Genomic DNA, 132,740 nt, shown 5'->3' with positions numbered 1-132,740 from the left:
ACAGTTACCAAAACTATGGAAGCCGAGGGTATGGAAACTCTGGTTATACCAACAGATCGTCAACTCCGTATAATCCACGATTTGCGGGGACTCACTCCAACAATTTCCGAAATGGAAATGGTGGACACAGAGGCGATGATGGTTATTTCAAAGAGTTTTCTTATGTTGACGAATCGGGACGACCCAAGACCATCATGGCTTGGGTCCCACACTCTAACTAAATTTTCTTGTTGGGGAGTGTAGGAGCAGCTGAAGAGGGCTATCTATATTTGGTATATCGATAGTGGCTGTTCCAGACACATGACAGGAAATAAAGAGTTATTGAACAATTTTAAACAATTTCGTGGTGGTTATGTAAATTTTGCCGGTGAAAAGGGTGGTTACATCACCGGTGAAGGCTCTGTGTCAAATGGAAAAATCACGCTGCATAAAGTGAACTACGTTGAAGAACTGAAGCATAACTTGATGTCGGTTTCTCAAATCTGTGATAAAAAGTACACGATGTTGTTCACTGATAAAGCTTGCTTCGTTTTGCGTCCGGGATTTGCTGTTCCTGAAGATTGGATCGTTATGAGAGCTCCAAGGGTGAATAACACACATGTCATGGACATGCGCCCGTTGGTTAACTCGTCTGCTCCAGCGACCTGTCTACTTTCAAAGGCGACTGAAGATCAATCGTATCTCTGGCATAGGAGAATGGGTCACGTGCATCTGCGAAAAATGAACCACTTAGTGAAAAACAACTTGGTGTTGGGGGTTTCTTTACGTAGTTTCAATATGCACAACAAATGTGAATCATGTGAAAAAGGAAAAATCAAACAAAAGCCTCATAAACCGAAAACAGTTAACTCAATCCAAAAACCACTTGAATTGCTTCACATGGACCTTTTCGGCCCGATCCATGTTGCTAGCATTGGTGGGATGTCTTATTGCTTAGTTGTAACTGACGACTTCTCACATTACTCATGGGTGTTTTTCTTAAAAACTAAGGATCAAACTGCTGGTATTTTAAGAGATTTATTCAAACAACTTGAGAAAAATTATTCACTTCCTATTAAGAAAATCTGAAGTGACAACGGCACTGAGTTTAAAAATCAGTATATGGATGAGTTATGTCGGGAAATGGGAATAATTCATCAGTTCAGCGCTCCATATGTTCCTCAACAGAACGGAATTGCAGAACGGAAGAATCGTACCCTAATTGAGGCGGCCCGCACTATGCTTTCTAAATCAAAATTGCCAATTTTCTTCTGGGCCGAGGCGGTAAACACTGCATGTTATGTGTTAAATCATGTACTTACTGTCAAAAGATAAGATAAAACGTGTTATGAATTGCTTGAAAACAGGAAACCGAACTTATCTGGTTTTCAACCTTTTGGGATTAAGTGTGTTTCAAACGCACCAAAGATACTCCGAAAATGGGGGAAGTTGGTGAAATTGGGTTCTTTTTGGGTTATGCCAATGGAACTCCAAACAAACGCGTTTATAACATCAAGAAGCGAATAGTGGAGATCGTGTTTGATATAACTCCTATGAGTTTTGATCCTCCACCGTCCGAATTTGGTCCCAAAAGTGGTTATGATTATGATAAATTGTTTGATTCGTTTGATCTTCCTGATGTTTCAGAAGAAGATTCGGAGGTTGTATACACACATCTTGTGAACAAAGATGAAGTGGATGCGAGCTGGAGAGCAAGTATTCCTACTAATGTGTCTTCGAATGTTCCAGTCGCTGATTCTTCGACCGTAACTAATGCTGTTGCTAAGCAGATCCCCAATGCAGCTACTCAAACTACAAGTGGAGATCTATACGTTGACTTTTCAGCATATCCAAATGTTAATACGTCTTCTGGTAATGGTCAAGCTTCCAGTAGTAATGCAAATGCTGAGGGGGAGATTCAATCAAATTTGGGAAACAATCTTCAAGCTCCGGAAATCCCAGTTCCAAGAACAAATCTTCATCATCCTGTTGATAATATTATTGGGAATCCAAATGCTGGAGTGCAAACACGAAGGAGTATTTCAGAGATGCAATGTCTGTTCTCTGCTATCAAGAAAGAAGAAATCTACAATCTTAGCCTGCATGAATGTTTTATCTCTCAGATAGAGCCGAAGAACTATCAAATGGCTCTGAAGGATAATTCTTGGTGTGAGGCGATGCAAGAAGAGTTAGCTCAGTTCGACAAGTTAAAGGTGTGGAATTTGGTCGATCTTCCAAAGGGCCAACATGCAATCAACACGAAATGGGTTTTCAAGTGCAAGAAAGACGATAAGGGTGTCGTTGTCAGAAACAAAGCACGGTTGGTTGTTCAAGGCTTCAATCAGGAGGAAGGGATAGATTATACCGAAGTTTATGCACCGGTGGCAAGACTGGAAGCTATTCGTTTGTTTCTAGCCTTTGCTGCACATATGCGTATCAAGGTCTATCAGTTGGATGTGAAAAGCGCCTTCCTTTACGGGAAATTGCATGAAACTGTGTATGTGTCCCAACCACCGGGTTTCGAAGCTCCAGGGTTAGACAACAAGGTCTATTTGTTGGACAAGGCTCTCTATGGTCTTCATCAGGCACCTCGAGCATGGTACGAGACGTTGTCAAAGCATCTATTGGAGCATGGGTTCTCGCGTGGTGCAATTGACTCCACACTGTTCATTTTGAAGAAAGGGGGAGATTTTCTGATCGTGTAAATTTACGTTGATGACATAATTTTTGGTTCTTCAAATGAAGAATTGTGTCGTGAGTTCGAAGCGGTGATGAAGTCAAAATTTGAAATGAGCGCGATGGGCGAGTTATCATTCTTTTTAGGTCTTCAAGTGAGTCAAGAAAAAACCGGGACGTACGTGCATCAGACAAAGTATGTCCACGAGATTCTCAAAAGATTTGGATTGGAAGATAGCTTACCCTATGACACGCCTCTACCGACAAATCTCAAGCTTTCACCCGATGATGAGAACGATCCTGAAGTGGATCCGACTCTATATCGAGCAATGATAGGTTCATTGATGTATCTTACTGCTTCACGACCATATATTATGTTCTCTGTTTGTTTGTGTGCTAGGTACCAATCAACTCCGAAGGAGTCGCACCTGAAAGCTGTCAAGCGTATTTTCAGATATCTGAAAGGGACACCTAAGCTTGGATTGTGGTATCCAGCTGAAGGTGGTCTGGATTTGATGGCGTATGCTGATGCAGATTTCAGAGGGTGCCGGATGAACAGAAAGTCAACCTCTGGCGGCGCACAACTTCTTGGAAATCGTCTTGTCTCTTGGCAATGCAAAAAGCAGGTTGCCGTTTCTCTATCCACGTGCGAGGCCGAGTACATTGCTGCTTCAAGCTGTTGTGCTCAGGTTTTGTGGATTCAGCAGCAAATGAGAGACTACGGTTTGAATTTTACTCGAACTCCTATCCTTGTCGATAACAACTCTGCTGTCACACCCCGAATTTCCACGTGTCACCGGTGGGCCCGGTGGGGAGTATGGTGACGTAGTTGATATCATCATAGTCAAACAACACAATATTTAAATGCACAGCGGAAGCAAAGGATAAATATATTACAAACCGATATAAAGTAATATCAAGTATTACAACGGAAAGTAGAGGATCCACAGGCGGATCTTAAAACTTAAATATTGTTCAACAGACTTTAGGCGCCTAGAACTTGCAAGATTCCTTATTAACGCTCTGAGCAGCTTCCAGCCTATTACGTACTTGTACCTGTCACTTAGACTTTGGAAAATACGTCAGTTTTCACTGGTAAATACACTCAACTGACTCATTTGAAAAGCGTTTATGAAAATTGGTTTAGGCGCACAAGGCACAAAACTATTTTGACACTTGATTAAGATGCACAAGGCAAGATTAATCTTTTATACTTGGGACAAACTATATCTCATGTTATCAGTTTTACATAACTTGCTCTACATACGGGGCCCGGTTCTATGCCGGTTCAAGATTAACCGACACACCACTATTCCCTTATTGGGAATCCCTTATTGGGTATAATCAATTAATGAGCATATAGCATCTGTCAGGTGTATGCCTACACCCCGTGCTTAGGTCGTGGCCATTGCATTTAATGAGTCAAGGATATCCAGGACACGGTCGCATTAACCCCCAATGTTTCAGTCAAGCAATGCGAATTAAAAACAGGTTATTTGGATTTCCCGACTCATTGGTCTTCAAATCCCATACCTGACCATGCGGTATTTATATTACCGTATCCCAAGCCCGTAATAGGGAAAATAAGTTAAGAGTATTTACCTGAGCTAGCTCCTGTCTTAAATAGCAAGAATTATAATAACTCAGCCGTATTCACTTAAGTAAGCGTAGGTACAATTTACCGGAAGGCTCTAGTCTGGAATGATGGTATAAATAACCAATTAGAATACTAACGGGTCTTCATTTAAGCCTAAGCTTAGGCCGGTTAGTTTTAAGGATGATACGGTTCAAGCGCACGATTAAGCGAAGACCGGATAGAATGTGATTTAGACCCGACAAGTTTGAATACTTGTATAATATGGGTATACTAAATACATTCTGGATTTTGAGACAAAAATGATAACGTTTGACCCGTTTCGGTCAATTTATGCAAACTAGTTACATAAACCGAACCGAACGCTAAAAGAGCGTTACGGGTATCCAAAAGAGTCATATGCAAGTTCCCTGAGATAATATGCTTTAAATATGATATAATGTCAGCAAGTTATGTTCTATTACGCCCCGGATGAATTTAAACTCAATTTTTGCCTTATAAGGGCATTTTGGTCATTTAAGAGATTATAAAAGAGTTAAATTGGAAATCTGAGTTACAGGTCTGATTTATATAGTATATATACTTAATTTGACATATTATAACAGTAGGGTATGACCCGTTTATGAAACTTATCATTTAAAATCAAACTATGCACCGTAGGGGTATTTTGGTAATTTCACAAGGGCTAAAAATGTCAAAACTGGAAACCTGAGCTCAAAAATTTATACTTACTGTTATTATATAAAAATATGCTAAATACTTCAATAGGTATAGATCTTATATGCTTAATATGGTTATAGTACATACCATGCGTTAAAAACGCTTAGAAAGGCGATTTAGAGCCGTTTCCGGGTTTTTAAAAGAAAGCTGAGATTTTTATATTTCCAGAGTGCTCAAAATAATTTATTTAACAAACAAAATCAGTAGAAAAAGGTTTGGGGTCAAAAGGATTTATAAAACTCATTTTACGGCTTAAAAGGTCAAAACCGGTATTAACCGAATCAAGCTTAGAGACCTATGATACGATCAGCCAAAAATTAAATAAAAATCTTCAAAAATCCCAAAATATTATATAACATCAGTGGGTAAAAAGTTTTATATCAAAAAGTGGCCTTAAATAGGTTATACGCTAAATGCGCCGTTTACTTAACATAAAGTTATAGTTTTACGATATCGGACATAACTCGAAATCTGGACCTCCAACTGATATCAAATTTTCGGTGCAAGTTTATAAATCAGTAATAAAGGTTTCTACTCTTTCACTTTTCCAAAAATCACGTTTTATAGCAAAAAGGGCAAAATAGTCAACTTTAAGCATAAATTGGAAACATGCATATGAATCGGTTAAGCATGGACTCAAGATGTAAAATTCCAGAGAGTTAAACTTAAATATAAAAATTGGTCCAAAATAAGCTCTAATGCAGATCTCAAACATGCATGCACGGATCCGAATCGAGAGTCAAAGAAAAAGTCATTTTAGGAGACTTTCGGTTCTGATCCGGGTTCAAACTGAAAATTTGTCGAGTTGATCATGATGAAACATGTTCTTACATTATTTACAAAGTTATTTTGATGATCAAACAGGTTGCATGCGATCTACACTGTTAATTATGCTAAATTTTGCAAAAACCCATTCTGTTGACTTTTTAAGAAAAGCTTTGACTCGTCAATCATCATGCTTAGAGTGGGAATCTGAAAATACCCTTTTGAGGGTTTGTTACCCATATGAATACCAACTATTAACAAGATTCAATTGGACTTAGAACCGATCAATTCGTGACCAATTCTGGAAGTCAACAAAAGTCAATTATTAGTGTTCTAGGCTAAAATAGATTAAGACAAGGATCAATACATAAAGGAGCACTTACAATTACTGAGTGAACGATCAAAGAACACCAGAAAGATCCAAGATGGTTGTGCAAATCGGATTGGAACATGTTTGGGTGTTTGAAGTTGCAAAAATGTTGCAACTAATGGAAAGGACATGCATCTATAGGATCCTTGGAACGAATTAGATGTTGCCAGGTGTTAAACCACTTATAAAATTCTGTGGGCTGCCCCTAGTATCGATTTTGTGGGATTAGAAAGCAGTTTGTACATGAAAACAGCAAGAACCAGGCTGTTAACAGCTGGTTCTGCATCAGATCAGCCTACGCGGCCCGCGTATGGGGGTCAGCAGACTTCACGCGGCCCGCCTGCAGGTCTACACCAGCAAAACAACTTTCTGAAGTTACAGAATCAGTCCCTGTGAGCCTTTAAAGTCATTTTAGGCACGTTTAAGGCCCGTTAACCTCATATAATGGCCCCACTATGATGTTTAAACTTAGGATACATGAAACATGTTCAAAAACATGTCGGATGTCGGTTCGTTTGGCCGTACGGTTACGATATGCGTCGAACTACGACGAAACACGGACGGATGCTAAAAACGAACCAAACGACGCGACGAAAGGAATTTTATCAAGGCGATCACTAAAATAAAATATTTTAGTGCTTACATAAATTTTTGGGGGTCCGGAGATGTTCAGATTGTGAAATATGCGCGAAAATGCAAACTTGTGCACTTTTTGACACTTTTAGTCCCTGCATGACCTTAAAGTTTATTTTTGCGCACCAAACACCTCTAAGCCTGAATATAAGCTATAGAACGATAATTAGGGCATGTTTAACTCATGGACACTTTCCGGAAGGTCCGCTACCATACGAATCGACATACTTTTACAGTTTGACGCAAATAGTCCTTAAATTGCGCAAGGTAGCGCGAAATGCCGTTTAATGTTATTCAAGCCTTCCATGACCCATATTTATCCTTACCAAGAATATACTTAAATATTAATGCGCTCTCGCTCGCTTAGATGGTCACCGAATGGCATAGATTCAAAAGTTGACGCTTTAGGCCCCTCTATTGCGCAAACTTGCGCATTACAACATTTAATAGCATTGAAGCCTCATCTAATCCATATTAGGCATTCTTGAAAGTATTATTAAACATCACGATGCTTCGGGTTCGCTAAAAGGTCATTCAGAGGTATAATTAAACATATTGACACTTTTAGCCCCTCTAACTTGCAAAGTTGCGCGTAACTTTACTTATAGGCATAAAAACCTTAGATGGCCATCATTTGGCATTCCTGAGAGTATAATTAAATATTATTAAGCTCCCGGTTTGTTAGAAGGTCACTCAGATGTAAGAATTAACATGTTGACGCTTTTAATCCTTTTATTGCGCAAACTTTCAATTAATTACGCAAACGACTACACTTATTCATCAAGTGGCACGTTTGTGAATATAAACATCGTGAGAGGTTATTTGGAAACTTATTTTAGGCATGCTAACACTTCCAGCCCTTTTGTTATCAAAGTTTTTCGATTTTTCGAAAAATTAGTCCCTTAAATTCAACATTGGACTTTATTAGGGTTTATTACACGTGTCAATATATCATTGGACGTGGTTTTTACGAGGTGTTACATCCTCACCCCCTTAAAAGAAATCTCGACCTCGAGATTTGCTAAAGTGCTGGAAGTACCTTTTGTCACATAACGGACTTAACTTCTATAGCATATCTGGAGTCTCTCTAAGCTCCCAATCTGACCTCTATATAATAGGTTCATGTATCCTTTTTGAGGTTTCTCATCCTGGCGATCCGCATCCGATACAGGTTTATCATTATATCACAAGTCTGCCAACCGTTATGTGATAGTGCTTCTTGACTTATTGGCGAAACATATCCTTTAATCCTTAGGGTGTAATACATTGCGAGCTCCACCAAGTTCCTTAAATAGGTTTTAGCTTATAAACTGTTTGATCTTGATACATTCGATTCCTTCGAATGATTTCATATATTCAGAGCTTAACTAGTCTGATAATTTAACAAACTGGTACACCTTTCAGGGAGATATCTTTTGTTGAACTTTATTCCTTAACAAGAACTTAGGAGGGTTGTTACTTTCATTAATTCTTGATTTTCTGCCGAATACTGGCAACTTACAGAAAATTAGGGATTCGCATGATCTTATTCGTTGCTTCCAATGCAACTTTCAGATCCTGATAAGTGGACTTCCCAAAGTCTCGTTCATCCAACGGATGTTTTAATATTTCATTTATACAAGGTTTCCAAAGGAGCCACCTTGATACCTATATAGCAACTATTATGGAAAAGCTTATCTTAAGGTGATATGGTTATTCCAACCACTGCTTGACTAATCTCAAAGAATAGTTGTTCCTTACAGCTAGTCGAATAAATCGACGATCCTGGCAGAAGTTGGGGATTCCTAGTTATTGTCTAAATAGGGTTGCGGTAATCAATGCATAAGCAAGATGAACCGTCTTTCTTATTTACTAAAAATCGGAGTTCTTAGAACTTTGAATTGTGGCTTTACGAAACCTTATCTAAAACTTATTGATTTGGCTCTTAGTCTTTCCTATTTCGCTGGTAATAACAGATATAAGATTCTTACAATATCTGCAGCCCTAAGCGGGATGTTTGTCCTAACATCCTCTTGCCTCTCAGAAGGTAAACATGGTAATTCTTATAAAGAAGCTAATTATGACACATAGAGATGTCAGAGATTTCCGCATTCTCAGGCTTTGGCTCATCTATCGCTGTCGGTGTCAGATAAATGACACATTCCCTTTACCATTGCAAAGATGCCCTAAGTAGAGATACTTATAAGGACATTTTTATATTGGATATCTTCTTTGAATACTACTAGTCGACTTTAGTACAATATGACCATTGGGATATCTTCGGGGATCCCATGCATTAAACCTCCATACTGATCAGGCATGGAAGCAATCTATGGGACACACTAGGATGCGCAAATCCTCATATGGTACTCTTATCAAACATAGTTTGGCATTCGCAGACGATAGAAAACAATGAGAAAAATAATAAAATAAAATAAATAATATATATTGTCGCACTCTTTTTGGGGAAGAGTACTCCAGATTCTTATGAAAGGATTATCTCCGAGGATGGGAGAGAGGTCATTAAAGATTTCATTGGTAAATTATACCTCATATTTAATATATGGAGTCCTTATGAATGTAATCCAGAGTTTGCTAAGCTTATGGTTTGCTAAAGGTTTTATTATCCCTTGCATCAATGTAAAAATACTTGGCAGTCACTATCAATGCTAAATGGTAAAGGACGTACCTAATGCTATTATCGATGTGCACTGTCTCAGGTATTCAACCGGTAGTCCAGGCGGTTCCTTTCTTATCCTTCCCAGACCTAGCTGCTCCTTTCTTGGCAGCCTTAGGGCAATTAGTACTGATGTGCCCCTTTTCACCACAGCTGAAACAGTTTGCATCCTTCATGTCCCTACATTCGTGGGACTGGTGGCCAACTCTTTTACAGATGCCACATTGCTTTATCTTTTGGTTTAATCGACACTGCCCCCAATGTCTTCTTTTGCAGGTTTTGCATGTAGGCTTTTTGTTGGAATCCTGTTGGTTATTGTTGAGCTTGGTTTTGCTCTTTTTAGGATTCTGAGAGTTATCCTCCTCCCTTTGTCTTTTGTCATTAGTTTCATTCATGAACGACTTTTGTCTCACTATATCTAGAGTGAGAGACAAGGATAGATCTACAGCTGATCTGTAGTTGATTGGCCTTGAAGCCTTAACATCCCCTTTTATTTCTGGTGCCAAACCACCGATGAAACGCGCAATGCGTTTTGGTTCCGGGGTAATTAAATAGGGTACCAGTCTAGATAGGGAGTTGAAGTCGGTAACATATTGCTGACAATTTAGGTTTTTCATGGTGAGAGTCAGAAAATCTGTCTCCACCTTTTCCACTTCGCGTTGTGGACAGTAGTTCTCTTTGATAAGGTCCACAAACTTGGACCATCCCATAAGGTATAGGGGAATTTTCCCCGTGGACTGCATCATGGCCCTCCACCATACAAGAGCCTCTCCCTTAAAAGATTGTGAAACAAATTTTACTACGTCCTTATCAGCACAATCGCTGATGTCCACAACCGTTTCCATTTCCTCAAGCCATTCCATAGCATCAATTGCCCCTTTTTCGCCATTGAAATCTCTGGGTTTGCATGAGACGAAATATTTGTAGGTGCACCCGCCCTCAGTTGAACGGGGCTTATCATAGAGTACTAACTCCTGAGGTTCGCTCTTTTCATCTGAAGAGTGAACGGAGCTCTCCATACGAGCTGATGTATGCGTTTCCGTGTGGATCCTTGAGTGAGTGACACTCGGTTCCTTTTTGTTCTCAAGGACCTTATCCACAACTTCACTAATTGCTGCGCTAATCAAGGCCTGAAGAGTAGTGCCATTAACATTTATATTTATATTTGCATCCTTGTTTTTAGCCGCCGTATTGCTGTGTGCTTCGTCGGAAACCTCCATTCTGGAGCTTTGGTACTAACACCAAAAATAACATATGCTTAGATGCAAGTTATTATGGAATCATCGTAATGGATGATTTATAAAGTCATGGTATTACTAAACCATAATGGCTGTTAGGTTTATAACTTCCTTATAGTATGCTACTAGAAAGTATGTCAATTATATTTAGCCTAGGTCAAAAAGGACCATCAATTGTGTTTATGGTTTGGACCGAGTCCATTACCTTTTGACTGGGGATCACAACGTCACAACTGTTCTTGTCATAACGACAATATTTAGATAGTTGGAAGGCTTGCCATGAAGGACATTAATAATCATAGGCCCGAAGGCCTTGTCACAAAGGACATACAAAATACGGCACTTAAGGAATTAATATATAAGCTGCAATCTTATTGGATCAGAGATCTTAAGGTTCGAACATAGTTCTTCACCTTTGGACAGAGAGTCAAAGACTACAACCGTCATCTTTTGGAAGATAATTTATTTTGCCACAAAGGCTAGTCAATGTACATCATTCTGACTAACTAGATGATTGTGAGCCTAGAGGAGTCAGCCGTGGTGAAGCTTTGAAGGTTAACTAACCATGTAAAAATAATTGTTTAATTATACAGCGAATTGTCGAACGTGGCGATTAAATAGTCATGGTGTAACTCAACCATATGGACCAATAGATAGTATTAAATTGATTTGATTATGCTTGGCCTAGGTTCTTAGATAAACCATCTTTGGAGTTTGAACGGAATATAATCCTTCATATTTATTAGACAGGGGACATACGTCACGATTGTCAATGTCGTACCGACACTTTATATAGCATAAAGGCTTGTTCCAAAGGACTTTTTTTTTTGATGGCACAGACGCCTTGTCACTAGGGAAGTTTTAAAACATAATCAATGATTCCTTTGAATTGGAAAATTTCATAACTCATTGTTTTGACAAGAAGTTATGAAATAAAACTATCTTTTTCATGTATGCGTCTTCGCCCGTAGGTATACATCCCAGGTGGGTGTTTAGATGTGTACATTATGTTCGACGTTTATTAGCCATGATTCCGCGATTATATAGGCTAATTAAAGGGTTTGGAAGTTCCTAACATAGAGATGACAAGCGCGATTTTATCGCATCACTGTTGTCGGGAGTGTTAACACATTTTCAAGTGTTAATCAGGATCTGAATCTCTTCTAAACAGGTTTTACCATCTTAGCAAGGTCTTCAATGACATTCAAGCTAGGTCAAACCTTTTAAGATTCTCTTTTAATACATACACTTAACAGAAAAGGAATGATATTTATTTTATTCAGGATTTTTATCATGGATCCTAATTTATAAGTTAGTAATAGCACAAATGGCCTAGTCGAGTAGACAAGTTTAATTTATAAGTCATGATTTCTGAGAATCGAGGCATTACAATTTTTCCTAGTTATAAAACATTACGGATATTAAGGTGGCACAAAGGCCTAGTCACAAGGACATTTATAAATTATAAGCTAGGATTTCAGAGAATCAAAGCCTTGAGGTTTGAACCTAGTTCATTACCTTTTTCTGACAGGGAGTCATAGCTACCACTGTATTTTGGCTCATGTAGAAATGAGCAGGGCCCGCAGGCACTATATTACCACGTATGGTTAAAATATGATCATCTTAATTGATGATGTAACCCAGGATTCAGAGATCATTAAACTGGGTTAGGAATCTTTTGAAGAATCCTTAATAACGTGTGTGATTTCCAACGAATCACATCTGCCGAGAGGGTTAACATGTTTTCAGATGTTAACTGGGATACGAATCTTTTAAACAGGTCTTACCATTTGGCCAGGTCTTTATAATGACACTCAGGCTAGGTTTCACTCTTAAGATCCCTTTAATATTTATCGCAGAACAATTTCTAAATTGAACTGTTTATAGGGATCTGAATCTAAATTGAGGAACTGCCATCTTGGCCGGTCTTAATATGACACGAGGCTAGGTCTTGTCCTTTTTAGATTTTTCCATTTTATTATAATGGTAGATCTTATAACAGAATTGTTATTTTAATTTACTTCATATATTATATTCATATATAATGATATAAATGAAATTTAGATAAAACATCCCAATGGTTTTAAAAGAGGTATAGAATTGCCCTAAAAGAGACTTAAAAGAAATGATGTTGTCCTCAAAGGGACCAAAAGATAAATATCGTTATAAAGACTTTTAAGGAAACGATCTTCAGTAAAAGGAGTCTCTTCTTCATTTTTGTTCTGAATGTCCTCTCCTTGGTCGTACGTTAATCCTGGTCGCGGTACGAAGCCCGGCATTTCAAGGCTCCAGACGTGGAGAATTTCTATTACGGCTTCTTTGCTTGGCGACATATCCAACAAAAATTTGGAAGCAAAAATTCTAGATTAGGATTGAGAATATTCCTAAGTTAAGTCTAGACTCAGAAGGTCAAGGAATGTGCCACTGTGTCATTGAGATTAAACACTAAGGGCTAGTGTTTAATTCACTCAATGTTGGCTCTGATACCAACCTGTCACACCCCGAATTTCCACGTGTCACCGGTGGGCCCGGTGGGGAGTATGGTGACGTAGTTGATATCATCATAGTCAAACAACACAATATTTAAATGCACAGCGGAAGCAAAGGATAAATATATTACAAACCGATATAAAGTAATATCAAGTATTACAACGGAAAGTAGAGGATCCACAGGCGGATCTTAAAACTTAAATATTGTTCAACAGACTTTAGGCGCCTAGAACTTGCAAGATTCCTTATTAACGCTCTAAGCAGCTTCCAGCCTATTACGTACTTGTACCTGTCACTTAGACTTTGGAAAATACGTCAGTTTTCACTGGTAAATACACTCAACTGACTCATTTGAAAAGAGTTTATGAAAATTGGTTTAGGCGCACAAGGCACAAAACTATTTTGACACTTGATTAAGATGCACAAGGCAAGATTAATCTTTTATACTTGGGACAAACTATATCTCATGTTATCAGTTTTACATAACTTGCTCTACATACGGGGCCCGGTTCTATGCTGGTTCAAGATTAACCGACACACCACTATTCCCTTATTGGGAATCCCTTATTGGGTATAATCAATTAATGAGCATATAGCATCTGTCAGGTGTATGCCTACACCCCGTGCTTAGGTCGTGGCCATTGCATTTAATGAGTCAAGGATATCCAGGACACGGTCGCATTAACCCCCAATGTTTCAGTCAAGCAATACGAATTAAAAACAGGTTATTTGGATTTCCCGACTCATTGGTCTTCAAATCCCATACCTGACCATGCGGTATTTATATTACCGTATCCCAAGCCCGTAATAGGGAAAATAAGTTAAGAGTATTTACCTGAGCTAGCTCCTGTCTTAAATAGCAAGAATTATAATAACTCAGCCGTATTCACTTAAGTAAGCGTAGGTACAATTTACCGGAAGGCTCTAGTCTGGAATGATGGTATAAATAACCAATTAGAATACTAACGGGTCTTCATTTAAGCCTAAGCTTAGGCCGGTTAGTTTTAAGGATGATACGGTTCAAGCGCACGATTAAGCGAAGACCGGATAGAATGTGATTTAGACCCGACAAGTTTGAATACTTGTATAATATGGGTATACTAAATACATTCTGGATTTTGAGACAAAAATGATAACGTTTGACCCGTTTCGGTCAATTTATGCAAACTAGTTACATAAACCGAACCGAACGCTAAAAGAGCGTTACGGGTATCCAAAAGAGTCATATGCAAGTTCCCTGAGATAATATGCTTTAAATATGATATAATGTCAGCAAGTTATGTTCTATTACGCCCCGGATGAATTTAAACTCAATTTTTGCCTTATAAGGGCATTTTGGTCATTTAAGAGATTATAAAAGAGTTAAATTGGAAATCTGAGTTACAGGTCTGATTTATATAGTATATATACTTAATTTGACATATTATAACAGTAGGGTATGACCCGTTTATGAAACTTATCATTTAAAATCAAACTATGCACCGTAGGGGTATTTTGGTAATTTCACAAGGGCTAAAAATGTCAAAACTGGAAACCTGAGCTCAAAAACTTATACTTACTGTTATTATATAAAAATATGCTAAATACTTCAATAGGTATAGATCTTATATGCTTAATATGGTTATAGTACATACCATGCGTTAAAAACGCTTAGAAAGGCGATTTAGAGCCGTTTCCGGGTTTTTAAAAGAAAGCTGAGATTTTTATATTTCCAGAGTGCTCAAAATAATTTATTTAACAAACAAAATCAGTAGAAAAAGGTTTGGGGTCAAAAGGATTTATAAAACTCATTTTACGGCTTAAAAGGTCAAAACCGGTATTAACCGAATCAAGCTTAGAGACCTATGATACGATCAGCCAAAAATTAAATAAAAATCTTCAAAAATCCCAAAATATTATATAACATCAGTGGGTAAAAAGTTTTATATCAAAAAGTGGCCTTAAATAGGTTATACGCTAAATGCGCCGTTTACTTAACATAAAGTTATAGTTTTACGATATCGGACATAACTCGAAATCTGGACCTCCAACTGATATCAAATTTTCGGTGCAAGTTTATAAATCAGTAATAAAGGTTTCTACTCTTTAACTTTTCCAAAAATCACGTTTTATAGCAAAAAGGGCAAAATAGTCAACTTTAAGCATAAATTGGAAACATGCATATGAATCGGTTAAGCATGGACTCAAGATGTAAAATTCCAGAGAGTTAAACATAAATATAAAAATTGGTCCAAAATAAGCTCTAATGCAGATCTCAAACATGCATGCACGGATCCGAATCGAGAGTCAAAGAAAAAGTCATTTTAGGAGACTTTCGGTTCTGATCCGGGTTCAAACTGAAAATTTGTCGAGTTGATCATGATAAAACATGTTCTTACATTATTTACAAAGTTATTTTGATGATCAAACAGGTTGCATGCGATCTACACTGTTAATTATGCTAAATTTTGCAAAAACCCATTCTGTTGACTTTTTAAGAAAAGCTTTGACTCGTCAATCATCATGCTTAGAATGGGAATCTGAAAATACCCTTTTGAGGGTTTGTTACCCATATGAATACCAACTATTAACAAGATTCAATTGGACTTAGAACCGATCAATTCGTGACCAATTCTGGAAGTCAACAAAAGTCAATTATTAGTGTTCTAGGCTAAAATAGATTAAGACAAGGATCAATACATAAAGGAGCACTTACAATTACTGAGTGAACGATCAAAGAACACCAGAAAGATCCAAGATGGTTGTGCAAATCGGATTGGAACATGTTTGGGTGTTTGAAGTTGCAAAAATGTTGCAACTAATGGAAAGGACATGCATCTATAGGATCCTTGGAACGAATTAGATGTTGCCAGGTGTTAAACCACTTATAAAATTCTGTGGGCTGCCCCTAGTATCGATTTTGTGGGATTAGAAAGCAGTTTGTACATGAAAACAGCAAGAACCAGGCTGTTAACAGCTGGTTCTGCATCAGATCAGCCTACGCGGCCCGCGTATGGGGGTCAGCAGACTTCACGCGGCCCGCCTGCAGATCTACACCAGCAAAACAACTTTCTGAAGTTACAGAATCAGTCCCTGTGAGCCTTTAAAGTCATTTTAGGCACGTTTAAGGCCCGTTAACCTCATATAACAGCCCCACTATGATGTTTAAACTTAGGAGACATGAAACATGTTCAAAAACACGTCGGATGTCGGTTCGTTTGGCCGTACGGTTACGATATGCGTCGAACTACGACGAAACACGGACGGATGCTAAAAACGAACCAAACGACGCGACGAAAGGAATTTTATCAAGGCGATCACTAAAATAAAATATTTTAGTGCTTACATAAATTTTTGGGGGTCCGGAGATGTTCAGATTGTGAGATATGCGCGAAAATGCAAACTTGTGCACTTTTTGACACTTTTAGTCCCTGCATGACCTTAAAGTTTATTTTTGCGCACCAAACACCTCTAAGCCTGAATATAAGCTATAGAAATGATAATTAGGGCATGTTTAACTCATGGACACTTTCCGGAAGGTCCGCTACCATACGAATCGACATACTTTTACAGTTTGACGCAAATAGTCCTTAAATTGCGCAAGGTAGCGCGAAATGCCGTTTAATGTTATTCAAGCCTTCCATGACCCATATTTATCCTTACCAAGCATATACTTAAATATTAATGCGCTCTCGCTCGCTTAGATGGTCACCGAACGGCATAGATTCGAAAGTTGACGCTTTAGGCCCCTCTATTGCGCAAACTTGCGCATTACAACATTTAATAGCATTGAAGCCTCATCTAATCCATATTAGGCATTCTTGAAAGTATTATTAAACATCACGATGCTTCAGGTTCGCTAAAAGGTCATTCAGAGGTATAATTAAACATATTGACACTTTTAGCCCCTCTAACTTGCAAAGTTGCGCGTAACTTTACTTATAGGCATAAAAACCTTAGATGGCCATCATTTGGCATTCCCGAGAGTATAATTAAATATTATTAAGCTCCCGGTTTGTTAGAAGGTCACTCAGATGTAAGAATTAACATGTTGACGCTTTTAATCCTTTTATTGCGCAAACTTTCAATTAATTACGCAAACGACTACACTTATTCATCAAGTGGCACGTTTGTGAATATAAACATCGTGAGAGGTTATTTGGAAACTTATTTTAGGTATGCTAACACTTCCAGCCCTTTTGTTATCAAAGTTTTTCGATTTTTCGAAAAATTAGTCCCTTAAATTCAACATTGGACTTTATTAGGGTTTATTACACGTGTCAATATATCATTGGACGTGGTTTTTACGAGGTGTTACATCTGCCATTTCCATAACAAACAATCCAGTTAATCACTCACGCACTAAGCACATAGATGTTAGGCATCACTTTATTCGCGACTGTGCTGAGAAGGGTTTAATAGAAGTGGTTAGGGTAGACACCTTGGATAATCTTGCCGACCTGTTTACGAAAACATTCGATCGGGCTAGATTTGAAAATCTGGTCCGAATGATTGGCATGATCAACCCAGAGTAAAATGCTTTCAAAACTCGCATAGAAACTTTATTTTATCTTTCTGTACAGTTCTTACCGCTTTCGAAAAATTGAAAAAAACTCCAAAAATATTTTACTTAGTTGTAGGAAAATTTTCAGAAAAATACAAAAACATATGAAAAATCTAAAATGAGGTCGTGTTGAGATATAAGGGAAATGATAGTACATCGGTTAGTCGTATCTGGTGCAGGACTATGGCTATATATATATAAAATTAACCGTTAAATGTGACAGCTTCATTATACGTTGCTTCGGTAGGTTTTACGCGTAAATAAGAACCTGTCTTTGGTATATAAACATAATGAACTGCGTAACTCGTGTGGCGCATCTCTCGGATATATGGTCTTGGTACCGTAATTTCGTTTGATAGATTGCCGAGATTCTGAGATACGTGGTCTTTATGCTGTTTATCATCTGGGTATCATGGTTGTTTCTTTTACCGGAAAACAACGGGGACGCAAGTCTAGATCTTCCATGATACCATACATACGTGTAAATATCCTTAATTCTTGATGCATTCGACCCAAATAAGTGATAAACAATCACATGTCCCACAAAATTATGCGGGAGTCAAGTTCCTCCTCAATAAGTGATTCTATCACAAATGACTTGCTCCTGTGCCCTTTGCATCTGAAATTCAAATAAGTGAGTATCTCACATTAGCTTATACGTCAAAAAACAGATGATAAATGGTATACTCACCAGTAAGATGATCTCTTGTGCATACCTTGATACGGGAGTATATTCTGAGGTGGGTAAACATAGTTACTGTCAGCTTAATACACTTAATTCCATATCTCGATAACAGTGTTCGAAAGCGTGCTAAAACTTAAGTGGACCACAATACCGTTGAACGTCTTGAACTGTCAACATCATACTAAAAGATTAAATTTAAATGCTATAGTTTTTGTGTTAGATACTGACATTAAAACCGATATGATTCCTTTGCTCCGATTTCACAAAAAGATAATTAGTGTAAATACGTTCTAGGTTTAATTTTCATTTCAGTCAAAAAAATTGAAAAACAACAAAAAGATTTTGCTTTCTTGTTTCTATGTGTGAGTTATCCTATTAAGTATACTCAAGGGTTGTGAAAATTCTTTAATAAGATATAAATTATCAAGTTTCGGTAAGTTAAAATAAGTTTTCTCATTAAAAATTCGGTCGTGAGATTCATCTAAGTGTGTGTGAGAAACCTCATCAGGTAAGGAAGTCGGTAAAATTTTGTTTCAAGCAGTAAAGTTTTTCCATCTCGATGTGTTCGTGTTTCTGAAGTAAAAATGGTTCTTGTTGAAAGTTCAAAATTTTTAAGTCAAAGTTGTTGAGTTGAGGTAAGTTGAAGGGTATAAGTAAAAAAATTAAATTTTAACTTGGTCCATCAAAAGAGAATAGGGAATGATAGGTCCGACTTTTTCATCTAATAACCTTACACATTCTGAGTTTCGAAAAAAAAAAACAATAATAAAGGGTACGAGTTCTATCTCCTTGTTCCGATTTTTAAATACAAAAAACCTTGACCAGGTTTTGTAACTCAAACCGTGAGGGTCCGAATTTTTTAACCCATATAACTTTTTGTCCGATTTTTTTTTTATACCCTCTAACGGTCGTTCTCTCTCACAACATACAACAAACTCAGAGGATTACAAACTCTTCATAGCTCCTCTTCCTCTCACCTTCACTCTTCTTCTTGGTTCTTGCATATTCTTGGTTCTTGCTCATAAAATCCTAAGTATCCTTCAAGGTATGTATTTCTTAAACTTCTACATCTCCATGGGTTTCTTTTTGGTAAGATTCTTGAATTCTAGGGCTTGATTTGAACTTAGTGTTCATAGTTCTTGATAAATTCATGCTTGAAACTTTGTGTTTTCTTACAAATTGTTGATTTCATATGATGATTTTGAGGTTCTTGAAGTTAGGGTTTTGTAGGAAATTTGGGGGTTTTGTGTTTGGCTTCAAGAACTTGGTGTTCCTGATGTTGGGGTTCTTGAATCTTGTAGAAAATTGATTGTTTGAGTTGATTTTGAGCTTTGTTTGGTTGAAAGTTTGTATGAATGTGTGTTTTAAGTTGTTTGGTTTGGCAAAAATTGTTACTTGCTTGAACATGTTCTTGGCGCGAAAATTGGTTGTGTTTAGGAAGAAGATGAAGAAAAATTTGAATTTTTTACTTTTTGATTCACCATGAAAGGAGGGTTCTTGGTTTATTGTGTTAAAACTTTGAGATTCAACTTTTATCTCTTCCGTAAGTTCGGAGAGATCAAAGTTTGTGTCCGTGATAAGTTTTTGCATAAAAATTCCGAGGTTCAAACAGTTCCGGTCTGAGTTTTATATTGCAGTTCCGAGTTTTGAGTTCATGTTCCGAGTTCTTACATGTGTCTCCGAGTTTCTAAATCAAATGTGTTTATTCCGAGTTTTTGTTACACAAGTTTCTCGGAGTCTGAAACAAGTTGTCTGAGTTTTTGCTTTTCAAAGCACATGTTCCGAGTTTCACCGTTGTCCGAGTTTTAGGTGCTCCGATTTTTGATAATCTACTAAAAGTACCGAGTTTTGTTTTTAAAACGTCAACAGTGTGAGTCTTGTGCTTGGTCAGAGTTTTAACGGTTCCGACTTTCTACAAGAGTCTTGTCTCCGAGTCTTATACATCTCCGAGTTTTAACGTTGTCTGTCCGAGTTTTTAGTGTAGCAAACATGAAAGTCAATGCTTCGAGTTTTGACCTTGTCTGTATTCAGAGTTTTACACAAAGTCTAAAATTCCGAGTTTTAACGACGGTCAAGATAGTGCTTGTTTCTCCGACTTTTGCTTTCTTGTCCGAGAGTTCTTAATTGCAAAACATGTATCTGAGTTTTGGGTACTCCGAGTTTCAAGGTTAAAATCTCCGATTTTTCTTTGTGTGAAGAGTTTCCGAGTCTTTACAAGCCCTCACCGAGTTAATTTGAAAGTAAATAAGTTCTGTTAGTCATGAGCAGGTTTATTTTCAATTGTCTAAGTGTCAACTCGTAACTAAGGTCCCTTTTATCCATTTTAACTGTGTGTGTAACTATTCGAGGATTGATTTTTTTTATGTTAACTGTGTGTTTTTGTCTATGTGACAGTAATTTTTGCCCAACATTATATATTGAAGTTCACTATGTGTAAACGGCATGTTTTATTTCTAAACTGATGCATGTGTTTCGTTTGTGTTTTGTTTTCAACAGAAATGACAGAACAACCTCGTCCGATTCGTGAGTTCCATCGGAATCATAATCAAATTGCCTTGCTAAACGTGAACGTTCGTGGTGGAGCCGAATATGCTGATATTATTCGTTTTCTTCGAAATTCAAGAATTGGTTTCGCGATTTCCGAGAATATTCAGCAAGTGCAAGCGTATATTGATGATTTTTGGCGTACGGCTCAGATTGTTGATGATGATTCTATCGAAGCTACTATTTCTGGAAGCTCCATTGTTATTACGGAGGTAGTTATCCGTACGGCTCTACGGTTTGGTGATTTAGATCATGGAAACACGTGCTATGTGCGGCAAATACGTGAACGTGGGGTTAGATCTTTTGGCTATGTTGGTTCTTTTACCATGAAGGAGATAATGAAGGGATTGATTATTGGGCAGTGGAGATTCTTCTTTCATGTGTTGATGCAGTGTCTGTCTGCACGAAAATTGGGAACTGATACGATGGGTCATGATCTTCTTTCTGCGATGATTGGATTAACTTACAACCAGCCGTACAATTTCTCTCTCATGATACTCCAAGCTCTCAAACACCAGATTGGTCTGAAGGCAAATGATAAGCGTTTGATGATTCTGTATCCTCGTTTCCTTTGTCTTATTTTTCGACATTTGTTGCCGAATCTTTCATTCGAAGGAACTTTGCCTGCCTACGCTCAAGCACCAATGCCTACTCGTATTTTCACTGATTGTGCCAAAGTTAACAAGTCCACAAGGACTAATGCTCGTCCTGTGACGACTCCCTTGTGTGGTGCTATTCTTCAGGGAAACTACAATCCAAATCATGATCCGAAGTGGTTAGACATTCGAAGTGGTGTTGATCAAATATTTGCTGGAGGTAAGCTAGCACTTGTTGAAAATGCTCAAGAGCCCGTGGTTGTTCAACCTGAGGTTGATCTTCAACAACCACCGGCTAATCTTCCGGAACCTGAACCCGTTCAAGAACCAGTGATTTCTGAACCAGTTGTTATTGCTTCTATTCAGGAAGCTGTGTCTATTCAAGCTCCAGTTTCTACGTCTTCGGCAACAGGGGTTGCTGTAGAAACTGATAATGTGATTTTAGAGCTTGATGCTGATTTAGAAGCGTGTCCGTCCACCCGTACAGTTGACAAAGGGAAACGGCCTATGGAGGAAGTTATTGTGGATGAATTGATTGATGATATGCCATCCGAAAAACAATACCTTCGTTTAGTAATGAAAGAACTTCAAAATCGTCTTCCACCCTCCGAAAGAGAAAAGCTTGAGTTATTTCGAGCGAAGGTTGCTTCTCTCGGTCCCTCTTCCGATTGGAGTATTCGCCTAGCTAGATGGAATGACAAAACAAATGATTTAGATTCCATTGTGTATAGCTCGTCCTCTTCTGATGATGATGATGAAGACCGTCGACGCCCTGTTTCTGATACTGTTCGTGTGCCAGTTCCCTTCAGGACGTATAAGCGACAACGTGTCGCTGTTACGGATCCTCAGTCTTCAAGTCCGATGGTTGCTTCAGTCACGGTTACTTCCAGTTCTGCTCCATCAGACTCAAGAGGTCTTCTTAATATGGAGTTATCTATAGCTCTCCCGTCACTGTCTTCCTCGCTTCCATTTCCTTCCTTTGTGGAAGCTACCAGTGTGGTTACTTCTTCTCAACCGGTAACGCCGATTATGTCGTCTCCAATTCCTGTAGTACCGCTATTTGAGTCGTTAGCATCTCAAACGGGTACGGGCAATTTGTTTACCTTATCAGGAAGTTCCTCTCTGCCAGTGCAACCTAGTACTCTTATTGATTTGCCAGCTCCAGAGACACGGAGGACATGTCCAAAGATCGCTTTTGGTTCAAGTCCGCCAGCAGTTCGACGGAAGAAAGGTTCTTCACGTCCTCCAGTGATACCATCTTCAGGTCCTAGGCCATCTAGGGCACAGCCGTCTGGCTCGAGATCTCCTGCTCCTAGATCTTCTACAGTTTCTGCTTCGAGACCATCCAGTTCAGGTACAGAGCAGAACTTTTAAGAGTTTGTTCGTGACAAGTTTCAGGATGCAGCCAAGGTCATGGTTCAACACAAGACTCAGTTTTCTAGGCTGCAGAAAGAAATTGATCTCTTGAAGAAAAGGGATGCAGAACGAGACCAGCAGATGGCTCAGCTTTTCCGTCAAACCAAGGATCAGAGTCTTCAGTTGGGTAAGTTCATAGCTCAAGAGGCATCGACGTCTACTCGAAAACAGACCTTGGTTAGTACTACGGATCGGCTTCTCGGGATTGTGACAGATCTCGTATCACTCCTTGCTGCTCAGGGGGAGAGTTCGGCTTCGGATTTTCAGGTTCAGGCTAAGTGCAAAATGGATGAACTTAAGAAAATCAGAGACGATCTTGACAAGGACAAGGATCCCAACGCATCGAAGCAGGGGGAGCAGTCAAGGAGCGCACGTGCTCCTGAAGCTGCGACTCCGGCTCTTGTTGAGGGGGAGTCCTCAAGTGCAGCTGCAGGGGGAGATAAGGGCCCTGTAGAGGCTGTTGCTGAATTAGTTTTGGAACCTGGAGAAGTGGTTGAGGAAACGTTTGAGGATTGGCGTACAGACGACGACTTGGCTGGCAAGTTCAGTTTTATTCAAACTGCGAAAGGGAAGACAATTGAGTATGAGTCCTTATCGGTCAACAGTGATACTATCAGAAGCTTTGTGTTTGGCTGTGAAATGCCCGAAGAAATCTTTAATCCTATACGAATTCCCGAAGAAGTCAGTGTGGCAGCCCGAAAATGGTTTAGAAATCTTCCAGATGATACTCAAAGGAAGAGGTACTTATCCACGAAAGGTGAGTACTCGGGACAAATTCGAAGTTGGGATTTCGATGAGCAGCACGGCCTGGTAATGATCAAAAGGACCGATGGGGTTCAGTACTTCAGGCCTAGGGCTAAGGATCTTCAGACTCTTCCAGTACGTGATCTTCATCACATTGCTCAACTCGATCTCAACAACCATACAAATGTTGCCAGTATCAGAGGATTGATTCCTCATCTTGTTGCTGAGAGTCGTGAGAGCAAGTGGAAGTTGTTCAAGCCAGCAGTCGGTCAAGGAGTTAAGTATCTAAACAAGTTCACTGGTAAAGAAGAATGGAAAGTGGTTTACCCTCCAGCGAGTTGCCTTCGTAAAATTCCTATGCGAAAGTTCGATCTCGATAAATTCAACAAAATAGGTTATTGGTATCTCAATGGGAAGACTGGGGAAGCCGTGATTACTGAAAAGAAATTGACGGAGGAGATTGCTAAGATTCTGGATCCAATTTGGCTTGCCAACCTTAGAGAAGCTCAGTTGAAGAAGCTTCAGCGCCTACCTCTAAAGTACAATGAAGAAGATCGTGTTCTTGCGGACCAGTTCATCAAGGTGGTTCAGTTCTGTGTGAAGAACAAGGTCTGGGCAGGAAGCAGCTTTTCGAAGAGGGTTTGAAGATCTCAAGTTCAATGAAGACCATGCACTGATCAAGGGGGAGTTTGTTAATGCACTTTTGGTGATAAGTGCATGTCTCTCAATTTATTAGGGTCTTTATTGTACACATGTAGAAACTTAGTCCCATGTTTATCCTAGGGACATTTTGTCCAAGTTTTTAGGATGGAAACTTTTGTCTGAGTTTTTTTGTTAGGACTTTTGTCTGAGTTTTGTATAGGGACAAAAGTCAGAGTTTCTTTGTGTAGTTGTTTTGTCCGAGCTTTCTAGTTAGTCTTGAAAGTCCGGGCTTTGCCTTGTATATATACTTTAATGTGGAATAGACAAGGCGGCGATTCTGTGTGAAATTCTGTGCACCTAACCCTAATCATTGTGTTTTGTCTGGCGGCTGCTTTGTGTGAGTGACGTCATTCATCTTCATCAAGAATACTCAGTGTATTCTTGATTTCTCTCTCAAATCCTTGCATTCTAGTGTTTCATCTGCAGTGGTTGATCATCAGGTGGATTCCGCACACCTGTTGGTTGCTTTAGCTGAGTGAGATCTTGGATTTGGAGGCCTTACAGTGCCCACGGTCATTGCAGCAAAGTAGTAAGCCATTATAAGAATGCACGATTCTGACATCCGGAAGATCAAAGTAGGAATCAAGAGTACTAAAAGGAGGAGTGGTTGGGTTATCAACATCAAACGGGAGTTATTTATCGTAAGCAAAAAGACCAGGGGATTTAGAAAGGTTATCATACCTTTGGGTGAGATGGCTGTGACTCAAAAGCAAATGCAGTGTTTGGAAACAGATTTGAAGCGAAGGATGGATGTAACAGGGAGGCGGAGGAGAATTTCGGTTAAAATGTCATCATTGGAACCAATCAAAGCTCCAGGCTGAGTCGATTGATGATCCGAATCCTCCATTGAAGCTAGCGAGAAGCAGGCTTTATGGGGTTTCTTGATTTTGTCTCTGGCGCTTAACGTTAGGGTTTCAATACTGTCGAATTACATGTATTGGATTCGTGGAATGGAAAAGGAGTGGGCCGGGCCGAAGATTTTTCAAGTCTCAACGAATCTAATGCTACTCATCTAATATAATTATATAAACTAGGGTATTTACCCTCGTGTTACGACGATACGTTACCGTGGGCATTTTATCAGTATCGATTCAATTAGTCATAGACTCATAGTACTGGTACATGACATACATTTGGTATAGATACTAACACGTATTATAAATCAACTAAAAATGATAAAAACGAACACGATACCTGCACTGATGTTGTTTAAATAGTATTAATGGATCAATTGTTTTTGGGTAGGAATGGATCGGTTTCTAGGTCGGAGAGCCGGAACCGGTCTTTTTACACCTAAAATATTAGTTGTATCTCAAGTCTCTACTCAAACAATAAATCCCATTTTAATTATCTAATCTATACATAATAATTCAGTGGGGTAGCTAAGGTATAGTTGTATGGTTGGATTCTTTTAGTTATGGTTTTGCTATGTTTTGGTTTATTCTGTTGGGTTTTATATTGGGCTTTTGCTAGTCTCTCATTAGTTTTTTTTTTTAACAACATTAGTCTTTATATGATATCTCATTATTGTTGTTAGAAAAAAAAAACTGCCTAATAAATAAGTAATTAGTTGTGCTAAGTGCACAACTCCGTGAACCAAAGGATCTTTTCTCATTTTTCTTATTTTATTCCTTCATACCCTATTTCTCAATTTAAAAAAGTTAGTTAAAAAACAAAAATAATAAAACATAATATATTAAACTATTCAGTTATATATTATCTTGAAATACCGTATTATTATTCCTATATATTCATTACTAGGTTATCACCCGCGAATACTCGCGGATCGGAAAATTTAATTTGCATTAATCGAATTATCATTAAATAAAATAAAACACATGCTTTCAAAGGTTTTTGATGAACACGTTTGAAAGAGGGAGAGAGAGAGTATGAACGAATTCGTGAGTTCTTGATGTTATTGTAATTGTGTGATCTTTATCTCTCTAATTATCTCTCCTTATATACATCCAAATGGAAACCCTTGATTAGATATTAAGGATAATTACGTCCATCAAATAATTATTAACTAATCTAATACGGAATAAATATATTTTGATCAAATGTACAATAAAAAAAAATTCAAAAAATCTAAAAACATAAAAAAAATTCTAAAGATCTAAAAAATCTAAAAGAATTCTAAAAATAAAAAAAAACTAAAAACTAAAAAAGATCTAAAAGAATAACTGCACAATTCCATCAGATCTCTTAAAACTATAAAGGCGCATAACGGAATAACTGGAGTCAGTGTATTTGTTTATGGTTAGTAAAAAACTCCCTTTTTTTCTTCATTCCAACACTCCACTGATTAAAAACATATCTTGTGAAACGGTCATTGGCTAATTTGGAAGATTGTTAGGAAAATAATGATTCACATACGAAGATGGCAACAACTGCATAATAACTCATTTTATAGTAAGAAAGATATAAGAACAAATAAAACAAAATGAAAGCAAACAAATAAGATGATGACCATTTGTTTGGACTCACTTCTGTTGTCAAGTAATGAGGGGAAACATTCACATCCCCTACAAAGTACACAAACACCATAAGGCTATTTGGGCTTCACCATTCAAATAATAAGTCCTAATAATGATCGTTTTAGGGAGCAAAAATTACCAGCAAATACAAGACCCCGTTGATCACGCTCACAAGCTACCACCCTAACTTAAAATCAAAAACCCATAAATGTAAGCAATTCAAAACCAACAAAAGCGACAAAATGCCATATAATACCAAAAATTTTACAACATTATTTACCATTTATATTGCAGAACACCAATATACTTGAACAAACAGATGTAAATGCATGTATTTTGATACTTATTGTAACGATTAGAAAATCGCAATAATAAACAGTTGCATCCAAACACTCCAAATTATAGAGCAAATTCAAGTCGCAATAATCACTTTAAATGCAATTAATTTATCATATTTCATCTTTTTCTTCGCACCAGAATCAGAACATCCTAAAAGGTTAATACTTTACCTTATCGTTGAACATAAAAAAAAATTAAAACCACTGTCGGATATGGTGATTAATCAGAAATTTCACAAACACAATCGCAGCTAATACATTCGTTACTACACATAACTTCGAAACACAAACTCTAATTTTAAGTCTATAAGCAACAAACAATACTAACCAATTCACCTTCTTTATGCATTGCATATACCTAAATCCAAAAAACCAAACAATAATCACAACCTCCCCAAATGAAGATTAGGACCTGCATAAAAAAATAAGGCTTTAATCAGTGAAAGTAACATTTTTGAGAAGAAAAAACGTGTGGTCTTCCAATTAGGGCTGTTCATTTTCATCCAAAATCTGAAACCCGGCCCGAATTCAAAGCCACCCGAGCCCGAATTAGCGAATGACCCGAATCCCAGAAACCCGAACCCGACCAACCTGAACTTTAAATGGTTCGGTTATCGAGCCACTTTTTCCTGGCCAACAAACCCGAATAACCCGACCCGAAAAACCCGAAACATGAAACCCAAAAAAAACCGAACATTTATTGTTTCCTCTTATAGAAGTGTTTAGATTTAGAGTCTTTAATAGATGGAACACTACTTAAATATTATAATAGCATACTGTCAACTAATCTTTGAACTTTGACGATACTTTTAAAGTAGCAATATGAATTCTGATGCTATTTTGTAAAAAAAAATAAAAGACATTTATTTTCATTTACATCTAAACCCTAAAACCGAATAAACCGACCCGAACTAACCCGAACTTTAAAATGGGTTGGTTATCGGGTCAATTTCTCCAAGACAAAAACCCGAACAACCCGACCCGAAAAACCCGAAACCTGCATAAAAAACCCGATGAACACCCCTACTTCCAATACCATTCCAACATTCAAAACTCAAGATATGATTGATGGTTAAGCAACTTGAGGTGCTTTGTAGTATGCTCCACCCTTGCTGGGAAGGACATTTGTCGAACTCCTTCCGACTTGATAATTGGAAAGATGATCCCAGATGCACCCTGCAAACAAATTAATTCAAATGTAAAAAAATATGGCCAGAAATAACAATTTGTTTTACATATTAAAAAGCTAACCAAGATGAGAAGTTATCTATAACGAACAATAAGATATATAATAAAGGGTGCTAAAATAAACTCTATACAATTTGTTGAAAAGAAACTGAAAGAGATAAAAGTAACTCAAAACCCTTGTATAATCACAAACAAAAGAATCAAATGACAGCCTCATACCAGTCAATAATTTGGAATATACCCTGCTGACTGCTGCACCAAGAGGATCAAGGCTTCTTTTTGAAATATCATAATATAGTAGGACTTCCGAAGTAACCCCGATGATGTTGGTATGCTCTAAGCTTTGGATGACTGGAGAGAACAATGGATTTTAGATTTTAATCAATTCGTGAATCACGTACTTTTGCCTTATATAAATCCCAAATCAACCGCCTTAAAATGAAGAATTCCGAGATAAATGGTGCAAAGTGCAGCGAATAGCGCTACAACCTGCAATCACTCCGTTTGTGCGGATCTTTTAATCGGATGGTGCCGGCCTATTTAGCAAGAACTTATTCTGTTGATCAGCATAAGGGTTCAAAAGTATAAATTTTGCAAGGTTCAAAAAAAATCACAACTTCAAACATATGGGTTCCAAGACTTCATTATACCTTATAACATATGGCTGGCGAGGTTGTTTAACATCAATGCAGGGTTTTATTTTTTAATTCTGGAACCCGAATGGCCAACTTGGAATGTCCTCAACCTCAACAACAGTTGATCAGCCATTTGGTTAAAAGTGCGCAACTATGTTTGCAGACGTTGGACCACTGACCACTCTGAGCTGAAAAGACTCCTGAAATGAATTTTGTATATCTTATGTAAGCCACAAAACCTTAAAACAAACTTTTATATCAAGGCTGGCCTTATGCCAACCGCAAACTCACTCTCGCCTCCTCCAAACCACCCAACAGGACCAGCATACATTCCTCGGTCAAAGTTTTCTGAAAAATAAAGGTGCATTTATTTTGGGACAACCCGAAAAAAAAAAGTTGTTACATATATAACAATCAGGGAATATAAAGGGTAAAAATAGAAGCACGGTTTGTTTTAATAGAGAAGAAGATGAAGGAATATCCATGTACCAGTTTCTGCTATCAGTACTCATGCTTCTTCACTTGGGAATCCACACACAACTGGTGTTGGATGAAGTGAAGACAAAATATCAAACTGCATGGAGTTAAGACTTATTTTAGGTATTTGAAGAATGAACTTTATATTTGAATTAAACTGCAACCATGCAAATAAGAATGAACACAACAAACACTTTTGCTTTATTTACTGATATCCTGTGATAAGATCTTTTTATCACTTTTTTACCTTCTGTATAAAGGTTAAACAGCAATTTGTTGTCTTCACCAAAACCAGAGGTAGCAATTTTGTCCCATTTACTTATAAATAGGTCAACTTTGTATATGTTTTATATCTAATGAGTCAATCAAATATTTCACAAAAATGAAATGGTTAAACGGGTGGAAAGTGCCTTAAATTGTTTTCTAACGCATACTGCCCACTGGATTGCTTTATTAAATATAAAATATTTAATGTGTTAAGTAATTATAAACAAAATTTCAAGGGGACAAAAAGTGTGTGGGTCAACCCAACAGATAACCACTTTAAGTTGTTACCCAACCCACCCATTTTGCAACTCCAGTCAAAAACCTTCATAGCCATGTTGTAGAGGAGTATTTGTCATTTTACATAATTACGAAACTGCATCTTCTTAGACTATTCTATGAATTACGATATAAAGCATTCCTCATCATCTTCACTTCTTAGTCTACGTCTTATTCGAGCATAAAGGTGTTATACTCTTGAGAGCTTTCGAATTGTTTTCTATGGTTCAACCAATATTGTTGTACAGACAGCCTACAAAGTCAAACAGATGCATTTACAAATATACAAGTTCACAAACCGTATCAGGAGTCTTAATCAAAACAGTATACACCACCCACACGCGTACTTGCACACACACACACAAACTCCCAACTGAGTAATGTTTCATGTTTACCTCTAACACTCCCGTACAATAGAGAACTCCTTGTCATCCTTAGAGCTACAAAAGGTAAGGGAAAAGAAAACATTATAATTACACTATTATAGTGATTTAGGGGATGTTTGGATAGTAAATAGTAATTTTAAATAATAAGATCTTATAAATCAGCTATAATGAATCGAGGTGGAGATAGTTTTATGGCTGTTCTTGCACGAGATAATCAGCTATAGTGAATTTGCATAATCTAACTATCAATTATTTGGAATGACCAAAAAGGACATTCTTGTGAAAACATGAGATATGTCTTGTGAGATTGAGAGTAAAAAGTCAGGTTGGGTATTCATGTATTACACATTAGCGAAAACCGATTTCTTCTTGAGTAAAAGTCGTTTACTCAACAAAAATTCAAGTATTACTTATCTTCTAAGAACAAACCAATAGATGATATGCTATTCTCTAGTAAAAGATTAAACCCGAAATTCAAGTTTGGCCACATAATTTTTGGTGTCTATTAGCCCATTCAATAAACTTGCATATAATAAAATGTATGTAATAAAGCAATATTGGTGGTTTTTATGCTTTTAAATTAATATCAAATGGCTTTTAGTTACTTAGAAATAAAACAAAGAAACCAACCAAAAAATTGAAAACAAACCGGTGATGAAGTGAACAGTGGACATAAAACTTAAACAATACCAAACTTTCATTTATCACCTGCACGCACATGGTTCCCATCATAAAGACAAAGTGGCCTCATTTAGCTTCCCTTTTTAGTCCTACGTATTGAATAATATATCTTTGTAATTTAATATATCCACATATAAAATTATAATTATAGGCACTGGAAGACGAAATATATGAAAAAAAAATATTATGCATAAAAACACAAGATCATATGGGATCAACAATAAACTTAGAAGGCATGAAGATTCAACTTTAAACATAATCTCAATCATGGTTTTTTGTATTTAAAGTGCATCGCAAATCAAGAAAATGCTCATAAGTTAGAATAACCCAAAGATGAAAAGATGGATTCAACGTGAGGTTTTTTTTTTTTTTTTTTTAATAATAGTTGATAGGATAAGTACAAAAGTATCAACTTTAAAAAAAACAAATGGAGAAACATGATCTTGTAAACAACCAAACAAAAAGAAAAACTAACAGAAATTTGAAAAGAGGGGAATGAAGAATATTCATTTCTTAGGATCTTAATTTTAACCATGATTTATAGCCACTTTAATGGCATCCAACATCCTCACTTAAATATATGTATTTAATTTAAATCAGCTTAAGATTCAAGAAAGTTAATCATTGTGAATACAATCAATAATTAGTTATAGAAAATTTACCGGTGTCAAATTTGTTTGGGGATGCAAACTAATGCCTCTTCCAATAAGATCTCCAGCTCTTTAAAGCTCTAATTTCATCATCAAAACCCCTGCAATGATAATTTCACTAAACTTGCAGTCTTGGAAACAAACAATAATAAAACTACACACTACAAATAGGATTTCTAGATGTAAACATTCAATAACCACATGAAACCTAAGAAGATTAAACCAATTCAATAATCACATTTGCAACCTAAATTTTTGAGGAAAAAAAACAATACCCACCACTCGATGTTAGACCATCGTCGTTCTTACACCATACGAACCCTAGCCACAACCAAGAACCTTTTTAGTCATCATGAACGACTAAAACAATTATCTGGAAAAAAAATATCTAAACATATATACAAAAAGCAATTTGGACTCGAAATTACCATCATATTGTTTATTATACACTATGGATTTCATATATACAAAAAAAAAAATCATTAACATGATATAGATAAAAACTAATTTACAACCTAAAATTTCTTAAGTTGGTAGCAATTTCAAGCTCAACAAATCTCATGAACAATATATACTATATAAATCAAAATCGCACCTCGAAGCAGTTAGTACCGGACTAAAAAACATCATGAATCTGAAGTACCTGAAAGTTGGAGGGGTTCAATTTTTATCTGATTGCTCGACTAAAAAATTGCATTCAACTGTTTGAATCTGATTGCAAAACACCATAAAATTAACTAATATTGAAGAACAAAGAATAACAAACACTTTTTAATAGACTAAATAAACGAAAACCAAAAATCAACATATACTATTTAAAAAAAGGAAAAAAAAAAAGCATACATGTGAACTCCAGATCAACTGGTCGGAACCCTAGCTGTAATTGCTGGAGACGGTGGCTAGGGCATTCCGTTTTAGTTTCCCTGTCAACCGAAGCAACCAAAGCCTGTCGTATATTAATTGGGTAAAAATAGGTTCACTCGCTAGACAAAACATACCATCAGCAATTTGTATTCATGTAATGTAGAAGCATAATCCACATGATATCTTTAAGCAAACCTGGTATATTTTCAAAGGGTTTGTAATTGCAAGTTTGCAACATCACCTTTAAAGAGCTGGTGAATGTCTGCAGTAAGTAGGTGCCTTGTAACGCTATATTTGAGCATATTATTGTTGAGTGTCCACCTTGCCATGTCTTCGTAATATCAACCATATTTAAAAAAGCTATGCATATTGAAAATAAATATTAGAACGGAAGTCATTTTTATCTCTACATATTTGACGGAATAAAAAAAACATATTATGATTTGTACCAAGAAGCCAGTAGAATAGGTTATCACCTGTTCTGGGGTGAGCTCAAAAGTTTTACCGCCAATAGTAAAGGCGATATTAGGCATGTTGGAAAGACTGTGGCAATCCACTGTAGATTCTCCCATAGTACCGAGTATTCGGTCACACAACTGCATTTAGATAAATGAAAACCTCAGACCCAATACTCCATATATATGCGTGTGTGTCCTGGTTTCTTTCTTTGATCACATATATTACTTCACCTCATTGACATAATTAATTATGCTATCTTCAGTCTGGTTTCGTTTAAGTTGGCTTTGCATCCAAACAACAGCCATATCACAGAATGTACAAATCCCGTCATTTAATCCAGCAGAAGACTTCCCACTATTCTTGTCAACCACACTCTCGATTATTGAACTGTTAAAAATAACTGTTAGTAACAAACGGCGATGATAAAAGTTTACGCAACTTGCAATGTGAGATTGGCCTAACATCTCGCGAACCGTCAAAAGTGCATAAATTCATTTAAGAACAGATTTTATCAGGTTGCGCCTACAGAATATCACAACATATTCAGGTTGGATGTCAGAAGTTTTACGAAATAAACTATCAAGCATGCTTGTGTGTATAAACGACATTATGCTGGTACCTCAGATAAGAGCATTTCGATTATGGTCTTTCCGTACTGATCGGTGCCTTGTGAGTTTCCAAAATTGTAATGACTTCCCCTGCATCTACTTACAAATTAATTTTTTTTCTATTTATCCTCTTCCATTTGTTGTAATACAAATTTACTTACACCGGCATGTTTCAACCAAACCCACTTTAATCCACTACGCAACAAAACAAACCTGGGTTGTTTCGGCTCTTCCAAATACGAAAGGGCAAAGCTACTTCGAGCAAGTACCTACAAATAGATGAAGCTTATATAATTGTCATGAAACTGCATACACATATTTACTTATCTAGATTAACAAAATTCAATAAATGTGTTCTTTGCAAGTACTTGTAATTAATACCTTTATACGTTTATAACACCAAAACTCAAATTAATAGGAAGTGCCCTAGAAGCATCAGCCAAGCCTAATTACAAAAAAAACATGAGTAGATAAATTGTCAAGTACTCTTAGAGAAACTCAAACCAAATCCCACATTAAACTTTAAATTTACTTATGAAATAAGAAACTTGGTACCGTGTGAAGTTGGGTCAGGTTGACTCACAAGGCTGCATATCCACAATACCCACCGTGGCTCGGCCAGGCTCTCTTTCTCTATCTCTCGTATTCTCTCTTTCAAAGTGATTCTACTTATTTTTTCTGCAAAGCTTCTAAGGGAAGCCATAGACCACAAAGCATTACACAACAATGCAAAGATCCATAAAAGTCCAATTAATATCTATAAGATATATCTGCCCAAGAAATTTACTTGATGTATGAATAACCTTCATTCTTGGATAACAGAAATACAAAGGTACCTCGTATGGCTGACTTGAAGGAGGAATTGACACTACACTTCAACCTCTGCAATTATACATTGTGAACATTCAGTCACTTCCAAAATTACCTAACCCTAAATACGATGTAGTTATCAACGTGGTGACTGAAATCAATAAATCCCAATGGGGATTTGATCTAAAAGGCGAAGCAAGCAGAGTAGCAGATGAAAAACCCAAAGAAGCAAACGAAAAGCCTAACACAAACCAAATAATAAACTGTAGCCAGCTTATCATTGAAGTATTACTTCTTCTGTTGAGACGCTAATTGCTATTAATAATAATTATTTATAACTTTTAGACAAAAAGAACTTTCGGTAGGCCCAAGCTGTTACGATATGAGCCTCTGACTCTCCTGTAAGTTATGAGAAATTGCTAAATAACAAAGAACTTTTCATTCGCATATTCAACAGGGAAATCATCTTTGTTATACTATCGTAATATTTCCTTGGGCGTCAATATTTCCAGCCAAACATACAATAACTCACTCATAGATCGACGAAAACCTAAATCTAAAAACACGAATCTCATATTTCATATCATTCATTATGTAACATGATTCATGAAATCAACAACAAAATATATTTGTATATTTGATTTCTAAACAAAATACATATAATGAAACAAAAAAAAACATACGTGTGAAGCCGATTGAGGAATCGTTGTCAACTAAATTGGTGGATGAACAGATTTAGAATGTAGGGTTTTTGAAAAAAGAAACAAAATTCAAATACTTGTCACATAAATAAACCAAAAACATCAAAGATCAAGAAGAAACAACATACATGTGTTTACAATTGAAGAATCGCCTAAAAAGACGAACAATAGGTAGAGATACAATATGTCGGGGTTTGTGAAGTCCAAAACAACAAATCAAAGATTTATAACAATAATATATCAAAAACATCAAAATCAAAAAAGAACATCAGACCTGTGTTACCAATTGAAGAATAGCCATAGAAAAGAACCGTTTATAGACATTGAGTATGTAGTGTTTATGAGAGCAAAAACAAAAAAAAAACCAATAATACGATTAACACTATTCGAATCAGAGAACAAAAACATCAAAGATCAAGAACGAAAAACATACTTGTAATTAATATTGATGAATCGCGAAGGAAGAACCAGATGCAGCAAGAGTTTGGTTTGGGGTTTGGAGAAAAAGGGCCAGTGTGAAAGATATCAATAATAGAGAAAAGAACATAAGGGATCCAATTCCATCTTTGTGGTTTACGCGAATCTGCAAAGAACAATGAAAGCTTTGGTATTTAGGGTTTGATATATGAGATGATGTCGAGCAGTGGCGTCAATTGTTGGAGGAGAAAATTAGGGTTAGGATTGGCAAAGGAGAAGAGAATATATATGCGGGTGACTCAAATCCAGATTCCGACCCGAAAAAGAAACGGATCCCCCGTCCAATATTTGTTTGTGTATTAGAGATGGATTTCCCTCCTAAACTAAATTGCCACATCAGCCAAGATGGCCAAATACAAATGCCACCTAGCCCAAATCCATCTCATTTATATATATATATATATATATATATATATATATATATATATATAGATTAGTTAATTAATATTATCTTTATTCAACTCTGTGAGGTTTCAAACCTGGTGTAAAATATATAAGATTAAGAGAAGCATATAGGTGGTTGCTTTAAGGAAACACGAAACTTAATCACTTATACAACTACACAAGTGTGAATTCACTTATTTATCTTTAATTTGAATCACTTTAGAAACGAACATCCAAACACCCCTCAATTCAGACGGTCAAAAATTACAATCAAACTTTTAAATGAGTAGATCAAGGCTTCACCAAATCTTCACTTGCAATATATCATTATATTTTTGCAAAGAATATGTATCTGTATACTCTATTTTCACTCATACCCGCAGTACATATACGTCTATATACACTTAGCCGGTGCAATCAATCCTTAATAAAACAGTTGTGAAATCATTCTATGAAAGAAGAGCACTCAGGGTTGATTGGTTACTTTACCTTTGATGGGGTTCTATTCGTTTTGCATATCATTTCAAGCCTGCAAATTTCAACAGTTAATCTGTTGTTACTGCTATGATACGGATCGGAAGCGTACTCAAATGGCTCAAGAACAATCGATTAAACAAAGACTGATAAACGAACCAAAGGTTCAAAGAACATAGTTCTTTCTATTCAATAATCAATTAAAAAACCGTTTAAACAATAACCCTAAACACCCTATTTATAAGATATGAATCATAATTCGAAAAGGAAACAAAATAAGATAAAATATTAAATTCAAATAAAGAGATAACTAAAGAGATCGGGCCTATCCGCATCATTCTCCCCGTCTTAAAAAAAAAAACTCGTCCTCGAGTTTTGTCTTCAAACCAAAGCCACCTGGGTCGAAAGGAACATCATTCCGATTCCATTTTTTTATTATCATGACCCGCATAAAAAATTCAACCTCACGAATCATCCCGCCTGACTTTAAATTTGTACCACCTGAATCAAAGGGAGCCTTGAGCCATTTTTCGTTCTCCACTTCTTGAACATTAACTACTTGTTGAAATACCTTATCCCAGATTTTTACTCCAGATGCATATGTTAAATCACTAGCATGGTCTTCTAAACACAAATATTGTTTACACTGAATCGAATTCGTACCTTGCGCCCTAGTTTTGGAAATAGCAGACTCATGATGAGATCTTTGAGGGACAAACCCAAATTGAATTAGGTCGCCCCAGGTTGTATGCAATGGAATTACAGATACCTTCAAGTCATGATCCAATTTCGAAGTTAGTTGTGTAACAATAGTCGACAAAATGCAAGCCATGTCACTTGTATTAGCCGTATGCATTGAGAAATTGGGCCAAGACCCACGATTATTTGTGTCACCTTTTAGACTCGTTTGAGTCATGTAAGGCCTTCTCCTAAGTGCCACACCCCCACGTACTTTTGGTTCACATTGATTATTCTCTATGGGCCCACAATTTTGAACCAACCTAATTGTTCCATTTAACTCTACATCAATATTTTGAACCACATCCACCGACCCAAACTCAACTTTTAGCTCACCATTTTTATCTTTATGTAGAAGCCCACGTGTAATATTTTCATGCATAGGATCAATGCACTCTTCCTTATCTTCTAAGAAACCTTTATCGTTATACATGATATTGTCTTTTGTTTGAATATCTATTCCTTTTTTAAAATTCATAATGATATGTGGGAATATGGTGGTTAGAATTACCCGCAAGTTTAGCAATCTTGATCTCCTTTTCACCTTGAATTTTCGAACTCCACCTTTCTTTTGAGACCCCGTTTCTTCCAGCATGAAAAGACATACCACAGACTGTGATTGAGATCCATCACTAGCCGCTAGACCATTTATCACCGCCATAGAACCACCGGAAGCTATCGCATCACCTCCGTTTTCAACCGTAACACCCGGTAAGTTCGATCACCACCGGTAACCCAAGAATACCATTCCTCGTCCCTGTATTCATCATACACAGGAGGGGAATCATAGATAAGGTCAGGATCCTCGTTGCCTCGGGCGGCGAATCTACGGGGATGATAACCATCACATGATTCACGAAAGTTTTCATCGTCCACAATCTCGTTGCCTCGGGCGGCGAATCTACGAGAATGATCACGATATCCTCGCGGATTAAAAGGAACTCCGTCGTTGCCTCCGGCGGCGAATCTACGAACGAAAGTTTCTTCTTTTCCACGTAGAGCCATTTGAAAACCAAAAGCTCTGATACCAAATGATACGGATCGGAAGCGTACTCAAATGGCTCAAGAACAATCGATTAAACAAAGACTGATAAACGAACCAAAGGTTCAAAGAACATAGTTCTTTCTATTCAATAATCAATTAAAAAACCGTTTAAACAATAACCCTAAACACCCTATTTATAAGATATGAATCATAATTCGAAAAGGAAACAAAATAAGATAAAATATTAAATTCAAATAAAGAGATAACTAAAGAGATCGGGCCTATCCGCATCATGCTACTAAAAAGGTATCCTCCTTTACCTGTTCGGCGATCTCTTTATACATTATGACCTTGGTTGCATATGACATCGAGTGTTATGGGCTACTAATAGTTTCCTCCACGGTTTAAGCTGATTTGGTGTTGTTCGAGTAAATGGTCCTTTATAGGGAGTAGCACCTCATGTGGATATAGCTTGTGCCACACATTTGGTCACGCTAGTCACTAGCCTGACTAGCCTCCTAGATGTCTCATAAACAAAAATTCATCAAGATGCGACTTTTTTTTAGGCATATTGGATTTAAATATCTCAATTTTTATCAATTGGCCGATATCACTCCCAACTTTCGATTTGTACCACTTCACTCCCAACTTTCAACTTATTTTCCTCTGGTACCCCCAAACTAACTTAACCTTAACCAAGTTAGCTAACGCCAGATGTCAAGTCACTAAACAAGTGCCACATCAGATGCCATGTCAGATACGACATCAACTGCCACGTCACTAAACAAAATGCCAAATCAGCAAAAAACTAACTGGATTATGGTTCAATTAGTTTAGGAGTGTCTAAGGAAAACGGGTTATAGCTCCATCTACTTTTCTAGTTGCCATACAAGCTGGAGCTTCAATGGTGTATGTGTAGTTCAAAACAAACAAGTGCTGTATGCAGGTGGGAATTGGGAACTATGATTGATTCAATGATGCGGGCATCCTTTTCTCACCTGAGCAGGTTTGTTAATATATTCATACAACAGACTTTCTGAATAAAAAATTCTTTGTAAAAAACTTAAACATCTGAAATCTGAATATTAGAACTTCAACAACAGAAGCAGGCCCAAACACTAGTTTCTACAACAAGTTTTATGCAATTTATTCTAGTCTTGTTTTCGTTCTATAGATACTAAACTTAATGATGGGGACACGACGAATTCTTCAGTTGGTGACAGTATGCGTGACCGTTAAGCCTCCCTGATCAAGTAATAAGCACTACACACTTAAATAGACTAAAATTATATTAACAACTAAGTATCCCATAACCATAGAAACTAACTGTTCAACATCTACTTTAAAGTCGAAGTTTTTGCGATACATGGGAACCCAATGAACAGCTACATTCTAGTAAACTACCACGGCTACAGGCGTGTCTACTCACAGAGAAAGCTTTGATAGAAATTTTCCATTATACAACCCCCATGAGCTTCTAAAGAACAAACACAAACAACTTTGTAGTGAACACAAACTGTTTGATAGAAATCCTCCAGACAGTTTTGAACAAGCCTATCTATAAATTCAATAAACATATAACCAGTTCTAATATTCAGTACATGCATAAACACAAACTAAGATGATCCAATTAAGCCACACTTCAATGAAGAAAAAAAATTACAAACATATAGAAATATCTTTTAGAAAGAAGCTAAAGTTTCGGTATAACGATGATGAGCGTTTGTGAACTTTTTGTAGATGTAGTTGGTGGCATTGAAGTTGAATAGCTGCTTAAAACTCTTGTCATGAACATTATACCTTACTATTATCATCTTCGAGTGAATTAGAAGCAATAGCATGAATGTATCTTCTTCTTTTTCACCTCTAATCACATCAACCACGACAAAATCAAAACGCGCATTGATCATCTCCGGAAAAGCACTCTTAAGTTCAAGGAGATCTACTTGATACTTGACAAACCACCCCGAATGATCGCTCAACATCTCATGCACGTTCAGAGTTTTAGCATCAAAATCAAGACCCATTGTTAGATGTAAATGACCTCTAGATTCCCCAAAGTACGTTGTCCTTGTTTCGGAAGACGTCATTCCTACCGGCAAGGGCAACGTTTGCAACCGTTCATCCTCAATTTTAAAGAACAAGTGATTGTGATAAGAGGGAGCCCAGTGAATAGCTCCATTCCAGTAAACTCCCTCTAAGGGGTGCCACCAATTCATATAAAAGGATTCTATAGAAACCTTCCATTTCCTTGTATTAGACGAGTAAATTCGAATCTGAAACAAATCTCCATAAGGCTCTAATCTACGAATACAGACAACTTTATAGTGAACACAATCTCTTTGGTGAAATACCAGACCCATAAAACATATAGTTTTACGAACATTGTGACCTCCGGGGACCCCTGGGACGGTTGCCATTTGCTTGGTGGTGGGATTAAATACATAGTATTTACTAGCACCATTGTACCCTATATTACTACAGAGGAGCAGTAACCCATTACAAGATTGCAAGATTCGGATACCACGAATATCAAACAAGAGATCAAGACTACGGAAGGGAGGAGTGCTTGGGTTTTCAACATCAAAGGGAAAATAAGTATTACCAACAAAAATACCAGGGGATTTTGAAAGGTTGTCATAGAGTAGGGTGAAACTTCTGTGACTCAAAAGTGATTGCCAGTGTTTGGAAACAGATTTGAAACGAAGGATGGAGGTAACAGGGAGCCGGAGAAGGATTTCGGTTAATAGGTCATCGTTGGACCCGATCAAACCTCCAGAGTGAGTCGGTTGATGATCCATGGATGCCTGTGATTGGATTCTCTTGGTTTTGGCTCTGGTGTTCATAGTTTTTTTTTGAGGGATGAGCAATATGGCGCCATTAGGGTTTCCATGTGATGATATAAGATTTTAAAAGGAAGTGGGCCGGGCCAGGCTCAAGTTGAAAGACTTTGATAGTGCTTTTAAATTTGAATACTTAAAAGAGAGGAAATTACGAAAATAGCCATTGACCATTATGACTTTCAAAAATAGTTACTTCATACGTCTTTGGAGAGAGGCATTATGCATGGGATGTGTCTTGGGAGAAGAAGACGCATAGGGAAGATGTGCAGATGCATGGGCCCCACCAACATATCTAATCTTCATTAAACCACCACACACCTTCATCGGAGATGATGAAAACGACCATCTGCGTTTTCGAGAAGCCACCACCACACACCTTCATTATTGCCGGCTGAAACCCCCACCCCCACACACCTTCATCGTCACTTCCGCCACATGTAATCGCCACCACCATAGACCACCCCCACATCGGCAAACCAAATTCACATTCCTCTCAATCATTAACCGTACAATCAAAAGCAGGCCTGATTGCTCCGTGGAGCCGCCGGAGACGGCGGTTGCTCGGCGGCGGCCCTTCTATACTTTCGTTCCATGTGAATTCTGTTACACTGCGTCAACCTTAGCAATAACTCCTTTTATCGCCATTCTCATGGCTCTGTTCTTCTCGTTGGCACTACTCCAATCAGTTATGCATTTATAATCTTAAATCCAGTTTGTTTTTACTTTAATAAATCTTGTTTAATTGTGGATTGAACGTGTACAATTTTAAACAACATAAAGCTGCAAGTTTTTGGAAATACGTGGGACTTGTATTGGTCTGATTATACGAGAGAGAGAGAGAGAGAGTAGAGTGAGATGTGGGTTTTGACTTTTCAGGATGGCCATTGATTAAAAAAAGGATAATAATAATAATAATAATAATAATAATAATAATAATAATAATAATAATAATAATAATAATAATAATAATAATAATAATAATAGGGTGTAGACTGTAGTGCATACGCATGGGAGAAGATGTGAAGACGCATCCCGTGCACGTGTCCAATTCCAATTCAAAGACGCATCCCTTGCATGATGCCTCGCTCAAATGACGCATGAAGTGACTATTTTTAAAAATCATAGTAGTCAATGGCTACTTTCGTAATTTCCACATACGTACTTAGACCTAGGGGTCTTAGACCTAAGGGGTTATCTCAAGTTTTCAAAAAACTTGTGGTTCTCAAGATACTCACCAAATATATTTTTTTGGTTTTCTTTTCTTTTTACAATAATAAGCTTTTAGTAAAAAAGTCAAAAAAAATAACTTGGTGTTGTCTCAAGTTTTGAAAAATAACTTGTGGTTTTCTCAAAATGATCAGCACACACGCACATAAGTTCAAATGAAAACTCTGGGAGTTGTGAGAACTCGAGAATTCCATTGGAAATCCTACCCCATGATATTTTTAACCATTTTTCCCCAAACATATAGATAACTAAAAAATATGTAAAAAAAAAAAAATTGTTGGTCGTGCAATTACATTAGCATTTGTAAACTGACGTAAAAGCATATATATTACTAAGGGTGGCAAAATAGGTTGGGCAGGTTTGGGTAATTTTTTTTTTTTTAACGACAAATTTGGATCACTGACGGACCACTGGAGTATCATCGTGTCACCAGCGGAACCACCCGATCATATCCATCTCCACTAGGCATAATGCATATACACCAATTCAGGAGGAAACCCAATAAATATGGGAAAACCCCCCTTTTGGGAATCGAACCCAAGACCTATTAGTCCAAAGTCTTATCCCATCCCCAAGATACCACTAGGCTATAAAGCCATGGGTTTGGGTTAGGATGAGTTTATTAAGAAATGGGTTAGGATGGGTTTATGTCAAGATGAGTTTTTGTCAAGATGGATTTGGGTATGATAGCTAAAAATATAAATTAAAAAAATCAAAAAAAAATCAAAAAAATAAAAAATCAAATAAAAAATAAAAAATTAAAAAAATAATAAAAAAAGGTTCAGTGCTTTTTGAGGATTGTACATCACGATAAACTTAATTTGGTACCGGGTATCGGTATCGAATTGGTACCGTACCGGTACCATCAAATCAGCCGGTCCTGCATAACTGTAACTCTTAGTTGTGCAAAAGGACATAAGGCCATGGGGTATGAGGCTTGGGTTGGGGCGTGGGTTGGGGGAAAACGCCCAAGCCACCATCCCAGGTGGGCTTGGGTTGGGGCGTGGCCCTTGGGGCTTGGCTTTCAAGCCGGGCGTGGGGCGGTCTTGACAAACCTAGTTGGCTGCCTCCCATTCGCTCACCCCGCCATGTCATAACGGCCATTTCAAAAGTTTGAATTTTAAAATTCAAACGGTTTGGGGGAAAACCAAACCGCCACCCGAGTCTCCCAACAACCCCCCTATATACTGTAACCCCCAACCCACTGGTCCCCCCATCCCACGAACCCAACCCCACCGGGTAACCCACTTCTCTCGAACCCGCTAACCCCACTGGTCCCCCCCCATCCCACGAACCCAACCCTACCAGCTAACCCACTAACCCACTGGTCCCCCCCATCCCACGAACCCGCTATAGCATCCTGGACCCATGAAGAAGAAATGGCTCTCGTCACTAGCGTCGTTGACGCTATGAAGGGGCGGCCACCGGGCCAAACAAAATATTGGCTGGAAGCATTCGCAGCCTACCGATATAACGTCGGTAACGACCGCCACAACCTCAATGCGTGCCAACATAAATGGCGCGAGCTACGGCCCAAGCTCGAGCGTTTCAAGGCTTACTACGAAGCCGTTCTGAGTGGCGAGTTAAACCACGAGGACCAAGTGGTGGTGGCGAACATAGAGTTTCAAGGCAAGGAGCAAAAGGCTTTCGACAAGATCGACATTTTTGAAATTTATTTAACGCTCTAGGTTTGTTATTTTGTAATTTTTAGAAATTATGTAATTTTTAGGATTATGTAATTTTTAAAATTTTAATGAAGTTGTAGGTTTTTTTTTATAAATGTTGTGTGATTTTTTATAAATTTTTTGTAATTTTTTTTTAATATTCTGCCACGCGGTGCACCCAACCCAAGCCCAACCCACGCCCCGCCATACCCTGCGGACACGTAACCAGGCGGTGGGGAGGCTCCCATTCCACGTGTTAACAAATGCCCCAACCCAAGCCCAACCCAAACCCCACCATACCCCACAGCCTAATAGCCTTAGTTGGGTGAGTCAAGCTGGAGTGATTGGGCTTTATGCAGCTATAAATGCCAAGTCATTATACATAAACAATCACTAGAACAATACGAAAACCAGCAAATCTAAACTATTCTCAATCAAAATACTCAGATCTGAAAACTCAGATTTGAATTCTCAGATGAAATAAACTGATATGTGAAAGAATCCAATTGATGCAAGCGTATGTGTCACACCCCCAAAAACCACATGCGGAACACCACCGCTTGGAGGCGTGACCGACCAGGATCCAGCCACCAATTATACTGAGCATTGATTAATAGTAGAAATATTTGCTACCCAAAGTAGTTAGCAACATCGTAGTTTAAGTTCGATAATTAGTTTTACAAAACAGCGGAAGCATAAACCAAATAGTTTTAAAGATAGTTCTTAGTTCAAGATAATTAAACCCAACACACGGGTTTTGACAAACACTACACGTCCCCAAGCAGCAGCTCCTCAGTCACTGGTTACCTGCAAGCATGCAGTGAGGGGTCAACAATAATGCTGAGTGAGTTCACTAGTTGTCCAGTTTTAGTTTACCAAAAACTTAAGTTGTTTAGATAAAGCATTTATAATCACGTCGTGGGGAGCTACCCCATCTGTAAGCTCACTAAACTGTAGATACCGAAACTGTTGACGGAAAGTTGTTGTGCCCCGAGTCAATGTCTATCGTCATTGACCATGATGCAAGGTCTACTAGTTCACGCCCGATCTCCCCCGGTCACGGTGTGAGGTTGTCAAACCTAATAGCGCTATCAACTAATAACCCGTTCGCCCCCGGCGATTAATCGGTACTGTAAGCAGGGACTTAAGCTGATAGAGTTTTGTTTAGCATGGCTAGTTGTGATTTATAAATAATATCCAAACGTATCTCCCCCGGAGATAGTAATTACCCATTCTGGTTTCCCCCGGAAGTAATGGTTCAAAAGTGTTTTTCCCAAAGTTGGTAGTTTGTCCGTGTCCCTCCGCGGGACGCATGCTTTTAGTGTGTGAACTCACCTTGGGTTGCTCGGCAGATTAGGTTACTTTGTCAAACACGCTGGTCACCACGTCCTAGCATGGTCACCAGTAGGTCAGGTTTGGTATACAAGCATTCACGTATAATCTACACATAACTAACACGTAGCATGCATACAAACAGACATGGGGTTATTGGGCCGGCCCTATTATTTACACAATCAAACAGCAACACATAGTCCAGTCAACAGGTAGCCCATATTAAACACATTATGGCCCAATAACCAAAGTGGACAGCCCAGTCGCAACAAGGTGGTCTCGAGTCGCAACCAGGAGGTCTCGGCTTGTGCTGGCTGGTTTCGAGTGGTGCAGGCTTGACTCGCAACCTCAGAGGTTCCGAGTCTGGTCTCGAGTCGCAACCGTTGCGGTCTCGAGTTGTCACGCTGTGGTTTCGAGTCGCAACCGTTGTGGTCTCGAGTCGCAACCGTTGCGGTCTCGAGTTGTCACGCTGTGGTTTCGAGTCGCAACCGTTGTGGTCTCGAGTCGCAACCGTTGTGGTCTCGAGTCGCAATGCTGTCCTTGTCTTGTTCACGTGCAGATTCAGATATAGTCAGCCTAATGGTACTAAGCATCAGGCCCAAATCAGGAAACAACCAATAGGATTTAACTAACAACTTACCCAAACTATCTATTAATCAATTATGGATCAAATCATAAGGGTTTTCACATATTCAACTATCATTCAATCATGTTCATAACAAGTTCATCATTTTAGGGTTTTCACTTTAACATGATCATACATTTTTATGAACCCAAATCACATATTTTAACAAGATCATCATGCAAGAACAAAGAAACGTACATTTTGTAACTTTAAACATGACTTGATTGGTTTAAACATTCCTAAAATATCATTCTTTTATTTATTTTGATCATTTTGCAAGACATCAACATGGAAAGGTTCATACACCCACAACCATTCACAATTCATACAAATCATGCAAAAGATTTCTAACTATTATTCTTTTAGTTCATCAAACACATATGATCTACACATTCTACATTACTAACCGGTTGTGAAGAAGGTGCCGAAACAAAGGAAAGGAACCGAGAAAAATGAAGTGTCCGAGTGATGATGATCTTGACCGTGTTTCTTGTGAGATCCGAGCTTGAACCGAGAGTTGGAAGAGAATGGGGTGTTGTTTGGGGTTTCTAGTGAGAGAGAAAGGTGTGTGTGTGTTGGTAACTAATGAAGGAAGAATGAGGGGAAGTTGGGATTTATATACAAGGGATCTCGAGTTGGGCTTGGGGGTTTCGGCCCAAACGGTTTCGGCTCAAGAGGCCCACTCGAGACCGAGTGGTCTCGAGTCGTGGTCTCGACTCACTAGTATATTCGCATAAAAAAAATATATAATACATACATACAACACATATTATGCACAAAGGTCACGTTTCCATTTAATAATATATATATATATATATATATATATATATATATATATATATATACAATGATAATACAAGATGTTTGTTCGGAAAAACCTAGAGTGTCACAGTATGAAGATCAGTGATGTGCATAATCTACAGATATCATTTCATCTCGTTTTCATTTTATATATTTTTCGATTTTGAAAGATTTAACATGTAATAGTCAATCAGTAGTGATGTATACTGATGTTATGAAGAATATATTCAAAGTTAACCTGATTTCATTCGTTACAATTATTTGAATTTTTATGAAAACATGTCCGAAATGTATAAAGTTTGATTTGAAACAGATCTTGAACTTCAAATATGAATTCGATGTGTAGTAAACATTAGGGCTGTCTAAATTGCTCGACGATCGAGGATCGTTCGACGATCGCTCGAAAAATGCTCGTTCGATTCCCGCTCAGTTTGTAAATGAGCCGCTCGGATCGGTTCGATTCAAATTCAATCCAAGCATGAGCAAATGTCCGCTCGCTCGTCGATCGCTCGGTTTCGCTCGAATTATTTTTATTAGTAATTAATATATATATATATATATATATATATTATAGATTTTAAAGATTAAAAGACCAAAATATATACTAGCCCAAAAATATTAAAATCCCAAAATATATACTAGCCCAACTTAATAGTTAATATCAAAATCTAGCCCTAAATCCCTAATTCCTAAAACAATACTCATAAACTGATTGTTCGAACTTCGAAGATCTGCATATCGTCGCTGCCAGTTGCCTTGCCACACACCAAAATCTAACACCAGTAGTTTATGGCTTTTGAACTAAATGACAATTTGTATTTCACACTTTATTTTGTGCTTCTTGATATTGTTAAGAACATTTTTAGAATTATAATTTTAGTTATGTATTACTTTTGTTAGTAAAGTGTTAGACATATTTTAATTAAGTAAGGATTTGTTTTTGTTGAACGCAGCCTTATTATTCAATCGAGCGAAACCGAGCGAAAACGATCCGCTCGATTTTAGTTAGGATTTGATAAAAACCGAGCGAAAACGATCCGATCGATTCAAATTCAATCCGAGCATGAGCATCACTTTTGTGCTCGGTTTTGCAAATTCGATCCGATCGGAGCGGATCGGTTGTAATTCAATCCGAGCATGAGCAGACCCTCGATCGGATCGGATCGGCTCATGAACACCCCTAGTAAACATAACTGAAACTCTTCGTAATCAATGTAAATTGTTCGAAATTATCAAAACTTTAACCGAACATCACCGATTCAGTCCAATATACACAGACGATATATCGAAACTTGTCGAAAATCAACCAAAATGGTCCGAAATTTGACCGAAACAATCCGAAACATGATCGAAATAGTTCGAAACTCGTCTGATTCGTAAACGATTACACACAGAGCTATCCGAGCTCTGATACCACTTGTGAGTTCAGGATGGTGGTGATTTGGGCTGGCAGCGATGGTCGGAGCAGAAGCGGTGGATGGGAGGTTGTAGGATGGTGGTGATTTGGGTTATTTGGGCGTGGGAGATGAGAAAAAGAAGAATACACAGATTTAGACATTTAGGGTTTAGTTTACCTAGAAAACTCATCCTGATCCACATGTTATTTTGTTATTTTTTAAAGTTACCCATCTTGACCCATTTAACAATTCTTGTTAACCCTACTTAACCCATCTACTATAAAAATAATACCTATCCTAACCCAAAGTTGAATGTATGGGTTGATTTTGCCACCCCTATATATTACTTACTAGTCAATCTATATGTGTGTTTGTGTGCGACTTGGTTACTTTTTATATGAAAATGTTTAATGTTTTGTTCTAAATTTGGTGAGTTTAATATGTGGCAACGCGCTTGCGTGGTTCGATGTGTTTACATTCATTTTTTTTAATGGTCACGTCGCAACACACAAACCTCAAGTTGTTTTTTTTTTGGAAAATTACAAGAATGTCACTTGACCAACCACCATTACCAAAATGTCACCCTCATGCGCCATTGGACGGACTCCTGCAACATCGGATGCGTCCGTTTCTCACCTGAAGAGTTCATGAAAGAGGAGCTTACACGTGTCCGACAAAGTTGATGCGTCGACGGCCGACTCCTCCCATATTTTGGGAGGACTCCTCATATTTTGGCAGACTCCTCCCATTGGCTCGGCTGACACTTCCAAACGGCTTGGCTGACTCCTCCCATTGCTCGGCTGACTCCTCACATTTCTTTTTAATTCTATCAAATATTTACATCTATTTAATATAACATTATAACATAAAACATTACAACATAACTTAAATATTGCAACCTAAAAACATGATATAGCATGTTATTAAAAAAAGAAGACACTTAAATATAATTTTTCAATATTTCAAACACCGAAAGGTGTTCAAAGTCATCCCCGTAAAGCATAGCGTAGTCGAGCAGGGCCTCTTGAACACCTTTCGGTGTTTGAAATTTTGAAAAATAAGTGTCTTCTTTTTTTAATAACAGACTATGTCACGTTTTTAGGTTGTAATATTTAAGTTATGTTGTATTGTTTTATGTTATATTTCTAATTTTTAAGTTATGTTGTAATGTTTTCTGCTATAATGTTATATTAAATAGATATAAATATTTGATAGAATTAAAAAGAAATGTGAGGAGTCAGCGGAGCAATGGGAAGAATCAACCAAAATATGAGGAGTCAACCAAGCCGTTGGGAGGAGTCTGCCAAAATATGAAGAGTCCGCCAAGCCATTGGGAAGAGTCGGTCGAGCCAATGGGAGGAGTCTGTCAAGTATATGGGAGGAGTCTGCCAAGTATATGGGAGGAGTCTGCCAAGTATATGGGAGGAGTCGGTCGTCGACGCATCAACTTTGTCGGACACGTGTAAGCTCCTCATTCATGGACTCTTCAAGGTAAGAAACGGACGCATCCGATGTTGCAGGAGTCCGTCCAACGGCGCATGAGGGTGACATTTCGGTAATGGTAATTGGTCAAGTGATATTCTTATAATTTTCCCTTTTTTTCTCTTTTAAGTCAATTATTTCTAATATTTTAGTAATAAAATTTTTTAAGTCTTCAAAGAAAGAGAGAGACGGTGATCACCGCCGAAAACACCAGCGTGCGGCTGTCCTCTACATTTCTGACGAAGATGTCGAGAGGTGGTTAGGGGTAGTCGGCCGCTTCAGAGAGAGAAAGAGAGAATGTGATAGTGGTGGGAAAGTGCGAGGGGACGTTAGCCAAAAAGCATTGTGTAACACAGAAGAGTAAGCAGGCTGGGCTAAAGTTCCTGATTTAGTTATTTTTAGCATTAAGTTACTTTAAGGCCAGAAAGGCCTTAAAGTTCCTTTCTAGCTATATACATTCAAGATAAAACAAGGTCCAATTTAGTTATTTTTAGCATTAAGATTCATGTTTTCTGATTTAGTTTGATATGAGAATGCGGGAGGATTCTAATGATTCATGATCAAAGAATTCTATTTGATTCATCTCTGCTTAAAAGTTTTTTAAGTTTTTATTTCTTTATCATATTTAGTTATATATTTTTTTGAGTGAATTACAAGTTTTGTCCTTTATATATATAGCAAATTTCAGCGGTGTTATTTGTCTTTAAAATTGACGAGTTTTGCACTTAATGTTTTAAAATGCTACACGTTATGCTTTTTAAGCCCAATTCAGTTTATTTTTTGTGACCATGTGCATGGCAAATGTGTCATTTTATCAACCCTTCACATTTTCCTCCAATTTTATACTCACCCAAACCTAGTTCAATAGTTTATCCCCTGAAAATGGCTATGCCCAACACCTCCACTCACCACTATTCAACCACCCACTCGCTACCTCTTATATATCTCTAATTCATCTATTTTCAATCCAGATCATAGTTCCAAATTCAACAAATTTAACCTCATAAACAACGGCCGCAATCTTAAACAAACTTTCAAAATCATACACCACCAGAACAAAACACAGTTTGAGGTGCATGAGCAACGTACCAAAAAACACCATCTACAGTGGCCGAAAGCCTCAAAACCCTGACCAACGAGTGACAATAACTACTTCCACCACCACCACAACCTCCTCCCACCACCACCACCATCCGTTCCCACCATCACTACCCAGTACCCACCCACCATTGTTACAACCCCAGTATCACCACCCACCACCGCCGCAACCCCACCATAACCACTGTCACCACCCACTCACCACCAATGCAACCCTAACACATCAATTTTACAACATTTCAGATCTAAGTTTCAACCATATAAATCCAAAGCATCACTCATGAATCTTTCCTCTAAGTTTAACACTCAAAATCCTTCCCATCTTCGCCAAAACTACCTGATTCGAACCACGAAATCCGCTTGACTCAAAACCCTCTCACCTTTGGCGCCACTCAAACAATCGTCCGTTTGGTTCCCTCATCGGCTCATCCATTCCATTACCTCGTCCATTGCATTCACTCGTCCATTTCATTACCCCCATACCAAACAAACCTTTAATTAGTGAAAAAACTATTTATTTATACCATTTCTTATGTCAAGTCAATAAAAAAAAACTATTTTATCATACCATTTCTTATGTTAAAGACTAATCCCGTGTTAGAAAAGAAACTTACCATATATAACCACGTTCAATTCAAAGTTGACATATAACAAAAAATTTCTATTATTTGCTGAACTGATTTCTATCTATGGTCAAAGTTGACGTATAAAAAAAAATTCTATCACATCACGTATGACTTAAAATAAACTATCAATAAATACCAAAGTTGACGTATGACAAAAAAATTCTATCATTTGCTTAACTGATTTCTATCTATGGTCGAAGTTGACGTATAACAAAAAGAATTCTACATCGTGTATCACTTAAAATAAACTACCAATTAATACACATCGTTTTAAACTATTTAAATATTATGTTAGATATACTTCTTATTATCGAAACTACCAATGAAAATTTGTCACCCACACGGGCACACCACACCCCAACGCCCACACACCCAAGGTCAATATATTTACCACTCTCCGATTGTGTGTCCATAAAATTTATTAGTTTTAGATCATTATTAATTCTGTGTGTCGATTTATGGGTTCGGATCGTGTGTGAATAATAATAATAATAATAATAATAATAATAATAATAATAATAATAATAATAATAATAATAATAATAATAATAATAATAATAATAATAATATTTAAATCAAAATATAAAATCAGTAATTACAATTTACGAAGGAACTTGAATTGGTATTAATTTTTTTTTAAAGGTAAATTTTATTAACAAAGGCACACCTAAAAACAAGGCCGCCAACCGCACAACGAACTTGAATTGGTATTAAATAATTTATTGAAAGGAACTATTAGAATTCAAAATTGAATGATAATGGTTAATTTAATAATATTTAGTATAATATAATCATTATAATTAATAAATCAAATTTATGCATTTCTAAAACTTATCAAATCTCATTGCAGGGCTACCTCCAACTCTATCCGTTGTTAAATCTATATATCTTTTGATTTTCAATGTTAAATCTTAATGTGAACGGAAGAGAGTAATGAGGTGATGATAGTGTATGATGTTGGTATTTCGTAGAATAACTAAATTCATTATAGCAATTAAACTTTATGTTTATTATTCTATAAACATAGAACTTATACGCTTACGCCAATGATCTCTAGATCAAATGGTGGAGGACTTGCATTTCTCTTGAGAGATGCAAGTTCGACTCCCACTTGGTGCAGAGTGAGGCACTGGTGGGCAATGATAGGAGATCCAGGGAAACCTGGGTTAGATCCTTGAACCAATGGGTTACCGGTAATTTCACTGTCGTACCTACGGGCGGGTGGGTTACTGGGTTTTCCCCGGAATTGGTGGTGGACTCGGGTTACTCTCGGAGTACTCCGTTTGTCCAGTGGTGCCCTGAAAGTGCTCGGGATTGAGTTTGTTGGCCGTTAAAAAAAAACAACTTATACACTTACAAACATTGAGGTAGTATGAGGTAACCACAGAAAAGTGACAGACTGAGAAACAATATAAAAGATCACATAAAAATTCATTTTTACCTAATCCTTTTTTTTAAGCTTTTACACATCAACACATTTAGAAGTCGTTTCAATAAAAAAAAAAGGAAAAAAAAAAAAGCTCTATTCTTTTTTGAACGGCCAACGAATCCTCCAAATGGGCTACTGGCGAAATTCACCACATCGGGATACACTCGTCTTCCGAACCGGGGAAAACCCTCACCTAGGGCCGAAGCCCGTGAACACTCGCCCGAAGGCACGACAGTGCGGTGAGGTAAAACCCGCTCAGTTCAAGGATCGAACTAGCGATCGCCGCCTACTCGCCTAGTCTCCCATCATCACCAGGTGCCGCAGAAACTAAATGCTAGGGGCAGGAATTGAACTTGGGTCACTTGGAACACAAGGTCTCTCCCTTACCACTCCACCACTAGCTCATTGGCAAAAAAAAAAAAAAAAAAAAGCTCTATTCAATAGAACAAACCACTGTTTCAGTGGTCCTAACATTTGTTTGTCCACAACTAGCACAATTGCCTAAAAGTAACCTCTGTACTCTTAACATCCGTTTTCCTCAAATTACAACCCACTGTTTGCAAACATATCCTATAACAAAGGTTTCTTAAGTGCAACAGCTGTTAGCAAACAGATCCTTCAAATTACAAAAATATATTTGCCTCAAAGGCTATTCAACCTTATCTACAAAAGATTTTGTAAGAAATATCTTTCTAATGAAACATTCAAACGCATGATGGATAAAAGTCAAGAAAATGTCGAACAAAATGTTGTAGAAAATCAAGTACAAGGGGGCACTACAACTATAGAGACAACAGTCTCACAGTTGGACAATGGTTACATAGCTAAGACCTCCTTGAAGGCAACAACTGTTGAGTCTACAATAGTAGACTCTTTAATAGTTGGAAGTCCCTAGAACCAAGAACAAGGGGCACTTGGTTCTAAGCCAAGTACAATCACTTTTGGGGGAATTCAGATGATCCTATTAACTTAGGTGATGGGTTAAAATGCCAGGATTTGACGTAGAGAATAACCAAGATAGAGTCATCAGTTGATGAAATCAAAGATATGCTGAAAACATTGGTGCAAAACTTAAGCACTCCACCAACAAATGCAGAAATTTCAACAGATGTGTGGATGCATGCACAAATGTACCTCTAACTTCAAAATTGATCTGCTGATGCAACTCATAACTTGCACATAGAGCTTATCAGAAACATGGTTGATGCAAGATACCTAAGCAGAGATTAAGGCCATTAAAGACCATCTTCTCCAAACCATAGGCACTGCTCCAACTATCCCCAAGTACATAAAAGCTGACGCCAAAAAAGGGAGAATGACAGCATGAGAAAGCTTCTTCCCTATGTCAAAAGAGCTCAAAAGAGGCCTAACACTTCTGCAGCCAAGAAATCCTAGAAAGAAAAAGGATTGAACAAAACTTAGGCTTCTCAACAGATGCCCCCACAAGAAGGCAGTCTACAAGATAAGGCAAACCTCAAACATCTGTTGCAACAACCACTGTTCCATCCACAACAACATCTACCACAACAACCACTGTTCCCCAAACACTGCTCCCATCAAAATTCACCATCCAATAAGATGATGAAGAAACTTCTAAAGCCTCACCCATCAAAACCACCACTACCACAAAACCACCCACTACCATCACATCACTTTCATTAAAACTACCATCAACCACGACAAGCATAACTACATTGCACATCCTTTAGAGTTAGCAACTGTTTCAAAATAAATTCAGTCTTTCTACTCCACAACAGACCCAAGCAAACTCACCTTTCCATTTCTCCAAGACTATCCAAAGCCTGCCAATGTTACAGTATACTTGGAGCTAAAGCTAAAACAGATTGAAGATGTTGCCACATAAAGGAATGAAGGAAAGAGTGATAAAGAGGCTTAGCATATCTTGTCTAAGGAATTCAGGAAAGTGAATACATTGGAAGACTATGCAAAGTTGATCAAGTAAAGCTAATTTTTGGCATCATGTATTCTAGGGTGAGATTGTTGGACGTACAAAAGAACAGATGATTTCGGAAAGCTAAAACGTGCTAATCAGATCAAGAAATAAACAGCAAATGATATTCTTTCCTCCCAAAGACAGCGAATCTTGAACATCTAATCAGAACATCTGTTTGAAGAATTGCAAAGATCTGTTCAAGGCATGGAACATCAGTTGAAGAAGAAGAAACCTCTGTTTGATGGTTAAAGCCCCATTGAAGACAAGCACTGGTCAAGAAGACCAAACATCTATTCTGGCCAAATAGATGTTTGATACAAGTCAACAACGATTTAAAGAACAGTGGTTAGATCAATGTAACAATGTATGCTTAGAATAGATGTTAAACGTAATAGATAAATTGTTTGATTCCCACAGATGTTTGCAAACATCTGTGGAATCTTTTCTGTTAGGCCGGAGGGTGTGGAGGGCGCCACCCCTTCTACCTCACCTCCGATAACGCCTGGGGGGTGCCACCACCCACACCGGCGAATTTAAGGAGGGGCGCCATTGAAATGGCTTCAGCATGGTAACGAGCCAAATTTGGCAGGATCGAGGAGAGTTATTGAAAATGTTACCGTTGAACAGTAACTTCAATTTAAAAAAAAAATAATTTCCAATTTTATAAATTTAACCTATAAATACCCCACATTCTCTACACTTTTTTATACACTTCTACCTCAATCTTTATACACATTCTCTACACTTTTTTATACACTTCTACCAATGTCACACCCCGATATTTCCACATATTACCAATGGGCCCGGCGAGGAGTATCGTGACGTAGTTGATATCATCATTGTCAATATACACAATATAATAGCACAGCGGAAGGTTTGGTGAATAAACTATTACAAACCATAATGTCTGAGTGTCCGAATGAAAGAATATACAGACTTGGTTGTAATAAGATCCACAGGCGGATCATAAATAAAATACAAGAGACAGAAATAACAGACTTCAGGTATCTAGGGATTTGCAAGATCCTCTTATATGACACCTAGTAGCTCCAACCTATTTACGAGAGGTACCTGTCAATTAGTATTTGGAAAATACGTCAGTTTACACTGGTAAATACAATTAACTGACTCTTTGGAAAACATTTATGAAAATTGATTTAAGTGCACAAGGCACAAATCATTTATAACTCGGGACAAATATTTAAAGATAATCTTGTAAACAGATTTATATGTTTGTCATACAATTGGGGCCGGTTTGGAAGCCGGTCATGATTAACCGTCTCACCACTTATAGAACCCACAAAGGAGTTATCCCCAACATGTGGGTTTATATTTTAGCATTTGCATCTGTCAGGTGTATGCCTACACCCCGTGCATAGGTCGTGGCCATTTTCAAATGAAATGAGCCGAGGATATCCAGGACACGGTCGTATTAACCCCCAATGTTCATGTTATCAAACAAGACAGATAAAAACGGGTTATGTAAATTTATTAATCACAATCCGATTAAATGATTTCATACCCGACCAAGTGGTATTATTATAATACCATATCCCAACCCGTATAAGGGAAAATAAGTTAAAAGTATTTACCTGAGCTAAATGTGAGAAGTAACTCAGCCGTATATTCCTAAAGCTTTATGATAACACCTTCTACTGGATGCTACTTAATCTGTATAGAAGGTTTAATAACCTATTAGGATGCTAACGGGTCTTTAGTTAAGTCAAAGACTTAGACCGGCTAGCTAGAAAGAAACTTTACGGTTCTAAACGCTAGATTAAGCAGAGACCGGAATAGAATGTGGTTTAGAACCGACAAGTTTGGATACTTGTATAATATGGGTAAACTAAACACATTCTGGAATTTGAGGATTTAATGATAAGGTTAAACCCGTTTCGGCTATTATATGTAAACTAGTCACATAAACCGATCCAAAGGCATAAATGAGTAACGGTAACCAAATGAACTATATACAGGTCTCAAATGTTATTATGCTTAAAATATGTTAATACATCAGTAGAATGTTAACATGTATGCCCAAAAAGTATTTAAAACCAATTTAAGTCCCGTAAGGGCATTTTGGTCATTTTAATAATTATAAAAGAGATTTTATAACAAACTGAGGTTCTGGTCTTTAGTAATTAGTAAAAATATTTATTTCATTACATTACATCAGTAAGATATCATACATATGTGAGGTTTATCATTTATAGCCAAACTATGCCCCGAAAGGGCATTTTGGTCATTTCACATATGCTTTTAAGGACATTTTTGGAAGTCTGAGTTCATGACTTGTACCTACTGTAATAACATTGAAATTTGTTTAAAAATTCAGTATGTAACAAGTCTTAGGTGTTAAATATGGTTTTAAACCATACTATGCACCTAAATAGTGTAAAACTCGCTAATTGACGATAATCAAGATGTTTATGTAAGTCTGAGATTTTGATCAGTCTTAAATGCTCAAAATAATTTATTTAATGTATGAAATCAGTAGGAAAAGGTTTGGCATTCAAATCATTTGTTAATCTCATTTTATGCATGAAAAGGGTAATATCGTCATTTACCGAATTACACAAGAACTCTATGATTTAATCAGATTATAATCTGACCAAAAATCTTAAAAATCCTTAAAAATAATATCTTAACAGTAGCAAAGGTTTTTGTCCTTTCACATTTCTAAAAATCTCATTTATATGTCAAAAGTGCATTTACGGCATTTATAAGCATATTAACAAACAAGAGCATATAATTCAAACTACTAAGGACCAAGCAATATAACTCCAGAGGTTTATACTACTGTATAATGTGGTCCTAATGGAAGCTTAAAACATGGGAGAATTAAGCTTAATCGGGTCAGAACTGAAAGTCAAAGCAAAAATCAAGCTTTTGCGACTTTCGATTATAAACTGACCTTAGACTGATAATTGTCGGGTTAGACCTGATTAAACATGTTCTAATACTAATTACCAAGTTATTAGCATGTTAAAATATAATTTATAACCTCTGTTTATTAGTTTAAATCATTTTTAAAATTTCTGTCCAGTTTGACTTTTTGACTTTATAGTTTGACCCAACAATTAACTAGTCAAACGAAATAATTAGGAGATGCCCTTTTAAGAGTTAATCACCTACCTTAATATGGTTCCATAACCACTTTCATTTCGGTCAGTGGCTGGACCATTTATGATTAAACCGAAAGTCAAAGTCTAATTATGATGTCTTTGACTTTTCGGTTTTTAAGCTAATAAAATGAACTAAGCAGGGACTAAGACACTTACACAAGGTCCTAGCTATCTTTTCTACACTTCTAGATCTTCTTCAAATGTTGGCTATCTCCATAAATGAGTTTGAGAGTTGTTGCAACCAAATGAGCATATGAACAAATGAACTAAGGTGCCTTATATAACAATTTGCCATGCATTTGGATCTTTGCAACTGTCTTGGAGGCATCTAGGATCACCCCAGGTGTCCTAGTGGTTTAATTAATAAGACCGACAAACAGCTCCTAGTATCGTTCTGAATGAGTTTAAGTCGGTTTAGAGCTGAAAACCTGCACCTGGCAGGTGTTTTCTGCGCTAGGCACTTTTACGCGGGCCGCGTAAGACTCAGCAGGAGTCTACATGGGCCGCGATGACCTTCTGATCAGGTTAAAACATTTTAAATCTTGGCAGTTTCAGTCCCTGGCCCTTATAAACTTAATATAACCTCATTTTTGGCATATAAGGCCCTTGTAGTTAGTTTGTAGAGGTTCAAGGGAGTATAACCAAACACCATTAGGTCCGGTTTCGTTAATATCACCATAAACACAAGTTTCATTATGTTGACACTTTTCACCCAAAGTCTTGAAAACTTGTATAACGATCTCGAAACCACGTGAAATTTATATCATTTATTCTTCAGAGTATATTTCGTTAAAAGGTCACTCAGAGGTAAGAATTTAACCCCTGTAGTTTATAATCTTCCGATTATTTTCATGAACTGCTTCTTATATCCAATTAATCACTCGTTTAGGAATATATTCTCCATGTATGGTCATTCAGAGGCACAAGTTTGGCATGTTGACACTTTTAGTCCCTTCGCATACATATTTTCGCCGTTTGTCAACTTTAGTCCTTCAAACTCAATCTTTCACATATTTAGAGCTTAGGACACGTGTCTTTACATATTTAGACACGTTTTTACGTGGTGTTACAACCAACCGCAATGTTTTCCAAAAACCAAAACTCGTGGGATCCAACCAATCCGTTTTAGCAAAGTGCGCCAAACAACGAGCAAAAAGACCGTTATCGAAGAGACCCGCGTACGGGTGAGCTTGGATATTATCCGATGTCGCCTAGCACCCTAACTTTTCCTCATCTGACCACTCCACCGATTCCCGGTTTTTACGGGTATTATTCCCACCTCCATTTTTTCCCCAAAACATACCCCAAACCCAAAGCACAACCCAAACCGGTCCGTACCCGAACCCCAAGCCAAACCCACTTCCTCAAAAAGGAGAAGTCATCGAAAGAAGGATGAGACCGAAAAACGTGCTAGTAAGAAGATCGAATTTTGGTCGCCTAAGGAAGAATTTGAGTTGCCAAAAGCATGGCTCAACGTATCGGAGGATGAGATTGTTGGTAAATTTTGTTTCCATATACTTTTTTACATACTTTTATAAACATATACTTTTGTAAATATATTTTTTAAATTAAACATATACTTTTGTAAATATATTTTTTATAGGAAACGACTAAGATATAAAGGTATTTTGGGGTCGTATACGTGAGAAATTTTTCACCGCAATGGGTCGTGGTGAATATCGAACGCCCGAATCTTTTTCGGGAAAGTAGAGCGCTATGAGGACGAAGGTTAGCAATTTCAACAATATACATGCTAATATCGTCAACAATAATCGAAGAAAAAGTGGTTCGAGCGACGTGGACGTTATGACCCAAGCCCAAACTGACTATAGATTGTATCATGGGCATCACTTTACGATGGTAAGTACGTAGGAGCTTCTTCGCAAATCTCCCAAGTGGCATCTTTTACCACCGTTCGACCCAAACTGCCCTAGATCAAAACATTCTAAATCAACATCCACTACCGAACCATTCAAGTCCGATGCTCGTACAACAATTAATCTAAACGACGATGTTGACGAATTTGAAGAACCACAAGAGCTGTCACGACCAAAGGGTAAGGATAAAATTAAGGCAGCGACACGAGGAAAGTCTTTTTCAACGCCATCGGATGGCCCGTAAAAGTTGAACGAGTTCGAGGCAAGTCTCAACCAAATAATTGCTATTAAGGAAAAAGAGCAAGTAATGAAAATGGAGAAACAAATCCAAAAAGACATGGAATTTCTCGCGAAAGACTTTTCAAATCTAACGGAGGAAGGCCGAGTCATTTTGGAGGCTCGTAAGGCACACATTTAGGCGAAATATATGTAGTTTTTATTTTCAAGTATCTTGTGTTTTTTTAATGACTTTGTAATGTTTTTATTTTTTTTAATGAAATTATGTTTTTTTTTAATTTTCTAGTTATTAAAATTGGCATTTAATTTAAAAAATAAAATATATAAATAAAAAATAATTAGGTAATGATGACGGGGGCTTTATCTCACACCCTGCAAGTTATTGGAGGCCGTGATAAAGCCCCCTGGCTGACGTGGATCTAATGTGACGCTGACGTGTCCTGATAAAGCCCCTAGGGGCTTTATCCCACACCCTGCAGCCTTAGAATAGTTTGATGTTACTATCAGGGTGACATCAGCTTGATTGCAAACAAACTTTTGTACTTACTATAAAGAGTAAATTTCAAAGTTCATCCTTTATGTATGTCTAATATATCAAAGTATGTCCTTTATCTTTAATAACCTCAGAAAACATCCTTAATGTTTGAAAAACCAATCAGGTTATGTCCTTTACCCTAAACCTTGTTTGTTTTCCCAGTTAAATGAGGTCATGTGAGAAGCACATGAGGGTATATTGGTCTTTACCTTAATAAAAACCCTAAACTCCACCATCATCTTCTCCATCTTTCAATCACCTGCACATCAACATACCCTCTTCTTCTCTCTATCTAACAATCCTACCACCACCACAACCTGGCATATTCAAGAGAGAGTGTGAGAGAGAGAGATCGAGCAGAAGAGGAGGCAGGAAAAAGAGAGAGAACCGGCGGAGCCGGTGCCGTCGTCTACGGCGGCGGTGGTTCCAGCGACCCTCTCGAGTCACAGCAGTCGTGGGTTCCAGCGACCCTCTCGGGCATCATTCTGAGTTTGGGTGTCACGGCACGGGTCAGACTCGGTTCAGATTCGGTGTCGGGTCAACATCAGTCAAACAGTCAAGACGGGTGGGTCGTGGTGGTGGTGGTGATGGCGGCGACAGGTGGATCGTGGTGGCGGTGATGGCGGCGACAGGTGGGTCGTGGTGGCGGTGGTGGCGGCAGGTAGGTTGTGGTGGTGGTAGGATTGTTAGATCTCAATAAACCACTTTGTTGCCCTAATTTTGGTGAGTTGTAAGAAATTGGGGGTTTTTTGTTCATGGGTTATTGATGATAATGTTGATGATAATCTGGGTTTTGAAGTTTTGAATATCTGGGTTTTGAAGTTTTGAATATCTGGGTTTGAAGTTTTGAATATTTTTTTCTTTGTGTTTTGAAGATCTGGGTTTTCTTTGAAGTTTTGAAGATATAATGTGCAGATTATGAAGCTTATAGTTAAGAGAAAGAAGATTTGAATTTTTTATAATTTTATTTTTCTAGTATTAAGGTAAAGACCAATATACCCTCATGTGCTTCTCACATGACCTCATTTAACTGGGAAAACAAACAAGGTTTAGGGTAAAGGACATAACCTGATTGGTTTTTCAAACATCAAGGATGTTTTCTGAGGTTATTAAAGATAAAGGACATACTTTGATATATTAGACATACATAAAGGACGAACTTTGAAATTTACTCTACTATAAATAGATCTCACCTGTTAGAGATCTATTCATCATTCACAACATTCCTTTTGTACGAACAATGTATGTGAGTGATCAGGCTGAGGAGGAGAGAGTATAATCATTTTTGTTGATTGTAATCTGTTGATTATTAATAAAAAACAGTGTGTGATATCTTTTCCAGCTTATGTGCTAATATATTTCTGATACAATTCATCTTTTAACTATATATTTGTTTCATCTCATCAATTCAACACATAAGTATAAAAAATTAGATCCTAACAACATGTCTTATTTCTGTTGTTCTAGATTTCACGTGGTGGTCTTCAGAAGGTGATGCATGTCTTTCGGGTTTGAGACACGGAGCATGTTTGGGAGACATTGGGTGTATGTAGTTCTTTCTTCAGCAATTCTTCCAATTTTTGCCCGGTTTTTGCCTCCTTTGTTCGAGTTGAGTTCGTTTTGCCCTGAAAATAATGAATAAACTAAAATAAGTTTATTTCAAATATATTTTTAACAGAACCAATAAAAAGTGGGTTTAATTTGATTTTAAAAATCTGTACACTTTTGCTTAGATCATTATTTCGCCCCGGGTTAATTTCGTAGTCTTAGGCTCAAGTTGGGACTTCTTGTGTTGATCAGGTTTTGTTAGTGTAGAAGTCTTTGCCGTTAGAGGATGAGGCCCTCCCTAATTCTTATTCATGCTAATTCTAGTTAACTAAAGGTATAAGCATATACCAAGTTCAACTCTTCCACCCTCGAATCGATAGGATGTTGTGGTCGATAGACTTCAAAAACTAGAGGTGGTGGGTTTAAAGGCGGTGGGTTTAATGTTAAGGGTTTCCACGACGACGTGTTGATCGTTGACGGTTTGAATGAGATGGGTTTGAACTTTTGAAGGATGTGGGTTTGAAGGTGCAAGGTTTCCAAGGTGATATGTTGATCGTCGTTCGTGTGAATGTTGAGTCAGAAACGAATAACAACCCCCATGTTGATCAAATGTAGTGGAAACAATTGGATATAAGACCATTCGTACTGGGCGTGTTTGCCCAGTTTTTTTTGCCCAATCCCGCCCAAACACGTCGGGGAACCACTCCCCTGGGCGTGTTTGGCTGATTTTTTTTTTTTGTTTTGGCGTTTTTCAAATCACGCTTGGAGCAATTTTGAATGGCCAATCACATTTAATCTTCCTTTTTTTTGGCTAATAGCTTTTTTGTTGGTTTTTTTTATTTTTATTTAATTCTCTACACCCTTTTAACTTAATGCTCACATCTCCACTACACTCATTTTAGAAAAAAACGCCTAATAATGCCCCTTACTGATGTGGGGGCATTATTCACCCTTACAACTACGCATCGTCTAATAGGGAAAGTTAAATTGTTAAAAAATTTATTTATTTAATTGTTTTTTAATTTAAACGTCAATTGAACTTTGTAAAGGGTATCCAGAGTGGTGATCGGCAAAAGTCGGCAAACGAGTTTACCGACGCGATAAACCACCGCCATCAAGATGTTTGCCGATTTTGACTTGATTGTGCGGTGATGGTATACCGATTCAGGGAGGGAGGATATGAGAGAGAGGGGTGTGTGGGGTGGGGTCCATTCCAATCTCAACCAATCACACATTTTTCCTTTTTAAAATAGTTTACCACTTCACCAAGTGTCTAACCATTACCAATACTTTTGAGCATAGTTTACCACTTTGACATAACACATTCTCATTGGTTGATTTTTTAGTCTGTCACTCTCAAATGTCTAACAATTCTTTATCCCTAATAAATAAAGATCTTTGATACGTATAAACACAATCAAGTTTTTTTAGGGAACATAATTACTAATTAGTACGTAAGCATACTTACGTCACCATGATACACGCATAGTTATGTAACGCGTATGCAAACCATGCTCCAGTAATTAATGTAAAGTATATATGGTCTCCTTTGCATTCATTTTCCATACAAACTTGCCCATCAAACTTCCTCTTCTTCTTCTTCATCTCTCTCTCTCTCTTTGTAAGATTTGGTTGTTTAGATGGCTGAGGTGTTGGATAGTAGGATTCATGTTGTGAATGATGATGATGAAATCATAAGCAAGCGCATGCATGAGATTAATTATTATTCGCGTTCAGAGCAATCTGATTCCAAAGAAGACAACAAGAATGAGATTTACCATGTTGGATCAGTTCTGTTTAAATGTAATGGAAAATATGAATAATACCTGTTACAGCAGACAGGCCAGCAGAGAATCCAGTCAGAGATGCAGCCATTGAGTTCGACATGATTGTCAGGATGATCTGGTTCCTCCTTAGGGTGTAAGTTATGATGGTGATGAAACCGAAAGTAGGGTGATTTCGGTTAGGGGAGAGAGTCACGATTCTTGATGTTAATGAGGGTTGTGATTGTGTAATGTGTGTAACCCTTTAACTCTCTAATAAGCCCCTTATTTATACACCCAAGAGGAAACCCAATTAGTTAATAAGGGTAATATGGTCCATCAACAATTACCAACTAATTATTAATAGGTTAATAAATATATTTTGATCTAATATAATATAAATGATTATATAGGCTACAAGATTAAATATTACATTTTATATATTTAATCTCACATTCTCCCACTTAGCCAAGTAATCATTTATCATGAGTATTAGGTAAGCCTGGCCAGGAGTTAACACTCATTTTAGCTTTAAACCAAGAACTATAGCAGAGAAATACAGCCGTTGAATCATCATTCGACTCAGGACCCCCATTAGTCATACTATAGCCTCAATTTAAAACCTAATAGTTACGATCAAAATATGTATAAGCCCTTTAGCGTCTGATTTGTATTTATATTTGTCTATATGTCATTACACCGGCAGAACATATGTTAGAGACATACAAAATCAAACTGAGGAAATTTTATTAATTAAAACATAAGCTAGTACAATATGCCATTAAACAAGGTCTTTAGTAAGTCCCATATTCGATACATGTTCTTCGAAAACTTTAGGTGGGAGACCTTTAGTCATCGGATCCGCTAGCATATCTTTAGTACTAATATACTCTATACAAAGATTATTTTCCTCAACACGTTCACGTACGAACAAGTACTTTGTATCGAGATATAAACCAGCTCCAGTCGAACTGTTACTGTTCGAGAAACTAACGGCAGCTGAGTTATCACAGTAAAGCTTCAATGGTCTAGAAATGGAATTAACAATTTTGAGTCCAGTGATCAGATTTCTAAGCAACATTCCATGACAGGTTGCGTTGTAAACAGCAATGTATTCTGCCATCATTGTGGAAGTTGTAGTTAACTGTTGTTTATGACTCTTCCATGAGATAGGTCCGCCTGCTAACATAAAGATGTAGCCCGAAGTGGATTTCTTGTCATCTTTGCATTTGGCAAAGTCAGAATCAGAATAACCTACCACTTCTAAGTGATCACTTCTTCTATAAGTCAGTTTATAGTCTTTCGTCCCTTGCAGATATCTGAGGACCTTCTTAGCTGCTTTCCAGTGATCTAGGCCAGGATTAGTCTGATAACGGCCTAGCATTCCAGCAATATAAGCGATATCTGGGCGAGTACAGACTTGAGCATACATCAGGCTCCCGACTACTGACGCGTAAGGTATCTGGCTCATTTGCTCCTTTTCAACCTCTGTTGTCGGACACTGGAATGAACCGAAAACATCTCCCTTAACTACTGGAGCGACGGAGGGTTTGCACTGTTGCATGTTGTAACGTGTAAGGACACGATCTATGTAAGTCTTTTGAGACAATCCTAAGATCCCTTTGTGTCTATCTCGGTGAATTTCGATGCCAATGACGTAAGAAGCATCTCCGAGATCCTTCATGTCGAAGTTATGCGAGAGTAACCGCTTCGACTCATGCAACATGTCTAAACTATTACTTGCCAATAGAATGTCATCTACGTAAAGGACAAGTATAGTAAAGTTACTCCCACTCATCTTGAGGTAGGTGCATTGATCCACTTGATTCTTCATAAAACCTTGCCTCTTCATGACTTCATCAAACTTGAGATACCATTGACGTGATGCTTGTTTTAACCCATAAATGGATTTCTTCAACTTACAGACTAGATGCTCCTGACCTTCAGGTTTAAAGCCTTCAGGTTGTTTCATGTAAACATCTTCGTCTAAGTCTCCGTTAAGGAAAGCAGTTTTGACGTCCATCTGATGTAGCTCTAAATCAAAATGAGCTACTAAGGCCATAACGATCCTTAATGAATCTTTACGAGAGACAGGTGAAAACGTCTCTTGATAATCAATTCCCTCTTTCTGAGTGTAGCCCTTTGCAACCAATCTCGCTTTATAGCGTTCAACGTTCCCATTCGGATCTAGTTTTGTTTTGAACACCCATTTACAACCTACAGGTTTTACACCGTTGGGTAATTCTACCAAATCCCAAACGTCATTTTTCTTCATGGATTCAAGCTCATCAATCATTGCTTTGTTCCATTCAGAAGACTGATCACTGCTAATGGCTTCATTATAAGAGATAGGATCATTGAGCTTTCCAGCATCCATTTCAGTCAGGTAGGTAATATAATCATCCCAATTAGTAGGCCGTTTTTGCCTAGATGACCTCCTGAGCTGATTTTCGGGTTGAGCGTTGTCTTGGTTTTGAGCGTTTGATGTGCCTTCGTTATGAGGTATAATGGGTTCTGGTTGTGGAGTTGGAGTTTGTGCAGTGGCTTCAGGTGCAGTTGCATGTGGTACAAGAGGAGTAAACGGAGTAATGGTAAGCGACGAGTCTCTCCCCCCCGCGTCTTGTACTTCTTGCAATTCTTCGTAAGGGTTAGTACTGCTCCCACTGACCTTGAAATCCTCCAGGAACGCAGCACGCTTGGTTTCAACAATACGGGTGACATGGGAAGGACAATAGAAACGATAACCCTTTGAATGATCAGGATACCCGATAAAGAAGCAGGTAACTGTTTTAGGGTCAAGTTTCCTTAGGAAAGGGTTATATAATTTTGCTTCAGCAATGCAGCCCCATACTTTCATATATTTAAGACTCGGTTTCCTTCCTGTCCAAAGTTCATAAGGAGTTTTAGGGACAGACTTAGAAGGAACTCTATTGAGTATATGAACAGCTGCTTTTAATGCTTCAGTCCAGAGGAATAATGGTAAATTAGTGTTGGCTAACATACTGCGCACCATGTTCATAAGGGTACGATTTCTTCGTTCAGCGACACCATTCTGCTGAGGTGTACCAGGCATGGTGTATTGGTTCACAATCCCCTGGCCCTTACAAAACTCATAAAATGGACCAGGAGCTTGACCCACATCAGTATGTCTTCCATAATATTCACCGCCTCTGTCTGATCTCACAACTTTAATCTGACGATCTAATTGCTTTTCAACTTCAGCTTTATAATCTTTAAAAGTTGTAAGAGATTCAGACTTTTCCTTTATAAGATACAAGTACATGTAACGAGAATAATCATCAATGAAAGTGATAAATGAAGTATGTCCTGTGATGCCAGCGATTTGATAGGGACCACTAATGTCAGTGTGAATGAGTTCTAATAAATTAGAGCTCCTAGTGGCACCTTTCTTATTCGCTGATGTCATTTTGCCTTTAAGACATTTGACACATGTTCCAAAATCGGTGAAATCGAGAGGAGGTAAGACTTCATCCTTTACGAGACGATTTAATCGTTCTCTTGAGATGTGGCCTAAACGTTGATGCCACAACATAGATGAAGTCTCTAAGTCTCGAATTTGTTTCTTTTCCATCTTTGTGAGTGATTCATTAATATTATATGACAACAAAGATTTGGAAAAATTATCATCTAGTTCTAATCTATAGAGACCACCATCCAGAATGCCAGTACCATAAACAACGGAATCATAGAGAATAGAGAGTTTGCGATGACCATGAGAAACGACAAAACCGTCCATGTCTAACTTTGGTCCTGATACAAGGTTCCGAGTTACCTCAGGAACATATAAGGTATCATAAAGTTTAATACATAAACCAGTTTTCAAAAATAATTGTAATGTTCCTATGGCCTTCACTTCTAATTCCCGATCATCCCCAACTTTAAGTGTTCTTTGGTTTCTTCCCAGCTTCCGGATTGTAAGGAATCCCTGAAGTGAATTGGTTACATGAACCATAGAACCAGAATCAAACCACCAAGAATTAGCAGGAACATTTAAATTAAAGGACTCAAGTATCATGAAAAAATCGTTACCTTTCTTAGCCAGCCACTCCTTAAAGTCAGGGCATTCCTTTTGCTTATGTCCTGTTTTCTTACAGAACTTGCAATAGGGTTTGCCTAAGGAGTTCTTAGAGCTGGAAGGTGTACTTGTATTAGGATTTGGATTTGGCTTTTGAACCTTAGAAGCATCCTTTCTATGATAAGAGTTCTTCCTTTTCTTTGAGCTGGAAGTGGTGAAGTTAGCAACATCAGTAGTGCGATCCATCTTCATACGCTCTTCCTCCTGCACGCACATAGCGATCAGCTCACTCATCGTCCATTTGTCCTTCTGAGTGTTGTAATTGATCTTGAAAGCTTCATAGGATGAAGGAAGCGAAGTGATGATGAAGTGAACGAGAAAACCATCACTGATTTCCATCTCTAGGCCCTTCAGCTTATTGGCCATATCATGCATCATCATGATGTGTTCGCGAATGCCGCTCCTCCCATCATACTTAGATGTCACCAGCTTGAGGATAAGAGTGCTAGCGTGTGCTTTTGATGTTCCCTTGAATTGATCCTCCACAGAAGCCAGATAGGTTTTAGCATTTTCAGAATCAGGAATGGCTCCTCTGATTGAGTTATGAATAGACTGCTTCATGAACATGAGAGACATGCGGTTACACCTAGTCCATTTATCATGGACTATCTGCTCAGCAGCAGTACTGGTGGCGGTAAGGTCCGCTGGCTTATTCTCTCTTAGGGCATAATCAAAGTCCAGCAATCCTAGAGTAAGCATGAGGGCATCCTTCCATTCAGCAAAATTATCACCAGTCAAAGGTGGAATCCCGCAATTGGGTGCTGGTAGTGGAAATAAGATGAGCAAGTTATGATACAAAAGAAGAAAACCTAATGTGATCTAATGGGCTTGTTACACTAAGGCAGGCATAAATAATGACCATTTTAATTATGAAGCTGTGATAATGTCTATTACTAACATCAAAATAATAGACTTAGTAAAAATTCTACTTAAACGAAGACAAATCAGCTTTGGCCAGAAGTGTAATCATTTAAGTATGTGTGCAAAGCAATCGTGACAAATCAGCTTTGGCCAGAAATGAGACAATCACTTTAGTTATGCACTTGTCAAGCATGCTAAACATAAATGAATTAAATCAGCTTTGGCCAGAATTAAGACATTTCAGGTTTGTAATGCATACTTAACATAGCCTTTTATAATACTTGAACAATAAATAGATGTATTAAATCAGCTTTGGCCAGAATTAATACATCAGAAGCTCATCCAAGTTAAGCTATTTTGGTTTTGTAAAAAGTTATCTGATTCTGATTAAAAATTTTTAGTTCACTTTTAAACAGCTTAAGTTTTGAGATTTCGAGTCATGGTCTCGAGTCGCAACCTTAGTCTCGAGTCGCAACCTTAGTCTCGAGTTGTGCTGTTATGGTTTCGAGTCGCAACCTTAGTCTCGACTAATCACGTTATGGTTGCGAGTCGCAACCTTAGTTTCGACTAATCACGTTATGGTTGCGAGTCGCAACCTCATGGTTGCGAGTAGCAACCTCATGGTTGCGATAAATCACGTTATGGTTGCGAGTCGCAACCTCATGGTTGCGAGTAGCAACCTCATGGTTGCGAGTAGCAACCTCATGGTTGCGAGTAGCAACCTCATGGTTGCGAGTAGCAACCTCATGGTTGCGAGTAGCAACCTCCTTAACAGCTGTTTTGTGATAATAACTGAAAACTCGAAATTTAAGGGATTGTGGGATAATGTTTCCTGTTTTAATGCTGATCTAAACTTATCAAAATATTTCGAAAATAATAACTGATTATCTTTTAACAGTTTTCGAAATTTTAATAGATAAAATAAAGATCAAAACAGGAAAAACACCCACTAATCTAAATTATATTCCAAATCTTAGGGAATTTTCAAGTTTTCTTAGAACATTATGATGAACCCTAACAAAAATAAGAACACAATCTGGAAATCCGAAACCTGATTTTAATGGTTTTGTAAAGGATTTCGTGATAATAAGTTTAATCTTTATAATTTCGAGTCGGTTTATCAATTAACAGTTTCCGAAAACAGGGATTTCGGTCACAAACAACCCGAAAACAGTTTTTGATTTTTAAGGCTTAAAAAACTTCCGTTTTCCAGATTTTGATCCAAGAATAATGGATACGAAAACAGAACTGGTTTATCAACATATGCTCTGATACCACATGTTGGATCAGTTCTGTTTAAATGTAATGGAAAATATGAATAATACCTGTTACAGCAGACAGGCCAGCAGAGAATCCAGTCAGAGATGCAGCCATTGAGTTCGACATGATTGTCAGGATGATCTGGTTCCTCCTTAGGGTGTAAGTTATGATGGTGATGAAACCGAAAGTAGGGTGATTTCGGTTAGGGGAGAGAGTCACGATTCTTGATGTTAATGAGGGTTGTGATTGTGTAATGTGTGTAACCCTTTAACTCTCTAATAAGCCCCTTATTTATACACCCAAGAGGAAACCCAATTAGTTAATAAGGGTAATATGGTCCATCAACAATTACCAACTAATTATTAATAGGTTAATAAATATATTTTGATCTAATATAATATAAATGATTATATAGGCTACAAGATTAAATATTACATTTTATATATTTAATCTCACATACCAACCACCAGACGAATGGCTTCCGATCACCAAATCAAGAAGAGGGAATTCATGGACTGCTACATTCCATTTGCTTTCCTCTGGAATTGGAATCCAAACACTCTCTCTCCCAATCGCCTTCCTATACCTTGGCTGGTAAATTTACCCTACCCTACTTAGATTTATTTATTTATTTATGTTTAAACACCAATAACAGCAATCATGCCTTTTTGTTGCTATTTACACCCAACTTCCTTTTTTTTTTGTTTTGAAAGATGACTTTCTTTTTGGAATAATCTCTCGTTAAATGCACCTATTGTTAACTAAGCTTAATTACTGAAACTCTTTTATTTAATCTTTTATACCTATAACCTAATAATTAGTTTTTATACATATTCTTATTTTCTGGAATGTAAAATTAGTTTTTTTTTTAATTTATTAAACTTATCGGTTTTACATTTTTTTTATATATAGCACAAAGATCAAATAGGAACTCCTTATTATGAGTTAAGAGAACCGTGAGAATTCCTATTTTCCGAACGTATTATCAAAAAAATTTTTTTTGCCAAACCTTATGTTTTTTTTATTAAGTAAGAGATGTAAAAAGTAAAAAAAAATGTATGATTTTTTACACAAGTGTTTTTCATGTAAATCATTGGGAAGCAAGGTTGATGATATATCTAGTTACCACCTCTTGCCTTGCATGTCATACGTATTTAAAGCATTTTCTCTAAAAAGATAAAAAATGGACCTAAAATATTAAAAAAAAAAATTGCCATTCAATTTGTTGAGCTGATGCTTAGAACGTTGTAGTTCTAAGGCCACTAAGCTTTTCTATTAATAGTTGTTTGAGATATCAGTAAGAGTTAATTACATAGTTAGTTTATGTGGTTTGTATAAAATAACATACTTAGGTACTAATGGTTTAAAATCACATTCTAAAGTATTAACTTTTCATTTTGTAACGTTTGGAGGTATTAACTTCTAGGGTACGTATTAACATAGTTAGTCTCTGTGGTTTACACAAAATAACATACTTAGGTACTAATAGTTTAACAAACAATTAACGTTAATACCTCTAAACCTTACAAAATATGTTACTTTGTGCAAATCAAATTGACTAACTATGTAATTAACTATATCAGTAATTTATTTTTGTTTTAATTTTGTAATCACTTTCAAGGTACAATAAGTGACATTCATTATTTTTATTAGAAAATACCTAGTTAGTCTTAAATGCAATTTAATTTAAAGTTAAAACTTAATTTTGGTCAAACCTTATTAAATACAATATTCTAATTTTTTTTAATGCAATTTAATTTAAATAAGTTAAAACTTAATTTTGGTCAAACCTTATAAAATATCATATTCTAATTGGTTGCTATAGTTACTTTTTAGTAAAATCTAATTAATGTTATAGAGTAGGGTCTAAATACTAATTAGAGTATGGTGTATTTAGATTTTTTTTAAAGGTAATTAGTGTTTTTATAACCACCTCTTCATACAAAATAATAACCATATTAATGAAAAGTAAAAAAAAAAAAAAAACTATAAAAAGAATTTTACCTTCTAACTCCAAAAGATTTTCCAGAGATATAAAGAATACAAAATTTGAATTGATAAATGCTAATTCATTAATAGTATATATAACCGCATATTTAAACTCACAAGAAAGAATACAAAATTTGAATTGATATGCTAATTCATTAATAGTATATAACCGCATATTTAAACTCACAAGAGGAATACAAAAAAAATGGAGAACATTTATATGGTTCTGATTTTTTATTAAAGAAACCGAAACTTTATGAGTTTATATACGATATGCATGTGTCAATGATGGCCAATCCAGCTGGTCGAAGGTGGGAGGGTTTACACCTTAGGTTGGTTCCCGCCCGGGCTAGGTTTCCGGTTTGATCCATGCACTCCACGAAAAAATTCCCCGTGACGGTTTGAAAGGAGGACACCGGTGTGTGGGTAGGGATTCGAACTCGGGACCTGGGAGTTGTCTAGGATTGTCTTCACGGCTGAAACACACCTTTCAAAAAAAATATACTATATACATGTTTATGTATGTGTAGTGAAGTTATCTTTTTCAATTACGAAACTTGAGTTTATATACGATATGTTTATGTATGTGTAGTGAAGTTATCTTTTCAATTAGTTTGTTTCTTAAAATATAAATGAATTATTATTATGAGTTACGTGCTTCCACTTTTATATATATTTTATTCTTAAAAATATTAAATCTCTTTCCGTTACTCTTGGAGTTGCAAATCCAGAATTCATCTTTATCTGTTTCTAATTTTTATCTAACATTTTGTTCTTTTTTAAATAGTTTTTTAGTATTAAAAGAAATCTATATACATAATTTTGTTTTAACTTTTTTATTATACCTCATTTATCAAAACTGACTTTTTCTTAATAAGAAGTATATTTGAGATTACCAAATAATAAATTATTTGTTTAAGTTACATTTACTTTAAAAAATTTATATTGAAATATGGAATAAAATAATGTGTTTGAAATATTAAAATTAAATATTAAAAAAATTAAAAAATGACAGAAATTAAATTCATGGTTTGCAAGTAAGAACTTAAGGGTGTAAGGGGTGCTCATCTCTTAGGTGAGTCCCCCCTCTTACACATAACCAACCATAAAATGCCACGTCAACTCCCCTCTAACACTCCCCTAATACCCCTTTTTGATGGCGGCACTCCCCTCTTAGGTGAATTGGTTTTTTTTTTTTTTTTTAAAAAAAAAGAAGAAGAAAAGCATTGATTGGTCAAGCTCTCCCTCTCTCCTCCCCTCTCTTCGGCAACTCCCCACCTATTTCACCCTCTCTCTCTACTCTCTCTCTAACTTACCTAATTGTTGGCACCACACACCTAATAGGTGAGTTGAGTCCCCTAAGGGGTCACCGAAGGGTGCCCCGGATACCCTAAGTTAAACCCAATTTCAAGACAATTGATTTCAGAGTTGGTAACTAGTTATACACTTTTAATTAATTACTAGAATATTCAGAGTTGGTAACTAGTTATACACTTTTAATTAATTACTAGAATAAAATAGTAACAATACTCTTTTAGTTCACACAATTATACACGCTGTTTGGTACATGTATCTTTTTTGTGTTGCAGGTTTTGGGGGATTGTGTGTTTGTCTGTGGCATTTGTATGGCAGCTCTACACCATTGGATTGCTAGTGAGTCTTCACGAGTCGGTCCCTGGTACTCGCTTCAGTAGATACCTTCAACTTTCTATTGCTGCTTTTGGTATGAACATAAGCTCCGTTTTATAGTAATTAACATACAATAGGATCTTTACATAACATATTAACATGTTTCCACTTTTGCAGGAGTAAAATTGGGGAAAGTTCTAGCCATTTTCCCGATAATGTATCTTTCAGGAGGCACATGTGTCATGTTCATAATCACAGGAGGTGGAGCCATGAAGCTTTTCTATCAACTCTTGTGTGGGGACTGTTCCTCCAAACACCCTTTGACAACAATAGAATGGTTCTTGGTTTTCATTACTATGGCAATTCTTCTCTCTTTGTTTTGTACAAATTTGCATTCGGTATCTTTGGTGTCGTTCCTTGGCGCAATCATGGCTGTTGGATATTGTACGATATTATGGATCGTGTTTGTTGCAAAAGGGAAGGTAGATGGTGCTGCTATGTATGATTCATCAGAATCAGGTCATGTTCGAAGTATCTTCAATGCACTTGGGATCATTGCAGTTGCATTTAGAGGCCATAATATTGTGTTAGAGATACAGGTACATTTTATCTGTAACCTATCGTGTTATGATCATATCAATCCCACATCTAGCAAGGCTACAAGACACTTACAAAAAAAAAAAAAAAACATATCGTTTCGGACAACAATATTCATCAGAAATGCGTAGAAAACTACCGCTGACAAGACTTTTAAGACAAAAATAAATTTGTCAGAAAATCTGTTGTGGGCAGGGGCGGACCCAAGAAATGCGTAGAAAACTACCTTAAAATTTATTTTTTTTGTATTTTATAGACAAAAATCCCGATTGCATCCCCAGAAAATAATTTATAGGTCCGCCACTAGTTGTGGGTAACTTTTTCAGACGAATATTTTTTTACACATTTCCATCAAAAAATTCCGTAGACATTTCCGACACATACATTTCCTACACATTTCCGAAACAAGTTTTTCCTACGTAATCCAGAGACATTTTTTCTACACTATTTCAAGATAAATCAACTGATTATGCATCCTTGATATGTTATAGGGTACTATGCCATCAACCCCAAATCGCTCATCATCAACGTTCATGTTGAAAGGAATGGTAGCATCATATCTCATTATTGCATTGTGTTTCTTCCCCTTAGCAACTGTTGGATATTGGGCGTTTGGAAACAAGGTTTGCAAAACCGAAACTTTTATTTAACAACCGTCATAGTTAAATTGATTTTATCTATGAACTAAATATACTTATATAAGTGATTGCAGATTCCAATCAATGGAGGAGTGCTAACGGCAATCTCAACCACCCTTAACTATCACATGTCTACACCATTGCTAGGTATCATATACATGCAGATCATCATAAGTTGTGTCACTGCTTTCCAAATCTACAGCATGGTTTTCTACGACAACTTGGAGCGCTTATACACAAGCCGCGCAAAACACGAATGCCCAAAGTTAATCCGTATGGGTATCCGGATTTTCTTTGGAGGCTTGACCTTCTTAGTATCCGTGGCCTTCCCATTTCTGCCAAGCTTAGCACTAATTATCGGAGGGATTTCTTTGCACTTGACGTTTGGTTACCCATGTCTCATGTGGATTGCGATCAAGAGGCCTCCAATGAAATCCGCAAAGTGGTGGCTTAACTTTGCTCTTGGTAGTTTAGGCACCGCACTAAGTTTGTTGGTAGTTGTTGGTGCGGTATGGAACTTGGTTTGTAGGGGTTTAGATGCGAACTTCTTCCATCCACGATGAAATAGGTCTAGCTCAACTCAATTCATCATATTGCATTACAGAACTTGGAATATTAAGGTCTAGATCAACTCAATGCCTTTAATTGAACAAGTCAACTAACCGTAAACAAATCGACCCACCAACCTGTTTAACCCATTTATTACAACCCACCAACTTGATTAATTAGCATAATTATCACCCGTCAACCTGTTTGCCACATATCGATAAAATGAGTTAAACAGGTCATGTTCGGATTACACGATTTTAATACGTGTGCGCTTCATGGTTGCTGTTTTTGACACAAATGAATATATAGATCATTTTTGGTTGAACAATTCAACACTCCAACCCAAAAACCCGTTAAACCAAAACAACCTAACACGAATGGCACCCCTGAATTTTACATCACAAGTCATGTCAATAGAATTTCACAGCATGTAGCCATGAATTACATGATAACTAACAATAAGTCCACGTTCCAACTTTTACTCGCACATTTTTTAAGGTGGTTATGACCGTTGAACAAGGGCTTCATCACAACAACCACAACCCTGACCACCATCACGCTCAACATCCTCACTACCGTGATCACACCACTTGCTGCGGTGTGATCACGATGACCACGCCATCACGGGGGTGCCCCAAGCGCCCTAAGAGTAAAATACAAACTTTAATTATTACCTTTTGCACAGTTTCTATCCAGAACATACAATTGCACTGAAAAATACTATTTAACATATGAGACTGCTTGCTTGTTCATTTTTAATGCTCTATAACCTAGAATATACAACCAGACAACTTGCCTATTAAAATATTTTTTTTTCTGTTCCAATCTTTTTTTGTATTAACAAGTAAATTCAGACTATCTATATAGAACTATTTATTCTACTTCTAAATAATCATATAACAGTTTAGGTAAGTAACTTTAAAAAGTGCATATTGTTGCATAAATCAATAACTAGATAACCAGTTTGGATAATCAAAATACAAACACAAAGTAACAGTCGCCAGATACACAGATACACGACCCAATTAAGCCAAAACATAAATTTGCAAGTAAATGAAGGCGTTTGGTCCATGGAATGTTTTGGAATTGGAATTTGTATAGGAATTAGAATTTGAGGGAATTGGATTTGGAATTTAAACATTCCAATTGGAATTGGAAATTGTTGGAATTGGAATCTCAATTCCATTTTTGTTGTGTTTGGTTGTCAAATGAATTGGAATCCATCACCACGTCACCCACAACTCCCGGTTCGGATCGAAACGGTACGGGTCAAAACGGTTCGCGTCGAATCGGTTCGTGTCAAAATTGAGTCGCGCCAATTTTCCTTTTTTTCTTGAGAGAACGGGCTAGATTATCAATATGATTGTGAGCATGATTTTCATTTCTTAAATCATAGTGCTGAACGTTTATTATGTGTTGACTTGATTGTCAAAAGTCAAAACAGCTCAATAACCTTTTGACTATTCGATTCTCGTCGTGACTAAACGTTCGGGGCGAAACGGCTCAGGGTCGAATGGTTCGATTCGAAACGGCACGGGTCAAACGATTCGTGTAGAAACAGTTCGCGTCGAAACGGTACGGTCGAAGCGGTTCACGTCAAAATGGTCTAATTCGAAACGGTTTGATTCGAAACGGTAGGGGTCGGAACGGTTCGCGTAGAAACGGTTCGTATCAGAATGATTCACGTCGAAACGGTTCATGTTCGTGTCGAAACGGTACGGGTCGAAACGGTTCGGATTGAAACTGGTACGGGTCGAAATGGTTCGGATTGAAACCGGTACGGGTCGAAACGGTTCAGATTGAAACCGGTACGGGTCGAAACGGTCGAAGATTCCAATTAAAATACTTTAATTCCTTCACATATAGGAAGGATTTTGAATTCCTCCACTTAAAGGAATTTAAAGGAATTCATGCTAATTCTAATTCAAATTCCATTGTCAACCAAACACATAAAGATTGGAATTGAGATTCCAATTCCATCAAATTCTGTGAACCAAACATATTAAGAGATGGAATTCAGATTCCAGTTCACTTAAATTCTATTGAATTCCTACAAACCAAACGCCCCCAAAGTTTTCAACAAACACAAAACTTCACTTAAAACTTCTGGTGTGAAACGGTATTAAAACCATCGAATCTTTTTTAAACGAACATGTGTTTTAATTAAATACATTCACACCGATTCGGTAAATGACACAATGTTTCATGTGCTTCATTATAACAAGTTCACAACAATTCGGGAAATGACATAATGCTTCGGCTGAGGGTACCAACATCCTATATAACAGCCATCATTTGCATCTGAAAAAATTAATCCAAAGTTGCAAACATCATCAACGCGTATACGGGTTCACTCGGTCATCCAAGAATCAGCCATAATCAGATCTAATAGGTTTTTGTCTGAAGGAAACCAGCGGCGATGGGTAGGGGTGTTCAAAAAAATCCGGATCCGAAATCGAATCCGAAATATCCGAAAATCCGTATCCGAAATATCCGAAATTTTGGATATCTGAAAACCGGATAATCCGAATTTTCGGATTTGGATTCGGATATGAATTTCAAAAATTTCGGATAATCCGATTATCCAATATCCGAAAACTAATTATTTTTTATAAATATATAGAGTATATGCGCATTATATTTAGTTTGCAGTATTGTAAAAATTAGTAAAAAAGCAGTAACTAATTGTATTCTTGTGAATTTATGATTGTTTTTAATTTGATATGTTGGAAATTTGGAAAATCAAATATAAGTTTAGTTTTAATCTATATACGAAACAGATTTTTTGATTTCTTTTTATAAATTCGGATATCCGTTTGGATATCCGAATCTGTATCCGAAACTTCGGATATCCGAAATTTCGGATACGGATTCGGATATCAATATTCACTATCCGAAATTTTTGGATATCCGGTGTTCGGATATCCGAAAAGCGGATAATCCGATCTTGAACACCCCTAGTAGACACTCTCCAAAAGATTATAATGCTTGTGGCCCTAACTCTATGGGCAAACGTTGCCTGTAATGGTAGTCTCGAGTGGGTGATCACCATCTTTTCGTTGTCCACGTTGCCCAATACTCTCGTGATGGGGATTCCTCTGTTGATTGCTATGTATGGAGAATATTCTGGGTTTCTAATGGTGCAGGTTGTTGTGTTGCAGTGTATAATATGGTACACTTTGTTATTGTTTTTGTTTGAATATAGGGGTGCAAAGATGCTTATTATGGAGTGGTTTCCTGAAACTGCTGCGGATATCGTGTCGTTTAAAGTTGAGTCTGATGTCGTTTCGCTTGACGGACATGATTTTTTGGAGACGGATGTTGAGATTGGTGATGATGGGAAGTTGCACGTGACTGTGAGAAAGAGTAATGTTTCTAGACGGTCGTTAGGGTTGGGTTCGGTTACAGGTATGACTCCTCGCCCGTCGAATCTCACTGGCGCGGAGATTTATAGTTTGAGTTCGTCTCGAAACCCGACTCCTAGAGGATCGGATTTTAATCCATCGGTTTTTTATTCGATGATAGGGTTTCCGGGTGGGCGTTTGTCAAACTTTGGACCCACGGATGCGACCCCGAGGCGGACGAATTTTGAAGAGAGTACGGCCCCGAGGCCGCTCAATATGAATTCACCTAAGTTCGGGTTTTATCCGGCTCCTAATCCGGATATTGCTTCGAATGGTGTGAAGTCAGTTAAAAGTCAACAATCAGAAAGTCAAAAACAAACACAAGCACAACAAAATGGTGGGCTTAATAAAGCCAGTCATGACGCTAAGGAGCTTTATATGTTTGTATGGAGCTCCAGTGTGTCGCCTGTATCCGAAGGCGGGCTACATGTTTTTGGAAGTGGTGCGGAGCATTCGGGTCGCCCTGACCCGAATGACGCTAAGGAGATTAGGATGATGGTGTCCGATCATCAAAATAGTAAAACTACGGGTATATTAGTAATTTTACATAATTTTAACGTATTTAAAAATTACATTGTTTAATGGTTATCTTTTTGGTGTAGAAATGGGAAGAGAAGATTTTGGATATGGTGAAGAAGAGAAGGGTAAAGAGCGGCAAATTGGTCTAAATAAACTGGGTTCAAGTTCTACGGCGGAGCTCCACCCGAAAGGTGTTTAAGATCGGATTATCCGGATATCCAAAAATTTCGGATAGTGAATATTGATATCCGAATCCGTATCCGAAATTTCGGATATCCGATTTTCGGATATCCGAAATTTCGAATACAGATTAGGATATCCAAACGGATATCCCAATTTATAAAAAGAAATCAAAAAATCTTTTTCGTATATAGATTAAAACTAAACTTATATTCGATTTTCCAAATTTCCAACATTTAAAATTAAAAACAATCATAAATTCACACGAATACAATTATTTACTACTTTTTTACTAATTTTTACAATACTGCAAACTAAATATAATGCTCATATACTATATATATTTATAAAAAAAATAATTAGTTTCCGGATATCGGATAATCGGATTATCTGAAATTTTTAAAATTCATATCTGAATCCCAATCCGAATCCGAAAATTCGGATTATCTGGTTTTCGGATATCCAAATTTTCGGATATCCAAAATATCGGATATTTCGGATTCGATTTCGGATCCGGATTTTTTTGAAAACCCCTAGTGTTTGCAACGATGAAGCGAAAGTTCATCTCGTACGGGTTGTTCATGGAGATGAAGTGGAATGAGAGTAATGGAACGACGAAAATGGCGACGAAACGGTTTATTCCGGAGCACTGGTCTGGTGTGAAGATTTTCCACCATCATACGCTGCCGTAGGCGAGGATCATGGCGACGTATAATGGGACCATGGCGGACATGAGCGTGTAGAAATCATGGCCGGTGATCATTGTTGTTTTGGGTGTGGTGGAAAGGGTGGGGTGGAGGGTAAAGTGGGAAATTGGTCGAAATTCGTTACCTTTTCTGACAGATTTGTTTACTGGTTACGGCTGGGCCGCCGGCAGAGATGTGAGTACCGGCTAGAAAGTGATCGGGGGATAGGGCTGGGGGAGTGGGGTGTTCAAAAAATCCGGATCCGAAATATCCAAAAATCTGTATCCTAAATATCCAAAATTTTGGATATCCGAAAACCGGATAATCCGAATTTTCGGATTCGGATATGAATTTCAAAAATTTCGGATAATCCGATCATCCGATATCGGAAAACATATAGTCTATGAGCATTATATTTAATTTGAAGTATTGTAAAAATTAGTAAAAAAGTAGTAAACAATTGTATTCGTGTGAATTTATGATTGTTTTTAATTTTAAATGTTGGAAATTTGGAAAATTGAATATAAGTTTAGTTTTAATCTATATACGAAACAGATTTTTTGATTTCTTTTTATAAATTCGGATTTCGGATATCCGAAATTTCAGATACGGATTCGATATCAATATTCACTGTCCGAAATTTTCGGATATCCGAAAACCGGATAATCCGATCTTGAACACCCCTAGCGATGGGTGTGATGGATATCTCAACGCTATGAACGACACATTTTTGACCACCGAGGATCGCCGCAAGGGCCTCGCCAGAGAAACCCAACCGGCCCCTCTCTTTCACTCACGGTAGAGACGAAGAAGTTGGTTGCGTCTGACATGGGAGCGAGAGTAGGAAGATTCAACATCACCGATTAATGATTTGGATCTTGCTGACACAAGTTGAGAGGGGCGGATGACGACTTACAGATCTGCGACGGTGGTGGCAAAGACGGTTCCTTAACGGGTTTTTTTTTGTCTTCGATGGTGGTGGGGTCTTTGTATGGTGAGCGAGAGTAGGAGATGGAGAGTTTTATATATTTTCATATGGTAATGTCAATTTAGAAATATTATTTTTAGTAATGTTGTACGGATTAGGAGTATAGGAAATTGACATAATTCTAACATGTTACATTTTTTTTTTGATATGTTGTGTTTCCAACTTTAGGAGATTTACATAATTCTAACGTATTACTTTTTTGAGTTGTTATGTTTTCAATTTCCTTTTTAGTATTTGACTATTTGTATATGCATTAGAGGGTGGAGATACAATAGGAAGTTTATTTGGCTAGGAAGGCTAGGAAGTGATCTTGACCATCCATTAAGTTAATCAAGGGCTAAGATTAAATCAGGGAAATTGAAAGGAAGAAAAGAGGCGCGTGAGTTTGTTCAATGGATTCTAGTCAATCAAAGCCAATAGTTTCTCTCTCCTCCAATTCCCCCTCATTTTTTAAACGTTAATAACTCTTTCATACGACATTATTTTTTTTATAAAAATTGCACCAAAAAAACGAGCGTTTTTTTATCTTTAAAACGAGTATACTATTGCTATATTTAAAAAAAATTAAAACCCAGTTGCGTAAAACGCAATAGAAAAACCACCAGTTACGTAAAACGCAATGAAAAAAAACCTAAAAAATGACATTTTTCTAAAACGCATAGCACCAAAAACACAAATAAATGACTTATTTGTAAAACGCAATGGCCAGAAAACACAAAGAAATGTCTTATTTGTAAAACGCAATGGCCAGAAAACACATAAAAATGTATTTTACCTAAAACGCAATGCACCAAAAACACATAAAAAAGTTTTTTACCTAAAACGCAATGCACCAAAAACACAAAGAAATATCTTATTTGTAAAACGCAATGGCCAAAAAACACTTAAAATGTCTGTTTTCTAAAACGCAATGGACTGAAAACACATAAAAAAGTGTTTTACCTAAAACGCAATGCACAAAAAACACAAAGAAATGTCTTATTTGTAAAATGCAATGGCCAGAAAACACTTATAAATGACTCATTCTAAAACACAATGGAATGAAAACACCTAAAAAATGTGTTTTACCAAAAACGCAATGACTAAAAACACTTAAAAATGTGTTTTTTTTCAAAAACGCAATAGCCAGAAACCACATATAACTCTCAACCCCAGCCAGGGGCTCTACCCCTTGGACCTCGCCAGGGGCTGCCGCCCCCGGACCCCCGCCAAGATCGTAAAACGCAATGACTAAATAAAAAACTCAGATCGTGAAAATGAAATTAAAGAATTTCTTATATGGATCGAAGCTGATTTCTTCATCAATTGACGAAATTTGAATGATAGATACACTTATCAACGCTCGAATCGAACGAATCGAGTGATTATCTCCAAAATCACCGGAAAAAACGAGATTTTTTTTTATGAAATTAAACTGGGTTTTCTTCAAAAAAAAAAGCTGAAGAACACGTTGATCGGGTTTTGAATCATTGATTGGTGATGAAAATCGCACTATAATGTAGTGATTATTGAGATAAAAAGTGAAGAAATGGTTGTAGATAGTGAGTTTTGAAAATAGTGGGTTTTGAAGTTACTGGGTTTTGAAAAAGGAAGAAGAAGAGTTGGATTGACTAAAATACCATTTTTCTTTATTTTAAATGTTGCCACATGTCATAATCCTATGGCTTCCTATCCTTTCTAACCAAAATTAACTTCCTATTTGATCTTTTCCCATTCATTAGATTCTCATAAGTTCACAAAACCACAACTCAAACAAAATTTTTTAACATCACTCAAAATTCAGTTTCTATTCATTATGCGGCATAATTTTTGCAATCTAAATTGCATATAAGTTTTGTTACTAATTTGCTCAAGATCACATTTATCAAAATTTTCTTTTTATTCATTAGCAATATAAAACTTTTATGTTTGTTATAGAACCAAAATCAATTTCTATTCATTGTGCGTCATAACTTTTGCAATCAAAATTTGTGATTGCATATAAGTTTTGTCCTTAATTTGCCCAAGATCACATTTATCAAAATTCTGTTGTTATTCGTTAACAATATAAAACTTTTACGTTTTGTGGTGGTGGTGTTGGGGTTGGGGTAAAATTATAACAAGTTCGGTTATTGTATTCCAAATCAAAGAAAGTTGTTTCGTAAAAAAAAAAAAAACAATTTTCAAATTCTAATATCATTAGTTAAGAACAAATGGGTGTCGAAGACATAATGATCTCAAAGATTTTCATAATCAACATCACGCAGTAACGCACGGGTAACCGGTAACGTTAACTCGTTAAATATTCAAAATCAAACATGTGCATGTCGCAGTGTGTGGATGACAAGTATTTTAAATAAGGTGAAAAACAAGAATAAAGATAATTTCCTGTTTTTAATTCTGTTGTTGCAGTGGGTAAGAAACGACTGCAAAGTAAGCTTATAGTTTATCCGAACACTAAAACTGATTATTAAGACTTCAAGTCACAATATTCAGATAATCAGTTTCATATCACAAATCCAAACACCCCCAAAACCCAGAACAGGAATATAACCAAACCACAATAACGCAATATTAATGATTATAAAAGAACATGTTACCATAAAGTTGCTAACAGAATAAGCTTCTAAGCACAAGGGCAAAGCCTCCTCGTATGCTGATGGGACCCATAGTTATTAAAGCGAGCGCCCAGGCGCGCCTAGGCACAAATAAAGCCCCGGGCTCAACAAATCGCCCTGAGTGCGCCTCGCGTCTTTAATCTTCAGGTTTGTTCATGTATGCCAATAATCTTTTGCATAGTTATTAAAGCGAGCGCCTAGGCGCAAATAAGGCCCTGGGCCCAACAAATCGCCCTGAGTGCGCCACGCGCCTTTAGTAACTATGATGGGACCCATCACAAGAATGCATCGACGGTCTTCACGTATATAAACATGCACCTGGATTCTTGCAAAATTGATAACTACACTGTGATTGTGGTTCACATCAAATAAATGTTGTATGTAGTTGGAGATCGGGCATAGTTTTCTTCGCCAAAGCATGTCTGTATTTAAATTCTTAGCATTTGTCTGTTAGTTTTTTTATAACAACTTTCCATCAAACACTTGAACACTAGTTTCAACTAGTCTCATGTTTTTCTGTAGATACTAAACTTCACGATGGAGACATGGAGAATTCTTCCGTTGGTGGCATTATCCGTGACTCTGCCTCACTCGTTAAGCCTCACTGATCAGGTAGCATGTCCTATACACATTATAAACATCAAATTCAGTTTTTATAAATTGTTCCTAACCATAGACACTAATTTTAGAGGCCAAGCTGGCAGGGCTTTGGAACAAGAAGGTACCGACATCATTCAGACTAAAGGTGGAAAATGATCTACTCGTCAAAGCCCAGGGTTTAGGCTTAATCAAAAAGGTAAACAAGGTTCAACACACAGCATATCCCTCATTTTGACAACTTCCTCTTTATTGCATATTTATTTTAGAAATTGGGTTTTGGGGCAGTGATTAAAAGGCTGCACTGGTGAAAGATGTGGTTATAATGATTGGGGAACTTAGAAGCATTGCTGATTCATCAAGATAACTAGAAGTTTGAGACAGTAGACAGTTGTTTGGATTGGTTTGAAATACAAAGGATCAGTTGTTTGATTTCTGACTTTCAAGAAGAGAACCATGAAGCACTTTAGCTTCTTGCTCATCGTACGGGCATCCTTTATGAATTCTAGAATAAAAACCCACACACTTTGGTTATTAGGGGGTCCGGGGCTCCAGCGGGGAGGCATTTCGGTGACCCTATTCCCCGAGCGGGAACACCGCCGCCATCCCTGCGGTGACCCAATTCGGTGAGTGGCAGCGGGGAGAAGTCACCGATGAAGGAGAGGGGGAGATGGTGGGCCAGCCTGATTTTCAACCAATCAAAACCTTTTCTTTTTTCTTTTTTTTTTTTGAATAAAAAAACAAGGGGAGTTAAGAGGGGAGTGTCGCCATCAAATTGAGGGTGTGAGGGGAGTTTAAGAGGGAAGTTGACGTGGCACACGAGAATTGGTTATGCGTAAGAGATGGGACTCCCCTCTTAGGGGAGTGCCCCTCTCACCCTTAGGGCATGTTTGGCTAAGCTTTTCCACCCTAACTTATAATTTATTGAGTTTAATAAAAAGCTAATAAGGAGATTCAGTGTTTGGCAAACCCAAAAGGACTTTTCAAAATGACTTTTTGTATAAGAGAAAAGAGTAAACTGCCATTTTGGTCCCTGAGGTTTGGTTACTTTTGTCACTTTAGTACAAAACTCAAACCTTTTGCATCTGGGTCCCTGTGGTTTCAGTCTTATTGCCATTTTGGTCCAAAAGTGAAATCAGGTCATTTTTATCTTATAAAATCCTGCTATTTTGTCCTTTTCCTGACCATTTTCCCCGAGGAAAATGACCATTTTTCCTGACCATCCTGCTATCTTATCAAAATGACCATTTTGCCCCTTAGGAAAACGACAAAATAGCAGGATTTTATAAGACAAATATGACCTGATTTCACTTTTGGACCAAAATGGCAACAAAACTGAAACCACAGGGACCCAGATGCAAAAGGTTTAAGTTTTGGACTAAAGTGACAAAACTGACCAAACCTCAGGGACCAAAATGGCAGTTTACTCAAGAGAAAAAGTCATTTTTGAGAAGTTAGGATGTTCTGACTTTTTGAGCAGCTTATAACTTTTCAAAAACCAAATTACCATAAGCTAAGTCATTTTAGTCATTTTACATCAATAAGCTAAGCCAAACACTTTTTAAAAAACAACTTATTGGCTTTTCTCACCCATAAGTTAATCCAAACACTTTTTTAAAAACTTCTTTTCAAAAAGTCATTTTTAAGTTAAATAAGGGCATGTTTGGCTAAGCTTATTAGAGTTAAAAAGGACTTTTGAGAAAAAGACTTTTTGAAAATGAGTTTTTAAAAAAAGTATTTGGATTAACTTATAGGGTGGGAAAAGCCAATAAGTCAATAAGTTATTTTTTAAAAAGTGTTTGGCTTAGCTTATATGATATAAGGAGGTAAATAAGAGGTATATTGGTAATTTGAAGCTTGAAAAGTTATAAGCTGGCCAAGAAGTCACAATATTGTGACTTCTTAAAAACTCCTTTTCATTCATCTCAAAAAGCCATTTTCAAAAGCACTTTTTAATTTGCCAAACACTAAAATGACTTATTGACTTTTTGATTAAGCCAATAAGTCAATAAGTTACTTTGAAAAGCTTAGCCAAACATGCCCTAAGCGTAGCCAAACATGCCCTTAATATCAGTTTTGGTTCCTTTATCTATCGGGTTTATCGGTTTCCCCCCCTAAAACCCAACCCTGAATTTCTCTGTGTCCACAGAATCCAATTTTTGACTCCAATGTACCAGCGATCAAATTACACATGATACAGTTAGTTTTATGCTTCCATTTCAGTTCAACATACAAATTTATACCAGTTTCGCACCATTTCAATGTAGAATCAAGATTTCACAGTGGGTGTATTGTATATTAGAGTATGTTCATCAACTCTTTTTATTAATGTTGTCTTCTATTATGTTTATCAAATTTGTTAAAGCTTCATTAATTTGGTAATTTTTTATTGTTATGAAATTGATGGATTGAATATGCTTCATTGAAATCGACTAGTATACTAGGTTGGACTCTTTGCATACCAAGTGTTCGATAAAATGTCTTTAAGTGAAATAACAATAAAAATTAGAAAATCTATAGACATAGTAGAAAGATTTACAGTTTACACTCTTCACAAGATACTAAAAAACATAATCCTCAAGTAGTAGGAAATAGAACGATTTTAAAGTCTTTGCTTCACAAATTGCTCTCGAGTCATTGCCGATTAAAATAGTTAATTTTATTAAAGATGTATATAGATAATGTCACGTAAATATGACAAAACCGAACAAAAAAGTTAAAATACGAGAAACAATTTTGTGCTGTTATTTAACTCCAGTCTCGTTAATATTACGAAAGAAGAAGCTGATGACAACACATATTTTCTGAGTTTTTTCAGACTCCAAACCCGTTACATAATCCAGGGTAAAAAGTATAGTTTAAACTCAATAATATTAATAAAAATTAATAATCCTCAGTAAAATCCAGTAATACCATTTGAAATACAGCTTCAACCAAGTGGTTCTCCCTGTAAAACAGGGTCTTGGATCCACGTACCTCATAAAATTGGATTATATCATCATCGAAAAATATTAAAATAAAAAAAAAACAAATGAAGAAGCTCAGAGTAAATAACAGCTCTATCAATCATGAATTCTCTGAAGCAGAACTGGCTTAAAGCTGTGTATTCAATCATCACTGCATATTTTCATAAACCTTCGTCGGCTCATATTAAGAAATTCAACCATTTTGAATCCTTTACTTCACTGATTACTCTCAGAAGCGCGGATAAATCATTCAAATCATTGCCGACACAACACAAATCAATGAAAAACACGATTATAGAAGATAATTTTAGAGGAAAAACAAATAAAAAGAATAAAACCTCCACGGTAACACCACCTAGGGTTAAGTATGACTAGACCTCTTTCCAGTTAATTGATTTAGGAAAAACGCTTAAGTTGAGGTACTGAAAAAGTTATAAAAATTACAAGGATTATTGATGATGTGTAGCCGTCAATTTGACACAGAAGCGGCCATTGAAAAGGTACAGAGGCTGAACTGCAACACTCGACGGCAATAGATCTGATTTAGCACAAGCATTGGGGCTTTCTTCTTCATACGATTATTGTTTCAGAGAAGCCCGGGGTGCTACATGCAGATTGAGAGTGAAGGAATAATTTTGTTGAATGAAAAGAAAAATCTGGTACTTGGAACGAGGACTGATGTGTGAGGCTGTGATGATGGTTAAACTAAAGAAGAAGATTTGTTTAAATAGGCAGTTTGTGTGCACTTTGAAACCCTAAAAGTGTATTGTACTTTTTTTATTGGGTTCTACAATCAATTGTTAACACCTGGCGGCTAAATGTTACACTCGGCCGGTATTCTCGTTCTCAACCCATGACCAATATGAGCTCGAAGCTTCCTTCGTAACTCTCGGAACTTCTTCGTTGTGGCTAACCAAGTTTCAAAAGTGTTCTAATTAGATTATTGGTGTTGTTTTTGTCCCAATTAGATAACTTAACATTCAAATCGAGTCATGTCCTTTTTTCCATGTGTCAAGAAAAAAATTGAGCATAAGATGCTGGGGTCGAATTATTTTAATATATGAAATTATATTTATTAAAAATAAAAACCATTTAATTACATGAAAAATTAAAAAAACAAGTTACAATCCACGTCATCACTCGACGTTAACATCAAATAAAAGAGAAAAAAGAAAACAAAAATCCACATCACCACGGTTACCTATAAAATGGATGAAAAAACCCTTAATTTTAATGAAGAATGAATGTTGAGTGACCTGATTGTAACACTTTTGAAACTTGAGTGACCTAATTGGAACACTTTTAAAACTTGGTTACAATTCTACAAAGTTACCCCTAATTTAAATACCTAGAGGGTTTTTCCTTTACCACTATGCCAAAGCCTGAATGGCTAGTAGTTTACAACTCATTTCACTTTTTTAAGTCAAACCGTTAGGAATGATGTTTTATCATAAAAAACCGAAACTGGACTATTCAAACTTAAACTGAACCGGTATTGATGTTTTATAGCATCTTGTTTTAGAGTGTAAGCTATTCATAAGTAACATATATTTTAACATCTAAAATTGCTTGTAGTTAATTAATTATATTTGATGAGTGACTAATTAATTGCATTTTATACGGATCATAACGATAAGAATAATGAATTTGACTTTACATAAACCCTAGTTATGGACAAAGACTTGTTGATTATTAGATTGTTATACATTTTTAGTGTTCGACAAACTCATATCACTCATCATTCTGGTTGAACAATTCCACACGCCATTACGCCTACCCTGAACCCGTCAACCTGAAACTGTCAACCCAACACGATTGACACCCCTAGATTTTACATCTATAGTCACATCAATAGAATTTCACAAACATGTAGCCAAAATACGTGACTCACAAAAGTCCACATTCCAAATTTTAGTCACGTCTCATATTAAGGGGAAAAAATAATTTTTTTTCAAATTCCGCTTATTGTCGATATTACAATTCTCTAAGAGTAAACTTTTTGAGCTTTTGCACAATTTCGACTTAAAACATACAATCGCACTAAAAAATTGCTTGTTCAGTGTTAAAACTCTGTAATCTAGAGCATAAAACCGTGCAACTCGATTATTAAAATGATTTATCTTTTCCATTAATTTGTATTAAAGATATTTTTTGTATTCAGATTACATATAAAAAAAACTATTTAATCTACTTGTAAATAATAATTATATAATAATTTAAAAAGTGCATATTGTTGTACAAATGAATAACTAGATAACTGGTTTTAACAATGAATCCCAATTTGACTCCCTACACCTGGAACATAAGCTCACAAACACAAACAATGACGCAATGTAAATGATTCTAAAAGAACATGTTACCATACACTCGTTGACCAGATAAAAGTCTAAGCACAAGAGCAAATCCTCCTTGTATGCTGACGGAACCCATCACAAGAAAGCATGGACGATCTTCGCGTGTATAAACATGCACCCGGGTTCAAATTTCTAGGCGCGTCCTCAGCAGGTTGGTCAGCACCAATGCTTGCAAGACATGATCCTTTACATTTCATATACTTTTGAATCACTCCACCCACATTCATTTATAAATGCAAACGTACTCGCTACAAACAACTGCCCAACCGGTTTACAACAGAATCACACAATTCTACATGTTTGCCAACCATAACATTAATACCAATTAACCAACCTCTGTTTGTCTATTATTAATTGCAACCAAATTATTGGATGGCGGTGCAACACAATGATGAAATTCACTCAAATAAACGTTTTCATGAACTACACTTTGTGTGCAACCGAATTACCGGTTTAGCTATTTTCACTTTAAATGCTTGCTTTACATGTGCCATGTAGCATGAAACACAATATTCATATGAATTGTGGCATTATGAAACAAGATTGCAGCTTTCTCGGCTGTATTGGTCTCTTTTTACACGGCAACAAAGTGATTTAGGATCAAGTGATAAGGCATCACATTATGCAGATTTATGTTTGTTGAAAACTAGTATCCTTCCTTATTGCAAATTTTTTTATAACTGAATGAATAAAACAATGTAATGGGTTTGCATTGTGATTTTAAATCAACTAAAGCTAAACTATTGGATAATATAGCGTTTGGTTATGTTTAGGTGTACAAACAAAAGCATATTAACAGTATACTAGATGTGTTTACATAACTTATAAACTTTTTTAGTAAACGCACTCAAACATGTTCATAATAATATAAACATATCGAAATGTCTTTTAGAAAGAAGACAGGGTTTCAGTGTAACGATGAAATATTGAAGGGTCCATATAGGAGTAGGTGCTGAAACTAAATATTTGTTTGTAACTCTTGTCATGAACATTATACGTTATAAACTTTTCGGGAGTTCTCAGCACCAGGAACGTGTTTTCTTCTTCTTCACCTCTAACCACATCGATGACGTGGAGATCACAATAACCGTACCCAGATACCACCTCTGGGAAAGCACCCGGAAGTTCATCAAGCTGTAGTTGATACTTGACAAACCAACCCGAATGATCGCTCAACATCTCATACACATTCCAGTGTAAACTATAGTCTTGGTACTTGTTGCGTACTATTAAATGTAGATGACCTCTAGATTCTCCAAAGTACATTGCAATTATTTGAGAAGACGGCAACCCTACGGGCAAAGGTAACGTTTGCAGCTGCTCAACATCTAACTTAAAGTACAAGTAATTTTGATAATAAGGTCCCCAAAAAACAGCCCCATTCCAATAAACCCCCTGGTAAAAGAAGGCGGGTTTAATCGCATGGAAAGATTCGACAGAAATCTTCCATTTCCCCGTATCAGAGGAGTAGGTTTGAAGCTGAAACAGCTCAAGAAACTCCCCAAAACACTCTAAAAAACGAATACAAACAAGCTTGTAGTGAGGACAATCTGTTTGATGATAGGCCAGACCCATAAAACGGATTGTTTTATGGACTTTCAAACCTCCGAGAAGCGGTGGGATTGTTGCCAATTGCTTGGTGGTGGGATTAAATACGTAATACTTAGGAGCAGCTATGTGGCCTTTGGGCCCTAGATCAGGAGAGCAAAGTAGTAACCCATTACAAGATTGCAAGATATCAAAACCCGAACGATCAAAGTAGGGATCAAGACTACGAAAAGGAGGAGTGTTTGGATTTTCAACATCAAAGGGAACATATTTATTGCTGGCAAAAAAACCAGGGGATTTTGAAAGCTTGTCATACCTTTGGGTGAAATGTTTCTGACTCAAAAGCAAACGCCAGTGTTTGGAAACAGATTTGAAGCCGAGGATGGAGGTAACAGGGAGGCGGATAAGAATCTCGGTTAAAAGGTCATCGTTGGACCCAATCAATGCTCCAGATTCAGTCGGTTTCTGATCGGAATCCTCCACCACTGAAAGACAGGTTTTAGGGGTGTTTTGGTTTTGGGTTTTCCTGCTGATTTTGCTTCTTCTGGTGTTCACCATTTTTTGCAAGTGATCGTTTGAGAAATGTGAGCTTAGGGTTTCGCCAAATTGATGTCGTGGAATGGAAAACAAGAAATGGGCCAGGCGAGGCGGGTCAGTTGAATAAGCCTCAAATCTCCTTTTGTAGCCAACTAGCATGGTTAAAACGCAAATACTAAGTGCATGATTGGCTAAGCCTTTTCAAAACAACTTATTGGTTTATAAACTTATTAAAAAGTCAATAAGTTATTTTTGTGTTTGGCTAAACCAAAAGTCCTTTTAGAAATGGCTTTTTGCAAAGAAGAAAAAAGGAGGTTTCAAAAAGTCACAATATTGTGACTTTTTGGTCAGCTTTTAACTTTTCAAACTACAAATTACCAATATACCCCTTCTTTACCCCTTATATCTAAAAGAATGCCCATTTTAGTCATTTTATATCAATAAGCTAATCCAAACACTTTTTTTAAAAACTCCTTTTCAAAAAGTCCTTTTCCCAAAAGTCATTTTCCCCAAAGTCCTTTGTAACTATAATAAGCTTAGCCAAACATGCCCTAAATCCACCCTAGCTAGAGGTGTAAAAAAACCGGTTTTTTTAACTGTTTTTTTTTTTATAACCGGTTTTAGAACTGAACCTTCGGTTGTAGACCGGTTAGGGATATATATCTTCGAAACCGATTTTAAAACCGAAAATGGATATTGTTAAACTAAGTTATTGGTTTGTTGATTTATTTATTGTTAAGGGTATTCAATTGTAATTAGTATTATCTATATATAGGGCCTTTGTAATATCCTTTATTCAATAATACAATTTTATGTTCTGATTTGGTATCAGAGCAAATCAAATTCTAATTCATTCAAAAAAAATCACGACTCCTAACCCTAATACAGCCGCCAGTCAATTTTGACCTGCAACACAGCAACATAAAATCTGACCAGCAACATTATATACTCCAGCAGCAACACAGCAACAGAATTCCGACCAACAATATCATATACTCCAGCAGCAATACAGCAACAGTAAGTTTATCTCTTCAATTTCTTCATGGTTGTTATCACAACCTTCACTAACCAGGAGAAAACAACTCATAATTCCCACAAGTTCACTTTTACCCTAAAACCTACGAACTAATGATTACTGGAAACAGATGGTTGAACAGTTTCTGATCTCTCATAACCTTTTTGGTTATGTGGACGGGACGATTCCATGTCCGTCATCCAAGGTTACTACAGGAACCACTACCACCGACAATCCCAGCTCTGCTCCGTGGATCTCCAACGATGCTCATGTGCGTATGCTAATCATCTCTACTGTGTCTGAAGAATCATTTCAGCACGTTCAGGGACAGACCTCTCGTCAGGTATGGCTGTCTCTCGAACGTGCCTATGCACCAGTCTCCTCCTCACATGAATTCACACTTAAAAGCCAGGTTCTTCGAATCACCATGAAGGGTGATGAGAAACTTGCAGAGTACCTAAGTCGTGAATATGCAACCGCTCTAGCGAACATAGGTGAACCAATGAAGGATAAGGATCTAGCCATGCTTACTATCAGTGGTCTTCGTGAAGAATATAACGGTCTCAAGGCGAATCTTTTAGCCCGCTCTCCACCAATTAACTTTGATGAGCTTCATGGCCTTCTTTGCGACCATGATTACATGATTACCAAGTTTTTACCAACCCAAGCAACCAGCCCGCAGGCCTTTGTGGCTACGGCCACACCACAACCGCCACAGCCGAACTTGCAGGCCATTTAGAATCAACTCAGCAGTCTCCAACTAATGGCTGGTCAACTTGGTTACCAATTAAATCCAGTTACTCCAGCCTCCTCCCAACAGCCACGGGCTTTCTATGCTCCTCGGTCTTCCAACAATCATCGAGGAGGTCGTGGCAACCGTGGATCTTATCGAGGAAATTCTCGCAACAACAACACTGGTCGCAACAACAACACTGGTGGTTCTCGCCAATTCTCTTGGGCCTCTACTCAAAACATGGTGTATGGTCACTGCAACTGCTGTGGCATCGGACACCTCCCACCTCAATGTCCAAATCAATCAAATCAGCCTCGTATGCAGCCACAAGCCAACTATGCAACTCGTTCAGATGTTGATTCTCAGTCAGGCTTTACTTGGCTTCCTGACACGGGAGCTAATGATCATGGCACTCCAGATGTAGCTAGTCTAGACAACTCTGAGGCGTACTATGGTAACGACTCTCTCCTTGTTGGTAACGGTCAATCTTTACCTATTTTAAATATTGGCTCAACTAAAATTTACTCACCTAATAAAACCCTTGTCCTTTCCAACGTTCTTCATGTGTCCCTGAACTTCAACAAAATCTTTTATCTGTTCAAAAATTTTGTGTTGATAATGACGTTTTCTTTGAATTTCATGCTTCTCACAGGACCAAGTGAATTGGGCTTATATTCCATCAGTCTTCCTCAGCTCAAGTCTTGTCCAAAAGTTGCCTTTACTGCCACCAAAGCATCTTCCAACACCTGGCATCAACGCCTAGGCCATCCTCATGCTCAAGTTTTTCGTTCTGTTATTTCGCATTGTTCTTTACCTGTTTTAGACAAAATATCTACTGATTTATGTATTTCTTGTCAAATGGGCAAGTCTTCTAAGTTATCTTTATCAGACTCAACTTTTCGTAGCAAAAATTTCTTGGATCTTGTTTATTGTGATGTTTGGGGCTCTGCCCCTACTTTGTCTAGTGATGGTTGTCGTTTCTTTTTTGCTTTGTGTTGAACACCACTCTAGGTACATGTGGTTTTACCCACTAGTTCATAAATCCAATGTTTATCCTATTTTAACAAACTTTATTAAAATGGTTGAGCGACAATTTAACACCAAATTAAAAAGTATTCAATCGGACTGGAGAGGGGAGTTTCGTAGCCTCGCGTCCTACTGCTACAACCATGGCATACTTCACCGACGTACTTGTCCCCATACAAGTGAACAAAATGGGATTGTAGAACGCCGTCATCGACACGTTGTGGAAACGGGACTTACTCTCTTGGCACAGTCTAGTCTTCCTCAACGTTTCTGGCGATTTTCCTTTGAAACCGCCATTTATTTGATCAATCGACTTCCTTCTCGTGTCTCCTCCAACAAGTCCCCCTTTGAACACGTTTTTAAACGCAAACCTGATTATTCTTTCCTTCGAGTTTTTGGATGTCAATGTTTCCCTTATCTTCGTCCGTATAACCACCACAAAATCGAGTTTCGCTCTACCCCGTGTGTCTTCCTTGGTTATAGCCCTGTTCACCACGGTTACCGTTGTTTCGACCCTTGCACCGAATGGGTATATATTGTCCGGCATGTTTGTTTCAACGAACATGTTTTTCCCTACCATAAAGTCCCATCTACCGAATCAACATCCTCATACACCAATATACCATACATCTATGCTTTTCCAAACCCACCACTAGGTTTTCCCATCGAACCACCTCACTCCCGTCCACCCTCTGCTACTACCACTGATCAAATTCAGCCTACTACTACCGAACCCACTTCCACAGCTCATCATGATCCAACTTCCTCTCCGTCACCTATTACCGAACCCATTTTACATGCCCAGAACAGTCCTACGACCGACCCAACACCACAGCCCAATATATCCCATTCCAACCCACACCACACACTCGCCCCTCCAGCCTTGGGCCCAACCCCAAACCTACAACCCGCTATAACCCTGTTGCTTACACTACCCACCACCACGCACTCGCCCCTAACCGACCCTCGGGCGTTTTTTTTTTTCAAAAATAGGTCTGGAGCGTTTTGTTTAAAACGCCAAAATTTTAAATTATATAAGTCCGCCCCGCCAATTATTTTGCCTAAAAATCCCCTGTCCCAACCAAGTTTATTGTCAAAAATATTTATACATATTTTCGTATTGAGTTAAAAAAATGTGAAGAACGAGCTATTAGTAAGTTTTTATAATTGTTTATAAACTCTAAATAAATTTTGTTATTACTTTATATATAAATCAAAGTTGAGGGTTCTTTAGTTGTAATTCTTTGTCTAGGTACTTACCATTTATCCCTCATCATTATAAATGTTTTGGTCTTTATTTTTGTTAAACAATATTTAGCTTTTTTAGTTTTATGTGTAAGAACTCGTCATTTGAATGAATCAAGATATGTAGTTTTATTTGGATTTATTATTGTTTGACCCGAATCGAATATTAACCCGAACATAGAACCCGACACATAGCGACATGAAAATTTTGGTCCCATGACTCCCCCCTCCCCCCCCCCCCCGAAACTTTTCGTCAAGCTCCGTCACTATCGGGTACGGGTATGGAATACCCGGGTTTCTTTTCGGGTTAGGGTTTTGTGTGCACCGCTAACGTTAGTATTCAACATAAGTAATCTGCAACTTAAGTCCTTGTGGTTTACATGGATCTGCGAATTGAGCCCTTAACTTTTTTTTGGAGTAAATTGTCATTTTAGTACTTGAGGTTTGATCAAAATTGCCACTTTAGTTCAAATAGTTTTTTCTTGCCATTTTAGTCCAAATAGTTTTGTTTTCTGTCATTTTAGTCCCTGACTTTTGTCATTTTTTTTGCCATTTTCATCCAACCCACTAACTCTATTCAAAAAATTTAATTAACTTAGGTGATTTTTGGTCAAATCACATTTTTCTTTCTTTTTTTGCAGGTGCGATGGTATGGGGATGGTGTTGTGCCGGTTTACAGTGAAGATGATGGCGGTGGTTGTTGGTTTTACGATGATGGCGGTGGTGTTGGTTGATGACGTGGGTGGTGGAAAAGTGGTCGGTGGTGGTGGAAACGGTGGGTGGTGATGGTTGTGGGGTGGGTGGGTGGTGACGGTACAGGCAGGTGGTGGCAATGATAGAAGGTTGTGATGGGGTGGGTGCCTGGGTGGTAGGAGGGAGGAGGTGGTGGTGGTCGATGAAAATGGCAAAAAATGACAAAAGTCCCAGGGCCCAAAATGGCAGAAAAAGATAACTATTTGAACTAAAATGGCAAGAAAAAAACTATTTTGACTAAAGTGGCAATTTTAGTTAAACCTCAAATACTAGAACGGCAATTACTCCTTTTTTTGTCTCCTGAATCTATGTAGTTTACAATTTCTTGCACTATGAGCCCTTTAGTTGTTTCATTGTTAATTTTTTTTTTGTTTAAAATAAATTTATCTTTTTAATTTTGTAAATAAATTCCTATCGCCACCTTACAAGTTCAGCTATGTTAAACGATTGTCCCCTAGAAAAAAGAGTGAATTACAATTTCAGTCCCTGTGGTTTACACTCAATCACACATTCAGCCCTCATTTGAAAAAAAAATACGAACAATCAAGTCCCTGTGGTTATCGATTGCTCGCAATCAAGTCCCTCCATTAAACTTCTGTTAGTTGACCGGGGTATAACTGTCTTTTTGCTTATACTTCAAAAGGCATTTTGGTCATTTCGTCGTTTATAACCCATAGTGACATATTTCATCCTCTTCAAAACCCTAACCTGAACCATTCACTCTTCCCATTCCAGCTTCTCCAAAATCAAACCCTAACTCCGCGATCTATTCACCACATAATCAATCTATATAATACTAACGATTATGAATCAATATATAACTCTGAAAGTGGCATCTTCGAATCAAAATTTCACAATGTGTTTAATTTGTGATGAAACCCACAAACTTGGATCATGTTGAATTGTTGATGAATAAATACTTCAAACTGTACTTTCCAATGTGCATAATCAAATGTGGATGAGAGTTTTGGAAGCTGCCTCACTTCAGGCTCCCTCTCCCCTCTCTTTAACCACCGCATCTATCCTCGGCGACCTGTTGCAAAGTCCGGCAACAGCGGCATGTAAGCTCTGTCAAATCAGCAGAGCACCAAACTCCGGCAACTGCACCTCCGGCGGATACGACAACTACACAAACGTTTCAACTAATTCTTCATGAACTGTGAAAATATTGTTTTTGTATATAAACTTGTTTGTTTGTCCAATTGGTGATGGCGTCGTGTTCTCAATGTTAGTGTCGTGGATATTGTATCAATTTCTGCGTCTATTTCCTTCTCAACTGTTGTCGCATAGGATATAATAACTGCAGCCAATCATTCCTTTTAAGATCATATCTTTCACGAACAGTAGTTGTTTGAATCGTGGAATGCAGAAGGTGGTTTTTGATGGTGATGGTGAGTGGTGACTGAGATTGTGGTGGTGGGTAGAACTTTAAGGAGGGAATTGATTGAGAGCAATCGACAGTCAAATGGACTTGATTGTTCGTTTTTTTTTTTTTTTTTTTCAAATGATGGCTGAATGTGTGATTAGGTGTAAACCCAGAGAATGAAATCGTACTTTACTCAAAAACAATCTGGGTCCGCACTAACAAGAGATAATACCGTTTGATTGTTGTATATATTTTTTCTTATACAAATGTTGCTTTGAGTTGTGAAGGTAGTAGACCAAAAGAAAGAAAGTAATATATTACTGTATTCATTAGTTTTTGTATTATTTCATTGTGAAGTTTTGTATTATTTTATTGTGTTACCCGTACTGTAATATAAAAGTAGTTTTGTCCATTCATTTATCATAATATGTATTGAAGAACCTAAATAGTTCAGCCATCATGGTGTACTTAGTTTTAACGAATAAAAGATTAAAATAGACCCTTTAAATAAGATCCCAAACACCTCTAAGATTTTCCAGTTTTTTTTTCTCTTAAGACTATGCAGTGTGAGAGGGGCTTTAAGGGGCATGGAATGACTTGTGGCTGCCATGTCAGCGGAGGGGGTTATGTCCTTCAACACCCAAAAAGCACAGGTGAGAGAAGGCGTGGAAGGGCGGCATTCTTTTTCTTTTTTTCTAAATTAAACATTTTACATAAAAACCCACCAATCACAATAAAACCAAACATAAAACGATCAACTTTGCCCCCACACCTGTGAGAATTCCCCTGCCCCTCCCCCACGAGGCGATGTTCCAGGCGTGGAGGGGGGGGGGGGGGGTTCCACGCCACCCACACCGCATAGTCTAAGGGTGATGCAGAACACAGATCTTTATAATTCTCGTCCTTAATATACCATATGAGCTCACGCCATTAGAAATGAAAATGGATCACAACCAATTGAATTTCTTTTGTTTTTTTGTTTCCACCAAGCTCTAGAAATGCCAACAAATTATGACCATTACAATCAACAATGTCAAAATTAACCACCAACTTTCTCAATTCAATGTAAAATTGTGAACCCCAAATTAAGCAACTCAAAACAACTTTATTTGAAAAACCGAAGAAACGGTGTGCTTGTTCACTACCTTAATGTTTGGGGTCTCTTGGGATGTTAAGATCCTTAAATACAGGGCTGTCGACTCCAACTCCCATTGCATTCAGCCCGTTGTCTACATACAACACCGCCCCGGTGATGGCTGAAGCCAATGGTGATGCCAGAAAAGCAGCAGCATTTCCCACTTCCTCTGTTTCAATAAATTAATTTCCATCATTTTAAAAGAAAACAATTAGATGAAATGATCAGCTGACATTCATTATATTTGAGTTGCTTAATGAGATTCACACTGACCTGCTGATAATTCCTTTTGCAGTGGTGCATTCTCTAATGAGTAATCAATCATCATATCAATAAAACCGATCGCCTTGGCAGCACGACTTCTTAGTGGTCCTGGTATATTTTTACTAAAAATTAATACAACAATACCATATTTGTAACACTTAAGTTTTGGTATTATAAACGCACACACACACACATATAATATATACATAGGGGAATGATATATAGGAAACCCAAAGTTATTGAGAAAACCCCGGAAACTCAACATCCCAATTTTTTTGAAAAAAATAACACATGTGATATACCAATTTTTAAGGGTTTTGAGCAAAAAAAAAAAGTCAAAAAAGCACCGACAAATTTTTGAAGAAAAAATAAACAAGTTCCTGTGTAACATATGTAACAGTCACGTTACGCACTATTACGCAGAAACATGTTTTTTTAAATGGCTCGGCACTTTATTGATTTTTTTTGTGCAAAACCCTTAAAACATGTATATTACATGTTATTTTTTCATAAAAAAATTTGTTATATAGGAGTTTCCGGGGTTTTCTTTCTCTCTCTCTCTCTCTATATATATAGAGAGAGAGGGGTGGGTGTGTATATATAGGGGAAGGATATATAAAAAACCCATAAATACTGAGAAAACCCCGGAAACTCCAACCTCCCTTTTTTTTTTTGAAAAAAAATAACACATGTAATATACATGTTTTTAAGGGTTTTGAGCAAAAAAAAAAAAAAATTAAAAAAAACGTCAACCAAATTTTTTTTTTTGAAATATAAACAAGTTGTGTACGGATCAGAACGATTGTAGCAAAAGTGTTGTAGTGCCTGCAGATATCGTGTTGACTCTGATTCCATGTTTTCTTCCAGCTTCAAATGCCAAAACCTGTGTTTATTAATTCATAATTACAATTACTGAAAGCCAATTAAACGCCACCATGAAGAAATAAATTGGGATATAGGAACTAACTTGTGTGTCACTCTCCAAACCAGCCTTGGCTGAACTCATACCTCCACCATATCTGCATTTACAAAGGCGCAATTAACAACCAACGATTGTTTCTAAAGATAATTTGAGAATTTAAAAGAACATTTCCAAATTCCAATTGAAATAATAATGGTAAAGTAAAAAAAAATTACCCTGGTATGATCCTTTCAGAAGCAATGTAGGTCAGAGAAATTGAAGCACCACCTGCGTTATAATAACTAATCTGTAAGCTCAAGTTTGATGATTAGAATCATGACTTTGACCAGTCAAAAGGCAAACGTAGATGAGCTTTCAGACGTGAATCATACCTGGGTTCATTATTGGGGCAAAATGCTGAAGCAAAGATACATAAGAATAGCTTGACGCTGATATGGCAGCAAGATACCCATACCTTGATGTTTCTAAGAGAGGTTTGCTAACCTGCAAAATACAAGTCTCAGTTCTGACCCGTTTACTTATGAATGAATCGGTTTGGGTCGTGTTTTTATCTCATATGGGTCAAATCAACCAATTGACCCATGTGCTTATAAGTAACTAGCATCAGTAAGAAAAAGGAACAACGTCCAAAGCATACCTCGGGTCCATTGGCTAATGAATGCACAAGAATGTCGATGCTTCCAAAATCCTCTTTCACAGATTCGGCTACTTCCTGCAAAACGTAAATTTTCGCTTTTTTCAGGAATGTTTGACTTCGCATAGCAGTGAGAATGACTCAAAACACGATTCATAAAATGGCTACCTTAACAGTCCACTTTGAGGACCCCGCATAACGCTTGTTTGTTTTCACCTGCATAATCAGCATAATGGTCATGTAATACACGAGATTTCATTCTTTTTTATTTTTTATTTTTCGCATAAATTGCCGAAAAGTCAAGAGTGTGGACTTACATCCTCAGGAACATCTTCAGGAGTATCATAAACGGCATCTAAGGGGTACACTTTAGTAATTTCCATCAACGAACCATCAGGCAACCTAACACGACAAATGGCACTTACTGATTAGTTGACCAATCAAAATATTATCTAATAGTAAGTGAAAAACTGGTGGAAATATACACTTACACACGTGATTCGTCAAACTTTCCCCTTCGAAGACTAGTCTCAAATATGTTAAGTGCCTAAAAAGGTGAATAGTCATCAACAACAAATACGTTTTAAAAAGCATGAAGATATTTGGTAGAAGTAGCAATTTCGACCCATTTACTTATGAATGGGTATGGGTCAATTCGGGTTGTGCTTGATCAGAAACGGGTTAAATAAAAAAATATAAGATAAAAGGGGAACAGTTAAAATGGATTGAATAGGTCACTCAGCCTAATTTTTTATGCGCACAACCTCCGAAATCAATTTATTAGAAGATTCGGATAATTCTTGAAATAATACTACATTTATTATTTATTATTATAAATAAACGCGTTAGTTATTTACAAAAATATTTAAGATGAACAAAACTATGACAGCTGGTCAACCCAACCCAGCCCATTTCGACCAGTTTTAAAAACGACCCGTTGCCCACCTCTAATCTACGATTAGGATTAACCGATTAAGGATCATTAACATACCGGGACCCACGTGCCAACAAGAATCTCAGCACCAGCAGCAGCTAGAGATTTGGCTATTGCCCAACCATATCCATTATCATCAGCTATACCCGCAATGAATGCCCTCTTCCCTTAAAAAAAGCCCACAAGGTTATTAAATCATAACATAACTTATTATTTTTAACAAGGAAATCAAGTGTTTTCTTGCTACAACGTTAACACATGTCTTAAATATATTATCCACAATGACCCATTAAACTTACCTCTTAAATCAACAGGCAGCCCTGGAAGGGGCTTTGTGTCACTGGAAGCCGACACAGCTTTTGTGATCACCCTTTCAAATCTCGAATCACTAAATTTAACATTTTGAGATGATAATTTTGTAGAAGCAATGTGACATGAGCTTCTAAGCTTTGCACATGATGCACCTTTCGCACCACTACTGAAATCTGCAATGCTTGACTTTGACACTTGATGAGAAGAAAAGGCAGAGGCTTTTGCAATAGCAAGATGCATATTAGTAATATTTGTTGTCATTTCAATAATCCAATCCTAAACCTGCATATTCATGCAAGAATCATAACAATTAGCATAATTCTCATACGTATGTAAGTAGAGAAGTATCAAGAATCTTCACCTATCATTTACTCATTTACAAAATTGAGTTTTACAATCAAGCATGTAACTTTTTTAATTAAAGAAATGAAATTAATTTCTTCAAATTTCATGCTCACATGGGTCATTCTCTATTCTAAATTTACTTTGTTTGACATAAATCATCATCTTTATTTTCCCTAAATTTGAATCTACTCAATATAATACTAAATTCAAGAAACATTAAACCATATTATAAACATCTTAGGCTGTTTGGTTTCTTCTGAATGGTTAAGTGCTGAACCAGTAAGAGGTCTGAACCATTAAGTGCTAAACCAGAGATCTGAACCATTAAGAGCTAGTATAATGCTTAAGCGTTCAGAGGCAAATTTCTGACCAATTCAGATTAGAGATCTTAACCATTCAGAGGCAAATGTCTGAACCATTAAGACATCCGCTTGTGAAACAAACACTCTGAACCATTAAGTGTTGAACCAGTAAGATGTTTGAACCCCGTTAAGAGCCAAACAAACAGCTACATCATAAAGATGAAACACATAGATTGAATAACTTTTAATTTCATAAATCAACCAAAAAATGGTAACTATAATGAACAGAAACAGATGTTCATCAAGTAAAAATCATCTAAGCGTAAATTGCAATTACATATGAAAATCTTATAACGAAATCTGCATTTTCTAGCTAAATAAAAGACAAAAGTAGATCAATGCAACAATAACAGAAACAAAACTAAGATGAATTGATGTATAACTTCAATGAAGAACATAAGGGATTGGAAGTAATGTAAGTATTAGGAAGCGAGTGGCGTGACATACCTCTCCGATCAGGGGAAATGTGGAGCAATGTTTGAAGGTGGTGTGTATGAAGGTATAGATAGATATATATGAGTCGATGATTACAAATTTCGATCAAAACGATGAATGATGGTCTTTGTGAGGGCCGTTGGGAAGCTTTGGAAGTATCGAAAAGGAAACAGGTGAGGATTGGGTGAGAGTTTTGGGATTCAAACAGGGTTTTAGGGTTTTTAAATGTTAACCTACTACTTTATTTCTTTATTTATCTTTTTTTTTTTTTTTTGTTTAAAGGCCAACATAATTGATTCTCGAGCACTCTAAGGACACCTACCGGACCAAACAGAATACTCTATGAGTAACCCGAGTTCACCATCAATTCTGAAGAAAACCCAATAACTCACCCGCCTGTAGGCATGACTGTGAAATTATCGGTAAAACTTGTTTGGCTCAAGGATCAAACCCATGTTTCCCTGAGACTCCTATCATTGTCCACCAGTGGCTCACTCTGACCAAGTGTGAGTTGAACCTTCATCTCCCAAAAGAAATGCAAGTCTTCCATCATTTGATCTAGAGATCATTGACAATGGTCTTATGTCGGTGTTAGTTCGATAGTGTATAACAACTAATAGAGAAAACCTAAACGTCTAAAAATTTCTAATTTAAAAACATAAAGAAAAAAATTATATTTTATATTTCATATTTCATATTAATTAAAATAACTTTTAATATTGTCTATGTATTAAAGTAAGCTAAGTTCACTTGAAAGTATACCATCCCTACTTCTTTAGGGGATGTGCATCTTAGGTACTTCTTTATTCTTTCGTTTATCTATTATTTTTATTTTATTTTGTTTTTTTTTTAATAGAAAGAGGAGCACTATATTATTTCAATCATAAGAAAAAAAAACAACCTCTAGCCGGGAGCTAGAAGCAAACATACATTGACTATTGACTTTGCAGTAATCAACTATTACATCTACACCACCAATACTATAACATTTACACCACCAATACATCAGTTCTCTCTTCTAGGATACTCCAGTTTTGATCTTTACTTCAACTAGAGAAATGTACACTCCTTGATTTCCTCCATTAGATTGTTGTTTGAGATGCGGTAGCTCCCCTAAAGACCTTGTTATTCTTGAAGGTCCAGATCTAACAAAAAGATAATTAATAATAGTGAAAAGTAGATATGTATAACTAGTTTGAGGATCCTGTATATTAACCCAGAAGTGTGAGAAGTGTATTATAACACTATATCTAACACTATATAACACCATATAAACACCGTATGACACGATGTAACACCATATAACACCATATAACACTATGTAACACTATATAACACTATATAACAAATATAACACTATATTTTATCTGATAGCATGTCTATGATAGATGTATAGTGTTATATAGTGTTACATAGTGTTATATGGTGTTACATAGTGTTATACGATGTTTATATGATGTTATATAGTGTTATAATACACTTCTCACACTTCTGGATTAATGTACAGGATCCCTACCATGTATAACTATTTTATTATGGATAACCAGTAGGAAAAAACCTCTATAAGTCCACCAAAGACCAAACTTCCAAAGTAAGGGTCAAATAAATAGAAACTTTTGGATTGATATTAAATTAATTAATCTACTATAAACCAGCCCATTAAAAACTCTAAAAGTTCAGCCCAACACTGTTCATATCTCTTGAACTTAACTAATACATAAGCTAGCCCATTAAAATTCTACAACTCCAGCCCAACACTGTTCATGAATCTTGTAAGTAATTATTTAACCAGCCCATTGAAAATTCTAAAAGTCCAGCCCGATACTGTTCATCTATCTTGAATTTAACTAATAAATAAAATAATAATAATAAATAATAATAAATAATAAATAATAATAAATAATAATAATAATAATAAATAATAAATAAGCCAACCCATTAAAATTCTACAAGTCCAGCACAACAGTGTTCATGAATCTTGTAACTAGTTAATAACTAGGGGATAACCCGTGCTTCGTAGCGGATTATAGAGGTGTAAAAAAACGGTTTTAGAACCGAAACCAGGAAAAAAACCGAAATCGTTTTTTTTTAACCGGTTTTAGAACCGAACCGAACCGCCGGTTAGGATTCTTGATCTGAAAAACCGGTTAATAACCGAATCCGGTTTTAAAAAACTGGTTAAAACCCGTTTTTTTTTTGTGTGCAAAAACTAGTTAAAAACCGATCCCAACCGGTTACATCGGTTATTGTTTTGGACTTGAAAAACCGGTTGGTAACCGAAACCGGTTATAAAAAAACCGGTTTTCATTTTGGATGAAAAAAAAACCGGTTCGGTTAATAACCGGAACCGGTTTTTGAAAAAACCGAACCTCTAGCGGGCTAACAAGAATTCGATTGGTATTGTTATGCCTTATTATGGTACCGATACTCACTATAGCAACCGAAAAAAGAAACCCAAAAATAAAGTGCTACTATGTCTAAAAGAATATTGGCACATATTCTACATTGATCGGAAAACCATAAAATGAATGTTGGTTTCGATGATATCGATGCTAATTGTTGTTCGGTCAGAATTAATACGGTTTGTCAGAAAAGATAAAACAAAAAAAAAGCCGTGCCATGACAAAAACGATAGCTACACATAAAAAACACATTACGTCTAGTAGGGTTTAACTCACGCTACACCGCAGAAAGAACGTATGTTAAAAAGGGTTAAAATGTTAGTGATTTAAAATGTTAAAATGTAAAAGTATCAAATACAAGATAAAAATAAAAGTAAATTGGTTTCATCAATAAGGCAAACCATGGTTGTGTGTTTATCGAATGGCAGTCAGTCCCCCTAGGCACTTGCATATACGATTAAAAGTTATTCCATTACTTGTCGAACCATTTTTAGTCTTAGATGTCTATAGACTATCGTTACAAAATGTTTCCGTAAGAGTCAACGATTACAAAATGATTCTTTATTCTAATACATTAATCAGATTCAACTTCATGAAACGATACATAATTTTAACTATAACTACTACAACTACAATGATACATCAATAGAAAAACATGCACCACTTACAACAACTTATTTAGTACTTTCCAACAAACTGGGAGATCCGTTGAACCAATTTATGAGTCTGCTCCGAGGCATTAGGATCAACATCAACAGCTATTTTGTTAAGATAAAAGCTATGTCCAACACCATCACTCACCAACAACTCAATCTCCTTCTCATACTTCTTCATCCAATCATAAAACTCCATCTCCGTCGCAACCATCAGGTCCTCCTCCGCCACACACAGCAGATACGGCGGCAGATCAACCTCCTCCATCGCCTCCCCCATCGGACACGTTATCGGGTGGTCTTTCGTGCTACCTTCCGGCAGCCCCATGTTCAAAAACTTGTCCAACATGTCAAGAGTTAGCATTGGAGATTGCGGTTTTTCCAACTCCGACTTGCTTCTAACCGACCGGACAAACCCCGGGTGGATCAGGATTGCTCCCGCGAGTCTCAACGGGTGGAGGTTTAAGTTTTTGGTGGCGGTTTGTTTCGCAAGTTGGTGGACTATGTTGCCACCGGTGCTGTCTCCAATGAGGAAAACACGGTTGAAGTCTCCCTTAGTGGACAGCTGTGAATCGTACGTTTTATGATTTGCCACGTCTCTGAGCCAGAGAAGGGTTGAATACCCGTCCTCGATGGCTGCAGGGAGGCGGTGCTCCGGGGCGAGACGGAGGTATGTGCTGATGATTATGGCTTTGGATTCTCGGGCGAAACGTGTGTAGAAGTTATAGTACATGAGCCAGTCTGGCTGGCTTATGCAAAATCCTCCACCGTGGAAGTGGAGGATTATGGGCAGTTTGCCCGTGTCTAGTTGCTCGGGCAGATAAACCCGAACACGAAGGTCGGGTTTTACTGCATCGAGCAATAGATCACGGGTGGCAACACCGTCAATAAAATGGTCGTGTGGTGGGACATGATCGGACATGAACTTGAATTGTGGTGGTCCGGTCCATGTGCGGTCAACGAAACCGTCGTCGTAGACGGTCAGCCAGCCGGAAATATGGTTGGTTACTTTTCTCTCGGTAGCCATTGTTTGTTGGTGTTGTTTTTTGTTTGAGAAGATGAAGGGATTGGTGTGTATATACATAATATATATAGCAGATGGAATGGTTGTTAGCCACTTAGGTTATAGCCTAGTGGCAGGCAAATCAATTTTCAATTGTTAGGAGGTGTAAGTATTTAAGGGGGAAAAATTAGCCGTTAAAAAAAAGATGAAATAGTTGTTAGAGGCCAAAGTATTTAAGGGGAAAAATTAGCCGTTAAAAATAAAAATGGAATGGTTGTTAGAGGACGAAGGTAAAGACGTGGTAAGTGTATAAATTATCTATACTATCTATAATAAGAGATGATCCGCTGATGTAAAACTGCCTATGTGTCAACTCCTAAGGTATGCCATGTGTACATGCTGATGTCATAATTCCTTTTTGTATATATAGATTTTTCAATTTTTATGTATTATTAATTGTTTTATTTTAAACATGCTTGCTGAAATGTTTGGGCGGTGAAATCAGTGTTCAAAATTTTCATTCAAATTTCAAAATTCAAATCATAACTTTAATCCTCCTCTCTCACTCTCAAATATATTCTAACCTTCATTTTCAAAATTCAAACCGTCAATCTTCACACCTCTCTCTCTTCAACTTCTCAAATCTCCTGAGTTTTCAAGTGGCACCCAGAGCAGCCGCAACCTTCCGCCGTACGCCACCACCGCCACCAATTCCGGCCACCACTACCTCCACCTCTCTCACCGGTAAGAAGTATAATTGACTTTTCTGATATTTGATGGATCTTATATAACTGTAAAGTCTAATTAGGTTTTATTCAGTAATTTTTATGAATTTTGATGTGTCTGATCATATTGTAAAGTCTAATTAGGTTTCAGTCAGTGATTTTTCTTAATCTTGATGCATCTGGTCATATTGTGAATTCGAATTAGGTCATGTTGTAAGAAATTTTGAAAGTTGATTCAGTTCTGATAGAAGATGCGCAACGTACTTAAAGTTCAGCATATTCATCACGGCCGTGTAACCTGCATCCTCACAGCGTAATTCTCTCTCTCTATTTAGCCCTAATTTCAGTTCATCTTTGACAGATTTACATATTCGTTAAAATTTCCGTTTATGTATTACAATATTAAGCTATTTGTGATTCAGCTATTGGCGAATGATACAAGAAATGTCAAAGCTCTTTATCGGGGAGGTCAAGCATATAAAAATTTAGGGCAACTGCAAGTGAGTTATCTTTTTTAATTTGTCTTTCTTAATTTAGGTTGAAAGATTATGTCTCCATTGTTAAACATATACAAGGATCTGATCAAGTTTGTAAAATTTTTAGGAAGCAGTGTCTCACTTGTCCAAAGCACTTGAACTTTCTCCTGATGATGAAACCATTGCACATGTTTTAAGGTATAATGTTTTTTTATCACTTGTGTGCTTTCATTTTTTTATATCTTTTATTTATTTATTTATTAAATAAATAAATAGAAAAATTAAATTGAATTGAATTGAATTGGTGTAGGCTTTGCAGAGTTGCTTTTGAGAAGGAAAAGTTTCTTTTTTCACATCATTTAGTAAATAATGCATAACTTTTACGATATAAACTCAAAATCAAAAAAAATCCTAATTGACTTTTAATGTAACGGTTTGAATTCAGGATTCTATTAAGGGAGATTAGAGGATGAGCTCGATTTGCCTACTTGTCACGTTCTTAGTTATTAAGGGACATTAGAGGATGACCTCTGTTGAAGAAGCAACCAGTGAGAGTGTTTTGGTGGAAAACTTGGAGGGGTCGGTGACGTTGTCGAGGTTGTCAGGAAATGCTAAGTGATAGCATTTCCTGACAACCCTCGACAATGTCACCGACCCTTCCTAAAAATTCCATTACCTGAACCTGTATCATCTCAACTGTGTTGATTGACCCTGTATGTGTTGTTAGATTAAGATTCAATTATGATTTTTTTGATTTTGAAAATTGATCGGTTCAGTTTTGATCATCTGAGGCTATGATGTCGAGATCTGGCGTTGGGTGTAATCGATGTTTACTAACCGATGATAATTAGATCGATGTCAAAAAAGGGATATTCAGGGGGTGTTTGGCCTAGCTTTGTTATCTAAGCTTATAGCTTTTTTAGATTATTTTTACAAAATAAGCACTAATAGGTGTTTGGTTTAGCTTTTTAAGTTTATGCTTATTAGCTTATATAAGCTAATTACAAGAAGCTTATGGAAACATGGTTTTTTAGCTTATTTGAAGAAGATGGTTTTTTACTCATTAGACACAATGATATTATACCCCTTCCCATAATACAAAATAACTTAACAAACAACTAAAGATTAATTATTAATTATCAACTTGTAGAATATAAGGTAATCTAAACACTTAAAAATAGGTTATCAAATGAAAGAAAATAAGCATAAGCTACTTTAAAATATAAGCATAAGCCAAAAAAATAAAAGCTAGGCCAAACACCTCCTCAGTCAATGATGTTGATGAGATTCTTCTCACCTGAGACTAAAAAATCTGTTTGAACAAAGTCTGTTTGAACAAAGTTAAACAACTGTTTGCAAAACTATGATTCTTAGTGGTTCAAAAGTCTGTTTGACTAAAGTCAAACCACTGTTTGCAAAAAATGCAACCACTGTTTTCTTCACAAAACACTGTTTAAATCAACAGTGGTTTCAAACATCTGTTTTCATCCATCTGTTGACCAAAGTCAAACCACTGTTTGTAAAAAATGCAACCGCTGTTTTCTTGATAAAACACTTTTAACTCAACAGTGGTTTCAAACATATGTTTTCATCCATCTGTTGAAACAGATGTATCAACCGCTGTATCAACAGATGTATCAACAACAATGGTTTTAAATTGATGAGCATTAGTTATGAAAAAATAATACAAAATCATATTGAAAAAATAATACAAAATCATATTTGCTTTCATTGTTCTATATTCTATGATCGTAAATCTTGAAACATCTCTTGGTACAAGATCCTTCCTTTTTTGGGTATAGCGTTCCATAAACTTTTCATCTTCGTTTCTTAAAATATAACCGATGATAATTAGATCGATGTCACCTAAGGAATATTCAGTCAATGATGTTGATGAGATGCTTCTCACCTGAGACTAAAACTATGATGAAACAAACGTCTGCCCGAATATAAGCGAGGTCTGACATTTTCGAATCATTTGTATTACTTTAGCAAATCATTTAGTGTTGATCGTGATGATGAATAAAAATGAATTCAAAGTGCATTTTTCTTGTGCTTTCAAAATGAGGTTATGATGATTTTGCAAAGTGTCAAAAAATCTACCATGACGATAGCATTATGGTATGGCAAGGTCGTAGGATGGCAGTTGTTCATGCAACCTCTCTTGCAGCCATGGTGTTGTCATCTTTATGCACAATCTGAGCCTGCCATTCTAACAATATAAATGTTTTGCAACTTCGAACACATAAGACAACGTTTTTTAGATTGCAAGTGATATTCAGTCAATGATGTTGATGAGATGGTTCTCACCTGAGACTAAAAGTATGGTGTTTTCCAAGAATTCCATAGTTGGCGGTGCTCCGAGAGTGGTGATATATATAAGCTATCCACATTGAAGGAGCTTAGAAGCGACTGGTAATTTTGCCTACGTGTCATTATATTAGCTATGCCACATTGACTCCGCTGATGTCATAATTCCACATTGACTCCGCTGATGTATATATAATCTGTTTTTTAGTTGTTATTAAATTGAAAAATTTTTCTGATTTTAACGTGTTTTGATGATAATAGCAATTTGCTGATTACGATGATGGTTAGCTTGATAAGCAGGAAAGCGGTGTACACATGTGGAGGCTGCGGTGCAACACTTCAAGTTTGGTAAGCATATAACTAACTACTTGTGTTTTGTTTTTTTTTTTTTTGAACATTTTGTTTGCTTTTATGTTTTAAGATTTTAACGTGTTAATACAGCCAGAAAGCGGAATAACAGTACAATTGACATCACATCACACAGACCAAACAACAATTCTTCAGGAAAAACCGGTTAGTGCGTTCAGAAGTTAATAATCTGAATTATGGATTGGTATTAAGATGTTTGTAAATTGGTTCTTTGTTGTCAGCTGATGTTGAGATTCTTGAATCAGTGAAAATCCGGTGCCATATAATTAAGTACAGGTTATACTTCAAGCTTTCTCGCTCTCTTTGCAGGCGAATAGGTTGACTCGATGAGGTATGAAAAACAAGATTGATAAATTTAGTGAAAATGTGATTGAAAGATGATAACCCAGTATTTGAGGATCTCATTCTATAGCCTCGATAAATTCAGGGGTGGTTTCAAATAATGCTTCCTAGATGTTTAAAGACCGACAAATGTCCACAGAAGCAGTACTTTTAACATTTGTCGATCTTTGTTGGTTTTCAAATATCTAGGAACCATTATTTGAGAACACCCTTGCATTTATCGGAGTTGTAGAATGAGATCCTCTACTGTTGGGTGATCATTTTTCAAACCCATTTTCCCTAAATTTATCCATTTTGTTTCTCATGCAGGGATATAATCTGTTTTTAGTATTTGATTTGGCTGATGACCCATGTTCAAGGATGACTTATGTTTCAGACTATACAAAGATTGCCTTTTGGTTATCATAAGGTTAAATTTTAAATTAATTGTCTCATTCGTTAATAAGCTTATAATTATACTTAAGCCATTAAATTCTTGACGTTAGGTCTCAATGCACCTAATGACAGCAACCATCATTGAGCCATCACATTCTTTCCGTTTACATTTCAGGTAACGGTTTTCCTTAATACATCTCAAAACTTAGGTTGTTATATATGATTTTTCAATGTGGTTTTGAAACTTACGTGATAGTAATTGTCAATTGAGTTTCAGGTGCGTTGGGTATTGAGATCAACAAATTTAGCGCCACTTGCAGATATGGGTTCAAGGTCAATATTTGGCTTGAAACAGAGACAGAGGACTTTTGTTTCTGAATGTTTTATAGCTGAACTTATGACTTGTATGCCTAATGTTTTTGTCAATTCATAACTATAGATGTAGGAAAAAACTTTGCACATTATAAACTTTGCACATTATAAACTACTTAGTTTATTTCTATATTAAACATGTACATTAACACATACTGTCTTTAACATTGTTTTATAAATATATGTAACTAAACGCAAAGAATTTAAATGATATATATGAGAATGTGAATCCATTAAATAATTTCACATCATATTTTACATATAAACGTAGGCTTACATTCAATGCTTACGATGTACCCACGTCCATCGGACGGGTGTTTTAAGTTGGTTCATGTTTTAATTATTAGACAATATAAAATTATGTCATGCTTTCATTTTATACAATTTATCAATTAGTTAGCTAATTTCTATATCAATCATGAACTAATATTTTTTTCTTAACACAGTAATAAAATTTTTATGCCCTAGGTAATTATTAGACAGTGTTTTCAAACCATTGTTTTGGGTTAAAACAAGTTTTGAATGCACTTTTGGGTTAAAACAGTGTTTGAAACCACTGTTGGGTTAAAATAGTGTTGTATATATGTTTTGAAACTTACATGATAGTAATTGGGTTATATATGTTTGAAACAGTGTTTGAAACCAGTTTTGGGTTAACAGTGTTTGAAACCACTGTTGGTTTAAAACAGTGTTTGAAACCACTGTTAGTTATATATAACACGGGGCAAGAAAATTGATATATCGAATTTAGTTATATCTGTTACACATCCCAAAAACAAAATTACAATAACATCGTAACGGTACGTGACTGTTAAAGTTCTACTTAAGAAAACCAAATTTGTCCACCTAGGATAACCATCAAAAGATAAAGCAATAAATCCTAAAAACATGACCATAAAACATATTAACAAACTTCAAAATGTACTTTGCCACCTATCACACTTTTTTCTTCTACCAGCTCAAACCTCAATACTTTGTCCACAGACATTCCCGTTTTAGCCAGAATCTCATGCTAGTCCGTAACCATTACCAGATGGGTGTCATCAGCAGGTTGTCTATCATCTTTTCTTTTCTGACACGTAGGGGTACAAGAAACTTCACATGACCAAATGACAAAACTGCACAACCGTACCTATTTAGCTGGTTGTTTCTTACAAACTTCTTTGGTATCGTCTGTAAAAGTAAATCAATATGGTAGTACTATTCATTCTTCATAACCGTTAGTTTAAGTAATAGTTAAAGACAAAATTATAATGAAAATAACTTATAAAAAGAAAAGTTGTTATGTAAATACCAGGAAGTTTGTCTTTATCACATGATATTGAATCTATTTCTTGTATGTGGGACGCCTTTTGTTGTGTCTGTGGTTGCTACGGCTGCATTGATGTTCAGCCGTTACTTGCAGTCCTACCCCATTTTTTTTGAAAATGTTAACATTGAAGTTAAAATGGTCTGCTGCGGTACTTCCCATCCATTGAAACAACAACTGGCAGCCCTCCTCAATTTCATTCTCAAAGCAAAATGTGGTCCATCCTGAGCCCATAAAACCAGCAGCTAAACCTTTTGGATTTTCCGGAGTGAAAACATAACACACATCAACCGTTGAACTTTGTTTAGGTCCGTGTACTTTTGCAAGTAAGTGATCAATCTTTACTTGCCTATCTGACAACAACCACAGCAATCCATGCGGTAAATCCTACAATTTTGATACATTTCAGAAACATTATATTACATTTTACAAACAATCCAACATATATATTATAACTTTATTTTCAAAAAAATAGATACTGACAGAATATAAAAACAAGATAGCAAACTTTAACCTGCTTATAGTATGTTTCCTCCGAAGCACGTACCAAGCAACCATGCACATAATCTTTTCCGTTGTCATCCTTTCTTATTTCAAAACCCTCATTGCTCAGAACAGATACTTCAAATTTGGCTTCTTTCAGTTTTTTTTGAAACAAAGCTTCGCTATATTCTTGTGTTTGTGAGATTCAACAAACCGTATCCATTGAGAACCATGTATCTTTTTATTTCTATGACCCATGTTTTGTACACAAACTTTATACTTAACCCCCAAGTAATCAACCAACTTTATCAATTGACAATCTCTTGGTATGTGATTACTTAATATATTCGGTAATTCCTATACATAGAATACATTTACTGACATTTAAGTGTATTCTCTCAATATAAACACAATTCTAAGAATGTATCTTACCAATCCTTGGGTTACTTCCTTCATTCCACTGACATTTAGAATTATCATAAATCCATCTGAAATTAAAAAAAAAAATCAAACAGTTTAACAAAAAACGAGTTTTATTTGAAAAACATACTATGTAAGCCCTAAAATAACCTTTAACACTTTCTAGGACAAAGTCATATCTTTCTACTGCAACTCGGTCCCCACTACCAACTATATTATATTAAATTTCCAAAGATCCCTCTTTTTCCCAACTTGAAACATCAATTTTTTAAACAATCAACACTCTATTCGCTTACAAATCAGATATATCAACACTATAAACCGATTGTAGAAGTTTTACAGATGAATTCCACAAGCAATCCGAAAATACATTTTCTATTATAATGCTTGGAATCACAAACAATATCTATTTCAACATCACCACATTATTTTTTTCAAGCATTTAATCGAAATCAAGAAACCCAAACTCAAATGTAAAACCAGGAAAGTAAAATACCGAAGATAACAAATTGTATTACCTGATAGAAATCTTCAAACCTCTGATCGCAGACGCCAATGATGGAGAAGAAAGTGAAGAGTTGCCTTGTGAAGGAGAGTTGTTGATGAAGGTTGTATTGAGATTGTTAATATTTGTTTATAAAATCCTATTTAATCTATTTGATCAGGATTCTTAAAAAGAGTGATCTAACTAATCAATCTTTTTTATATTTGATTTATAATCACTCTTTTTTTAGAAATAAACTTTTTGTTATTTATTAAGAAATTTTATAAATGAATCTCTTTTCTTTTTAACTTTTAATAAATTAATAGATAAGATTTTATTAAACAAATTCTTTTTAATAGAATGTAAGATGTATTTTGATCTCATTCATTAAAGAAAACCCGTTTGTTACACTTAGGTAAGAACAAGTTTTCTTTGGGCCAAATAAGACTGGTTTTAATGAAAGTTTGTGCATTGGTGACATATTGTTTTTACATTATGTAAATAGAAGTGAGTTATTTACAGTTGTAGTACACTAAATATTTCATTTTTCAATTCAGTTGGTATATTAATAATGGGCTTTTAAACTCTAACCCATGATTAATGTTAAAAGGATCAAACATATGGGCTTTATTGAATTGTTCAATAACATTTGGTTATTTAAAGTAGGTGATCTTTTTATTATTAGACAACATAAAATTAGGTCATGCTTTCATTTTAGACAACATATTATCAATTAGTTACATTATTTCTATATCAAACCTTAGCTAATAATTTTTTCATAACACAGTAATAAAATTTTTATGTTCTAATACATATTGCCTTTAACATTGTTTTATAAAGATATGTAACTAAATACAAACAATTTAAATGATGTATTATAATCTATTTCGATGGTTGTTAAAGCTACCCGTGTGATCACACGAGTCCTACTACTAGTTACTAAAAAAAACATGTTTGAAAAGGTTGACAAATGACAATTCAAATAATTGCTTTAAAAATTACAACAGGTTATTAAAAATCAATTTAAAACATTTGAAGTGTGAATGCTGACTTTGACTTCATCATAGACAAAGGCACAAAGCTAGTATTTTGTTAAAACTTGTCCAATCATATTCATAACTTTCGAAACAACAAATCAATCATATATAGTTTTTTTGTAATTAGATAATCAACTCCCAAACAACATCCAATCACCCCATTCACATTCATAGTCGAACACAATAATATATTTACTAGTGTCATAACAAGGCCAAAAAGGATTAGCTGGTTGTAAACAACTCACAAGTTTTAAATGGGGTGATTCAAGTTGTAAATAGATCATAACGAGTTATAATAAACAAATTAACGAGCGTAAGCTATACTTAAATTATCCTCCAATTACATCAATAAATAATTCCATGGCTCCAACAAATTCTGATAATCACGTTCCAAACCACAGATTTAACTTGGAAAAGAAATATTTCAGGTTTATATTATTTAAAGAACGCATCTATAAATAATGTGTTTTCACACTTACAGATTGATGAAGTTATGGTTTTAAAGTCGTTTTATGAATTTACATCGAGATAATTGGTAAACGGGTAACAAACTGCGCCGCTACCCCGTTTTGAATAACAAAACTAAATGTTTTAAAAACTACGTACATAGATCTCGGAGTCATAACATTACTATGCATGACCCTTTGAACTCGACTAAGTAGGTCCACAGCATCTGGCGCCAGAAAACCAAAAATATCAAAAGCCATTTAAAGGTGAAAGTATATCTTGGTCACCAAGAGTACAATGCTATTGCTTGACAAAAAAATACCTCTTTATCAACTACTTCATAGAGGCCAAAAATAACCAACCCTGTATTGATCAATAGGTTATACCAGAAAATTAACCTCAAAAACCCTGCCTATGAAACCACTATCAACATTTACATCTATAATCGCCAAGAAATTCAAAATGAAGTTATAAATCTTGACCCAAAAAGAGCGATTACGATCCACCAAAATCATCACCCCTTCAAGAAGTTGTTGCATACTGCTCATGAACCTCTCTGAAAACAAAACCAACCCGTTAACCACAAAAACAGGTTATATTTTTGAAAAACAAATATAATAAAAAAACAGTTGAAAAACTAGACTACCAAGATATTAATCCAGCAATTTACAAGGTTGCAATGCATTTTAATGCACTTTGGGTCTTTTGACTCGTCTGAACTGTTTCATTTTCAGTTATATTTTTAATAGTGATACCGAACAGGACCGTACCAGTATTTTCGATACGATACGGTTGACACCAAGTTTATCCCAACCCCTGATATTGAAAAAAGGATTAAAGTTAAAAAATAAAGAAAATAACTATTATTATAATTATAAGGAGAATTGGCCTGTAATAATCCCACCTTGACCTTATTAGCTATTAATAATCCCACCTCAGAATATTCCCCCCACCAGTCCCACCTTTCACCTATTTTTCCTACAATGGTCCCCCGTTAAAAAAAACTTAACGGAGTTAAGCTTTTTTCCAAATTACAAACAGATTTCTAAGAGCTTTTGATCAGAACGATGACACAAGTCCATTGATGTAGAACTTACTTCGAAATGGTGCTCCAAGTGACTTGATTTTGGTTAATTGGAAATTTAAACACCCGAATTGAAGCGTCGTTTTCATCGTTTGGAGCACCGTTTCGAGGCAAGTTTTACATCAACGGACTCGTATTGTCGTTCTAATCAAAAGCCCTAAAAAATCTATTTGTAAGAGAAAAATGCCCGGATAGTCCCTGTGGTTTCGTCTTTTTTCACCTATAGTCCCCAACTTTCTAAAATTACCTGAATAGTCCCCAACTTTTCATTTTTTGTTCCCGGATAGTCCCTGACGTGGATGGAGGTTACTTTTCTCAGTTAAGTTGGTGTAAAATGACTATAATACCCTTAATATTAAAAAACTAATAAAGAAGAGCCCCACCATCTACCCAACCCTTCTTCTCCCACTTTCTTCCTCTTTCTCTGTAATCTCAGACCACAACTTCCACTCACCTTAGTTGTAGACAATGAAACAGAACACCACATTTTCTCTACAGAAATGTCGAAAGAAGTAAGCGAAATCGGAGAAACAGCAAGGCGAGACTATGTCGACCCACCACCAGCACCCCTCCTTGACATGGCGGAGCTGAAGCTCTGGTCCTTTTACCGAGCCCTCATAGCAGAGTTTGTCGCCACCCTACTCTTCCTCTACGTCACCGTCGCCACCGTCATCGGCTGCAAAAAAGAAACCGACCCATGCGGCGGCGTTGGCATCCTCGGCATCGCTTGGGCTTTCGGCGGCATGATCTTCATCCTCGTTTACTGCACCGCCGGTACTTCCGGTAAGTCACCGCCGCCCCGCAGACGGTGGCGCCGCTGTCGCCGTCGTTCCTCTTTCCCCGATGCGCGCTCTCTCTCTCTCTCTCTCTCTCCTCTCTCTCCTGCGTTGCCGTCGTGCGCCACCACCAAGCAATGGTGGTGGCCGGCCGATGATTTAGAGAGGTAAGTGGGTGTTGTGTGGTGGGTTTAAGGTGGTGGAGAGGTTGGGGGTACAAACACAAAATTCGTTTTCATTTTTATGCTCGTTACTTTGGATTATTTATGTGAAAAACTAACAAAATTAATGATTTGCAGCTACTGAAAACCTGAAAATTTGAGCTCGTATACGGCGTGGTCTTTGGGTTTGTGGACTTGAAAACACCAAGTTTTGTTCAGAATGACTCGTGCTCAATTTATTGTGCCAGAAGTTATGATGCATAAGCCTTTAGATGTTTGATTGTTTGTGTTACTATTTAATGCATTTTGTACCAAATTGAAATCAAAATTGTGGCGGTGATGGTGGAGGGTGGAGGAGGGTGATGGTGGGTGGAGGTTGAAGATGAAGGGGGGGAGGTTTATAAATAAAAATGAAGAAGATGCTCGGATAGTCCCTATGGTTTGGCCTTTTAAGGAAAGGGTATTTTTGTCATTTCACACCCCCTTAACAGAGTAAACAAACTGAAGTTAGATCTAGGGACTATCCGGGAACAAAAAATGAAAAGTTGGGGACTATTCAGGTAATTTTAGAAAGTTGGGGATTATAGGTGAAAAAAGGCGAAACCACAGGGACTATCCGGGCATTTTTCTCTATTTGTAATTTGGAAAAATACTTAACTCCGTTAAGGTTTTTTAACGGGGGACCATTGTAGGAAAAATAGGTGAAAAGTGGAACTGGTGGGGGGAATATTCTGAGGTGGGATTATTAATGGCCAATAAGGTCTAGGTGAGATTATTACAGGCCAATTTCCCTAATTATAATATTAAAATAATAAAAGTATTAAAAAAACTATAATTCAATTCCTTTATTAAGATACAGTAATTTTAAAATCACTGTTCATTACAATTCCTTTATTAAGATATAGTAAAGTAATAATAAGAATGTTTTAACGGTAGAAGAATCGTATTTTAAACCCATGACCAAACATGTCAAGAAAGAAAAGCATACTTGCACGATCTCTTATTGTGACCAAGGCCTTTACACTTTCCACATTGAAGTTGACGCTTAAGAAAGTCAGCGGGCCCAACCTGACCCGGTGCAACCTTCCTTATCTTTGTTCTGCCTGGTGTCCGAGCAGTCGGTGGAGGAGTAACAAGAATCGTACCGTCATCCAATTCAATATCCATCGATCTTTCTATATTCGGTATAGGGTTAATAGAATCTGCATACGCCAACTGGTACATTTCAACATGAACAAATCTCGAACAATGATCATACGGGCTCCTACCGTAATTTTCCAAAACCGCGATAGCATGACAGCAAGGCAGTCCAGTCAACAACCACACTTTACAACTACAGTCCCAATTTTCAATATCAACAATATCGTTAATGCCACCAAATTGAACCTCGAATTTACTTCCGTGTGTCCGTAACACTTGAACCGAACTTACTTTTAAGATCTCGGTTTTTAACTTTTCCTCCATAGACGGTGTTAATCGGGTCAACCACTGACTCGATTCAACTCTACGTGCGTATATCAATTGCATCAATTTACTCCTTAACTCATCGATCATTTGAGTTATTGGCAATTCGTTTGCTTCCGATACCCACGAGTAAAAATAATGACCAAAATTCGAAGTCATATGATTGTACCGTAAACCTCCGAAAAACGCATTAGCCCAGTGATCCGGCTCGCTTCCTATAATCCAATTGTACGCTTCCGGTGAAATCGCTTTTATATCTTCCGTATATTTTTTAAAACCCTCGAGTTTCGGTTCATGAGCAGCGGCATACAGATCCTCAACCATAAGTCTTCTCGCATCGTGTGAAAAATGGCCCGTTAAATCTTTATTTAATTTCTCCGCTAAATAACCTAAACAATAAGCGTGATAGCATTCACCGCCAAATATATCCGGCAAAGATTCCCGTAAACCCTTTTGAAAGTCGGCCACAAACGTAATCGGCCCGTGTCCCAAAACCAAGTTTTTAAATTCGCTTAAAAACCAGTGCCAGTTCTCGTCGGTTTCCTCATCAACAACCGCAAACGCCACCGGGAACGCCCCGTCATTACCGTCTGCTGCAGTGGCGGTCAACAACATTCCTTGGTATCTCGAATTCAAAGGCGTGCTATCGAGAAAAAGCAGAGGCCGACATCCTTGTATGAAACCGGAAATCGAGGCGTGGAAACAGACGAAAAGACGATGAAAACTTAAATCCTCGTGCGTACTAAACTTAGCGAGGCTTCCTGGATTCGTTTCCATTATTTTTTCACAAAAATATGGTAATTCACTATACGCGTCTTTATAAGAACCTAAAAGCTGTTCTCGTGCATACTCCTTAGCACGCCTTGCTTGTGAGTAATTAAGCTCGATTCCGTAATCACGTTTAAGATCATTGGCGATGTCTTTTGGCTTAATCTTTGGAGAATCTTTAACCTTTTCTTTTATCAAATTTCCAACCCAACTTCTTGTCGCTCGAAAAGCGGGTTTTATCAAACCACCTTGACACGTATGAGTCGGTCTCATCGTTTTAATACAAACCAACTGCGTTGTCGATAATCTCGATGCGTGAATACGCCATGGACAATTGTCCGATTTGCATTTTACAGTCACCCGTTGATTTTCATTTTTCTTGTACATGTAGTTAAACCCGTGAGCGATTGAATATTTCCTTAACGCCTCCCGGAATTCAGCTAACGAATGGAATCTTTGACCGACACCTGTTATAAGATTCTCCCATTGTTTAGCGGCTATGGGTTGCTCGTGATTGGTTATAGGCATAGGAAAAGGATCGATGGGAACTGGGTCGGGAATTGGAGTGATCGAATTGGTGGTGTCGTTGTCCATAACTTCGTTAAGCGGGATTACATTTGCGGGGCCCAGGTCAGCAGGCGGTAAAACGGCCACCACTTGTGTCTCTGCTGGTCTCTTTTGCGGTCTATGTGTATAAATTAACAAAAACAAAATAGAAAACCGTTAGAATGATCTTTATATGATCTTTATAAGTTTATAAGCGTTCATTTTCCCTATAAAGAGACCGAATAAACCAAAGGAAACTCATGCAAGGAGGGTTTGAACACTTACCAAACAAGATTTTCTGTTTGTGTCCGTTTGTGTTCATTTGTTAATTTTAGGTAACGCACACAAACGAACGTTCGCGAACACAAACGAACATAAACAAGTGTTCATGAACGGAATATATATAATACACTGATACTTATTAATATATTATTTATCGGAATTTTGAAGTATTTAAATAAAATACAAAAATTTAAAACACTAATGAACTATCGAACGCAAACGAACATAAACGAACACATTACTGAACGTTCACGAACTTAAATGAACGAACACAACCTCTGTTCATATTCGTTCATTTAACTAAACGAACAAAATTTGTGTTCGTTATCAACGAACAAACACAAACGAACTTCCCACTGAACGGTTTCGTTTGCAGACCTAGCTAGAGATATAAGGTAAACAAATATTTATTTCCATAATCAGTTTTCTTGTGACATTTTGACCTTAAAAAATCTATAGAATCATAATCACTTTATCAAAAAACTTTTGACCAATTGTTGTGATTCTCTACTAGCAATGATCATATATATAAAAGTACAAAACAATCATCAAAATGTACTATGCATATTCATATACAAACAAGCGCATACATATGAAAGTTTTGAAAGGCCAGACAATGGAGATTACCTACGAACAGGCTTCTTCTTAGCAGGCGGAGATTCTTTCAATATAAACACCTCAAACTGATCAGCTTCTTTATAGTAATTCACCATCCGATGAAAGTCCTTATCTTTAGAAACCGTAATCAAATTCTTCTTATTTCCAGGCAAAAAATACTTCACTAACATCCCATCCACACTTGAATCAATAGTTTCAGCTACTTCTTGCTTGAAACCACTCAACTGCATATCAACTTCAAGATCAACAGCGTAAGCTTCCCCACCACTATACGACATTAACCCATCTTCATACGTTTCAAACTCCCCTCCGTAGTGGCAAATAGCAATCATCTTCTTCGATGGCACAATTGCCATCTCTGTAAACAAATATTAAACCAATTACAAGACAATTATTGAGGTCCTAATATACGTACACCCAATATACGACTCATGTATGCGCGTGTACAAGTCATATATGCTTTGTCGGGTGAGGTGTCTATATACGGACTCGTATAATTGTATACGAGTCGTGTAGTTCATGTAAATATAAGATATACGACTTGTATATTTGTATACGAGTCATATAGTTCATGTAAAAAAGATATATGAGTCGTATATGTATAACTCGTATATGCTTATACAACTCGTATACTTTTCGGGTGACATTACAAAAGATTACAATCAAAATCCCATAAACAGAACAAACTAAATTAACAAATTAACCCACACCCACAAATTAAGAACTAAAAACTTCATGTCACATTCACTAAATACATTATCAAACAAACAAAAACAACCAATAAAGATCAAAGAACCCCAAAAGAAACAGCAAAATCAAGAAAAACTCAAACCCTACAAATCTGTGATGCGAAACAAAACCCAGATGCGAAACGGCATTAATCGTCGAAAAACAAAAAGGGTTGGAACTAATTTTGAGTTTAGTCGAGTCATTATGAATGGGGGTGGGTAACGAATGAATATGTGAAACAGGGTCCGTTTATATAGTTGTGGAGAATTAAATGATTGAAGAAAAAGGGGGAAAGAAGGAAGTACCTTGTATGGATTGTGGAAGTACGAAAGTGGATATATTTTCTCAAGTACCCTTGGAGATTTGCAGGTAGGGCTTCAGGGGGGCGAGATGAAGGATTGGATATATAGGGAGGACGATACACGCATCTATGGAAGGTTAAGGGGTGCAACCGCCTCATCTATTTCTATGTTTAAATAATTACATGTATGTTGTGGGCCGGGTCAGGTCAGGTCGGGGTTAAACTTTTGACCCGTTATCATGGGTCGGGTCAGTTAATTTCACACTTTTTAGAGTAAAACTAGTTGATGTCCGCCGCCCGCGTTGCGGGACGATGACCGAATAATTCTCAACCAATTAAACAAACAGTACTATATTTTATTTTGAACTGGGGAGAAAATCATAATTTTGAACCGATGGTAAAATCGTAATTTTAAACCAGCGGAAAACCATATTTTTATTTTGAACTGAGGCGAATACGTATTTTTGAAATGAGGGTAAAATCGTATTTTTTAGCGGGGGGCAAAAGCATATGTTTATTTTTAGGGGGGGGGGGGAGCAAAACGTAATTTTAAACTGGAGCCGAAAAACGTAATTTTAAAGTGGGTGTAAAATAATAAACTGGTGTAAAATCGTAATTTTTAGCTAGGGGAAAAACATATTTTTATTTTGAACTGAGGCAAAACCGTAATTCTGGCTGAGGGTCAAATCGTATTTTTTCTACCGAGGGCAAAATCGTAATTTTGAGCTGGGGGTAAAAGGGTAAATATATTTTTAACTGTGGGTAAAAACGTAATTTTGAACGGACGGCAAAATCATAATTTGAAAGCGGGGATAAAATCATAAATTAATTGGGCCAATAGGGAAGTGCCAGGCACTGCCTGACACTATTCCCCTTGCCGCCCCTTTCCTCCAATCAATTGGAGGCACTATTCCCGCCGACCTTTGCATTTGTTTTTAGGTAATTGATGGGGGGGGGGTTAAAATCGTAATTTTTAACTAAGGCAAAATCGTATTTTTATCTAGGGGCAAAAACAAAATTATATTTTGAGCTGAAGGCGAAATCGTAATTTTAAACTGGAGATAATATCGTAATTTGGCATGACTATAGCTGGGGGCAAAAACATTATTTTATTTTGAACTGAGAGTAAAATCCTAGTTTTTAGTTGATGGCAAAATCGAACTTTTATGCTGGGAATAAAATTATAATTTGACAGAACAAATGAAAAAGTGGTAAACCGCTGCTTGACACTTTTCTGCATCTCCTTTTTTTAGTTACAGATAACTATCATATGCTAAATTAAAAAAAAAAAACAAAAAAACAAACCAAACCATGACCGCCATTTTTGGCCAATAACCAAACAATACTATTGCCCTCCACTTTAAATGTATATGTAGTAAATACAGTTTTCGTATGTTAGGTTTGTTTTAACTATCATGCTTCGTTCACATTTAACACTCTGTGTTTCAAGTTTTAATACTTTTAATCATGGCTGTAAAAATACCGACTAGTCTTTCATTAATCGCTAGTTGGGGGTTCATGGAGTATTTTTTTATCTAATTGGCCAATTATTTAGTAGGCAGTCAAGAGTGGTTAAATCCAGACATAATTGGCCAAAAATTAGTGGCATTCTAGCGATTTCAACCAAAACTCTGGCCAGATTTTTGAACGAAACATGTAAATTCCGACAATTAGTCATATCTAGTTGAAAATGTGAGTTTAAGGTGTTAAAACATGTCTACTTAAAAAATACATATAAAAATATCTGTGTATACAAATATAACTGAAAATTACATATAAAGTCTCAATCCAATCAATCTCGATTAATCGCTAATCGGGACCCCACCGGCCGACTAGCGTTCAGCGATTCTTATAACATTGCTTTTAATTCAACACACCCTGTTAATTCTTATCAAATGACCAAAACCATTTGTAATTAAAAATAATTAAATATAATGGGCCCAGCCACTCCATCTCTATCTTCTTCCTTACTCCACTACGTGTCGTCGCTGGAAGCACTTAAATAGACCGTCGCTGCCACCTTCATTTTTCCGGCGAACCAGAGACCAACCAGATAACCTTTTAATTGAACAAAACCGCATAACACCCTGTTTTTTTAAGCTAGACGAGTAATCTATAAGCGAAATTGAGTTATATAATGCGTTAATAACGAACCTATTTTTTACGGTGACAAATGTCGGATTGTTAACAACAAAGTTAATATTCCGGGTTAAAACCGGGTGTTGGGATACCATTCTGGTTTTCAAACTTATCTTTACTTTCTCCACCGATACATATATCAAATCCATTCCTTCCAACATATGTTCCACCGTATGTTCGACGCCACCATCACCATCGTATCTTCGTCATCCTCCAGCTGTGCATTGATGCAGTGTATCACATTAAACCTCGGAACCTCAAACCACTTCATCCCTGACTCGTATTTGACGTACCGAGGGATCAACCGAGCCTAGGAACTAGAGTCGGGCCCTTGGCGTGGGCGGGGAGGACCATGAGCCATGACACATTTTATTCGGGGGCACATTTAAAAAATATGTTATATACTTTTAAAAAAATAAAAGAAAACTCGTATAAAACATAAACTTATATCTTAGGCTCATTTAAAACTATCAATCTCAAGAGGTATAACTTATTAAAAAACTCATATAAAACATAAATTTATATCTTAGGCTTATTTAAAACTATTAGGTATTAACTCAGTGGTGGCGGTGGTGGCGGTCGTGGCGGCAGCAGCAGCAGCGACAGCAGCAGCAGCAGCATCAGTAGTAGTAAGGCTAAATTGCACTTTCGTCCTTTATGTTTCGATATTTCTTCACGCGGTGTCCTTTAACTATAAAAATTACGCTATATGTTTTTTTATGTTTAAACATATCAACAGACTGTGTCCTGTCATCCAAACCCAATTATCTTTTTAAGTTAAATCCCCTCACGTGCATATCACGTAAATGAAGTATTATATTTTAATGTCACACCCCGATTTCCACACGTGTCACCGGTGGGCCCGGTGGGGGATTACCGTGACGTAGTTGGTAACATTACAGTCAAACAACACAATATTTAAATGCACAACGGAAACAAAAAAAATAGATATATTTCAACCGAATGTTATTGTAATATCATGTATCACAAACAGTTGAAAATAATCCACAGGGGGATCAAAAATAAATAGGAAATATTGTTCAACAGTTGACATCCAAGCTTGCGAGACTTATTGGGGACGCTAGGAGAAAGCCAGCCTAGTTCGCATAGTACCTGCACTTAACCTTTTGGGGAAAATACGTCAGTTTACACTGGTAAATACATTCAACCGACACTTTTGAAAAGGTTTAATAAAATTGATTTGAATGCACGTGGCACAAACTTTTATAACTTGGGATAATTATTTGAATATAATACTTGTAAACGAATTACATGTTTCTTATGCGTTCAGTAGCCCGTTCCGTAGACCGGGTTAAAGATCAATAGACACACCACATTATTTATTTATTCATTTATGCACTGACGGGTGTACGCCTACACCCCGTGCTCAAGTCGTGGCCATCTCGTAAGATGATGCCAAGGATATCCGGGACATGGTCATTAACCCCCCAAAGGCTTTAAGCAAACAAAACATTTTAAAACAAAGCATGTCAATAATTTAACCTCTAATCGATTAAAAATTCAATGCTGGACCAAGCGGTATTCTATATACCGTACCCCAAGCCCGTATAGGGAAATAAGTTAAAAGTATTTACCTTTGCAAGTATCAATTCACAAATAGCAAGTGCGGTAGCTTTTACCAGGTCTCCTATTCTGGAACGAAGGGTTATAATAACCTATTAGAATCCTAACGTGTCACACCCCAACCAATGGCGGAATCATCGGGGCATGGCACTGAGCGAAACAGATTGTCCAGAAGTTTCCATAACAATTATTATCACTATTTAGTTTAAATAACACGTCCCATACCGTGTCCCAAATAACAAACAAATTATTACAGATAACAATTAGTCAAATATTCTGTTCCGACAACTCAGATTTAAATAAGACAAATAAATATTGTTCAAATGCTCCTAAAGACCCAGCCTGACAAGATCTACAGACAACTATGCTCTAGTTGCTCCTTCTTGACAGACAACTATTTGTTGGGGGCCTATAGAGCTTTATTCTAGCCTCGCTTTCCTAGCAAGCAAACATCTTAAACACCTGTCACATACGTTAAAATAAAGTCAATACATATAATGTAAAGGTGAGCATACAAGTTTAATAATAGCATATAGAGTTCGAATAGTTTACGCATAACCAGCACGTACACAGAGGAAAACGAAGCATGTTAATTATCGACATGGATCTATCGATACCAATGACTGCGGGTTGACCGTCCGAGACAGTTCGCAATACATGTTTACCACCGTAATTCATGCAAGTAATTGTCCTTAACAACCCCCGTGTGAACGGGTGCTGAGTCCAAACTATAGTACTACGTCGTTAAGGGAGGTAGACAGCATTCCACGTGTAAACACAATCAACAAGCATTCATTTAGTCACGTAGTACATGCAATTCGGTTAGCGTTCAAATAACTGAGTAGTGTATTCGATTGTGATTTTGATAAGTAACGTATGTAACACCCAAAAGTGCTAAAAGCAAAAAGGGATCGAGTATACTCACAGCGATTGATTAATGGATTGAAGGGAGCGCTTGAGAGTAGGGTCAGCCTGAACAGTTCGATAGCATAACGGTGAATAACACGTAAGTTGGAAACAAGTGTAAGTGGATCGAACAGCCTGGTCGATCGAACAGCAGGTTCGATCGAACGGGTCGTTCGTTCGGCTAGTCAATCCGTTCGGGCAGTCTGTTCGATCGGCCGGTAGGCTCGATCGGCTGGACTGTTCGAGTGGATTGTTTCTTCCTATGAGTAAGATGCGTTTGTGTATGATGGTTTGACCTTTTGAAGTTTTCGTTGTAGTATTTGAGAACACTGAAGTGTTCTTACCTTTCAGGTCGATCGATCGAACAGCATGTTCTATCGGCCGATATAACCGATTGGTTAGGCACTTCTGCAATAGTCCTCAGTAGGATGTCACTCGATCGAACAACAGACTCGATCAAACATCATGCTCGATCGGGTGGCATTCCAATACGACGAACGAGTCGGAAATCGATCAAAGGTTGAAGCGTAGTATCTCATGATCCGAGGAGTAATGTTGACAAACAGTTGTTCGATCGAACAGTACCTCGTTCAATACTATACTTCATGAAGTTGTCAAGTTGTAGGGCCACATGCTAGCCGATCGGCTGGCCTGGTCGATCGGCTGGTATGTCCGATCGGTTGGGTTGTTTGTTCGAACAGCCTGACCGTTCGGCCAGCATCCTGACCTGGTCGGCCTGCTCGTCTAACACTCAGCTGTTCTGATTATTTTGACGTTTTATTGAGGTAGTTTGACAACATGCTGAACTATGGGACCTTCATTCTTACTTGTTTCCCCTTGCTCGGACAGGAATCACCCATATCCGGCCGGCGAACGGTACAGAACTAGAGTTTGAAGTTTAACCCGAAATCGGTGAACCTCGTGGTTAGAATCCGGATCTTGAACCACACAACTGTTAGAATGATTTGTATGTTGGTTCAAGCTCCGTTTCAACCGGTTTCGAAGGCATTGAGTGTAAAAGAGTTGAAAGAAAGTTGGAATCCTTCTTTCAATCCTTCACACCATGTAAATGTTTAGATCTTTGGTAGATCTTAGCTTGTTTATGTGGAAATCGGTTAGATCCGAGCTATTCATGGTGGATTGAGGCCAAAGCATGATGTTCTTGAAGAACACCATGATGACATCATCCTAGAATGCCTAGATCTTGATGATTTCACGGTTAGAAATCAAGATTCGAGAGATAGAAAGGTGTAGAAGTGTGTATTGATCAAGAACGTACAAGATTTAGGATGAAAACTTACCGGAATTGGAAGAAATCTGAGAAAAGAAGGAGGAGCACGAGCTGGTCGGTCAGAGCTTTCCAAAAGTGGAAAGGATGACAATGACAGCCCTATTTATAGGCTCCAAAAGAGGAAAGGGCTGGCCGATCGGCCAGGCTTCCCCGATCGGACAGCCTGCTCGATCGAACAACCTGTTCGATCGGCTGGGCTGCTCGATCGGTTGATAGCCTGATCGATCAACAGCCTGGTTCGAGGGTTCGGTGCGACGATTTTCGATATTTCGGTTTCGATTGAAGACGATACAAGTACGATAGAGTTTCCTATTCAAATTACTTTCAGTCCCAACTACTATATCTAACATACAATCATCTATATTACATCCTACCCTTACGTTATCATTCCCCTTAATTCGATTTCGATTGCATTCGATTTGAGTTTCGAGTTTCGATTGATTTGATTGAATACGACACCAAAACATAAAGTAAACACGCACAGGTAACACATAAGGCACACACAAGTAATGTAATACCAACTTCGCATAGTTTGAGTTTCGAGTTCGATGATTGTTAGATCGGTTTGATTACTGATTAGTTAACTTTATCGCATTGTTACTTCCTACTATTCACAGTCGTAAATCGGTTCGCGTCGATAAAACATTCGATTACTTTGGTTCTTTCTTGATTACAACACTTACTTCACATAATACAATTTAAACATAAAATCGACTAATTACAGTCAAAGTTGACTTGGACTTTGACTTTGACTTTGACATTTGAAAACACGGGGTGTTACATAACGGGTCTTTAATTAAGCCTAAACTTAGACCGGTTAGTTTTAACGAAAGATACGGTTCGAACGCACGAATAAGCGAAGACCGGAATAGAATGTGATTTAGACCCGACAAGTTTGAAGACTTGTATTATATGGGTAATCCAACCACATTCTGGATTTCGAGATTAAAATGACAAGGTTTGACCCGTTTCGGCTAATTTATGTAAACTAGTTACATAAACCGAACCGAACGCATAAATGGCGTAACGGGTAACCGTAAGAGTCTTACACAGGTTTCCTGAGTCAATATGCTCTAAATATGTTGTGATATCAGTAGGATACCTTCCATTATGCCCATAACGAGTTTAATCCCATAATACGCCCCGTAGGGGTATTTTTGGTCATTTTAAAGATTATAAAAGAGATTATTTATACTTCTGATGTTCGGGTATGAAGTAATTAGTAAAACCACTTATTTTAACAAGCTATATCAGTAGGCAATAAGCCTTACTTGACAAAATGGTTTTAAACTCAAACTATGCGTTTAATATGCGTATAAAGTCGTTTTAAGCGATTTCTGGGTTATACAGGAAATCTGAGTTTTCTGATCAGGTTATAAAGTTCAAAATACTTTATTTATTATTTAAAATCAGTAGCAACTGGAATCGTGTCAAAATACTATGTAGAACTCATTTTATGTCCGAAAAGGGTATAATCGGTATTTACCGAATCAATGCCATAACCTTAGGTTATGAGCAGGTTAAAAATAATTAAAAAATCTTTAAAAATCTCAAAATATTATATTACATTAGTTTGTAAAAGGTTTGGTGTCGAAATTTGGGTTTAGATAGGCTTTATGCTAATTGCGCCGTTTAATTAATAAAAGTTTCTTAATTGCGCTATTTAGCATAACTCCTATTCTAGACCTCAAATTGACATGAAATTTTAGGGACATGTTTAGAAATCAGTAACTAAGGTTATTGTCCTTTCACATATCCAAAATTCTCGTTTTAAGGTCAAAAGGGCATTATGGTCAACTTTTAAGCATATAACGGAAATGTGCAAACGACTCGGAAAAACAACGAACCAGTCACAGAGGGTCATACCATTATGTAACCTGGTCCTAAGGGAGTCCTAAGGCATATCTAAGTCATACTAAATCGGGTCAGAACTGAAGTCAAAGCAAAAGTCAAAGTTTTGCGACTTTCGGTTCTGAACCGGGTCAAAACAGTAAATGGTCGGATCAAACAAGCTTAGACCAGTTCTTATACCTATTATCAAGTTATACGAGTGATAAAACAGGTTACAAGCCATCTACATTGTTAATTATGCGTTAAATCGAAAATTAGCATTCTGTTGACTTTTTCTAAGCAACTTTGACCCGACATTTGAACTAGTTAGAATGGGAATCAGAGGGTGCCCTTTTAAGGGTTTAATGCCCACATAATTACCAACATATAACTACCGTTGATTCGACTAATCACTGGACCATTAGTGATTAATCGTTAAGTCAACCGTTAATTACGACGATTTGACTTCTAAGCTATAAACTATGAAAAACTCAATTAAGGAAGGTCAAGGGTTCTTACCAAAGTCCTATGCACGACTAGGGAAGACTTGGGTCTGCTATGGAGCTCCAGAAGTCTTCACAAATTGATGTATTGTAAAATACATTGGTATTCGCGTCGGTTTTAGTCGTTAGTTATTCGTTTTTAAGTGTCGTTTTTAGATAGATTGTACATACTTTTGATTTAATTGTGTTTCCAGGTCTTTACAGCCAAAAGGAGCTAAAACGAGCCAAAATCTAGAAAGGCGGAAGGCTGGAACGGAAATCGAGGAGTCGGGAGCTGAAACGAAGAGAAAATGCAGTACTGGAGCTCCCAGGCGGGCCGCATAAGCTTATAAGGATCTCCAGGCGGGCCGCATTAACTTAAAAAGAAAATTCAGAGTTGTTTAAGTCCAGGCAGCCCGCATCAACTTATCCCATATATCAAAGCGGGCCGCGAGAGTTATAAAAATGGTTTCCGGTTTTGAGCTTATGAAGCGGGCCGCGTAGACTTACCAGAATATCTCATGCGGGCCGCGTTAACTGTTAGAACGTGCGCTCCAATCAACAGCTAACGGCTAGTAGGGTTTTTGAAAGTTATATAAGGTTATCATCATCCTCAGCCGTGAAGGAACGAACTTGGGGACGAATTTGGAGTTCTGGAGGCAGAAATCAGAGGCTGTTGAAGGTTTGAAAGCTTGAGGATTGCAAGGAATCATCGGGTATACCTTAGAAGCGTTCGAGAGTGAAGACCACGGGTTTTATTATCCTAATCTTTCGTTCTTTGTTCGTTTATTTGTATAACTTGATGAATTCAGAACTTAGTATGACTTTATTTACGTTTTTTATTATGATTTCCGACTAAAAAACCGTTAACTACCTAGGCTAATGACTATGGCATAATAAAGTTTGGATTTTTATTTGATTTTTGTCGTGGTTGTGGATCTTTCTTATATTGTAAACGCTATGGGGATTTAACTTGGTGCGTATGCGTGCTTGTGATTGATTATTGTTTATTGCTTCGTTCGATTCTTGGTGACGGTCTTTATCACGGAATAGAGTCGGGCTAGGGTTTTAGGTTTTGGTGAGTGTCTATATCACATAATAAATCTCTAATCCTTTAGGGTGAAAACGCGTAAGTAACCTTAGAAACAATATTCGGTAATTTAATAAAATCAAGTGTGCTGCTAGACTCGTCGCTGAAAGGCTCGAGGATATTAATAGGTCTCGGTTTAGTTATAAGGACTTAACATTCCATTGTCTATTAAGCCAAGATTAAAACCCGTAGTTGCTTTAGACGTTCGCGCGGCAAG

The 132,740-nt window shown here is 37.0% G+C and overlaps 8 protein-coding genes, 3 long non-coding RNA genes and 5 other non-coding genes across 47 annotated transcripts; 5 read left to right on the top strand and 11 right to left on the bottom strand.

Moving 5' to 3' along the window:
- Positions 1-26,569: 26,569 nt before the first annotated feature.
- LOC110917600 lies at positions 26,570-35,828 on the bottom strand. Of its 30 annotated transcripts, XR_004883121.1 has the most exons (20): positions 35,602-35,828; positions 34,494-34,539; positions 34,213-34,346; positions 34,039-34,102; positions 33,669-33,926; positions 33,280-33,571; positions 33,067-33,186; positions 32,832-32,950; positions 32,570-32,672; positions 32,370-32,437; positions 31,739-31,827; positions 31,104-31,165; positions 30,405-30,449; positions 29,479-29,563; positions 29,281-29,337; positions 29,005-29,189; positions 28,574-28,910; positions 26,968-28,342; positions 26,839-26,876; positions 26,570-26,741 (listed from the first exon to the last, which is right to left on the bottom strand). It is a non-coding gene; the product is annotated as an uncharacterized LOC110917600 (long non-coding RNA). The 30 variants fall into 30 exon arrangements; XR_004883123.1 differs by adding an exon at positions 32,006-32,047 and having other exon boundaries at positions 26,570-28,342; XR_004883135.1 differs by adding an exon at positions 30,056-30,262 and having other exon boundaries at positions 26,570-28,342.
- Positions 35,829-39,817: 3,989 nt separating this feature from the next.
- On the bottom strand, positions 39,818-41,072 carry LOC110917155 (F-box protein At5g07610). Its single transcript, XM_022161757.2, has one exon. It carries the CDS (start codon positions 41,070-41,072, stop codon positions 39,909-39,911), a length of 1,164 nt encoding a protein of 387 aa, XP_022017449.2. The 3' UTR covers positions 39,818-39,908.
- Positions 41,073-70,466: 29,394 nt separating this feature from the next.
- Positions 70,467-75,602, top strand: LOC110920111 (lysine histidine transporter-like 8; the record flags this gene model as incomplete). The annotated part of the gene is made up of 5 exons (XM_035985679.1): positions 70,467-70,600; positions 73,585-73,718; positions 73,802-74,223; positions 74,713-74,844; positions 74,934-75,602. Coding segments are annotated over 5 exons (1,311 nt in total), but the record flags the coding sequence as incomplete, so codon positions are not given.
- A 2,225-nt stretch (positions 75,603-77,827) lies between these two features.
- LOC110920112 (auxin efflux carrier component 4) lies at positions 77,828-79,611 on the top strand. Its single transcript, XM_035985678.1, has 3 exons — positions 77,828-77,831; positions 78,373-79,341; positions 79,415-79,611. The coding sequence occupies exons 1-3, from the start codon at positions 77,828-77,830 to the stop codon at positions 79,528-79,530; spliced, it is 1,089 nt and encodes a 362-aa protein (XP_035841571.1). The 3' UTR covers positions 79,531-79,611.
- Positions 79,612-87,110: 7,499 nt separating this feature from the next.
- Positions 87,111-87,218, bottom strand: LOC118488748. Its single transcript, XR_004885283.1, has one exon. It is a non-coding gene; the product is annotated as a small nucleolar RNA snoR97 (small nucleolar RNA).
- A 51-nt stretch (positions 87,219-87,269) lies between these two features.
- On the bottom strand, positions 87,270-87,385 carry LOC118488740. Its single transcript, XR_004885275.1, has one exon. It is a non-coding gene; the product is annotated as a small nucleolar RNA Z278 (small nucleolar RNA).
- Positions 87,386-87,413: 28 nt separating this feature from the next.
- Positions 87,414-87,505, bottom strand: LOC118488723. The gene has a single exon (XR_004885267.1). It is a non-coding gene; the product is annotated as a small nucleolar RNA Z223 (small nucleolar RNA).
- Positions 87,506-87,520: 15 nt separating this feature from the next.
- Positions 87,521-87,609, bottom strand: LOC118488754. The gene has a single exon (XR_004885289.1). It is a non-coding gene; the product is annotated as a small nucleolar RNA U36a (small nucleolar RNA).
- A 194-nt stretch (positions 87,610-87,803) lies between these two features.
- LOC118488755 lies at positions 87,804-87,959 on the bottom strand. The gene has a single exon (XR_004885290.1). It is a non-coding gene; the product is annotated as a small nucleolar RNA snoR134 (small nucleolar RNA).
- A 2,628-nt stretch (positions 87,960-90,587) lies between these two features.
- Positions 90,588-91,805, bottom strand: LOC110920114 (F-box protein At5g07610). The gene has a single exon (XM_022164349.1). The coding sequence runs from the start codon at positions 91,803-91,805 to the stop codon at positions 90,588-90,590; it is 1,218 nt and encodes a 405-aa protein (XP_022020041.1).
- Positions 91,806-92,929: 1,124 nt separating this feature from the next.
- LOC110920115 lies at positions 92,930-93,538 on the top strand. The gene has a single exon (XM_022164350.1). The coding sequence runs from the start codon at positions 92,930-92,932 to the stop codon at positions 93,536-93,538; it is 609 nt and encodes a 202-aa protein (XP_022020042.1).
- A 5,314-nt stretch (positions 93,539-98,852) lies between these two features.
- LOC110918310 (enoyl-[acyl-carrier-protein] reductase [NADH], chloroplastic) lies at positions 98,853-103,662 on the bottom strand. The gene is made up of 13 exons (XM_022162644.2): positions 103,278-103,662; positions 102,111-102,405; positions 101,869-101,978; positions 101,369-101,424; positions 101,195-101,279; positions 101,046-101,093; positions 100,881-100,955; positions 100,615-100,726; positions 100,459-100,510; positions 100,289-100,340; positions 100,147-100,204; positions 99,331-99,429; positions 98,853-99,226 (listed from the first exon to the last, which is right to left on the bottom strand). The coding sequence occupies exons 2-13, from the start codon at positions 102,382-102,384 to the stop codon at positions 99,069-99,071; spliced, it is 1,179 nt and encodes a 392-aa protein (XP_022018336.1). The 5' UTR covers positions 102,385-102,405; positions 103,278-103,662; the 3' UTR covers positions 98,853-99,068.
- A 2,551-nt stretch (positions 103,663-106,213) lies between these two features.
- LOC110918311 (probable carboxylesterase 6) lies at positions 106,214-107,412 on the bottom strand. Its single transcript, XM_022162645.2, has one exon. The coding sequence runs from the start codon at positions 107,402-107,404 to the stop codon at positions 106,346-106,348; it is 1,059 nt and encodes a 352-aa protein (XP_022018337.2). The 5' UTR covers positions 107,405-107,412; the 3' UTR covers positions 106,214-106,345.
- Positions 107,413-107,645: 233 nt separating this feature from the next.
- On the top strand, positions 107,646-109,070 carry LOC118487990. The gene is made up of 5 exons (XR_004883115.1): positions 107,646-108,067; positions 108,254-108,361; positions 108,471-108,548; positions 108,652-108,722; positions 108,835-109,070. It is a non-coding gene; the product is annotated as an uncharacterized LOC118487990 (long non-coding RNA).
- Positions 109,071-109,085: 15 nt separating this feature from the next.
- LOC118487991 lies at positions 109,086-112,390 on the top strand. Of its 2 annotated transcripts, none has more exons than XR_004883117.1 (7): positions 109,086-110,939; positions 111,096-111,182; positions 111,276-111,347; positions 111,449-111,534; positions 111,855-111,954; positions 112,031-112,095; positions 112,198-112,390. It is a non-coding gene; the product is annotated as an uncharacterized LOC118487991 (long non-coding RNA). The 2 variants fall into 2 exon arrangements; XR_004883116.1 differs by having other exon boundaries at positions 109,091-110,939; positions 111,425-111,534.
- Positions 112,391-116,719: 4,329 nt separating this feature from the next.
- LOC110918313 lies at positions 116,720-123,343 on the bottom strand. 2 transcript variants are annotated; one of them, XM_022162647.2, is made up of 4 exons: positions 123,206-123,343; positions 122,181-122,529; positions 119,482-121,410; positions 116,720-117,028 (listed from the first exon to the last, which is right to left on the bottom strand). In XM_022162647.2, the coding sequence occupies exons 2-4, from the start codon at positions 122,525-122,527 to the stop codon at positions 116,995-116,997; spliced, it is 2,310 nt and encodes a 769-aa protein (XP_022018339.1). In that variant the 5' UTR covers positions 122,528-122,529; positions 123,206-123,343; the 3' UTR covers positions 116,720-116,994. The 2 variants fall into 2 exon arrangements, with proteins under 2 accessions (XP_022018339.1, XP_022018340.1); XM_022162648.2 differs by lacking the exon at positions 123,206-123,343 and adding an exon at positions 123,009-123,173.
- Positions 123,344-132,740: the final 9,397 nt, after the last annotated feature.

The sequence above is a fragment of the Helianthus annuus genome, chromosome 16 (assembly GCF_002127325.2).
Source record: "Helianthus annuus cultivar XRQ/B chromosome 16, HanXRQr2.0-SUNRISE, whole genome shotgun sequence".
NCBI classification, from domain to species: Eukaryota; Viridiplantae; Streptophyta; class Magnoliopsida; order Asterales; family Asteraceae; genus Helianthus; species Helianthus annuus.
The sequence above is the reverse complement of the archived record's forward strand: the minus strand, read 5'-3'. Positions and strand labels throughout refer to the sequence as shown.

Bases quoted from the DNA above. Each gene is read 5' to 3' on its own strand.
- LOC110918311 (XM_022162645.2), bottom strand. From the start codon at position 107,404: ATGTATATACACACCAATCCCTTCATCTTCTCAAACAAAAAACAACAC.
- LOC110918313 (XM_022162647.2), bottom strand. From the start codon at position 122,527: ATGGCAATTGTGCCATCGAAGAAGATGATTGCTATTTGCCACTACGGA. The intron at 121,411-122,180 runs GTAATCTCCATT...TTATACACATAG, and splicing joins AAGAAGAAGCCTGTTCGTAG to ACCGCAAAAGAGACCAGCAG. The intron at 117,029-119,481 runs GTATGCTTTTCT...TTTTGTTTTCAG, and splicing joins CACAATAAGAGATCGTGCAA to AGAGGTTCATGAGCAGTATG.
- LOC110917155 (XM_022161757.2), bottom strand. From the start codon at position 41,072: ATGAACACCAGAGCCAAAACCAAGAGAATCCAATCACAGGCATCCATG.
- LOC110918310 (XM_022162644.2), bottom strand. From the start codon at position 102,384: ATGACAACAAATATTACTAATATGCATCTTGCTATTGCAAAAGCCTCT. The intron at 101,280-101,368 runs GTAAGTGTATAT...TTGTCGTGTTAG, and splicing joins AAGTTTGACGAATCACGTGT to GTTGCCTGATGGTTCGTTGA. The intron at 99,430-100,146 runs GCACTACAACAC...AAAATATACCAG, and splicing joins AGTCAACACGATATCTGCAG to GACCACTAAGAAGTCGTGCT.
- LOC110920115 (XM_022164350.1), top strand. From the start codon at position 92,930: ATGGTTGAACAGTTTCTGATCTCTCATAACCTTTTTGGTTATGTGGAC.
- LOC110920112 (XM_035985678.1), top strand. The intron at 79,342-79,414 runs GTATATTAGTAA...TTTTTGGTGTAG, and splicing joins TCAAAATAGTAAAACTACGG to AAATGGGAAGAGAAGATTTT.
- LOC110920114 (XM_022164349.1), bottom strand. From the start codon at position 91,805: ATGGTGAACACCAGAAGAAGCAAAATCAGCAGGAAAACCCAAAACCAA.